The following is a 144,179-nucleotide window of genomic DNA, read 5'->3' on the forward strand; positions in this document are numbered from 1 at the left end:
TCAGCTTGGTACTGTGTGTTGGGTATTCCTTGAGAAGTCAGACTTGGATAGAGGAGTAGGCGTGGGGGACATAATGCATTGTTTATCTTAGTAAAAAGTTGGAGGCAATGTACCATGCCCATCACTAAGTGAATTAGTAAATACATTATGCTACATACCAAGTAAAAATCAAAAGTAATAAAGTGGAACTAACAAGGCAATGTGGATAGATCTTAAATATAAACACAAATAAGAATCCGAGTGGTATTCATAGCACAGTGCCTATATTGGCTGCACATCTCACCGTGCCTCCTCAGATTCCCTCCATGCTGCCCACCTCCCCAGTGCCCTGTCAGTTGCCCTGGAAATACTAGTTCTTCCTCCGCTGCCACCACACAGCCAGCTGGACCAGCTGGACGTTTAGTTTCTGACTCCCTCCAGCCACTTCCAGATTTGGCTGAAATACCCCACAGAGCATGAGACTGACATCCCTAGAGGCCACCAAAGGGGCCAAATGATGCACATGTTACTTTCAGTAGGACTAAATTGCTATAATTTTTTTAGTCTTTATACATTATTTTAATTAAAAACACATTGTTATGTGTAAATATATAGATCTCAAGTATAATATAAAAACAGACTACAATAATGTAGCATTATAAGTTTTCTTCCCAGACAGACCTGTCAAATTTAGACATTGGACTGTTAACACAGTGACCAAGAGAAGTACAGATTTTCCAACCTCATGATTAATAAATTTTTTTGGAGAGTGGATGGAAGTAATAGAAAACAGCAAATTAGATGGTCCTGCCTACATTATATAATGTAAGAGACACAATAAAAGCTGTAAGAAACTATAGTTAAATGTTAGAGGCAACATAGCTTTCTTAGACTTTTACCAATGATTATGTACTTCATATATAGACATCCTTAAATGTAAAATTGTTCAGTATGTATCTTTATTCCACAGTGACAGTTTGTCTATGTATTAATCTGAAAAATATCTTGAACTGGAATCATCTATAAAGAAATAATGACAAACCTTTAAAAGAAACTTAGTCCCAAATCAAATCATGTTTAAAAATTAAAAGATCTATAGAAAGCAGGAGTGGAGGCAGGAAACATTGGCTACATGTCCATTTTTATTTGTAAAAGTAATTCCTGTACAAACAATAGTATTATTGAGTCGAGTAAAACAAAACAAAATTTAAACATTCTAAAATTAATCCCACAAGCCCAAGTGTTCAGTTTGGAGTAACAAAGTCAAAGCCAGTCCTACCATCTGCACATTAATTTGATAAACTGCATTAAAACAACAAAAATACCGCATCTGCTGCGGTGCACAATGGATGATTACTTTCGGCACTTGTATAAAAATAACTGTGACACCGTTTTGTTTTTGGTTTTGGTTTTAGCTGTGTATCAGGGAAACCCAACATAACGTATCATTCGTGAAATTCCATTAAAGCTACAAGGCAGCCAAGAGTTAAAGGCATATAAAGGCAGGTGCACATACATAACTTGCCAGTCCGCTGCCCCCCAAAACAATTATTACAACTACATAGTACAAACTGGGCCCACAAAAATTCTGCAAACGGGGGTACAAGGAGCATGTGCTTCCACTTAAGCACAATCTGGCAATCTGATCCCACCGCGTCGAGGAAGGATGGAGGCCTTAATGACCTTTGCGGACCACTTCGAGGAACAGGGCCTGGCGAGGGAGGGTTCCGGCTCATAATGAAAGGCAGGTGCCTGGCTACTTACGGAAACCGGGGTCCCGAGCGGCTCCCAAGAGCGCTGGGCCTTAACGGACACCACGGCCTTCTCCTACAACTCCGCACCTCCCCCGTGCAGGACCGCCGCACGTGCAGCTACAGAACACCTGGGAGGGGCCCTAGGACTCTTCACGCATGCGCCCCGCCTTCGTCGGCGCGCCCCAGAAGCACCAGCCCGTGAGGGTCGAAGATGTGGTGAGCGCAGGTAGCGTAAGCGCAGCTGGGACAGCTGGATTCGGGTCTGGTGAAAGGATTCAGACCCTGGCTTGAGTACTGCGCTTGTCTTTCGGACGGGGTTCCTGCAACCGTGCCAGTTGCAGCCCTGGCGCTGAGATACGGTTTTTGTTGGGTTGTTGTTGTTGTTGTTGTTTTTTAATACTTATCTTTTACTCTCTTGGGATTTCCCGGATGTTGCTAACAGCTGGGATGATTGGAGGAATGATGCTCTCTGGGACCTGAGTGGCACCTTCGAGGTTCAGGGTGTCCCCCGATTTTAACCAGGGAATTACTGAAATGGAGGATTAATTTTTTTAATATTAAAAAATATATATTTGGTTTTAAACGGATATATTTTTTGAAAGAAATTTAAGTAGTTTCAGAGAAGTTTAAATGACATGTGTTCTCAACACTATTGTCTTTCTGAGATAGTTTGAGGTTCTAATTTATGATTCTTTAAATAACACTAAGTTTAACCCAAAATGCAAATGATAGGAAAAAGTGATTTTTTTCATAAAGAAAATTCTTAAGTTCATTGGCCTAAAGTTCTTATTTTACCTGAGTTCTTTTTTAAAAATTTATTTTTTGAAGTATAGTTGATTTTCAATGTTGTGTTTACAGCAAAGTGATTCAGTTATACATATACATACATTCTTGGAAAAAGTAATTTTTGATACACCATCACTTTTGTTCTTAAAATATTTTCAAATTATCTATTTTCGAATAGTTCCTAAATAATAATTTGCTTTGGATGATTGAATATAGGCATTTTGCTCATACAGTATGGAGGCTTAATTTCCCCCCCCCCCAGGGTGTTTGGCATTTTGGATTTTGTAAACTTGTTCTCTTGCTTTTCCCCACCCCCAAAATATATGTAAATAAGTGTAAGCAATATATTTTTACTAGAAAAGATGACCATTGTAGAAAATGTACAAATAACTGGATGTAAAACTCACTCATAATCTCCTGCCTAAGAAGAAAAATTTTCGTTTTATGTTTTATTTTTTAGTATATTACTTTTGCATATATGTATATGTCGTCTTCCTTTTTTAAACAAGTCATACTGTACATGCTGCTTTGTATCTACCTTTAATTAAACAATAGGTTGTAAACATTTCCATTATATTAAATATTTTCAAGACTGTCTTGTATTCGGTTGTCTGAGTGTACCGTAATTGATTTCAGCAGTTCACTGTTTTGGTCGTGAGATCGTAACATTTTTGGTTTGGTTTGGTTTGGTTTAGTTTAGTTTCAAAAACAAAGCTGCTCTGAGCGTCCATTATTATCCCTTCAAGTTAGATTTCTAGAAGTGGAAATTCAGTCTTAAACTCTGGATTTGTCTTGCCAATTGCACTTGTGAAAGGTTGAGAAATGAACATTGCAAGACCTCTAAAATTTACTTTGCCCTAGATTTTTACCAACACTGATTATTATTTTGCCAGTTTAATAGATTGAAAAATCTACATTGGTTTATGTTATTTTCAGTTGACTTTTAGTATGGGCTAATACTTTTTACACGTGTACTGGTCAATTATATTTCCTCCGTGGTGAATTGCCTGTTTATGCCTTATTTATACCTAAACGAGAAGCCTTAAAATATTTATTTGTAAGAACTTTTTTTTAACAGTAAGCATATTAACACCTAGTTAATGTTGCAGATGTTTCCCATGTTTGTCTATTTGTTTTTTCTGACATAGAAAAAAAACTTTCAAATTAATGTTACTGAAATGTATCAATCATTTTTTTTATGGTTTTCTGTCTTTGGAGCATTGACTGGGAATGCTTTCCCTACTCCAGGATAATTTTAAAATGTGTCTATATAACCTTATAACATTTTTTGTTTTAAAAAATCTTATTGTGAAGTAGATATGTAACATTCATACTATTTATCTTACTATGAATATTTACCTTATACAAAAAGGTAAAAAGAAGTAAAAAATGAATAGTCATAATCTTACCAACTAGTTTAAGAAAACTTTACCGACAAGTAGAACTTTACCACTCTACTACACAAGTGTGGTTGAAATCCTCTTGTGTACTTCTGCTGATTACAATTCTGTTCCTTAGCAGTATTAACCCCACCCTAAAGTATTTATCATTCCCATATATTTCTTTTTTTTATTAATTAATTAATTTAATTTTTGACTGCGTTGGGTCTTCATTGCAGTGCACGGGCTTCCCATTGTGGTGGCTTCTTTTGTTGCAGAGCACAGGCTCTAGGCATGAGGGCTTCAGTAGTTGTGACACACAGGCTCAGTAGTTGTGGCTCACGGGCTCTAGATTGCAGTCTCAGTAGTTGTGGCGCAGGGGCTTAGCTGCTCCACGGCATATGGGATCTTCCTGGACCAGGGCTCGAACCCGTGTCCCCTGCATTGGCAGGCGGATTCTTAACCACTATGCCACCAGGGAAGTCCCCCCATATATTTCTTTGTACTTTAATGACGTGTGTGTGTATCCCTGTACCACATCTTATGGCTTCATTTTTAACATTCAGTCATCAGCAATTCATTTTAGAGTGCTGCATGAAGTAGGTACTAAAGTTATTTTCTCAAAAGGTAAGCAGTTGTTCCAATGATATTTGATGGATAATCCATATTCTTCAGACATTTGAGATGCCACTTTTATCAGAGCCTGAATGTGGGTTCTGGATTTGCCATTCTATTTCAGCTTATTCCTAACAACACTTTTAGGATTGTTACGGCAATATCTTGAGTTTTGAAGTTTAGAAGGACAAATCATTGCTATGCCTGCTTTTCAAAATATCTTTAGCTATTCTTTCATGTTATTCTTTCAGGTGAGCTTTTGAGATAGTTTTGTGATATCTGAAAACAAAATCTTACTGAGAATTCTTTTGGGAGTACATAAGTTACAAACTTAACTTTCAAGATTTGACATCTCAGCTATTGTGATTTCCCATCCTCTCTCTAGTTATAACTCTTTAAATTTTTGTAGCTTTTTTCCTCTACGTACTGCACCTATATATTGTTTTAATTTTTATGTATTTTGGATTTTATAATTATCTTTAATTAGGTCTTTTATTTTAGAACTTGTTTATTATTTTATAACATCAAAATTGATGTTACAATCTGATAGGACAGACTTCTCTCTTCATTGTTTACCAAAAATATCCTTTTGATTCTCCTTTTATTCTTCCAGATAAACTTGTAAATCATGTGTCCAAAGTTCATTAAGACTTTGGTTTACATTAGAGTTATGGATATTTTGATTAGAATTGACATAACATTACCACTTTGGTAGGCACTGTTTAGAGTACTCTGGTTTAAGAGGGTCTCATCTTCAAAAGAGACAACCACTGGGAACTGTTACATAATGGAGACTATTTTCGAATGCCCAAACCAATTATAAAATGGTGTTCTAAGGTGCTTCCCTGGTGGCGCAGTGGTTGAGAGTCCGCCTGCCGATGCAGGGGACACGGGTTCGTGCCCCGGTCCGGGAAGATCCCACATGCCGTGGAGCAGCGGGGCCCGTGAGCCATGGCCGCTGAGTCTGCGCGTCCGGAGCCTGTGCTCCGCAAGGGGAGAGGCCACAACAGTGAGAGGCCCGCGTACCGCAAAAAAAAAAAAAAAAAAAAAATGGTGTTCTAGGAAAATCAAACAGAGACCTGTGTTGTTTGGACTAATTTGAGGGTTTACATCAAGCGATATGGATCCTTGTTATGAAATGTGGGCAGTGTCAAGGAAATAGAAAGAAATGAAATCATGAGATATTTTGAAGTAAGAATAGGCAGAATTTAGTAAACGAGGGCATGGATAATCACCCTGGTCATTTCCCTCAAGTTGTTTTTCCCTGATAAAAGTCCCTGCACAGAAGTCAGTCCAGTTTCTTGACTGGACTTTCCAAAGGCCACGCTAATTCCTTAGTTCACTGACTCTGCCCCTCTCTAGTCCTGTTTGGAGTGCTCTTCCTTAGGTTCTGCTCTTCCTAATTTTGTCCAAGCTTTGGGCTGAAGTTGTCATCCAGGAAGTCTTTCTGACTATTCCAGCACGTTACTCTCCCCCTCCTGTAGCATTTTTGATACGTGACACCCAAATTATCAGTGAATTGCCTGATATCTAGTACTATTTCTTATGGTAAGCTGTTTTCCAGCTGTACTGTATAACTCTTAAGAGGACACTATGATTTGTGCAACTGATGATGTAAGGTATTTTATACAAACAACTTGATTATTTATTTTTATTTAAAATTACATAATAGGGCTTCCCAGGTGGCGCAGTGGTTGAGAGTCCGCCTGCCGATGCAGGGGACATGGGTTCGTGCCCCCATCTGGGAAGATCCCACATGCCGCGGAGCGGCTGGGCCCGTGAGCCATGGCCGCTGAGCCTGCGCGTCCGGAGCCTGTGCTCCGCAACGGGAGAGGCCACAACAGTAAGAGGCCTGCATACCGCAAAAAAAAAAAAAATTACATAATAAATACATGAATATATTCTCCTTGTATAAAATAAAATCTTACAGGGAAGGCTTAATTTCCTTTGACTATAATTCTTAACCCTAATCTCTTTTCTTGCCACCTCTTTCCCCTAAGGATTAACTTCAATGATCAGATTGGTATGATCCTTGCAGCCTTTTTTTCTGTGTATTTACATAATATATATGTATCCATATAATACTGTTTTATAAATTTTTTAGACACAAATGGTATTATGCTGTACATATTACTCTATTTGCTTTCAATTTAAGAATGTCTTAGAATTCTTCCCATGTACGTACAGATAAACCTCTCTTAACTGCTGCCTAATAGTCCATAGAAGAGATATAATTTACTTAGCCATTCCCCCAATGGATAGACACTAGGTTGTTTTCAATTATCTTGCTATTATAGTGTTTTAGTGAACATCCTGCAGCATGTCTCTGTATGTATTTTTTTAATCAGGGTCCAGTCAGGAAAACAGAAACTTCACTACTTATTTAAAGAGAAAAAAATTTAACATGGGAGATTGGTTAAAAACGAGTATAAAAGCAAAAAGAGAATCCTGAGGTAACAGAGGTGATTACTGCACAGCAGCTACTATCACTAGGGCTAGTAAAGGAAAGAAGGAAAGAAGAGGTTGGGGTAATTCGAATTTAGAAGTTTGGAGGAGGGCCTGGAAAAGCTGGGGCTCAGTTCAAGCCTACGAAGAGAGGGTGGTGCCTGGCTGTAGCTGCTCTCCGGAGCTCAAAGAAGGTACTCCGTGATGCTGGGGCTCTGACTTCTGAGAAGGGGGCCGTCTTAAGAGTTCAAAGGAGGGGGCCCATGGAACTAGGACTCATACTTCGGAGGGGAAAGGTCCTGCCTGGCTGCTGCTGGTACCCCTGAGGTGTGCAATGAGGTTGACTCTGAGGGCCGAAAAAAAAGATGGAGACGAAAAACAACTGCTGCCTATACCAATTGCTGCTACCAGGGCAAAGAGCTGCTGCTGAGATGATGCTAGCAGTATGGAGCAAGTCGCTTCTTCCTCTTCTCTTTCCGTCTCCTTCTAGTCCATTGTCCCCCCCCCCCCAACACGTTGAAGGAACCTAACAGGAAGACAGCTGACTAAAGGAGAAATAGTCTGCAGAGCCTCCGTGTCATGGAGTCGATTATAATAGGGTGAGTGTGTGGGCATGAGATAATAACCAGCAACATGTGCTTATGTTTCTGTGCTGTGATTCTGAGGAGCAAAATCACTAACTACAAAACCTGTAAATTTCAAATTTTAAGAGAAGCTACCACACTACCCTCTTTTCGAAAAGCTGCACATAACACTTTTGATATGGGGGGAAAAAACGCGGGGGGGGCGGATTTAGAGAATATTGCCTAGAGCACTACTTTGCAAATTTTAACAAAACCTGGGAACATTGTTAAAAATGCAAAATCTGATTTAATAGTCCCAAAGTGGGCCTGACAGTCTGCATTTCTAAGAAACACCCAGGTGATACCGATAATTGCTTTTTTGGGGGGCGGGGGCTGCGTTAGGTTTTAGTTGTGGCACGCGGGATCTTCCTTGAGACGTGCGGGATCTTTTCGTTGCGGCACGCGGGGTCATCGCCAGTTGTGGCCTGCGGGTTTTCTCTCTAGTTGTGGCTCGCCAGCTCCAGGGCGCGTGGGCTCTGTGCTTTGTGGCACGCTGGCTCTCTCGTTGAGCTCAGCGAGCTCAGTAGTGTGGCACGAGGGCTCGGCTGCCCCTCTGGCATGTGGGAATCTTAGTTCCCCGATCACGGATGGAACCCTCGCCCTGTGCACTGGAAGGCGGATTCTTTACCACTGGACCACCAGGGAAGTCCCGATAATTGCATTTTAAAAAGTCTAACATTGTCCCATCTTCCTTCAGCCACTACTGTGTCATTCTATTGCTACCCTTGTATGAAAACACCTCCCTTATGGCCCATGCCGATCTCCTACCCGCTAAGCAGGGAACAAATCTTTGCTGCAGGAAAGGGAAGAAGCAGGATTTAGCGCTATGCTTGGCTTCCTATTGGGCAGGGGTCACGTCAACTCAGATGGGCGTGGCTCCAAGTGGGACATATCCCGCCACGGATGGCCAGGGACGCGGCAGGAGGCGGGAGCGGAAGTGGGGCGGCATGTGGGCGGGGTGGGTGACGGAAGGGGTGGGACAGGGGAAGGCGTTCCTATGGGCCCTTTTCCGGTCCAAGGGGCCGGAAGTTGTGGCCCGGCCGTGTCAACTGGGGGCCTGAGGTTTGAGAGTGCCGCTGAGACCGCGACCATGGGCGGGAAGAACAAGCAGAGGACCAAGGGGAACTTGAGGGTGAGTGCGGGGTGGCCCAGCCAACCTAGGAGTCCTTGCCTCGCAGTGGCTGGCTCCGCCCGGCGCAGGGCCGGAGGATGTGTGCAGCGCGGCTGTGGGGAGGCGTGTGTTTGCGTGTCGAGTGTGACCTCTCTGTTGTGTGTGCGTCCCCGCGGGCGGGGTGGATTATCTCTGAGCAGATTGGGGAGTCGTAAGAGAAAAGATGTTCCGTGCCAGAGCTGTCCCCACCCGAGCACATCCTCCTCACCCAACATTTTCATTAAGAATTGGTTCCGTGTCGGCTTCAAGAGGAAGGTTATCTGGCCAGGGTGGCAGGGGTGAACAAGGGAATTGGGTGGGAAGCAGTTAAGGTGAGCCTGGTGTGCAGGGTATCTCGGATCATGTCGCTCCTTCGCTCATAAACCTGCTGTGGCTGCCCACATCCCTCGGGGTAAAGGCTAAAGCCGTTACGACGATACATACACGGTGCATGGTCTGCTGCGGCCCCTTTCCACTTCCGACCCCATCTTGAACTCCCTCCGCCTCGCTCACTCCATCTGGCCACGCTTATCTCTTCACTGAAACTTGACCTTGCCTGGCAGGCTCCCCGACGCTCTTTTGTTAGGTGCCTCCAAATTTTGCCCGAGATATCTCAGTGAGGTCTCCGGTGATCACCCTATTTTAAGTTGTAGCCCTCCACCCCGCTCCCTTTTCTCCTTTCCTGCTTTATTTTATTCCGTTGCATTTATGACTTCTAACATATTAGTTGACTGTCCCGCTTCATTTACTGTCTTGCTTCACTAGGATATTAGTATAGGATATAAGTATCAGGAAGGCAGGCGTTTTTATCTGCTGCTGTTATCCTCGGAGCCTGGAACAAGGATTAGCATATAGTAGAAGTTCACTAAATACTTGTTTAAACCCCAGAGTGGACTAAACCTACAAGATTGGGGATGCCATAATGATATTTTTTATAGTACTAGGTTTATTATGGCACAGTCTAATTTTATGAGGATGCTTTTTTCCTGTTTGTGAAACAATTCTTGTGATTCCAGTACCACATTTTCTTAGATCTGTCGCTTAATCTGTTTTGGAGGTTAATAATAGTAACAGTGATAATAGTAACTTACCTTGTGTTAGTACTCTCCTAAATGCTTTACTTGCATCCTCATTTAACTTTAAAAAATTTTCTCAATGTTTACTTTTGAAATATTCCAAATATTAGCAACAACTCATAATTCTTTACCTAGAATTACCAATTGTAAATCTTTGGTCACTTTTGCTTTCTCTTTCTAAATATATGTATTTTGCTGAACCGTATGAGAAGTAGTTGCAGAAATCATGACCCTTAACTTCTAAATACTTCAGCATGTATATTCTAAAAACAGTGCCATTCTTCTACATAACCGTGAGCAATTATAACATGCAGAAAATTCAACTTCAGTATAATACTATTATCTAATAATATACATTATCGTATTCAGATTTCTGTAGTCATCTCAATATTGTTCTCTCTAAGTTTTATTTAGATATAGCATTTAAAAATTTTTTTAAATTTATTTTTGGCTCTTGGTACGCGTGGGCTTTCTCTAGTTGCAGTGAGCAGGGGCTGCACTTCGTTGTGATGCACGGGCTTCTCATTGCAGTGGCTTCTGTTGCAGAGCACGGGCTCTAGGCACGCGGGCTTCAGGAGTTGAGGCACGTGGGCTCAGTAGTTGTGGCTTGTGGGTTCTAGAGCACGGGCTCAGTAGTTGTGGTGCACGGGCTTAGTTGCTCTGCGGTATGTGGGATCTTCCCGGACCAGGGACCGAACCCATGTGCCCTGCATTGGCAGGTGGATTCTTAACCTCTGAACCACCAGCGAAGTCCCTAGATATAGCATTTTAAAAAACATCGAAGATCCATGAAAGGATCACTCATTCCATTTAGCTATCATTTAGATCTAGGCAGTTTTCCTAGTGCCTTTTTTTGGAGGAAGATTCTTTTATGACATGGACAATTTGGAAGAGTCTAGGCAATTGATTTGCTTAACTTAGATTTGTCTAATTGTTCCTTATAATTACATTCAGGTTAAACAGTTTTTGACAGAAATGCTTCATAGATGATGTGTAATTTCTCAGTGCCTCTCACACCACGGGGACACATAATGTCTGTTTATTAATGAGACACATAATCCCATTATTGGTGGTATATGTGTAATCACTTGATTAAGGTGATGTCCATTGTATAAGTGTCTCTTTTTATTGGCTATTAACAAATAATATGTGGAGTAGTAATTTCAGAATAACCTGTTCTCTCATAAACTTTCACTTAATGGTTTTTAGCATCCTTTGATAATTCTTGCTGGAATCAATTATTATTATGGTGGTTTGAAAACTTATGTTTAATCTTGACTACACCTAAGTAATGATTTAGTGACTGTTGTCTCATTTTAAAGATGATGATTCTGAGGCTTTGAGAATTAACTTGCCTAAATTCATGTAGTCAGGAAGTTGTGGAGTTGGGATTTGAACTTCAGAGTGGCAGTCATTCATTCAACAGAAGAGCTTGAATACTGAATGCCATGTATTCAAAGATGACAGAGAAATTTTCTGCTCTTGAACTATTAGTTTGATGATAGATAAGTAAGCAAATAATTGTAATATATTAAAGAATTATGATACAGGTATCAGAAGCAAAGTGGGAGAACAGAAAAGAACGGTGATTGACCGGAGAGGCAAACGTTGAAAACATGAATGTGTTTTCAGGGATAACTGGGAGTTTGTCAGGGAGAGAAAAGATTACACAAAGACCAAATTGTGGATAACTAATAAGAACGTGCTGTGTAGCACAAGGAACTCTACTCACATACTCTGTAATGGCCTGTATGGGAAAAGAATCTTAAAAAAAAAAAAAAGTGGATATATGTATATGTATAATTGATTCACTTCGCTGTACACCTGAAACTAACACAACATTGTAAATCAACTATACTCCAATAGAAATTTTTTTTTAAAAAATGTGTTTGCTGTTTGAAAAAAATGAATAAAAATACCAGATTGTGAAAAGGCATGACATATTTGGGGAACTTTGTATTGAGTTTGGAACTAGAACATAAATGGTGGGAACAAAAGGGAGCAGGGAGGAGGAAGTGGGACAAGGGAAGAAAAAAGTGTTAGAAAGATGACTGGAGAGGTCGAGGCCAGATGGTGAAAGATCCCGAAAGCTTCCTGAATTTGGTCTTTAAACTGTAGACTCAGGATTGCCACCTCAAATATTATACCTCTAGAAGCCAGGCACAAAAGAATGAAGTAGGTGTAGTATAAGAAAATTAACTGCGGGCTTCCCTCGTGGCGCAGTGGTTGAGAGTCCGCCTGCCGATGCAGGGGACGCGGGTTCGTGCCCGGTCCGGGAAGATCCCACATGCCGCGGAGCGGCTGGGCTCGTGAGCCATGGCCGCTGAGCCTGCGCGCCCGGAGCCTGCACGTCCGGAGCCTGTGCTCCCGCAGCGGGAGAGGCCACAACAGTGAGAGGCCCGCGTACCGCAAAAAAAAAAAAAGAGACAATTAACTGCCAGAAATAGTATCGAGGTTCTTAATTTTTGAACTGTGGGTATGAGCATCTCACGTACAGTGGAGAAGGTAACAAGAAACAGTAACTACATTTTAAGTTCAAAGTAGACATTGAGAAAAAGATACAATTAGTTGAAAATAATTTGTTTCTGTGAAACTGGACATCTGATATCTTTTCTGTACTTAGTTATCACTGTCAGCTCTGGTCTTCAGGTCAGTTCAGAATTCAGCCTTGACTCCTTTAGCTTTTAGCTTTTTATACTATTTCATTATTCCGTTTCATAATAAAACTGTTTACACATGAGATTATAGGTAAAACTCCAATGTCTTAATGTCATCATAGTTTTCAGAATTATAATTCACTAACTTCCTTTGTAGCTCTTTATTCATGTATCAATATTGAGAAAGGTAAACTGAATAATGTTAGTTCATTTTAATAAAGTTTTAAAATAGAGAACCTTTTTTGAAATTAGGCCAAGTGCCACTGTTTTGAAAAAATATCTAGTCCATCATTTTCATTTCTGGTCACTCATTTCAGTTTAGAAAGTAGTACAGATTATTATTCCTTGATAAATGATTTTCCCAAACACAGTTTTGCTAGGTATGAACAAACTGAATCATACATTTGGATTTTCAGACATTCTTACGGAGGAATAAGAAATAGATGAGTTTAGATGGGTTGTGATGTCATCCTGGACATTGAACTGAGACATTTTCCTATTAGATGACAATGAATACATTAATTTCTTTCAACAGTTCAAGTATTTTCTTTCTTTGTCACAAAGAATCCTTTAATGTTTAGTACTGGAAGCTACTATATTGTGTATCAATCAAACAAGCCACTGACTGTGTTTCAAAACAAAGGAGTGTATCTTATATCCTGATCATTGTATTGATTTTTATGTACATACTAATGTAATTTGTAACCATTTTAGCCCAAAGAGATTTGGTTAGGCTTTGGGTATGTGGAAATGAGTGTGTCTGCCCACAAGGAACTCCTGGTCTAGAAGTTGCTATCATTAGACTTGTCCTAGGGTAGTTGCTTAATAAATATTTGTTGAATGAGTGGATGAATGAAGAGATATCCATTTATGAGTTAATTTTGCATCACTACACAGTATACATATATGTGTATACATACTATTTATACAAAAGTTGGAAATAAAAAATTTCATAAAACAGTACTTATTCTTACCATATGTGATGCATTCTGATTTTTAAAATTTTGTTCTATTTCTTTAAAATGTTGTCATGGCCCATGAGCCTCTAATGGCTTGTAATCACAACTTTAAAAACATGGTTCTGATGTTTAGGAAACTAGGAAATAGCTCCTAGGATCATTATTGTTAAATTCTTGGTGACAAAAATATTTTTCTTTGGCAAACATTGCAATAGATGCATAGGCTAGGGGGAAAAAGTCCTCAAATAGAAATTTGCTTCATTGTGGGAATTGTCAAGTAATTACTCCAAAGAACTCAAAGTTAAATTTTGAACTCTTCCTTGACTCTGACTTTTTTTCTCCCTACTTTCTTACCAGCCTTCAAACAGTGGCCGAGCTGCAGAACTCCTTGCCAAGGAACAGGGAACAGTGCCTGGATTTATTGGTTTTGGAACATTTCACAGTGACCTAGGCTATGTTCCTGCTATTCAAGGAGCTGAAGAAATAGACAGTCTTGTGGATTCTGATTTCCGAATGGTGCTGCGAAAACTTTCAAAGAAAGATGTCACGACAAAACTAAAAGCAAGTTTTATTGTTTTCATTAAAATGATCAAGAAAATCTTTTTGTTAAAATGTCATTGGCATATTTTATGTAAAGAAGAATGAAGAATCATCACTAATAAGTACTTTTAAATGAAGAATCATCACTAATAAGTACTTTTACAATTGTACTTTTTGCTGATACAGACTTTAGGTTATACTTATCTTCTGGGTTATAAGTTAGTTTGTTGTTCTGCACTTTTTAGAATCACTTTGGAATTCTGGCTTTACATTTTTTCCTATTAAGTAATGTAATTTTGACTCTATAATTTTAAATGGGTTTTTTTTGTTTGTGTATGTTTTATATATTTTTTAAAACAACTGAAAAGTTTCTACCATAGTAACCTATAAAGAACTCTTCAGATTAGTCCCATGTGACACAAACAGGGATGGTGTATTCTCACGTTACATAAAATAGACTAAGTTTCTAGAACAGCATAAATATAATCAACAGCCAATATTATGGCTGTTGATCCTTAACGATTTTAATAATTTATTTTAGGCTATGCAGGAATTTGGAACCATGTGTACAGAGAGAGACACGGAAATTGTAAAAGGAGTTCTTCCATATTGGCCAAGAATTTTCTGCAAAATTTCACTAGTAAGTATTAAGACTTGACTAGTTTATTTCTGTTGTGGTTTTTTGTTTTGTTTTTTGTGTTTTTTGTTTTTGTTTTTGGTTGAAGTTGTGGGGACTGTCAAATTTATATGATTCATTTTTGATGAGGGTTATGGAATGTTATGTCAATATTATTATGCAGATTGGATCATGTTGGGTTGTAAAAAGGAGTCTGTTAGGTCCTTACTATAGAATTACCTAGATACTTTTAAGTCATAGTAAATTTTGACAATGTAATTTCTTTGTATACTTGCTGCAGAAGAATGAGAATGAATTGCTTATTTATTCCAGGTTTAGCCCTGACTCTATCTTGAATACAGTCATTTTTATCTCATTGGGAAAAGGAAAAATTAATCAGTTTTTTAATATAATTATTGATTTTAGTTTAGCTTTGTGCATAGGTGAATTCTTATTAATGGGTCTTCATTGCATACCCAGAAATGTCAGTATTTATTTTTATGGGTTAGAGCTGTTTTAAACCATATTATATTTTCAATAGGATCATGACCGCCGGGTTCGAGAAGCCACACAGCAAGCTTTTGAAAAACTTATCCTTAAAGTTAAGAAACACTTGGCTCCTTACTTAAAAAGTTTAATGGGCTATTGGCTAATGGCTCAGTGTGATACTTACACACCAGCTGCATCTGCAGCAAAAGATGCCTTTGAAGCAGCTTTCCCTCCAAGCAAGCAACCTGAAGCCATAGCATTTTGTAAGGATGAAATTACAAGTGTAAGTCCTTGGAACCTTTCTGTATCTATTTTTAAAGTATCTAAGGGATATAAAGCGTATTACAAAGGCAGCTCTTTTACCTAGCATTGTGAGGGTATGAGAAGTGAAATATTTTCAGTGGAAGATTGTGTTTTTTAAATGGTGTTTGTCAAAGTTGACCATTTTGGCTTTTTAAAACATAATTAACTTTTTGGATTGGATCTTTCTAAATGATTTAAGTTTTCCCTGTTTATTTTAATGTTTTAATTTACTGTATCTAAAAAAATTTAGATAGGTGCTTTGTAATATATAATCTAAAAAAAGAATACATCTATAAATCAAATCTAAACTTTTTTTCCCCATATTTTCAAATCAATACATGTATACAGATCTGTTTCATCCTGGTATTCCTTTGTATATATAGATATACAACAGTTTATTTAACTTCTTTCATTTTAATACACATTTGGGATTTTTCCCCAGTTTTTTTTTAAGAATAGGTTTATTTATTTATTATTTTTTAATATTTATTTACTCGGTTTTTTATGATACTCCCATTAACAGATATACGTTTCTCCAACACTTGGCCAGCAGTTTTGCCAGACCGATATCAGCCATAACTTTTGTGGCTTTTAGTTTGTACACAATACTGTCCTTCCTCATTTTTTCTCTCCTTCTTTGCTATTCCTTATATATGGACTGGAAAAAACTAGACGCCAATTTGTTAGTATTATACCAAGAAATAAAAATAGATGGACTGTGAGTCCATTGAGGAGAAGTAAAAATTTTTTTAAAAAGATAATGCTTGCATTTATTTCTTTATTTAGTACTCTTATATTTCCATAGCACCCTATGTATAATCCTACTTAAACACCTTCCCTCCTCCTCCCTTGTTTTCTCCCTGCTTCCCTCCTTTCAGTTAGTCGACCTTTCTGTGGCTTCCCATTATACTTACAAGTCCAGATTTCTTATCTTGGCCTACAAGGCTCTGCATGATGTGGTCCCTTCTTACCTATCTGATCTCTTCACCCAACATCTCTACACACACATGCATTCTAGTTCCCCCTTGAAGTTCTTGGTTCTTACATTCTTTATTTTTCTGTTGTACCAGAGTTGTTTTTCTAGGGTGATGGTTTGTAGTTGTGTGGTTTTTTTTGGCCACCCCGCGCGGCTTGTAGGATCTTAGTTCCCGCACCAGGGATTGAACCAGGGCCCCAGCCTTGAAAGCGCTGAGTCCGAGCCACTGGACTGCGAGGGAATTCCCTAGGGTTTGTAGGTTTAATCATACTCTCAAAGGGAGTTCTCTATCCCAACTATAAATTAAATATCATTGGTTTCTTTAAAATATCAAGTGATGAATGTTATGAGTGAAGTATCATGAGTTTGGACACTTAAGAGTTTTAGAAAATGGATTTTGAGATAATTAATTTGGCTATTCATAGTTTTGTTTATTTGTTTGTTTTTTTGTTCTTGGTTTTATTATGGATGGGTAACTGATCATTGGATATGTGGATTATTTCCTCCATTATTTTACCTTTAGTTGGCTGTGTCACAGATATACAGATACTGGCTTTGAACTTTCCTAAGTTCAAAACAAATTTATTAGAGAGGAGTTAGGCAAATGAGATCAAAATGTCATAGTATCTGTAAGAGAACATGGGCTCTGGGTCATACCACTGGGTTCTAGTCCACTCTGCCATTAGTTGGGGTGTTTGACCATGGGCAAGTTTCTGTGCTTCCATTTCCTCATCTGTTAAAGTAGGAATTAACTTGTACTTCATCGAGTTGTTTTGAGGATTTCATTAATGCATGGAATGTGCTCAAAGCAATACATGGTAAATGGAAAAACTCAGTAAATGTTGGTTATTATTATTGCTGATAAAATTGATACTGGAACAGTGGACTTGCTAGTACTGTACCCCAGAAGTAAGCAGACTTACTCAGCATTTCAAATGGAGCCTTAAACCTTCCTCCATGATGGAGTAGAGCACAATGTGTGTACTCTGTGAGCAGGGAGGTGCTCAAAAAAGAGGGGTGAGGAAAGCAGAGCCTAATTCACTCCCAAACTTACTAATCGGACATCCCATTCACTTCACTGCTGTGTGCAAGAGGAATGGAGAAGCAAGAGGCCAGGAGTATTTAAGGGAAAATTCCTCTCAGTGGAAACTGGAGGTGTTTGGAAGAAGTACCTTATCCTTCTTTACCCCAGCAGGTGCCAACCTTGGGGATTGATAGGGGAAAAAAATGGTAAAATTCAAACCTTTTAGTTTTGCTACTTAATTTTACTACTTTTGTGAGAAAGGGGATGAAAACTTTTAGTTAAGATGAAGTTTATGTTCTGTCTCTTCACCACTGACAATTCAATAAAATCTCAAGTCTATGGCATTTTTCCCCCCATAGGTGCTGCAGGATCATCTTATAAAAGAAACACCTGATACACTCAGTGACCCACAGTAAGTTGTATTGTTTCTGTGTAACTCAGGTTAAGTGAAACTATGTTTCACTCATAGGTAATAAGATGATAATTTCAATGTGACATTTTTTAAAAAAGGGATGCTAAATGTAGAGGTGAAAATACTTAATATAGTGCTATTTTCCAGGTGCTGTTTTAAGTGCTTTTACCTGCAAGTTGTCCCGCTATTTAACTTGAATTATATGGGCACGCATGTGTTTGGTTCTTTTACAAAGAGATGTTTTTAGGTTTTTTCCACATTTGCCTTTTGACAGTCATAGCAGGAACCATTTTAAGGTCTGGATGAAAATAGTTGAAGAACTATGAATAGTTCTATTGTAAGAATAGTAAGATGTTCCATTTACTTTTTACTCTTGTGTTCTAATCAAACTATTAAGAATCTGTAAGGGAAAGTAATCTTAGGTGCAGTGTTATTTATTCTCTAATCATCCAATTAACTGCTACTGAGAGCAGTGTACATGCACACTTATTTCAAGCCACAACTCTTGATTTACTTTCACCTTTTATTATTCGAATAATATGTGATTAAAATTCTATGTATTTTGCGGGGGTTTGGCACAGGGAGAATGAATATAGAGATAAAGCAACTTTGGTAGATATTCAATGATAAAACATTTAAAATAGAAGTGCTGAATATGTAGTTTGTCTTATTCTCAATCCTTATATGTATTTATTTTCTTTTTATATCAAGAACTATTCCAGAGGAAGAAAGAGAAGCTAAATTCTATCGGGTTGTAACTTGTTCCTTATTGGCATTGAAAAAATTGCTTTGCCTCCTACCCGATAATGAACTTGATTCTCTGGAGGAGAAATTTAAGTCTCTTTTATCACAGAATAAGTTTTGGAAGTATGGAAAACACAGTATACCTCAGGTATCTTAATCTTTTTTATTTTAAGACATTCCTCTGATTCCTTTTTCTCCCCTGATCTTGTTATTTTTTATTTAGGCTTTATGTTTATTGTTTATGTTTAAAATTCTGCAGACACATTTTTGTGGTGGGACTGAATTACCTCTCTTACTAGAATGTTCTTGTATTTTCATTTTTTTATTTAGTTGTTTGGACCTCAGATTCAGAGTTGAATCATCATCTTCCTGTGTTCATGGCACCTTAAAACTGCTGGGTGTGTGCAAGTCTTTTCCTTTTAATGTATTTATTTTTTCCCTTTTGTCTGTCTGTCTCCATTTTCCACCTCCACCAGCTGCCCGTTCTAAGTGTGATTAATGTATGTGCTTTCGTCTGTGCAGTTGATTCTCATTACTTACTGTGATTATATTCTGTGAAGTCCACGAACACTGAATTAGTGAACACCGAAGCATCACTCTTAGGGGAAATGCAGGCTTAGGCTCCTGTTAGTCTCTTGTCACGACATTTTTGACAGTTGGTTAGTACATAACCTTGTTTTATGTGTATCTGTTTAAAGACACCTTATTTAATGTATATTGTTGATTCACTAACTTTGAATTCCTACACAACAGCACTAGATATCATGCCTGAATGAAGTTTATCTAATTTTCTCTGTTAGGCATGTCACAGCCTTTTTGCATGTGTTTTTAATTCACATAAATGATACTAATGATACTGTGTTATATTTCATCCCATTTATTGCTTTTTAGTAGCTTTTTTAATTTTTTTTTTTTTTTTTTGTGGTACGCGGGCCTCTCACTGTTGTGGCCTCTCCCGTTGCGGAGCACAGGCTCCGGATGCGCAGGCTCAGCGGCCATGGCTCACGGGCCCAGCCGCTCCGCGGCATGTGGGATCTTCCCGGACTGGGGCACGAACCCGTGTCCCCTGAACCGGCAGGAGGACTCTCAACCACTGTGCCACCAGGGAAGCCCTTTAATTTTTATACATGTACTTTTTGTTTGTTTGTTTAAAGAAATATTTATTTATTTATTTAGGCTGCGCCGGGTCTTAGTTGCGGCATGCGGGATCTTTTTTAAAATTAATTAATTAATTAATTATTTTTTTGACCGTGTTGGGTTTTCTTTGCTGCGCGTGGGCTTTCTCCAGTTGCGGCGAGTGGGGGCTACTCTTCCTTGCACTGTAGGTGTGAGGGCTTCAGTAGTTGCGGCACGCGGGCTCTAGAGCGCAGGCTCAGTAGTTGTGGCGCACGGGCTTAGTTGCTCTGCAGCATGTGGGATCTTCCTGGGCGAGGGCTCGAACCTGTGTCGCCTGCATTGGGAGGCAGATTCTTAACCACTGCGCCACCAGGGAAGTCCCAAGCTCTCAGGGTCTTTTAGTTGCAGCATGTGAGCTCTTAGTTGTGACATGCATGCAGGATCTAGTTCCCCGACCAGGGATCAAACCCAGGCCCCCTGCATTGGGAGCACGGGGTCTTACCCACTGGACCACCAGGGAAGTCCCAGTAGTTTTTTAAAAAGTACTAAGATATTTAAATCCATTACATTCCTGTATGTATATCTGGCCCATGGCTTCTAACTGATGTGTAGTACTCAGAAGTTTGCATACATTCCATTTTACCTGTTCATTCCCCCAGTGATAGACACCCTGATTGCCTTCGACTCCCTGCTCTCACAAATAAGGCAGCAGTGAGCATCTTCATTCATGTATCTCCAGATCTGTGAGAATTCTTTTTCTGAAATTCTCTTAATTTCTGAATTGCTGAGTCAAAGAGTATAGGCGTACTTAATTTTCTGAAGTAGTGCCAGATTGCTTACCTGATTGGCTGCATTAGTCTAGGCCCAACTATCAATACATGATGACTACTATATATCCTTATAGTGTAGCCAGGGCTGGGCATCATTCAACTTCCTATTTTTCAGTAGTCTAATTAGGAGTTCAAATGATACCTTTCTTTAATTTTAATTACTCTGCTAACTCGTGACTTTTAACATCTCTTCATAAGCTTTTTAGATTTTTGTGTTTCCTCTGTAAACTACTTATTCATATCTTCACCCCTTTTTTTCTGTTGGAGTTCTCTTTTTCTTATTTTACTGGAGTTCCTTGTATATTTTAAATATTAGTCCTTTTGTCATTTTTAGGCATTGTAAATAATCTCCCATTCTGTCACCTTTCATGTGTCCTCTTTTATAAAGAAATCTTAATTTTGATATAATCAAAACCACTGATTTTGCCTTATGAAGGCCTTTCTCACTTTTAAACCATAAAAATATTGTTATATTTAATAGTTATATCTTTTTAAACAGCTATATCCTTTTTTAATAGTTATATCTTTCTTAACAGTTATATCTTTTAATCTCTTTAGTTTTATCTTTCATATGAAGTTTTTAATCCATCAGTAACCCACCTTTTTATGTGGTGTTAAGTGGAGATCTAGTTACATTTCTCTTCATGTACAGTGAGCCACTTTTCCTAACATCACCTAGTTAAACTGTTCATTCTCTCCCTATTGATTTATGGTCCTGCCATTACGGTATATTAAGTTCCCATATGTTCATGAGTTTTTCTCAAAACTCTATCTTCTGATCTATTAGTCTTTGTTTCTTCTTACGCCAGTACCACTGTTAAAATGACATTATGATATGTCCTAATAATTGCTCAGGGGAGGCACTCTTTTCTTCATCTTCAAGACTAAGTTGTTTTAGAACTTTATTCTTCTGTATAAATTTAAGTAAATTTATTGAATTCCTCAAAAATAACATCTAACTGGAATTTTGATTGGGGTTCCACTGAATGATTTGGGGAGACTTGCTGTTTTTAGGTTATTGAACCTGATGTTAAAATTATCTCACAATTTATTCAGGTATTTAAAAAATATCCTAGAATATCTTTTTAAACAACTTTTATTAAGGTATGATTTACATACAATAAAATGCAGTCATTTTAAGCTTACAGTTTAAGATTTGACAGATGTATACACTCATCTTCATGTACATACCCACATAACCACTACAATCAAGAAGTAAAACATCTTTATCACTCAAAAATTGGTTCCTTGTGTCCCTGCAAGTCATCCTCTCCCTTAACCTAGGCAACTATTTATCTACTTTTCTGTCACTTACAGATTCGATTTGTCTTTTTTAGGTTTTCATATAAATGGAGCCATATATTACTCTGTATCTGGCTTCTTTTCTTTTCTTCTCTTTTCTTTTCTTTTCTTGCCCTGCTGCACAGCTTGTGGGATTTTAGTTTACCAACCAGGGATTGAACCTGGGCCCTCGCCAGTGAGAGTGCAGAGTCCTAACCACTGGACCACCAGGGAATTCCCTGTATCTGGCTTTCTTTTGCTCAGCGTAATGTTTTTAAGATTCTTTGTTGTTGCTTGTATCAGTATTTCAAAGTGGTTATACTATTTTACACTCTTAATCAGCAGTGTATGAAATTTTTAGTTCCATATCTTTACTTCAATATTGTCCGTTGTTTTAAGTCATTCTCTTGGGTGTGGCATCGGGGATCGGCAAATTACAGCTCATGGGTCAAAATCTGGCACACCTGACCTGTTTTGTTTTTTTTGTTGTTGTTGTGTTTTTTTTGCGGTACACGGGCCTCTCACTGTTGTGGCCTCTCCCGTTGCGGAGCACAGGCTCCGGATGCACAGCCTCAGCGGCCATGGCTCACGGGTCCAGCCGCTCCGTGGCATGTGGGATCTTCCCAGACCGGGGCACGAACCCGTGTCCCCTGCATCGGCAGGCGGACTCTCAACCACTGCACCACCAGGGAAGCCCCGTGACCTGTTTTTGTAAATCGTTTTTGTGTTGTATGTGGCTGCTTTGTGCTAACATAGCAGAACAAAGTAGTTGCAACACAGTCTGTATGGCTTGCAAAGCTTAAAATATTTGTTTTCTGGCTCTTTAAAGAAAATGTTTGCTGACCTCTGGGGTAGAGACTTTACATTGTGGTTTTAATTTGCATTTCCCTGATGGCTAATGGTATTGAACATCTTTTAATGTGTTTATTGGCCATTTGTAGTTCTTCTTCTTTTTTTTCTTTATTTTTATTTGGCCGCACCACTTGGCTTGTGGGACCATAGTTCCCCAACCAGGGATTGAACCAGGGTACCAGCAGTGAAAGTGCTGAGTCCTAATCTCTGGACTGTCAAGGAATTCCCTATCTTCTGCTTTTTGAGGTGTCTGTTTAACCCTTTTGCTCACTTTTAATTTAATATGTTGTAGTTTTTATATCTAAAATTTCAACTTGGTTTTTGTATTTTCTATTTCTTTGATGAAATTTTCTACTTTTTTAAGACTTCTTTTAAGAGCAGTTTTAGGTTCACAGCAAAATTGAGGAAAAAGTACCAAGATTTCCCATATGTCTCCTGCCCCTCACATACATAGCTTCCCCCATTATCAACATCCTCTCACCAGAGTGGTACCTGTTTTTTTTTTTTTAAACAATTGATGAACCTATGTTGATACATCATTATCGTCCAGAATCCATAATTTACATTAGGGTTCACTGTTGATGTTGTATATTCTGTAGGTTTGGACAGATGTATAATGACATGTATCTGTTTCCTGTTTTTTCATTCATTGTTAGCATATTTTTCTTTACCTCATTGAGTATAGTTGTAATAGCTGCTGTAAAGTACGTGTTTGATAATAACATCTGAGATCACATTTTCTTGGCTTTCATATGTTGAGGGATTTTAGATTGTATCCTACACATAAATATTTAGATTGCATCCTAGATGTATATATTTAGATTGTATCCTGGAATGTTATGTTTTGGAGACAGGGTTATTTTATATTGCTCCAAAGGGCATTGATGTCTTTGTGTTAGTGGGCAATCAACTTGGTTAGACTCAACAAACTCTCATGCCTGCAGCGGGCATGGTTCAAGTGTCAGCTGTAGATTTAGACTGTTTAAACAGAGAACGTGGGGGTTCTCTTCTTTGGTTCTCTTCTTTCTGGAGTTCCCTACTACTCTCTTGCCATCTTGGTTACCCTGGACTCCTTTTCCTGGTTCTTTCAGTTCCTCCAACCAGAGGGATGTCAGGCTTTCTGTTGCAGTTGTAGCTGCCCCAGTGCCTCTGTGGTGGTGACTGCATCCACCTTCAGGGCAAAACTGCACAAAACGGGAACTCAGTATGTGTGATTGCTTACTCCAAGTTATGATACCAGCTCCAAAATGTGTATTTCAGTCTTCAGAGCCCTTGGATAGTTTTTTTGTGTCGGGTTCATAGAGTCTATAGTTGTTCTTTGCAGGAAGATCAATGTATCAGTCTGTCACTACTTGATATTCTTTTGCCTATTTTTAAGTTGGGTTTTTGGTTTTTGTGAGTTACGAATATGCTTTAGTTATTCTGGTTACAAGTATTTTGTCAGGTAAAGTATCATGAATGTTTTATTATAGTTTGTGGCTTGCCTTTTCACTTTTTTTCCATGGTTTTTGGAGAGTAGGTGTTTTAAAGTCCCAGTTATCAATTTTTTTTTTTTTACACTTCATACTTTTCATTTCTTATATAAGGAGTCTTTGCCTACTTGAAGGTTGCAAAGATGTTTTTATATTTTATTCTGGAAGTTTTATAGTTTAGGTTTATTTAGAGTTAATTTTTGTGTATGGCATAAAGGTGAGAGTCAGATTTTTTTTCACATAGGTATCCATTTCTTGAAAGACTACCAGCTCCTCCTCACCCCACCACCCTGGCACCTTTGGCAAAATTAAGTTAAACATACGAGATTTTAATTTTGGACTCTTACTCCGTTACATTTTATGTCTATCTTTACACCATTACCACACTTTCTTGATTATAACTGTTTTACCGTAAGTCCTGAAACCCTCCAACTTGGTTCTTCTTTCTCAAAATTATTTAGCCTATATTAGGCCCTTGCCATCCCGGAATAGTATTTTATAATATACTGCATACTGAACATGACTTCATGGTTTCTGTTACTATTGCGAAATGGGGTTCCTTTTCTGATTCCATTTTCTATTTTGTTTCTACTGTGGTATAGGAATGCTATGCTTTTGTGCATTAATTTTGTATCCAGCAACTCTTCTGAGCTCCTGTTCTTTTTTTTTTAATCCTTTTATTATTTACAACAATCTTTTGATAATTTCTGCCAAATTTGTTCTGATATATTCTTTTATTTTTTTACATCTTTATTGGAGTATAATTGCTTTACAATGTTGTGTTAGTTTCTGCTTTGTAACAAAGTGAATCAGCTATACGTATACATATATCCCCATATCTCCTCCCTCTTGCATCTCCCTCCCTCCCATCCTCCCTCTCCCACCCCTCTAGGTGGTCACAAAGCACCAAGCTGATCTCCCTATGCTATGCGGCTGCTTCCCACTAGATAGCTATTTTACGTTTCGTAGTGTATATATATGTCCATGCCACTGTCTTACTTTGTCCCAGCTTACCCTTCCCCCTCCCCATATCCTCAAGTCCATTCTCTAGTAGGTCTGTGTCTTTATTCCCATCTTGCCCCTAGGTTCTTCAGAACTTTTTTTTTTTAATATTCCATATATGTGTGTTAGCATACGGTATTCTGACTTACTTCACTCTGTATGACACACTCTAGGTCCATCCACCTCACTACAAATAACTCAATTTCGTTTCTTTTTATGGCTGAGTAATATCCCATTGTATATATGTGCCACATCTTCTTTATCCATTCATCTGTTGATGGACACTTAGGGTACTTCCATGTCCTGGCTATTGTAAATAGACCTGCAGTGAACATTGTGGTACATGACTCTTTTTGAATGATGGTTTTCCCAGGGTATATGCCCAGTAGTGTCATTGTTGGGTCATATGGTAGTTCTGTTTTTAGTTCTTTAAGGAACCTCCATACTGTTCTCCGTAGTAGCTGTATCAATTTACATTCCCACCAACAGTGCAAGAGGGCTCCCTTTTCTCCACACCCTCTCCAGCATTTATTGTTTGTAGACTTTTTGATGATGGCCATTCTGACCGGTGTCAGATGATATCTCATAGTTTGGATTTGCGTTTCTCTAATGATTAATGATGTTGAGCATTCTTTCATATGTTTCTTGGCAATCTGTATATCTTCTTTGGAGAAATGTCTATTTAGGTCTTCTGCCCATTTTTGGATTGGGTTGTTTGTTTTTTTGATATTGAGCTGCATGAGCTGCTTATAAATTTTGGAGATTAATCCTTTGTCAGTTGCTTCATTTGCAAATATTTTCTCCCATTCTGAGGGTTGTCTTTTTGTCTTGCTTATGGTTTCCTTTGCTGTGCAAAAACTTTTAAGTTTCATTTGGTCCCATCTGTTTCTTTTTGTTTTTATTTCCATTTCTCTAGGAGATGGGTCAAAAAGGATCTTGCTGTGATTTATGTCATAGAGTGTTCTGCCTATGTTTTCCTCTAAGAGTGTGATAGTTTCTGGCCTTACATTTAGGTCTTTAATCCATTTTGAGTTTATTTTTGTATATGGTGTTAAGGAGTGTTGTAATTTCATTCTTTTACATGTAGCTGTCCAGTTTTCCCAGCACCACTTATTGAAAAGGCTGTCTTTTCTCCATTGTATATTCTTGCCTCCTTTATCAAAGATAAGGTGACCATATGTGCGTGGGTTTATCTCTGCGCTTTCTATCCTGTTCCATTGATCTATATTTCTGTTTTTGTGCCAGTACCATACTGTCTTGGTTACTGTAGCTTTGTAGTATAGTCTGAAGTCAGGGAGCCTGATTCCTCCAGCTCTGTTTTTCTTTCTCAAGATTGCTTTGCCTACTCAGGGTCTTTTGTGATTCCATACAAAGTGTGAAATTTTTTTTCTAGTTCGGTGAAAAATGCCAGTGGTAGTTTGATAGGGATTGCATTGAATCTGTAGATTGCTTTGGGTAATATAGTCATTTTCACAATGTTGATTGTTCCAATCCAAGAACATGGTACATCTCTCCATCTATTTGTATCATCTTTATTTTCTTTCATCAGTGTCTTATAATATTCTGCATATAGGCCTTTTGTCTCCCTAGGTAGGTTTATTCCTAGATTTTATTCTTTTTGTTGCAGTGGTAAATGGGAGTGTTTTCTTAATTTCACTTTCAGATTTTTCATCATTAGTGTATAGGAAGGCAAGAGATTTCTTTACATTAATTTTGTACCCACTACTTTACCAAATTCATTGATTAGCTCTAGTAGTTTTCTGGTAGCATCCTTAGGATTCTCTATGTACAGTATCAGGTCATCTGCAAACAGTGACAGCTTTACTTCTTTTCTGATTTGGATTCCTTTTATTTCTTTTTCTTCTCTGATTGCAGTGACCAAAACTTCCAAAACTATGTTGAATAATAGTGATGAGACTGGGCAACCTTGTCTTGTTCCTGATCTTAGTGGAAATGCTTTCAGTTTTTCATTGTCGAGGGCGATGTTAGCTGCGGGTTTGTCATATATGGCCTTTATTATGTTGAGGTTAGCCCCCTCTATGCCTACTTTCTGAAGGGTTTTTATCATAAATGGGTGTTGAATTTTGTTGAAAGCTTTCTCTGCATCTATTGAGATGATCATATGGTTTTTCTCCTTCAATTTGTTAATATGGTGTATCACATTGATTGATTTGCGTATGTTGAATCCTTGCATTCTTGGGATAAACCCCAGTTGATCATGGTGTATGATCCTTTCAATGTGCGGTTGGATTCTGTTTGCTAGTATTTTGTTGAGGATTTTTGCATCTATGTTCACCAGTGACATTGGCCTGTAGTTTTCTTTCTTCATGACAGCTTTGTCTGGTTTTGGTATCAGGGTGATGGTGGCCTTGTAGAACGAGTTTGGGAGTGTTCCTCCCTCTGCTGTAATTTGGAAGAGTTTGAGAAGGTTAGGTGTTAGCTCTTCTCTAAATGTTTGATAGAATTTGCCTGTGAAGCCGTCTGGTCCTGGACTTTTGCTTGTTGGAAGATTGTTTTTTTTTTTTTTTTTTTAATTTTTGGCTGTTTTGGGTCTTCATTTCTGTGCAAGGGCTTTCTCCAGTTGCGGCGAGCGGGGGCCACTCTTCATTGCGGTCCGCAGGCCTCTCACTGTCGCAGCCTCTCCCGTTGCGGAGCACAGGCTCCAGATGTGCAGGCTCAGTAGTTGTGGCTCACGGGCCTAGTTTCTCCACGGCATGTGGGATCTTCCCAGACCAGGGCTCAAACCCGTGTCCACTGCATTGGCAGGCAGATTCTTAACCACTGCACCACTGTTGGAAGATTTTTAATCACTGTTTGAATTTCAGTGCTGGTGATTGGTCTGTTCATATTGTCTATTTCTTCCTGCTTCAGTCTTGGAAGGTTGTGCATTTCTAAGAATTTGTCCATTTCTTCCAGGTTGTCCATTTTATTGGCATAGAGTTGCTTGTAGTAATCTCTCAAGCTTTGTATTTCTGCTGTGTCAGTTACTTCTCCTTTTTCGTTTCTAATTCTGTTGATTTGAGTCTTCTCCCTTTTTTTCTTGATGTCTGGCTAATGGTTTATCAATTTCATTTATCTGCTCAAAAAACCAGCTTTTAGTTTTATTGATCTTTGCTATCATTTCCTTCATTTCTTTTTTCATTTATATCTGACCTGATCTTTATGATTTCTTTCCTTCTGCTAACTTTTGGGTTTTTTTGTTGTTCTTTCTCTAATTGCTTTAGGTGTAAGGTTAGTTTGTTTATTTGATATGTTTCTTTTTTTTTAAACTTATTTATTTATTTATAGCTGTGTTGGGTCTTTGTTGCTATGCACGGGCTTTCTCTAGTTGCGGTGAGTGGGGGCTACTCTTGAGCGGGGGTACTCTTCATTGTGGTGCGCGGGCTTCTCATTGTCCTGGCTTCTCTTGTTGCAGAGCACCAGCTCTAGGTGTGCAGGCTCAGTAGTTGTCACGCTTGAGCTTAGTTGCTCTGCAGCATGTGGGTTCTTCCCGGACCGGGGCTTGAACCCGTGTCCCCTCATTGGCAGGCGGATTCTTAACCACTGCACCACCAGGGAAGCCCCTGTTTCTTGTTTCTTAGGTAGGACTGTATTGCTATAAACTTCCCTCTTAGAACTGCTTTTGCTGCATTCCATAGGTTTTGGTTCATTGTGTTTTCATTGTCATTTGTTTCTAGGTATTTTTTGATTTCCTCTTTGATTTCTTCAGTGGTCTCTTGGTTATTAAATAGTGTATTGTTTAGCCTCCATGTGTTTGTATTTTTTACAGATTTTTTCCTGTAATAGATATATAGTCTCATAGCGTTGTTGTCGGAAAAGATACTTGATATGATTTCAATTTTCTTAAATTTACCAAAGCTTGATTTGTGACCCAAGATATGATCTATCCTGGAGAATGTTCCATGAGCACTTGAGAATAATGTGTATTCTGTTGTTTTTGGATGGAATGTCCTATAAATATCAATCAAGTCTATCTTGTTTAATGTATCATTTAAAGCTTGTGTTTCCTTATTTATTTTCATTTTGGATGATCTGTCCATTGGTAAAAGTGGGGTGTTAAAGTCCCCTACTATGATGTGTTACTGTCGATTTCCCCTTTTATGGCTGTTAGTATTTGCCTTATGTATTGAGGTGCTCCTGTGTTGGGTGCATAAATATTTACAATTGTTATATTTTCCTCTTAGATTGATCCCTTGATCATTATGTAATATCCCTCTTTGTCTCTTGTAATAGTCTTTGTTTTAAAGTCCATTTGCATGGAATATCTTTTTCCATCCCCTCACTTTCAGTCTGTATGTGTCCCTAGGTCTGAAGTGGGTCTCTTGTAGACAGCATATATATGGGTCTTGTTTTTGTATCCATTCAGCCAGTCTGTGTCTTTTGGTTGGAGCATTTAATCCACTTACATTTAAGGTAATTATCGATATGTATGTTCCTATTACCATTATCTAAATTGTTTTGGGTTTGTTATTGTAGGTCTTTTCCTTCTCTTGTGTTTCTTGCATAGAGAAGTTCCTTTAGCATTTGTTGTAAAGTTGGTTTGATGGTGCTGAATTCTCTTAGCTTTTGCTTGTCTGTAAAGGTTTTAATTTCTCCGTCAAATCTGAATGAGATCCTTGCTGGGTAGAGTAATCTTGGTTGTAGGTTTTTCTCCTTCATCACTTTAAATATGTCCTGCCGCTCTCTTCTGGCTTGCAGAGTTTCTGCTGAAAGATCAGCTGTTAACCTGATCCCTTGTTTGTTATTTTTTCCCTTGCTGCTTTTAATATTTTTTCTTTGTATTTAATTTTTGATAGTTTAATATGTGTCTTGGCATGCTTCTCCTTGGATTTATCCTATATGGGACTCTGTGCTTCCTGGACTTGATTAACTATTTCCTTTCCCATATTAGGGAAGTTTTCAACTATAATCTCCTCAAATATTTTCTCAGTCCCTTTCTTTTTCTCTTCTTCCTCTGGGACCCCTATAATTCGAATGTTGGTGTGTTTAATGTTGTCCCAGGGGTCTCTGATACTGTCCTCAATTCTTTTTATTCTTTTTCTTTATTCTGCTCTGCAGTAGTTATTTCCACTGTTTTGTCTTCCAGGTCACTTATCTGTTCTTTTGCCTCAGTTATTCTGCTATTGATCCCTTCTAGAGAATTTTTAATTTCATTTATTGTGTTGTTCATCACTGTTTGTTTGCTCTTTAGTTCTTCTAGATCCTTGTTAAATGTTTCTTGTATTTTCTCCATTGTATTTCCAAGATTTTTGATCATCTTTACTATCATTATTCTGAATTCTTTTTCTGGTAGACTGCCTATTTCCTCTTCATTTTTTAGGTCTGGTGGGTTTTTGCCTTGCTCCTTCATCTGCTGTGTGTTTCTCTGTCTTCTCACTTTGCTTAACTTACTGTTTTTGGGTTCTCCTTTTTGCAGCCTGCAGGTTCGTAGTTCCCGTTGTTTTTGGTGTCTGTCCCCAGTGGCTAAGGTTGGTTCAGTGGGTTGTGCAGGCTTCCTGGTGGAGGGGACTGGGGCCTGTGTTCTGGTGGATGAGGCTGGATCTTGTCTTTCTGGTGGGCAGCTCCACGTCTGGTGGTGTGTTTTGGGGTGTCTGTGGCCTTATTATGATTTTAGGCAGCCTCTCTGCTAATGGGTGGGGTTATGTTTCTGTCTTGGTAGTTGTTTGGCATAGGGTGTCCAGCACTGCAGCTTGCTGGTCATTGAGTGGAGCTGGGTCTTGGTGTTGAGATGGAGATCTCTGGGAGATTTTCACCATTTGATATTATGTGGAGCTGGGAGGTCTCTTGTGGACCAGTGTCCTGAACTTTGCTCTCCCACCTCAGAGGCACAGGCCTGATGTCTGGCTGGAGCATCAAGAGCCTTTCATCCACACGGCTCAGAATAAAAGGGAGAAGATAAAAGAAAGAAAAAAAGAAGAAGATAAAGTAAAATAAAATAATTAAAATAAAAAATAATTATTAAAAAATTTTTTTAAAGTAATTAAAAAAAAGGAAAGAAAGAAGAGAGCAAGCAAACCAAAAAAAATTCACCAATGATAACAAGCACTAAAAACTATACTTAAAAAAATAAACGGACAAACAGAACCCTAGGACAAATGGTAAAGGCAAAACTGTACAGACAAAATCACACACAGAAGCATACACATACACACTCACGAAAAGAGAAAAAGGGAAAAAAAAATATCGTTCCTCCCAAAGTCCACCTCCTCAATTTGGGATGCTTCATTGTCTATTCAGGTATTCCACCGATGCAGGGTACATCAAGTTGATTGTGGAGCTTTAATCCGCTGCTTCTGAGGCTGCTGGGAGAGATTTCCCTTTCTCTTTGTTTGCACAGCTCCCAGGGCTCAGCTTTGGATTTGGACCCACCTCTGTGTGTAGGTTGCCGGAGGGCGTCTGCTCTTCGCTCCGACAGGACAGGGTTAAAGGAACAGCTGATTCGGGGGCTCTGGTTCACTCATGCCGGGGGGGAGGGAGGGGCACGAATGCGGGGCGAGCCTGCTGCGGCAGAGGCCGGTGTGACATTGCACCAGCCTGAGGCGCTGTGCGTTGTCCGGGTAAGTTGTCCCTGGATCACGGGACCCTGGTAGTGGCAGGCTGCACAGGCTTCTGCGGTGTGGGGAGTGACCTGTGCTCGCACAGAGGCTTCTTGGTGTCAGCAGCAGCAGCAGGCCCGTCTCTGGGGTCCGCGCTGATAGCCGCGGCTCACGCCCGTCTCTGGAGCCCCTTTAAGCAGCGCTCTTAATCACTTCTCCTCGCGCACCAGGAAACAAAGAGGCAAGAAAAAGTCTCTTGCCTCTTCGGCAGGTCCAGACTTTTTCCCGGACTCCCTCCTGGCTAGCTGTGGTGCACCAACCCCTTCAGGCTGTGTTCATGCCGCCAACCCCAGTGCTCTCCCTGCGATCTAAGCTCCGAAGCCCGAGCCTCAGCTCCCAGCCCCGCCCACCCCGGCGGGTGAGCAGACAAGCCTCTCCGGCTGGTGCGTGCCAGTCGGCACCGATCCTCCGTGCGGGAATCTCCCCGCTTTGCCCTCTGCACCCCTGTGGCTGCGCTCTCCTCCGCGGCTCCGAAGCTTCCCCCTCCGCCACCCGCAGTCTCTGCACGCAAAGGGACTTCCTAGTGTGTGGAAACCTTTCCTCCTTCACTGCTCCCTCCCACTGGTGCAGGTCCCGTCCCTGTTCTTTTGTCTTTGCTTTTTCTTTTTTCTTTTGCCCTGCCCAGGTACGTGGGGAGTTTCTTGCATTTTGGAGGTCTGAGGTCTTCTGCCAGCGTTCAGTAGGTGTTCTGTAGGAGTTGTTCCACATGCAGATGTATTTCTGATGTATCTATGGGGAGGAAGGTGATCTCCACATCTTACTCCTCCGCCATCTTGAAGCTCCTCTTCCTCCTGTTCTTATTATTTGTCTTTAGCTTTCCTTTTCCTAAATTTTTAAAAAATTTACTAATTAATTTATTTTTTGGCTGCTTTTGGTCTTCATTGCTGGGCGTGGGCTTTCTCTAGTTGCTGTGAGCGGGGGCTATTCTTCATTGAATTGCGTGGGCTTCTCATTCCGGTGGCTTCTCTTGTTGCGGAGCATGGGCTCTAGGCACGCAGGCTTCACTAGTTGTGGCGTGCAGGCTCAGTAGTCATGGCTCACAGGCTCTAGAGCGCAGGCTCAGTAGTTGTGGTGCACGGGCTTGGTTGCTCCATGGCATGTGGGATCTTCCCAGACCAGGGCTCGAACCCACGTCCCCTGCATTGGCAGGCAGATTCTTAACCACTGTGCCACCAGGGAAGTCCTGTCTTTAGATTTTTTGGAATATTTTTTATAGCCTTTTATTTTGCTATGATTATAAACAGTAATTTGGGTTACTTTCTAGTTTCTTTTTTTCCCCTTTTCTCTGTATTAATTAGGTTCTCAGTACCATGTTGAATAGAAGTGGTGGTAGCGGGCTTCCTTTTCTTGTTTCTTACTTTAATGGAAATAGTTGTAGACTCTTAATGTTGAGTATGATGCTGTTAAACTATGAATTGTGCTCTTATTTATTTGTGTATTTTTAGTTTAGGAATTGTGCTTGGTTCTTTTTCAGATCTGCTGTGCTTTTTCTAAGATCGTTTTCCGTTCAAATTTCTTTAAACTTTTGTTTCTTTAAATATAATAAACATTGTTGATATGGAGCTTGTAACTGATAGATAATTATAAGATTTAAAGTCTCAGGTCTCTGTGTTATCTTTTGTTTCTGCATAGTGGCTCATGGTGTCTTATTTTTTGTTTGGCTGTATATAACTTTGTGCTGACTAGTATATTCATAGGGATAATCTGAGCCCCCAAATGAAGGCTTCTTACACTAGAGAGGATTTGTATTTGCTTGAGCCAAAGAAATAGAAAGTTGAATTCTTTCTGCCTTCACTTTTGGCTTGGTAATTCCTAATGTCTTTTAAGCTCTGTGGTGTTCTTCAGATTTTTAAAGAGTATTTTTTCTAGCCCCTTTAGTTTTATTAATGGGAGGGTTAGTATGAATAGCTTACCTGCCATTACCATAAATAAAATTTTATCATACCTTGACTAGGCTTTAGTTTAATTCAGCTTTCCATTTTTTCTTTCAGATCCGCTCAGCCTATTTTGAGTTAGTTTCTGCTTTGTGCCAGCGTACTCCACAGTTGATGAAAGATGAAGCATCCAAAGTGAGCCCATCTGTCCTTCTTAGCATTGATGACAGTGACCCCATTGTATGCCCTGCCCTCTGGGAAGCTGTGCTTTACACACTTACAACTATTGAGGTAGGTTAAAGAGGTACATTTAGTACAGCTGGGAATATTTGTCTTCTTAGTTGTATTTTAGAAGCCTTAGATACCATGTGAGAGAGCCTATCAGATTGTAATATTTAAAACTTGCTAGAAAAATGCTTTCCTGGGAATAAAATATTTAATCTAAAACTTTGTATAAATCTTAAACTGACTATAAAATGGTATAGCATTTTTATTTTACTTTCAGTTTAGTCAGTATCAATATCCTTTAAACTTATATGGCCCAATGAAATCAACATATCTGAATATTATATTTAAGATTAAATATTGCTGTCCCTTTTAGAAAGCAGGTTTTTTTTTGTTTGTTTAGAAAGCAGCTTGTATAGAAGTCTTTTCAGTTAAATATTACTTCTTTTTTGGCTGCCTCAGACCTTAGTTGCGGCACGTGGGATCTTCATTGAGGCATGCAGGATCTTTCGTTGCTATGTGCGGGCTTCTCTCTAGTTGTGTCGTGCGGGTTGTTTTCTCTTCTCTAGTTGTGGTGCGCAGGCTTCAGGGCACGTGGGCTCTGTAGTTGTGGCGCACGGGTTCCAGTGTGTGCAAGCTCTGTAGTTTGCTTCACACAGGCTCTCTAGTTGAGGTGCGCGAGCTCAGTAGTTGTGGCGTGCGGGCTTAGTTGCCCCGCAGTATGTGGGATTTTAGTTCCCTGACCAGGGATCACACCCACGTCCCCTGCATTGTAAGGTGGATTCTTTACCACTGGACCACCAGGGAAGTCCCTAAATAGTTATTTCTGATCAATATTGTCCTGGAAGTATGTTGTATACATAATTACTAAATGTAATAAATTTCTTATAATTTCAGACTTTTAGTTTTTAATGGTGGTGAGAGATTTTGACCCTCTTTAGTTAGAATACTTGATTTTTATTTTTGAGAGTCTATATGTCTTCTCTCTTAATTGGGAAATGTATGTTTATGATCTCTAATTATTATTATAATCTTTTTTTTTTTTTTTTGGGGAAGGACTGTTGGCTTCATGTAAATGCAAAAAAAAGTGTGTTTCCCAAGCTGTCAGCTATGGTTCGTGAAGGAGGTCGGGGTCTGGCTGCTGTCATATATCCTTATCTTCTGCCATTTATCAGCAAACTCCCTCAGTCTATTACAGATCCAAAGTTGGATTTCTTCAAAAATTTTCTCACCTCCCTAGTTGCAGGGTAAGGAATTTAAATCCTTGACCTTTAAAGCAAAATAGATTTTTTCTTATTTTCATAAATGGGCAGAATGACATACTTGTTATTATCATATGTAAATTTCCCCAAATTGTTTTGCTGTTCATTAAACACTTTTAAAGTTTTCAGAGAATTACAATTGGAATTCTTTTTTTGGGTACTTTCAACACTTCAGTGGTAGTATGCAGCAGAAAGTGAGATAAATTATGGCAAGACCCTTAGGTAGAAATAGGCTCTTTTTCAATGACCCATTTTTTGGTATGTTGATAAATACAAATGCCCGAGTGCAGAAAATGAACCAGTGAACTTTTCCATTAACTTAAATATAATAGCTGTTTAAAGTCACACTTAAAACATCATTTCAGCATATTTGTTGAACTTAGTAAAAGATACCCAGTTTTATTAATGATTAAAATTTTTTTTTCCACTACAGTATTATCTTTATTTGGTTAAGTCCTCTCTTTGAAATTTGCAGATGGATTGGTCCATGAATAGAAAATAAATATGTTATCTTTTGTTGATACATTTTTGAAGATATGCTATTTTTCATAGTTCTTCAAGTTTATATTCTAATCGGGCTGTATTTTGGTTGTTCTTAGTTTTTCATTGAAGAAATTATTTTTAGAAATTCTTTTTCATGCCTTTATTTTGGTATTTTTGTATTGCTTATTTTCTTTTTCATGAAGGAATAAGCCACAGATATTTATTATTTCTTAGGCTATCAACAGAAAGAACCAAAACCAGCTTTTCAGAGTGCTCAGCAGTAATATCTGCTTTTTTTGAATGCTTACGTTTTATAATGCAGCAAAACTTAGGTGAGGAAGAGATAGAAGAGATGCTCGTCAATGATCAGGTATTTATAATGTAAAAATCATCAGTGCCTTTGCACACTAACTATAAAGAATCAAGCTCATTGTGTCTTGTTGCCATTTTTATTAATTAGCCTTCCTTGTAAAGATTTCATTTTTATGATTTACAAATTAAGTAATGTGTATTGCTGACCAATAAGTGAAAATTTCTGTATTGTTAGTTGTTATCATAATACCATAATGCCTAAGTACTAGTCACTCTCTGGTTGTACAAACTCTGTTTTAGAGAGTCGCAATGCAAAACAATTTAGAAGATGCAATTTTCAACATTTTGTATTTTAGTTTATATTATAATCATCTTGTTCCTTCTAAAATATGTAGTACATTTATCCTTTTGTGAGCAATTGTGCTTGGCTTTTAGAACTAGTGATGAGAGCGGGTCCTGGAATATGGTTCCTTATGGTAGGAAATTAATATGATTACATAAGCCTAGACCCTAGTTGATGTCTCAGATAGTTAATTTCTCTTATCTTTGTAATTTAAGAGAAAGCATTCTGAATTCTGTGGGTCCTATATGTCTTTCATATTGGTTTAGAAAAAAGCAAAACACTTTGAATAAGTTCAGAAGATCCAAAGAGTTGATGACCAATGATCTTCGTCAATTATATCATAAAAAAGAAGTAATTTGGGGAGATACAGTGAAATTGTTAGGCTCTCTGAATGATATGAAGATGATTTTCAGGTTCAAATTAACTCTTTTCATAGTTCTGGGGAAAAATTCATGTTTTTCAGTTACTAAATATGAAAATTTATAATGTTTTACAAATACCTCGTTTAAATTTCATTTTCCCTGACAACTGAACTTTAATATTTCTACCTTCTCTTTTAGTTGATTCCTTTTATTGATGCAGTTCTCAAAGACCCAAGATTGCAAGATGAGCAGCTATTTAACCATTTGGCAGAAACTTTAAGTTCATGGGAAGCCAAAGCAGATTTGGATAAAGATGATAAAACAGCTTACAATTTGGAGAAAGTGCTACTGAATTTCTGGGAAAGACTGTCAGAGATCTGTGTTGAGAAAATCAATGAGCCTGAAACCGATGTTAAGTCAGTTTTGGGTGTTTCTAACCTATTACAGGTCCTTCAGAAGCCAAAGAGCTCGTTGAAGTTAAATAAAAAAAACGTTGGTAAGGTTAGATTTGCTGATGAGATGCCTGAAAGTAATAAAGAGAATGAGAAATATGTCTTCTCAGAAGGAGAGAATAGTGAAGGCTCTGAATTAATGGCTGAACCTTCTCTCACTCACAGTTGCTCAGACCTTATATCACCCCTAAGGAAAAAACCTTTGGAAGACTTAGTCTGTAAACTAGCAGAAATGAGTGTTAATTATGTCAATGAACAAAAGTCTGAGCAACATCTAAGGTTTCTTTCCACTCTGCTCAACTCCTTCTCTTCAAGCCAAGTATTTAAAGTGCTGTTAGGTGATGAAAAACAGAGTATTGTCAAAGCCAAGCCTCTTGAAATAGCCAAACTTGCACAAAAAAATCCCGCGATACTGTTTTTATACCAGAAAGTAATAGGTTGGCTAAATGAAGATCAAAGGAAGGATGCTAGTTTCTTGGTGGACATTTTGTACAGTGCCCTTTGTTGCTGTGATAGTCATATGGAAAGAAAAGCTGTCTTGGATGATCTAATTGAGGTATTACTGTTCTGTATCTTTTTATTTTCATTTATTTATTTATTCATTCATTCATGCATGCCTGCATGCGGGATCTTTCTTCCACGACCAGGGATCAAACCCGTGCCCCCTACAGTGGAAGCATGGAGCCCTCACCACTGGATCACCGGGGAGTTCCCTGTATCTTTTTAAACTATAATGGTTTACACTGGCACACTGATTATGGATGAGTAGAACGAGACCTGTATGGGGGTTATTTTGGGATTGTTTCTTAACTATGAATGTCAGTTTAAAGACAATATATTCTTGATTGGGATTGGGAAGTATGTGAGACTTCTGGATAGCTGTTCAGTAAGAGTAAATATGTTAAGATGACAAAAGCTTGGTAATAAAAGGGTAAGTTCTTTCAGTCCATACTTTTTAAAGCTGGACTTGCTAAAAAAATGTTTTAGTTTTGTAGTGGTTCCATGGTCACTTCATTTACTTATAAAAAATTTTACCAGTTACTGTTTTTTCTAGCAGATTGTTTCTCTTTTTCTTCTTTTAGGTGGATCTGAAATGGAATTCTATTCTTCAGGTCATTGAAAAGGTATCTTAGAGATTTTTCTCTTTTTTTTTGTATTTATAGGTATACAAAAATTAAACCACAGCTATATTCACATAATGGTATGTGATTAGGTGTCTCTGTTAGAGAACTTCCTTATTATTGTAACTTTCTTCTCATAGTTTGAGAAGCCATGGTGTTCACCTTTCTATAGTATTATTTTTCTGGTTAGGAATATCAGGGAAGAATGAACAGGTTCTGGAAGATCCAGTGTCTCTTCCCTAGTGGGTAACAAAGGAAGAGTTAAGCATTTATCTTAGTTTATCTTTTAAACTAAGATTTCTGCTGTTATCCTAGTTATTTTTTCTTCTGTAGAAATGGATTGAATGGTTCTAGCTTTGAGTAGAACGCATCAGGAAATTAAGTTTGTTTTACCCTGGAATACTATACAGGCAAACTAAAGTCTTCCCACCTTTATTTAATTGCCATTTGACTAAGTAAGAAAATTAGTGATGAAAATAATACAAAGAAATCAAGGAACATAATTCAGAAAAATTTTTAAATGGCTTAAGTATATTCTTTCCTAATGAAGATGTAAATGATATAACGTAACACTCTTCCAACCATAGAAATGTTATGACTAGCTGCCTAAAAGTCTTCCTTTTCTTAAAGAATTTTTTCATTATTTTAAAATTTTACTTACATAACTCTAATTTACAAGTTTCTTTTTTTCTGTCTTTTTAAATTACAATATGTTGTAATTTAAATTAAAATATGTTGAAAAAAAATGTAGATTTGCCATAGTAACCATTTCTAAGTGTACAGTAGTGTTGTTTATTCACATTATTGGTCAGCCAATCTCCAGAACTTTTTCACCTTGTAAAATAGAAACTATACCCATTAAACAATAACTCCCTATTTCCCCCAGTAGTTTATTTTTACAAAATAAATACAGAGTATTAATTTACTCTTTTTCAATGGGAAATATAACTTACTGGCACACCATTTTGAATTACTTTATTCAGTACCTCCTCTCCCTATAGGCAGGCTACATGAAAAGCCAAATTATGAGAAAGCTGCTTGATAAGTCTAGAATCAGAGCAAAAGTATATAGTTAATAATTTGATAAGATAAAGATTGATATATCCATTTCCAACTTAGGAATGTACCTGCCAGGTTCAGGTACATCTGTTCAGGTACATCTGTAGTTCAGGTACATCTGTTTGGAAGACTCTTCCTGGGCAGTGTTTGGAAGTTCATAGCCAGTGTTTGCTTCCTGTACTTCTGTGACTAACTAGTCTCCCTAACCCCTGTTAGATTCTTTCTGTGGATATGTTAAAACATTGAGAAGTTGGACTTCATGTCTTAATAACCTGAGAGACATTTTATTCAGAAGTTTGCTTTTTGGATTCTGTAGGATTCTATAAAATAGATTGGTTTTATTTGGTAAGCTATCTTAGGAAAGCCAATATTATAGCCATCTAAGTTCTAGTTTTTCTTGTTTTTATGCAACATCATACTTTATGAGCAGAGTCCTAAAGTCAGCTTCCTTAAAAACAAACCTGACTTTTGTAACCAGAAAGAACCTTAGAGATTTTCTAAGTTAACCTTCATTTTTCAAATTAGAAAATAGGCCCAGGTTGGTTAAGAGCTTTGTCTAAGGTCATAAAGCCAGAATAGTGGTAAAGCTTGGACTAAAATAGAAGCTCTCATTACCTACAATTTTTTGAATAAGGAGATAAAACAGTTTTGGGGGCACTACCCAATCTGCACTTGGATTTTTTTTTTTCCAGATTGCTTTGAAATGAGCCAAGTTGCAAATTCCTTTCTTCTCAGCCTTTAAACCAAAAGAAGCTCTGGGAACATGGATCACCATGCTTTTGGGGGTGGATTTACAGTTTTTTTCCTTGCTTCCCCACCCCACGAAAATAAACCAGTTGCTGTCAGCTATTTGCCCCAGTAACTATTTCAGAAAATTTGGGCAAATGATAAGTCCCATTGTTCATATTGAAGTAATTTACCACTATTATATGTTAATTGTTCTTTAGCAAAATTAATGAATAAAAATTTAATATTTGTAGAGCATTTTAAAATCTATCTTTAAAGTTCATTCATTATTCATTGAACATATCTGCAGTGTTGATAGCAGGTATCAAAGAAGTTCAAGACAGTCTCTGCTCTCAAGGAACTTACAGTTTCATTGGAAATAACACATACACAGATGAAACATTATAAATAATAATACAACCCAGTAAGTGCTCTAGAGATTCAGAGAAAAGCAGTGATGAGTATGGGCTGGCATGGATGGGGGAGACTTCACAAAGCAGGTGTGATTTATACTAAATCTCAAATAATGGATGTGATTTTGATAAATAAAGAAGAAGGGGAATATTTATGGTTGGGAAGATAGAATGAACAAAGCATGGAAGCATACATAAGCAAGGCTTAATGGGGAATAGGGAAGATACCAGCCTTCTTAGAGCTTGAGGAGGAGGCATGGGGGACGATGTTGAGGCCTCGATGATGAAAGGCGGTAATATGGTACAAGTAATATTTTGGCAAGTCTACTTTTTGATCTTGCTTCTAATCTTTGCTTTAATTTTATGGTTTTAGGCATGTTCTAGTTCAGATAAACATGCTTTAGTAACTCCTTGGCTAAAAGGAGATATCCTTGGCGAGAAATTGGTAACCTTGGCAGATCATCTTTGTAATAAGGACTTGGAATCCACAATATCTTCTGAATCTTACTTCTCAGAAAGATGGTCTCTTTTAAGCTTGGTATTATCCCAACATGTTAAAAATGGTAGGTAAAAATATGGCTTTTGTTTTTTAGTAGGGAGGGAGTAGTTTTTTCACCTTTTGGGAGGATTCCATGCTGCTCAGTTTGCATAATATTAGTTGAGAATAACAAGATTTAGTTCACTCAAATATCTGAATTTTGTAAGCACCCTAAGGGTTTATAAATCTCTGTAACACGACTTGGAAGATATTTAATACTTCTAGTTTTATATTTTAAAGGGTTTTGAATTTAGCCATTCACTCTAATTTTGTCTAGCATTGCTTTTTTACTTAATTTAAAATAGCTTTTTTTAATGTGAGGGCTTTTATGTGTGGGGAACAGATTGATTTGTTGATGTGATTTTCTTTTATATAAAACATAAACACCTTTTTAAAAAAAAAAAAAAAACACATGGAGAGACCAAGATGGAATGTTAACCCCAAGTAAAGTATTAAAATACATTGGTTAAAAAATTAAAAACAAAGATTAAAAAAAGGAAAACACACTGTTAATATTTCTTGTGTTTTGTCTGTTTGAATTTTTTTCTGTAGATTACTTGATTGGAGAAGTATATGTTGAAAGAATTATTGTTAAACTTCATGAAACTTTATCCAAAGCAAAGAAATTGTCAGAAGCTGAAAATAATGACTCATCAGTGTCTTTTATCTGTGATGTGGCCTATAACTATTTCAGCTCAGCAAAAGGATGCTTGCTAATGCCATCATCTGAAGATTTATTGTTAACTCTCTTTCAGTTGTGTGCTGAGAGCAAAGAAAAAACACATTTGCCAGGTAATAGCCTACTGCTCAAATGTTTTGTTGGGAATCTCCGGCTCTGATCTTCATAGTGTAAGTGCCCAGGCTTTATTAATTGAATCATAATGTGTTTGAACTTTGAAGGCATTTTGAGTAAAGGACTACAAATCTTAAACACTTTCAGCTTTAGAAACCAAGTTAAAGATGTATGTAGACATTATATCTAAAGTTTTTACTTGATATCAAGGAAGCGGTTTTGGAAGGAGCCATGATAGATGAGTTAGAATCTTAGCTCCTTCACTCAGTAGCTCTCACAAGTTGCTTAATTTCTTGATGCCGCAGTTTCCATATTTATAAAGGGGGACATTAACACCTTCTTCTCTTACAGTTAAAGACATTCAATCTTGGTGTAGAGTAAAATGAAATTGAGATTCCCTTTTTAAGGACTATATTCCTGTCTTATATGTTAATTCAGACTTATTTGTGAAAGGAATGTAAAAAATACTCTTAAAAAAAAAGGTTTTAATGGAAAACCCTCCTCCCCAACCCTTTCTTTAATACTAACTTTTCTATTTGAAAATGGTATATTTTTTATATCTCCAAATGGTCAACTCTCTTATAAATAAGTTCAGAGCAGAAAAAAGCTGACTTTAAAAATCTTAGCATTTTTTATATTTATATGGCATGAGTTAGCTTACATTATTGTGTATTTATGGCATAGTTATTTTGTTTTAGCCGTTGAATAGTAATTTTATGTTTTCTTAATGGTACCTTACAAATCTCAGATCTGTAATGAGTTCTTTCAGACATTTTGTACTGATTATAGTTACTTCATAGGGATTATGAATCACTGTTGACATCTTGATTTTAGACTTTCTTATCAGTAAACTGAAAAATACTTGGCTCTCTGGTGTGAATTTATTGGTCCATCAACCTGGCGACACATATAAACAGAGTACCTTCCTACGTTTATCTGCTCTGTGGCTGAAAAACCAAGTTCAGTCTTCATCATTGGATATCACAAGGTAACCTTTTTTTGTGCTCAGTTGCAGAGTATCTCTTTAATAATTGATCATTGTCTTTAATAAGGTTCCATGATTAGTGTGAATGCCTATGAAAAATGACTTGTTGGGCTTCCCTGGTGGCACAGTGGTTGAGAGTCCACCTGCCGATGCAGGGGACGTGGGTTCATGTACCGGTCCGGGAAGATCCCACGTGCCACGGAGCGGCTGGGCCCATGAGCCATGGCCGCTGAGCCTGCGCGTCCGGAGCCTGTGCTCCGCAACGGGAGAGGCCACAACAGTGAGACGCCCGCGTACGGCAAAAAAAAAAAAAAAAAAAAAAAAAAAGACTTGTTATGTAAGAAATCTACAGGATTCTAAGGGAAAATCCAAACAGATTTTTCCAAAAGGATTTTGTTTTAATGATCATCCATTTAAGCTCAATTAATTGGAGAGTGATTTGTTTTGACCATAATCATTTATGGTCAGTGATGTGATAGGGGTGCTGTCCTGTGTCTTAGGCTGGTATGGATTGTAACCGTAGACTCTTATGGCCACCACGGACAACGATTGTCCTTCATTGTTTATTTTTTGGGGGAGTCTGGTAGCCACTGTTGTAAGGCGTTGAATTGCAGATGTATTTCACATTTCATGCCTAAATCCATATATAAAAATGAAAACTAAGAGAATGCATCCAGAGCTACTGGGGTTGGGTTAAATCTTTTTCTGATTATCATACTCTTTTCATGGAATAAAGTAGCTATATTTCAGAAATATCTGATCTGAAATAGGTCATTCACCTTCTTTCTGAACTAGAAGCAGCACTTGATTTCAATTATAAAATGTTGGATAAAATCCCGTTTGATTGTGTGTAAGTCACGAGGGGAGGGTGGAGAGAGAGACCATTTACTTTTATTTTGAATTGTCTTTTTTGTTCATTAAATACCCTATCTGCCGTAGGGTATTTAATGTATACCAGGGTATTCAAATTGGTTATAACATAACTGCAGTGGTTAAGTTATTTGCATTATTTTCAGTCTTCAGGTCCTCTTGTCTGCTGTTGATGATTTGCTAAATGCGCTTCTAGAGAGTGAAGATACTTATCTTCTGGGAGTTTATATTGGAAGTGTAATGCCAGACAACAGCGAATGGGAAAAGATGAGACAGTCTCTTCCTATGCAGGTATGTTTGAGATTGGAGAGTACTTATTTTATTCTGAAGTTTGGATTTCATGCAAGCTTAAATATTTTAATTTTATTCTGGGGAAGAAAAAAAGTAAATGAAATGAGTATCTTACTTTGCGTTTCTGCCTTTGAATGCTCCTGTGTTGGGTGTTTGCTGTTTGCAAGATACCAGTTGACACTTGGCAGTTGCCATGGTACAAGGTAAATAAGACCTTGTTCTGTCCTGAAGGAATCCTAAAGAAACACACACGTTGATAATTTCTGTTCGTAGAAACCAAACTTCTAGGCTTCTGTGGTTTTACTGGTAAACTAGCAATAACTTCATTTTTGAAGTTATTCTAATAACATTTTGAAGATATTTTAATAACTTTATTTTTGTTTCCTTCTTAATTGCAGAGGTAGTAATTAATTGAACTATTGAATGCTTTTGTGTATAATTTAATGTATTCTTTTTTTAACAGTGGTTGCATAGACCTCTTTTAGAAGGAAGACTGAGTTTGAATTATGAGTGTTTCAAAACAGATTTTAAAGAACAAGATACAAAGAAACTTCCCAGCCATTTGTGTACTTCAGCATTATTGAGCAAAATGATATTAGTTGCACTGAAAAAGGAAATAGTCTTAGAAAATAATGAGCTTGAGAAAATAAGTAAGTATATATGAGCATTCAGATAAATACATATAAACATAAGTATATATGAGCATTCAGATAAATACATATAAACATAAATCTTGAAGTAATTAAAATGTAATTTTGAAATAATTTTGATTATACTTCAATCTAAATCTTTAAAGAATCAAAAATCCTCAGCTCCTTTTAATTATTTTAGCAATGAGAAACTTGAGGACACTTAAGAGATGAATGTGAAATTGCAAATCAAATGGAATCATACTGAATATCTTGCTGTAGTCTTGTTAGCAATAGAGCAGAATTTGGTATAAGATGTTACTCTAGTTGGCATGACATCAGTATAAGCACATCCTATGGCACATAACCAACCCTAAAGAAAATGGTTAAGTGAGTCTTGTGTTTCATCAAGGATTCTGAATTTTCAATTAACTTTTGGATCAATCTACCTTTGTATAGGGCAGTAATTTTTTTCCCAGCAAGTAGAGCTTCAAATGTTGAATTTCAAAAGGATTTAAAAATTCCCCCATTCCAGGAAATGGTGTAGAATTGTAGGTAGCAGTGTGACCTGTACAAAATGAAAGGTAGAGGACTTGCATAATTCCTGTATCAGTCTTGATTGTGAGCCCTCAGCTGAGTACAGTTACTAGCGGAGGAGAATATTGTGCTCTGTGGAAGAAAGCTGGAACACCTCTCGTGGTGAGCGAACTCCACATGCAGTTGAGGTCAAGGAGATTAGCCTGCTCTTTACTTTACTCATAGAGTGAATCTGTCCAAAAACAACAATGGAAATTAGAGTAATAATTTTTGTTGTTTTTCTTATCTGGAACTTGCAAGGGATGGGATTTGATTTTTGAACCAGGTTTCAAGTCTTCTAACTCCAAAATCCATACCTGGCTTTATGAAAGAGAGTTGTGACTAATTATGTATTGAAAACCTGTGACATGCCAGGTTTTGTGATACTTGGTCATTTACTTCTCACAGTAGTCCCGTGAGGTAGATTTGTATTATCCTAGCTGATAACGATGTGTGCAGCTCATTTGAATCCAGACTAGTCTGTCACCGAGGCCCATGCCCTGTGTACTAGATCGTGCTCTCTCCCATTTCTTTCTTCTTTTTTTTTTTTGCGGTACGCGGGCCTCTCACTGTTGTGGCCTGTCCCGTTGCAGAGCACAGGCTCCGGACGCGCAGGCTCCGGACGCGCAGGCTCAGTGGCCATGGCTCACGGGCCCAGCCGCTCTTCAGCATGTGGGATTTTCCCGGACCAGGGCACGAACCCGTGTCCCCTGCATTGGCAGGCGGACTCTCAACCACTGCGCCACCAGGGAAGCCCCTCTCCCATTCCTTAACACATTGACTTGAACTTCTTAGGTCTTGGGTCGCATAGTTGTTTACCCTGGATGCAACTTCTTATCATTTGTGGCAAAAATAGTAGGAAGGTTCTTCCAGTATCTCCCTCTGATAACTTAGGTTACTGTCACATTCTTAACTAATCAGAAAAGGGACCAAGTAATGTTTGGGAGAGGAGTGATATTTTGTATCAGGTATTCTCAGCTTTCATTATAGTTGAACGTCACATAGTTGAAAATCAGTTCATAGATATTGATTGACTGATTGGCTGCGCTATGCGGCATGTGGGATCTTAGTTCCCCGTACTTGAACATCAAATAGTGGAAAATCAGTTCACAGATTATTGATTGATTGATTGTGCTACGTAGCATGTGGAATCTTAGTTCCCTGACCACGGATCAAACCAGTGACCCCTGCATTGGAAGTGCAGAGTCTTAAGCACTGGACCACCAGGGAAATCCCAGTTCATACATATTTTGAAATTAGTGGGCATAACAATGTTAGGGAATGGGGGGGACAAGTGAAAACAGTTCAAAGGTCCGTTCACAAAGTATACTCAATAATGTGTTGTCCATTCTGTTAGTTGCAGAACTGCTCTATTCATTGCAGTGGTATGAAGAATTAGACAATCCACCTATTTTTCTAACTGGATTTTGTGAAATGCTTCAAAAAATGAATATTACATATGATAACTTATGTGGACTTGGTAATACTTCTGGCCTTTTGCAGCTGTTATTTAACAGGTAAGAATCTCTTTCAATTTCCATTTTTTTATGACTGTTTTGCTAGTTTATGGCTTGTGTCTTTAAAATGTAAGCCCACTTCATGCTAATCTTTGAATCAGAGGGTTTATCTAAATTAATCCCAATTCTTAATGATAAATACTTTGTGGATACTAAGTACTTGATTTACTCTTCTGGTGAGATATTTGGACTTTGCCTGTGTTATTAAATCCATAAATACATTCAAGGGCCAGATGAAAATCCTGTAGAAGTTGTTTTTATTTGTCATATGTAACCCATCCTTCCACTACTCTAAATTTAACCTTTTACCTTGCATGTTGTTGCAGGTGTGTCTTAATATTATAGCCACAAAACCCTCTCCCCTAGACGAGGAAGTAGGTATGAAAACAGAGTTATTGTAGAGGTTATAGCAGTTTGATGGTTAGCTCATTGAAATTACTGTGTTGAACTGCTCTCTTGAAGAGTTTTTCACTTGCCTGTAGTATTTTTCGTATGCTTTGCAGTATCAGAGGCCCCAGGCTGAACAGGTCTTCCTTTCCAGTCCCACTCTACATACTTGACACTCAGAACTTTCCTCAGTGGATATCAATACCTCCTTGCTTTCTCAACTCAACAATCCTCGGTGTCCTCTGGGATATGTCCTCTTTCCAGCTGCAACCTCTGGTCCTCAAGCTTAATCTTTAAGGTCATCTCCCCTATTGGAACTTGAGGGGCTTTGGGATTGCCTTGGATGAGAGCTCAATATCAGCTGTAAAGGAGTTTCAGAAGTTAAGTTCCCAATCCTTTTGGTAACAGCAGTTGTTTGGGTGCAGAAGTGCTGTGTGAATTGATACCCTTACAAGGTGATTTATTTAGTTCTGTAAAAGGAATCCAGGTAAGCATTGTTTAAAACTCTTAAGTACACTTTAAAAACGGAATTTTTTTTCCTCTTTTAGATCCAGGGAAAATGGCACCCTTTGGTCTCTTATTATTGCTAAGTTGATCCTTTCCCGAAGTGTTTCATCTGATGAAGTAAAACGGCATTATAGGAGAAAAGAAGGGTATTCTTATTGAAAATACTTTTACTTTGAAATTTATTATGAGTGGTCACTTTGGCAACCCCAAACTAACAAACAGTCTCTAATGACAGGAAAACAAGACTTAGGAAATGAGGAAATTAAAGAAAATGAGACTTAACAATTTAAATTGCATTAGGTTGCGACACGTCTTTTTTTTAATAAGCATTTTTAACCTTATAACATTTTGTTGAGGAATTTTATACGTGCTTTAAATAATTAACATTTCATAAACATGTTCTATTTTCCCCAGAAATCTCTCTGGTAAAATCTATCTTTTCCCCTTCCCTGTCCTTCTTGCATCATTTTATTTGCTAAATGGAAATGATAAGGAAAGTTACTTACTCTTAACTTTATTCAATATCCTGTGATAAGCCATAATGGAAAAGAATATGAAAAGAATGTATATATATGTATAACTGAGTCACTTTGCTGTACAGCAGTAATAAACACAACATGGTAATTCAACTGTACTTCAATAAAAAATAAATTAAAAAAAGGTTACTTACTCTTAAATAAGGATCATCCTATTGAAGAATATTCTAAAAATGCAATAAATGTGTTCTTAAGACAAATAGTGAGGTTGGACATACTAGAGATGTACTAGAGTTGGTCATACTAGAGAAGCTGAACATTCGAATTAAACACCTAGCTGAAATTTACCAAGAGGCATTTTGAATTTACTGATTTACCAAGAAGAATTCAGAAATTATGTGTGTGTGTGTGTGTGTGTGTGTGTGTGTGTGTGTGTGTGTGTGTGTATGTATTCTGGTATAGTAGAGTTGTAAGCTAAATTTTGATATTTTTAATCTTATTTAAAAATTTAAAAAATTTATTATTACTATATTTTAGAAGAATTTATATATATATAAATTTATTTATTTGGCTGCATTGGGTTTTTGTTGCTGCATGCAGGCTTTCTCTAGTTGGTGATGAGCGTGGGCTACTCTTCATTGTGGTGCACAGGCTTCTCATTGTGGTGACTTCTCTTGTTGCAGAAAACGGGCTCTAGGTGCACAGGCTTCAGTAGTTGTGGCACGTGGGCTCAGTAGGTGTGGCTCGCCGGCTCTAGAGCACGGGCTCAGTAGTTGTGGCACATGGGCTTAGTTGCTCCGCGGCATGTGGGATCTTCCCGGACCAGGGCTCGAACCTGTGTACTCTGCAGTGGCAGGTGGATTCTTAACCACTGCGCCACCAGGGAAGTCCTAAATATATTATTTTGAGTTCAGTTATTAATGTGGATTATAGGTTCACATGCAATTATAAAAAATACAAAGAAATTCTGTGTACCTTTCATTCAGTTTCTTCCAGTGGTACCAGTTTGCATAACTTTAGTACAATTTCACAACCAAGAGAATGGCATTGATACAATTCACTGACCAAGTTTACTTGCACTCACGTGTTTGTGTGTGTGTTCTGTGTGGGTTACCACCACCACATTACAAGCTACAGAATAGTTTTATCATAAGAATCCCCTATGTTACCCTTTCTTGCCTCAGCCACCTCCCCTCTTACCATTCTCCTCACCTCTGGCAAACAATAATCTGTTCTCTATATAATTTTATAATTTGGGAATGTTATATAAACAGAGTCATATAGCATATGATCTTTTGATGTTAGCTTTTTTTTAAAGTAATTTAATTAATTAATTAATTTATTTATTTTTGGCTACGTTGGGTCTTTGTTGCTGTGCGTGGGCTTTTTCTAGTTGTGGTGAGCGGGTGCTACTCTGCATTGCGGTGCATGGGCATCTCATTGCAGTGGCTTCTCTTTTTGCAGAACACGGGCTCTAGGTGCGTGGGCTTCAGTAGGTGTAACTCGCGGGCTCTAGAGCGCAGGCTCAGTAGTTGTGGCACACGGGCTTAGTTGCTCCACAGCATGTGGAATCTTCCTGGACCAGGGGTCAAACCCGTGTCCCCTGCATTGACAGGCAGATTCTTAACCACCGCCACCAGGGAAGTCCTGATGTTAGCTTTTTTTATTCAGCATAATTTTTAATATTTTTCTGATTATAAAAGTCATAGGGAATTAACTAAAGAACTATTAAAACTAATTGCAAATGAGATGGACATATACTTGACATACAGAAATCAATATCTTTCTTATTCACCAGTAATAATCAGTTAAAAAAGGGCATAAGAAAAAAGAAATTCTGTTCACAATGACAACAAAACTGTAAATACCCAGAAATAAATTTAACAAAAATTTAAAATTGTAAAACTTAAGATCACAAAAGAAGGTGGGAAGATACATTATAAAAATTGTTGTATCTATAATTTCAGTGTAATGTCAATCAAAATTTCAGCACCGTTTTTTGAAAAACTTGACAAACTGTTCTAAACATAGTATGCATTTGAAGGAAGAAAATGCTTAAGAATAGCTGGGACATTTATGAAAGAGAAAAGTGAAAAGGACTTGCCCTACCAAAATAATAATTAAGCACTATGAAATTGGTAAACACACAGATCACTGGATCAAAATAGAGTCCAGAAACCAGTCCACACATATATGAAAATTTAGTTTTTGATACAGGTGGTCTTTCAAATCAGTGAGATGAGGAAAATTGGACATGTGTTTGAAAAAAATTGTGAGACCCACTCCCTTACATTATACATAAAAGTAAAGCCCAGATGAAAACTAAATGTAAAGAACAGACCTATAAAAGTATTAGGGGAAAATGAGACTGTATAATCTTGGCATGGGGAAGATCTTAAGCAAAGCACAAACCCAGAATCCATAAAAGAAACAATAGATACCTGATTTTGTAAAAACAAAAATCTTTGTGCCCGTCAACAGATAAATGGATAAACAAAAATGTGGTATATACATATAATGGATATAATGGAATATTATTCTGCCTTAAAAAGGAAAGAAATTCTGACATGTTAAAATGTGGATGGGGAGGGTGGGCGGGAGACGCCAGAGGGAGGAGATACGGGGATATTTGTATATGTATGGCTGGGTCACTTTGTTATACGGCAGAAACTAACACCATTGTAGAGCAATTATACTCGAATAAAGATGTTAAAAAAAAAATATGGATGAACCTTGAGGACATAAGCTCAGTGAAATAAAACAGTCACAAAAAGACAAATACTGTATGATTCCACTTATATGAGGTACGTAGCATAGTCAAATTCATAGAGACAGAAAGTAGAATGATGGTTGTCAGGGGCTGAGGGGAAGCGAGATGGAGAGTTCTTAATTAATGGATAGAGTTTCAATTTTGTGAATGAAAAAATTCTGGGGGTTGGTTGCACAACCATGTGAATGAACATAACACTGCTGAACTGTACACTTTAATACGGTAAATTTTACATAATGTGTATTTTACCACAATTTAAAAAGAAAACTTCTGTATGATAAAAGTACAGTAAGCAAAGGTTAAAGGGCAGGTGGCAAAATGGAAGAAAACACTTGCAAATTAATAAAGAATTAATATTCATAATATATAAATAGCTTCTGTTAATAAAACTATTCAAATTGAAGAATGTGTCTAGGACTTGAGCAGGTAATTCATAGGTGAAATAGTCAAAGATAATTCATTTATGAAATGTGAAATACGAAATACAAATTAAAAGTAGTACATTTTATCTACCGTATTGCCAGGAATTAAAAAGAGTCATTAAGTGTGCAGCAAACCAAGCTTGTACATTTTTAGTGAAAATGTAAATTGATTATGCTTTTTTGAAAAGCAACTTGAAATTATCAAAATATAATACACTCAAATCCTTTGATTTTACAATTCTACTTCCAGGAATCTAGCCTAAAGAGGTATTTGCACATATGCAGAATAGTATCTGCTCAAAGACAGTTATTACAGCATTATTTGTAAGAGCAAAAATTTGGGGGGAAAAACCTAAATGTCCACTAACAGGGAAATAGTTAAATTATGATAGTGTGGAATATTTGGGGGTTTCTTTTTAAATTTATTTTTGGCTGCGTTGGGTCTTTGTTGCTGCGCACGGGCTTTCCGTAGTTGCGGTGAGCGGGGGCTACTCTTCCTTGCAGTGCGCAGGCTTCTCATTGCAGTGGCTTCTCTTTTTGCAGAACACGGGCTCTAGGCACTCGGGCTTCAGTAGTTGTGGCACGCGGGCTCTGTAGTTGTGGCTCACAGGCTCTAGAGCGCAGGCTCAGTAGCTGTGGTGCACCAGCTTAGTTGCTCCACGGCACGTGGGATCTTCCCGGACCCGGGCTCGAACCCGTGTCCCCTGCATTGGCAGGCAGATTTTTAATCACTGCGCCACCAGGGAAGTCCCTGGTTTTGTTTTTAATGTAGTTATATAGCTTTAAAGTGGAAAGAATGGACTTCCCTGGTCCAGGGAGGATGGGAGGGAGGCTCAAGAGGGAGGGGATATGGGGATATATGTATATGTATCGCTGATTCACTTAGTTGTACAACAGAAACTAACACAACATTGTAAAGCAATTATACTCCAATAAAGATATTTAAAAAAAAGACAATCTACAAAGTATATAAGTAGCAAATAATACAAAACTTAAGTAAATAAAACCCAACTATATATATGCACATATATGAATATCAGTTCATACAAACAACATGCAACTGGTACTCTTTAAATTGAATCAGTAGACTCTTAAAGAGAGCATAATCATGTATAATTTAAAAAAAATTATACATGGGGAAAGTTATTTTAAAAATTAGAAACGTGAAAAAGAGAAGCAGCAAAAAATAATTATCCACAGTTCATCATCCAGAATCAGCAAGTGTCAGTCTCTTTCCTAGTTTCTTTTTTTTCTCTACAATTATTTTATATAGTGGAAATATTAGTCTTTCTGAATAGTCTGAATAAGAAGAATTTTCTGAAATAACTAAATATTTAGGATAAATATAATTCATACCTTTTTTTTGTTCTTTAAACAGTTTTTTTCCACTAACAGAAGGTAATATGCATACCATTCAAAGTCTCTGTCCATTTTTGTCAAAAGAAGACAAGAAAGAATTCATTGCTCAATGTATACCTGCCCTTTTGGCCTGGACCAAGGAAGATGTTTGCAGTATTAATGGTTAGTTGCTTGGTAATAAATATTTCACTAATTATTGCTTGAGATGAAAGAAGTGTTTCTTAATATCTAAATCCAAATCTAGCAGAGATGAATTATAGTTAATTTTTTTCCTAGTTTATACTTTTGCTATATAACAAGTTGACTCAGTAGGACGAGTGTCATTGGAGTGGCTGTTACCATTTTGCAGGTCAGAAATGCTGCCGCCTTATGGGAAGATTCACAACCACAGATATCCTCTAATCATTTCTTTTCCATGTATAGCTTATTTTAGCTATGCGTCATCTCTCCCTCATCAACCAGTGATTGAACTTACAAAGGCAAAAGAGGGAACAGCTTTTGTTATGTTTTAAACTTTTCGGACATTCTGTACTCTATTAGTTCATTTGCTTATTAATTTAACAAGCACTTACTGACCCTGGCTATGTGGCAGTTCCTTTTGTAGAGAAGGTAGACATAAAGTTGTATGATAACTGACGTAGCAAAAAGATGTCATATGTGTGGAAGTGCAGAAAAGGAGTTTTCCACTTTGCTTTGAGATGTTCTGGCTATTTCACAAAGAGAAATATTTCAACGGAGTGATGAAAGATAGTTTTCCATATGGACACGGTTGGGAAAGGTATTCCAGGTACACAAAAACATAGAGAATGCAGATAGTTCATTTTGGTTGGCATTTAAGGTAGAAAGTTGGGGACAGAGCTGTTAGGGTGCACAAGAATATGGATTTTTGAAGAACAGATCATAAAGGCCTAGTTTTGTCAGTTATGGAGTTTGGACTTTAAGTGGTAGGAGGTAAGGAGCTATTGGCCCAAGTTAGGTAGGAAGGTAGTAAGACTATCACATTTATGTTAGAAAGATTATTTTGACAACTGTGTGAAGGGTGAATGTGAGAGAAGAGAGATTAGGGGCAGAAGACTAGGTAGAGCGCTGTGGGAATAATCATGATGAGAGATAAGAGAGCTTGAATCAAGGCACAGATGGAAGAGAGGAGATGGAAATGAAAGACGTAGGAAGTAGAATTGATGGGGTTCTGTGATTATATTTCTGGATTGAGTATATGGAAGTACCTTTAGGCCTTATAGGAAACCCTACAGGAGACTTGAGGATTGGAAGGAGCATGGGGAAGGAGTATACAGGGAGCTAATGTTGAGTTTTAGACACATTAGTTTAAGGTGTCTTTGGAATAAATACTAAAATAGAGATTGTCAGTAAGCAATAGACTATTGGCTGGATGGAAATACTGCTTTCAAAGTCCATGTCATGTAGGTGATAGTATAACCTGTAAATGAGTATGAGCTTCTTTAGGGAGAGTGAAGAGCGAAAAGAACATCAAGGGAACACCAGTACATAGATTTAATAGGTATGTGGATGGAGGCACATTTGAGAATAAGGACTAAAGATAAAAAAAGATAAGCAAAAGCAGAGTTTTAGGTAATATTCATCACCCGTTAAATGCCACAGTTCAGCCATTGGCTTTGGCATTGTTGGAATGAATAGTGGTGAGAAAGTGGGAGCAGGTAGTCTGTTCTGCGTGTTTGGCAGGAAGGGATGTTGAAAGAGGTGAAAGCTGGAGATGAACACAAGGTCAAAGGGGAAATATATGTTGTGGGGACGGAGGGGGAATGGAAAATAGAGATGGAATAACTGACGAAAGCTCCCACTGAGAAGGTGAGAGGGGAGGGCATGTAGGGCTGGATCTAGAGCAGTTAGAAGATACCAGCCATGTATAGGCGGAGACAAGATAAGGAGAGGTGTAGGATGGATGCACATGTAGGTATACAGGGGGTTGGGAACTTCATGGCTTCATGCCTGTTTAGGTCATTTAATAAGTAAAAACTGGATTGTAGATTTTAAGAAGGGTAGGGAAAGTTTGAAATAGTGGAAGAAGAATATGTCCATCAAGGAACATAATGAAACAAAATTGCCTTGATAGCACAAAGGGCCAGCCGGTGTCAAAAATAAACTTTTGTGGCATTAAGCTTTACCGTTGAGCTCACTTATGTAGTTAAACTGTGGGATTAGGTTGGGATTTGCAGTTCTGGAACAGGGATACAGTTGAACTTATTGTGCATGGAAGAGAGGATTACCTGATGGAAGTGTAGGTTATTTCTCCAGCACGGGTTATAACTGAAGGATGGCAGAGAGGGGGAAGGGGCAGGAGACAGGACCGTGGTGCCACACAATTATGTGCTGTTCGCACAGACCAGAGGTGCCCAGCTGTGCAGAGGCCAACAGGTAGGGGAATGTTTTTAAGATTTGACAGTCAATTTTGCTCTTCCAGCCAAAGTGACAAAACAGAATTAGCTAAGAAATGCTTTTCAGTTATTAGAAAGTCAGTTGTTTCTGATTGAACTTGAGCCTCTTCTATTTTGTCAGGAAGATTTTTTTAAAAATTCTTCCTCAGCGTTTAAAGGAAGATTACATTGTTATTAATTAATTTTTGCTTTTTTCCTTGGTTCCCACTTACCTACAGGATAAAAACCTAAGTCCTTAGTTTGGCCTATAAGACATTTTACAATCTTACTGCAACTTATTTCTCCGGTTTTACCTCTTTTGCTTCCATCCTGGACCCTGACCATGCTAAATTCTCATGAATTTTGAACACTATACTTTCTTACAACTTTGTGCCTTAGCATTCCTTGGAGTGTCCCTTTTCTAGGCTTGCAGACTTTGATCTTTTGATAAATCCCAGTTCACACACCAACTTTAGGAAGCCTCTTCTGACTCAAATCTGATTTCCTGTTCTGGGCTCTCAATTTGTGTCCATATTATATTCTAATTTGTTTTTAAGTCTGCCAATACTGCTAGATGAGTCCCTTCAGAGACTGGATTTTGTTCAGCTTTCTCTCCCCAGCATCTAACAGTGTACCTTGTATTCACTCATTTATTTGTTCTTAATTTAGTCAGTCAAAATAAATGTCTCTGGATCTCAGGCATCATGCTAGGGGGACATATGCTAGTGGTAAGTAAAACAGACAAGGTTCCTGCTTTCACGGAGCTTACTTTCTAATTAAGATAATAAATAAGTAAACATGTACACCTACGGAATAAGATCAATAGTATTTTAACAACCTTGTATGGTGATGGATGGTAACTGGTCTTACTGCAGTGGTGATCATTTTATAATGTATAAAAATATCAGAAAATCTATGTTGTATACCTGAAACTAATATAACATTGTATATTAATTTTAATAATAAAAAAGTAGAGCTCCTCCCCCCAAAATAAATAAACAAGTAAACATTAGTGCTATAAAGGCAACAAATAAGGGATATTAGAGAAATGAGGAGGTGCATACTTTGTATACTTGGGAATTTCAGTGTGTAGGCAGTATTTAAGCTGAGAGTTGAAGGATAAGGAGCAACCAGGGATACTAAAGAGTAGGGAACCCTTAAGAACTTTCCAGACATAGCAGATGCTTACTTAGTGAATGTATGAATTATGAAATAGGATGTTCTATCTTCCAACTTTATTTAACTTTGCACTCTATCTAGGGTTTGTTTGTTTTTTGAGAGGTAGGTATGCTGAATAAGTCCTATACTTAAGAAAACAAAAAAGTAGCATAGGTTAGTTTAATGCACAGTATCATTTACTTGCTTCCCAGCTTCCCCTCCACACTTTCTTTTCTGCGCTGGGTGTGGAGACAGGGTCCCTGCCCTGTGGAGTTTATAAGCTCATTTGTTGACTCTTTCATGTAAGCCCTAATTTTCAGGGTTCTTAACCTGGACACTTCCGAAGAAAGTTTTTAACCTATCTCAAAGTAGACTTTCTTTTTTATAGTAGCAATACAATTTAAAACATTTTTAATTTTTTATTTTGCTTTAGGAGGTTTTGGACATCTTGCCATTTTCAATTCTTGTCTGCAAACCAAAAGCATAGATGATGGAGAGCTATTACATGGTATATTAAAAATTCTGATAACCTGGAAGAAAGATCATGAAGATATTTTTCTTTTCAGTTGGTAGGTAATACTTTATACAGTTTTTTCCCCTCTATTTATGATGTGGACTGAGATTATGTATCTTATAGTCATAGTTTTGTAGAGCAATAAGATGGTAGACATTTCAGTCAGTCTATTGTAAATATATGAGATCTAAATGTTTCCAATTGAATGTCTATATAATTCTTCAGTGTTTTGTTTTGTTTTTGTCTTTATCACAGTAATCTGTCAGAAGTAAGTCCAGAGATACTCGGTGTAAATATAGAAATAATCCGGTTCCTTTCCCTATTTCTGAAATACTGCTCATCTCCTTTGGCAGAGAGTGAATGGGACTTCATCATGTGCTCCATGTTGGCTTGGTTGGAGGTAAATTAACCTGCTGGGTCATCACAGCTACTGGGTCTTCGTGCATATCTGTGTACCAGAACTATTCGCTAATCTTCTTCAAGTAATGATTGTAGTTAGCTCCTTTGCAAACGTTTAAACACTTTATAGATATGTTCCACACCAGCTACTACTTGACAGATCAATAAAATGATTGAGGTTTAATGTCTGTCAAAATCATTCAGTAACAAATCTGCTAATTGCTTTTAAAATGTTCTCTCCGTTAGCTCATCCTGGTATAATATTTGCAGTACAGCCCATTAAGGTTTTATCTTTTCATGACAAGTTTTTAGGTCTTTTGGTTTTAATTAAATTATTCTTAAAATGTACTGTTTCAGTATTGCCAGAGTAATGCATTAAAGATTAAGCAAATTCAGAGGGAATTAGTGTTCTTTTTATGACCCAAAGCAACCAGATGTGTAATACTTATGGGCTGTCACATAGCAAGTCAGTCAGAGTTGAATTTGTCTGAATCTCTGCTTTGCCTGCTGTTAGCTGTGTGGCTTAGAGTATTAAAGTTTACCTAGTTGAGCCTCAGTTTCCTTATTTTACAATAGTTTAACAATACCCAATTACTAGGGCTCCTATAGGGATCCTGAGAAGATTATAAATGTGCTTTTAATATACTCAACTTGGTAAATGGTAATTGATAATATTTTCTTTCATAGTTTTAGAAATACAAAACATTTCAGAATAAATGGATTGATTCTACTGATAATTCCTAATATTTAATTTTGAAACGAAGTTATCTTGATGTAAAATATATAAATGTCTTCTGAGACTATGCATTTCACCTGCTTCTTTTCAAATTTAGAGAAATGAAAGGGACTTTTCTTTATTGTCTTGATTTGTAGTATTCTAGAAGTCTGCTTACTTATTTAATTTTTGTTTCTTCAGACAACAAATGAGAATCAGACATTGTATTCTGTTCCACTTGTACAACTGTTTGCCTGTGTCAGCTGTGATTTGACCTGTGAACTCAGTGCTTTTTTTGATTCCACAACTCTGGATACCACTGGCAGTCTTCCTGTAAATCTAATCAGTGAATGGAAAGAATTTTTTTCTCCAGGCATCCACAGTTTGCTTTTACCTCTTTTGGTGACTGTTACAGGCAAGTGAAAAAGGGAATAATAGTGAGATTCATTGAAAATGACTTGTTGAAAAGTTAAAAAAAAAAAACTCTGGATGTTTAAGTCACACAGTACAAAATAGTAAAAGAGCCAGAGAGAAAGCTTGGCATCTCAGAAGCATCATATATGCTTCTGCTTTACAGACAAGAATTGAAAAATGGCAAGACATACGAAGACCATTGAAAATTAAAATAATACTAATTCAGATAACAAGAATAGATTTTTTTAACTCACATGTCTTTTTTTTTTAAGGATGAGATAATAGAAGTCATTAAATAGTTGAGATTATCTGAAATATATATTCAGTTCATGTTTCTAGTTAGGACTGCTTTAATGTTTGTCAAGTTTTTATTTCTTAAGTAACATTTGGTTGTCTGTGAATGGGTCAAGCTGTATTACTCACTTTGTTTTGGGGTATGAATATTTCTTTCCTTTTTGTCATCAGGAGAAAGCAAAGATACATCTGAAACATCATTTCAGAATGCAATGCTGAAGCCCATGTGTGAAACATTAACTTATATCCCAAAGGATCAGCTATTGAGTGAAAAACTCCCTGCAAGATTGGTTGCTGGCCAAAAAACAAACTTGCCAGAGTATCTCCAGACTTTGTTAAATACATTAGCCCCATTACTCCTTTACAGAGCTCGGCCTGTGCAAATTGCTGTTTATCATATGCTATACAAGTAAGAATTCTTTCAATTGAATCAGTGTCGTGGTGTTCTAAAAAAAATGGAATATATATTTAGCTTTAACTTTTAGTCATTAAAAAAAGTCACAGTTAAAACAACAACAAAGTAAGCTTGACTATGCATTTCAATAACAGGGATGCCAAGTTTTTGATCTTTTAGGTCACTGTTCTCCATGCACAGTTTACATTTAGATAGTCCTGGCCATAATGGGTTATTTCAGAAAAAACTCAGTAAAAAAAATATACTCATTACAGAATAAGTATTGGTCTTTTTGCTTTTAAGCATGATGTAACAATGAGCCGTTTAATATAATTTAAATATTCTAACTTCCAGATTGATGCCTGAATTCCCACAATATGATCAGGATAATCTAAAGTCATATGGAGATGAAGAAGAAGAACCAGCCTTGTAAGTTTTTTTTAATACAAAGCTTCTTTGACTTATGGAGTTATATCCCAATAAACTCATTGTAAGTTGAAAATTGTGTTGAGTCAAAAATGCATTTGAGGGCTTCCCTGGTGGTGCAGTGGTTAAGGATCTGCCTGCCAATGCAGGGGACACGGGTTCCAGCCCTGGTCCGGGAAGATCCCACATGCCGTGGAGCAACTAAGCCCGTGCACCACAATTACTGAGCCTGCGCTCTAGAGCCCGTGAGCCAAAACTACTGAGCCCGCGTGCCTGGAGCCCGTGCTCCCCAACAAGAGAAGCCACCACAATGAGAAGCCCACGCACCGCAGCAAAGAGTAGCCCCCACTTGCCACAACTAGAGGAAGCCCACGCGCAGCAATGAAGACCCAACACAGCCGAAAATAAATTAATTGATTAATTAATCTTAAAAAATTCATTTGATACCCCTAACCTACCGAATATCAGCTTAACCTCAGCCTCAGAACACTTACATGAGCCCACAGTTGGGCACAATCATCTAACACGGGGACTTCCCTGGTGGCACAGTGGTTAAGAACCCACCTGCCAATGCAGGGGACACGGGTTCAAGCCCTGGTCTGGGAAGATCCCACATGCCGCGGAGCAACTAAGCCCGTGCGCCACAACTGCTGAAGCCCGCGCGCCTAGAGCCTGTGCTCCACGAGAGAAGCCACCGCAGTGAGAAGCCCGCGCACCGCATCGAAGAGTGGCCCCCGCTCACTGCAACTAGAGAAAGCCCGCACGCAGCAACAAAGACCCAAGGCAGCCAAAAAAAGAAAATTATCTAACACAGAGCCATCTTATAAAGTGTTAAATATCTCATGTAATTTATTGAATACAGAAAGTGAAAAGTGGAATGGTTGTCTGGGTAAGAATGGTTGTGAGTGTATTGGTTGTTAACCTGCATGATCGCGTGGCTGATTGGGAGCTGCAGTTTGCCACTACTGCCCAGCATCATAAGAGAGCAGTGTACTGCATATCGCCAGCCTGGGAAATGACCAAAATTCTTAGTATGGTTTCTATTGAATGCTTATTGCTTTCACACTATTGCAAAGTTGAAAAATTGTAAGTCAAACCATCATAAGTTGGGGACCATCTGTAGTTTGCTTTATTAAATTCTCATAATCCATCATAATGACTTTAGAAGACTGAGGCAATACAAAAGCTCTAAATTTAGAGTATATGTTCCTTCAGATCTTGTAAGTTTATCTGTGAGATACAAATGAAATTTAGAGTTCACCCAAAGAGATAGTTACTCTCTCTTCTTAATTGTTCCTAAATCATTTTCAGTTTGCTACTGTTTAGTAAAACTGTCTTTGGCCACATGGGAGCTGTGGAAAGAGTATAACAATTCAAAAATCTATTGTGCACCCCTTTGTGCAAAGTATTAATTAAACATTGAGGGGAGAATACAGTGTTAGGTAAACAGTATTTTTCTTAAAGAGTTTATAATCTAATTTAGATGATATTACCCTATAATAGAAGACAGTGTATGACAAGTGCTAAGAAAAAGGATGATGTTAGAGGGACACAACTGCTGTGCCAGGAAGAGAAGACATTCTCCTGAGGAAGAGACATTTATGCTGGACATTTCAGATTAGGGAGCACTTTAGTAGGGCAGGTAAAAGTTGTGTGAACACCATGTGCAAAGGCATTGAGGCATGAGTGTTCAGGAAATGCTTGGGGAATATTGAGTAGTTGCCATTTAATGTAATTTTTAATTGTCTAGATCTTCTTCCACTGGAATATAAGCTCTGTGAAGGCAGACATTTTTGTCTCTTGTTCCTGACTATATTCACAGACCCAGGTTTTTTGGCCTAAAACAGTCATAAATAGTGCTCATTTGTTGAATAAAAGCATAAATGAATATGTGTGGAGTAGGCAAGGAGGGTAGAGTGGAAGATGAAGCTGGAAGGGTAAAGAAGGGCCTTCAAAATGACATTTTCTAGGAGTCGGGGCATTGTTTGGTAGAAGATGGGATACTACCAGCTGATTCTGGCAATAGTATAAAGCCTAAACTGTACGAAGAAGCAAGCAGAGGGGGACGCCATGCCAGAAGTCGTAGCAGTGCATGGAGGTTAGTGTAGAAAGTGGAGAGCTGTTGTTTGTAAAATCTAGTGACGGTTGGTATGGAATGGAAAAGGGTTGGTACATGAGATGGTGGTATTGAAGGTAAAAACTTAAGGGCAGAAGCTTAAAGACTTATTTATGGACTGGTAGTAGGAAACCACAAGGGAAGAAAGATCACAGAGGTGAAAGGAGAGAAACAAGCTAGAATGTCAGAGAGAAGAGAGTTTGACAGGAGATGCACGCAAGTATTTCACTTTTTGAGAATCTTATAAGCTCATCTGTAAGTGTTAATGAGTGCAGTACTTCCATAAAGAAGAAAATTACTTCACATTGTCATGAATTAACGTGAATGTTAAAATTTACTTCATTGAAGAAACATAGAGTCTTACGATCTTTTTACCCTTTATAGGATGATAAAGGACCTGATAGGATTTGTTAGCCCTAATCATTCCCCTGACTAGCCAAGGGACTTCAGACTAATAATTTAGCTTCTCTGGGTATCTGATTTTTTTTTCATCTATAAAACAGAAGGTTGAAATATATGTTTTCTAAAAGGGTCTTTCCTTTAAGTGCTAACCTCTAGAGTTCATATTTTATAGCATATTTTATATATTTATAAATATAAAAATTATATTTTTATATTTTTTATATTTATAAATATGGAAATGTAGGTATATATTTATATAATACTTTATGTCTTTCAAATTCTGTAACTGCCTCTATGTGAATTAGGGGTCAAAATTGAATCTATAAAGGGGGACTTAAAATGTTTTTTGGAAAATAAAGATTTTTTTTAAATGCTTGAAATTTATACGTGCTGTCAATTTGTTAAGGGACAAGTTATGAAGAAAACTGTGGTGTTTAATCATTGATTCTTAGGTCACCACCAGCAGCACTGATGTCTCTTCTTAGCACTCAAGAAGACTTACTAGAAAATGTTTTGGGGTGTATTCCTGTTGGACAGATAGTTACTATTAAGCCACTGAGTGAAGACTTCTGCTATGTTCTGGGATACCTCCTCACTTGGAAATTAATACTTACTTTCTTCAAAGCTGCTGCATCTCAGGTAAATAAAATGAGACTACTTTTGACAGTTCTGTCCTATATGTATTTCTCTGTTACTGTCCTAAACCCTTTCCTTCCCCTCCTTTTGGAAAGAAAGGGGAAATGCCTCACATTTTAATCTAATCTTATCTGGCTAATTTCAGACATTCTGCTAAATTTATTTCTCTCTCTGCTTCCTCATCCTCCTACAGGTTTTTACACACACACACACACACACAGTTTTTTTGCAAAAGTAATTAATCTCTGGAATGTGCTTAATTTTTTTTTCTAACTGAATGTAGCCACCAAGTCCTTTTATTGCAGGAAACCAGATTTCTATAATTTAATTTTGTGCTGCCACAGTAAAGAGTTTCGAAAGAATCGGATCTTGCTATTCTTTTTCCTTTGGTCAACTTCTGACTCTTGTGGAGATGTCAATTACTACATCGTTGGAAATTTGCCTTACTTGAAAATCAGTGTTCAGAGAAAGATCTGTGAAATACTACCTTATATAATTCAGACTATTATCGCTAAATATAGAAAATATCCTATTGTAATTATTTTAACCAAATTATTTTAGCAGGCACTAGGTGTCTCTGTTGTCTCATGTTTAAGAAGGAAGTTGGAGAAATCTCCATTTTTAAAAATTCTTTTGACAGATTCCCACTTTTAAAAAGATTAACACATTGATTGAATCAGTTTAATAAAGTAGGTGGCTTCTTTGACAGGTTAATACAAAAAGACTTAATTATTACATATTTAAAGTGTGACTAAACATCTTGGCATTCATTTCCAATGTAATTTTTTAGAATCCTTAAGTTATAATATATGTTGCTAATAACCCATACCTTGGTATAAATATAGAAACATAAGCACTTTTGCATTTTTTAAGGGGAAAATTAAATCACAGAGGCAACACTGATCTAGATGTTCAAATTATTTTATTTCTTTTCAGTCTACCACTTATGTTTGTGATTTGAGCTAATTTTAATTCGCTGTGTGATGTATTTCAAGAGCGCCTTGTAAATTTGTTTACAAATTTGTTTCTTAAAATATTATTGGTCTCTAAAAAACTGCAGCAAATTGAAGTTTTTATGTGTAAGAATTTCGTTCTCGTTATCGTATATTCAGAAATTAGGAATCTGGCCACGCCTCATCTTTCCGATTAGGCCAGAGTGGGGGAGGGGGAGGGGGCACAAAGCATTACAGCAGCATTTACTGAGCCTAGAAATTGAACTGAGCTGTCAACAGATAAACCAGCATAACCCAGTAAATAACACTAATTAGAGGAATCCTTAAAACAAACCGAAAAATTTTTAAAAACTTTGGTCCTTAATCTGAGTTGTTTTTAACGTTCTTCTTAAAACTAGTGAGTCAGATTGCATTAGAAGCAAAGGTGTGTGTGTGTGCATGCACACGCATGTGCACGCACCTGTATGTATGTTTTTTATAGTTTTGTTGAGATATATTTCACATATCATCAAATTTATTTAAAGTGTACAGCTTGGTGTTTCTAGTGTATTCACAGAATTGTGCACCTATCACCACTATCTAAATTTAGGATAGTTTCAACATCCTTCCAGCCCCCAGAAAAACCCTTACCTATCTGCAGTCACTTCCCATTTCCTTTCAAACTCCCCAGCCACTGGCAACCACTAATCTATTTTTTGTCTCTATGGATTTGCCTACTGTGGACCTTTCACATATGTGGCCTTTTGTGTCTGGCTTATTTCATATGGCATAATGTTTTCAAGATTCATTCGTAGTATAGCATGTATCAGTATGGCATTACTTTTTATGCCTAAATAATATTGCGTTGTATGACTATACCACATTTTGTTTATCCAGTCATCCAGTTGGCATTTAGGTTGTTTCCACTTTTTGCCTATTGTGAATAAAGCTGCTGTGAGCATTTGTGCATAAATTTTTTGTGTGTACATATATTTCTCATTTCTCTTGCGTTGTATACCTAAGAGTGGGATTGCTGGGTAATATACATGTGTTTTTAAAAGCCCAATGCTATATGTATTAAGTTTTTTAAGAAATTCTACTTTGCTTCCAACTTTTTATTTTGAAAAATATTCGGATTTACAGAGAAGGTGGACAGCAGACATCATGATGCTTTACCAAAAGTATTTAAACATATATCTCCTAAGACCAAGACACGTTTCAACATAAATGTAATATAAATATTACACTCAAATTTGATTTCGATGCAGTAATATTATCTAATTTGTATTTAAATTTTCCCAGTTGTCAGATGTCCTTTATAGTTTTATTTCCTTCTATATTGAGGTTTCAATCAAGGGTCATGTTTGCATTTGTCTGTCATATTTCTTTAGTTTATAATTCCTCTACTTTTCTTTGGTGTCATTCACCGGATCAGTTATTTTATAGACTGTCTTCCAGTTTGGATTTGTCTGGTAGTTTCCTCAACATTAGATTCTGGTTGCTTTTCAGCAAGAGTATTTACTGCACAGTGGTGATGTATTCTCAGTGCCTCACCTCAGGAGCACAGAATGTCATCTGTCCTTTTATTGGTGATGTTAAGTTTGGTTACTTGGTAAAGGTAGTGTCCTCCAGATTTCTTCATTGTAAAGGTTCTTTGATCATTTTTTTAAGAATCAATTCCAAATACTATGGCTTGATCTTTGTATTTGACCATTTATAGTGTTCAGAAAATGGTATATTTGTACTATGAAGAAACATAGTGTAAGAAATAATTTTAAAACAGGTACAAATACCAAAGAGCTACAAGGTAAATGTTAATGAATGAAAACTACATTATTGAGGAACAAGTCTAAAGCACATGTCTCACATAGATACCTATAGTACACCCAACGGTGCCAAATTTTCCTGTTTTTTAAAAAATAAACCAGAAAAATAATCCATATTTTTTGTGAAATGTCCTGATTTATAAAACAACTAATGAGAAGACCCCAAGACATTTTGAAATATTAGTTTGTGCTGTCATAAAGGGATGCTGAAATGTTTGATATAGCATGAGGTCAGTCATAAAAATGGGATTCATTTTAAGCAGAATTTTGAAAGATTAGGGATTATGGTGCGGAAGGAACATGTGGAAGATTTGGGAGGAGAGTGAGCAAATCGTCTCTGGGGAATGGTGAATAGATTTTTCTCAGCTCAGAGACTCCAAGTGGGTGTGAACTTATCAACAGGGAGACAGTTTGAGAAAGATGTTAGAGGCATATGTCTGATAATGAGGGGATAGTGAAAACTTCTGCTAGTTTATGAGAAGCGGGAGCAGTGCCTTCAAATGACACAACTGGAAAGTAAGACTGTGGCATATATTTTATAGGACTCTTCCATGTCATTCTCAGTGTTCAAATGAATTCATTTTTGTATTGTGTTCTTGTACAGTCTGTTACACTTTAGTTTGTTCATATCTACTGATTGTCTTGGTTTAATTGGGTTTCCTAACAAAAATTGTTTACTCTCCACCAGCTTCGAGCTCTGTATTCAATGTACCTTCGAAAAACAAAAAGCTTGAATAAATTGCTCTATCACCTGTTCAGGCTTATGCCAGAAAATCCGACCTTTGCAGAGACAGCTGTTGAGCTCGCCAATAAGGACCCTAAAACATTCTTTACAGAAGAACTCCAGTTGGGTATTAGAGGTCAGTATGATGTGCGTTAGTGTTCTTTCTTAGAGACTAGGTTCAGATCAGGTTACGCTGAGGGCATGGAGAATAATCCCAGATGTGTGTCCTGGCTATGAGAGTGTTGAAGTGCCAGATTTTCCGTATTTCTCTAAATAGGACATATAATTAGATTTTGTGCATAAGGTTGTTAAGAATTTAATTAATTTTTGAAGTTTACTTTGTTGAGACTATTATCTTTTACTCAGTAAACAAGTATTTGTTACGCAATATGTTTTGTAGGCCTGTAAATAAATAGTCTTCAGTTGGGGAAACAAAGATAAGTAAAATTTATTTTTCACTCCGGGAGCTCACATTTTAGCTGAAGGGATAGACATGCATGCATCTAACTGTACCGCAGTGTTCTAAGTGATTTCCTGAGAATAGGAATTTTTTAAATGCCTTGGAGATCTGAGGATGGGACTTTGTCTTGTGAGTACTGAGGTGGGATTCTAGAACTTTTGCATAACACATCAGTGAGCTCTGGGAAAAGTAAAGGAGGCCAGACTCTTTTTCATAATTTATAAGAAAAAGAATCTTTATAATTCTTCCTCCTCTTTGAAGTGTGTGTGTTTTACTGTATTTGTGATCTTTCATGTGAAATAAAGAGTGCTACTTCTAAGCAGATTTTTCAGTGTCATTCAGGATTTTCATTATTTTTACAATTCTAATTGTTCATTTTGAATGTGTGAGAAAAAGCTAATACTCTAGAGTTCTGGTTTCTTTGGTATGTTTGTTTTATGAGCACTAGTGTTAAGGAATTGAAAATGATTTTCTAAGAAAATACTAATATTAGTCTGTTATTCTATGTAAGAAATATATGTTACTAACTAAGAATTTGTTTTTTCCTCAGATACCTCAACTCTTCCATACCATATTCCACATTTGGCTTGTTCAGTCTATCACATGACATTAAAAGACTTGCCCGCCATGGTTAGGCTGTGGTGGAATAGTAGTGAGAAGCGTGTTTTCAATATTGTAGATAGATTTACAAGCAAGTATGTTAGCAGTGTTCTTTCTTTTCAAGAAATATCTTCTGTGCAAACAAGTACACAGCTATTTAATGGCATGACGGTTAGTATTGTCTTGGATTTTTTCTAGAAAAGTTGTTTCAGTATTGGTTATGTCTATCAGTTGTAGTGAGTATCATCACAATTGTAACTCTTGGTTCAGAATTTACAGAAATTGTCCACTTTATTTTCGGATTATTGGATATCAGATCTCAAATTAATGCATAGGTTAAAATGATGTTATAATTTTATTTACCCCCACCAAATAGTTTTTGAACATTCATTAGTTAATTCAAAATATATATTGGAATGCTTACAGATGCCAGGCACTGTGTGCCAGTCACCTGCAAAATGAACAGTTTAGAAGGGTCAGATTCCTGTCCTGTAATAACATACAGTCTAATAAAGGGAAAAGAGCGATACTGATAATAGTTTTTTTGCATTGGAAACTGGAAAGTGGCATATTAAGAGGAATAATGCTCTGCGGTCAGAGTGGGAAAAGTTCATCTGGCTGAGGGGATTAGGTGAGACTTTATGGAGGAATTTTACTTTGAGATAGGCAGGATTTTCTTATGGGGAAAAGCATTTAATATAGAGAAAACAGTATGGTAAAAGCAAAAAGCTTGAAGATGGGAATGTAATTTCTGTGATGGCCTAAGAAATGATGAATAGCCCAGTATTCATATGGAGTAGGATTCATGAAGGTAAATAGAGAACAAACTGCTTCTATGATGAATTGGGGACATACTGGGAAAGGCCTCAAGTAACAGTCTAAAATATTTGGGCCTATGTAGCCACTGAAATTTTTCTTTTCTTTTCTTTTTTTTTTTTGGCTGTGTCGCGTGACTTATGGGACCTTAGTTCCCTAACCAGGGATTGAACCCGTGCCCTCAACAGTGAAAGTGTGGAGTCCTAACCACTGGACCACCAGGGAATTCTCTGAAATTTTTCTTTTGGGGCAGTGACACTGTCAGAGTTATAATCTGTGAAATTTCTGTGACTGAAGTCTTATAACATGGGCTGTTGGCATGGAGCTTGGGTTCAGGTGAATAGTTAGGGAGACTTGTAATGTATAGACATTATGAGGAGGGCCCGGGGAAGGCAGTATCAGTGAGAATAGTCCTTAAAGGGGGAGGGATGTGAGAAATTTTGTGGTGATTTATCCAAACTTGCAACTAGTTAATATCTGGAATGTGGTAGAAGGAGAATTTTAAGATGATGCTACGGTTTTTAGCGTGGAAATAGGAAAGCCAGAGGAATAAATCTTTAAAGGATGATAATTTGTGTTTTATGTTGAGTTTGCAATGCTAGTAAGAAAATCAAGATCAGGTATAAATATTCTGGCAGTTGCTGGTTGGCTCTAAAGCTCAGGAGAATTCTGTGGTAGAGAAAGACTTGAAAAACATCTAAATAGAAGTGATATTTGATACGTTAGCTTTGGAAAAGAAGGAATAATTAATAATAACCCATTCTGTTATTGGTCTATGCAAAAACTATGATGTGACAAGCCTAATATACTAAAACATACTTTTTAATGAGTAGTGCATTTCTTTTTGAAACATCTTTGAATGTCATAACATCACTATAAAACATTTCAGGTATTTGAACCTATTTATTAAACATCTCATGTCAGATAAGTAAACATGTTTACCCGTGGTTTGTTTGAATGAGGACTGGCTGCTAGCAGTCAACCTGTCAAGATGGTTTTTGAATGAAAGGGAAGAAAAGAAATTTGGCAAAAAAAATATTACCTTCCATGTGTTGCAGGTTAAAGCTCGAGCTACTACTCGAGAAGTCATGGCCACTTATACTATTGAAGATATAGTTATTGAACTTATAATACAGCTGCCTTCAAATTATCCATTGGGTTCAATAACAGTAGAAAGTGGGAAAAGAGTTGGAGTAGCTGTTCAGCAGTGGCGAAACTGGATGCTGCAGCTAAGCACTTACCTTACCCATCAAGTAAGTGTCTGTGTACACATTTGGCTTTCTAAACTAGAGAAAGATTGCTGATTTACTATTTGAAAGGGCAATAAAACAAAAATATATCTCTTCTGCTTAGGTAGAAATAGATATTGTATTTTGTTGGATAAACAGATACATGCCTAAATGATTTGAATCTGCCAAGCTGGTGGGGTTTTTTTTGTTTTTTTTTTTGTTTTTTTCCCGCTGCTTTGGGTCTTCCTTGCTGCGCACGAGCTTTCTCTAGTTGCAGTGAGCAAGCGCTATTCTTTGTTGTGGTGCGCGGGCTTCTCATTGTGGTGGCTTCTCTTGTTTCGGAGCACGGGCTCTAGGTGCGTGGGCCCCAGTAGTTGCAGCACGTGGGCCCTAGAGCATGCAGGCTTCCATAGTTTGTGGCACATGGGCTCAGTATTTGTGGCACATGGGCTCAGTAGTTGTGGCACACGGGCTTAGCTGCTCTGCAGCATGCGGGATCTTCCCAGACCAGGGATCAAACCCATGTCCCCTGCATTGGCAGGTGGATTCTTAACCACTGTGCCACCAGGGAGGTCCCCTGCCAAGCTGTTTTTAATTTTTCAGGCTCTACAGCTTTTTTTCTTCTGGTGTTTGAGAAGAATTGACTTCACTTCATTGACATTGTAGATGATACAGAACAATACATGGTATTAAAGTTTGAGAGGGAATCTTTTTGTGAGACATGGGACAGATGAATGTCTTCTGAGCTACTTTACTTTAACATTTCAACTTTCCTTCTGTGGTTAGAGAAATCCCAGTACTTTCAAAGACCTTTGCCTTTTAAACAAATTGTAAGTCTCTAGTTTTGTTTGCACATTGTGGTGTATCTCAGACGTTCTACAGTAAAGAAAAATTATTTTAAAACAAGTATATTCACCAATATTGTAGAGCTGGAACAAATCAGCATTTGAGTAGGTGAGATAGTTAATTTCATCATTTTTAGTTAAAAGTTAGGAGAGCTGATCCAAATGATTTAATTATTTAAAAAGTTTCATCAAACAATAAGCTAAGACTATAAAACTTGAAAATTGGGGCAGGAGCCTTTCTTTCAAGTCTGCCTTTGATGTAGAAAAATTACATCTGGTTCCTAAAACCTGGGAGGTCATTTTAAAAACCAGTATTCTTAAAACTTAGAATCGTGAATATAGCCAAGCAGATTCTCTTCTCTCCAAATTATAATACAACTTTAAAATTTGTGAAATTGAATAAAAATAATACTGGTGGTCTTCAGTGTGTATTGACTTTATTTATCTATTTTTCTTGTTAACAGAATGGCAGTATTATGGAAGGCTTAGCATTATGGAAAAATAATGTAGACAAACGTTTTGAGGGTGTTGAAGATTGTATGATTTGTTTCTCAGTCATTCATGGTTTCAACTATTCTCTTCCCAAAAAAGCCTGTAGAACATGCAAGAAAAAGTTCCATTCAGCCTGCTTGGTAAGCTAAAGAGAAATTAACTTATTTATATCTTATATATATTATATATGTATGATATCTAACCTTGGAAAACAGTAGATGTTAAACTCTTAATTGTGGTTAATGGGAGATATATTAAAAATGATTTTTCAAAATTTGTGAAAGATAATTAGTAATTTGCTGAGACTGGTGGCATCAAAGCCCTTTAATAAGTGGATGTTTCTAAAATAGCTCTCGGCACTCAAAAAATAGATGGTCTTGTAAGATCTACACCGTAAAGGAGACTGAAAATATTGGAACTGAGAGCCATCTGGCATCAGAGCTTTTTGCTCTTTTTAAACAGCATATTGGAAAGAAAGCCACCCTATGTTCAGTTCCTTCACAGGAGGTCTTCCTTACACATCTTCATGGTTGTGTGCATGAGCCTAGGTGGAAAGCGTCACAGTGTGGCCTTTGGAAGGAATACTGAGTTGTGTTGATTTTGGGGATGAGCGGAGAGGAGCAAACATTTCAGTATTCTCCCTTGTCTTACTTTATCATTTGAAGGTAACTTTAGATGTGTATGTAAAATGGCCATTTTAAAAGTTTTTAACATTTAAATACACTTTTCTTTTTCAGTACAAATGGTTTACATCTAGCAACAAATCCACTTGTCCGCTCTGTCGTGAGACCTTTTTCTGAGATTTTTTTCTTTTCCCCATTGGAATTGATCCCTGAAGTAAATCAAGCAAAGGCAGTGGATTTGGATTCATCTTGAAGTGTTGATGTGAGAAGGCCAGTGAGCATTCTTTCAAATAGGACCTTCTCTGGAAAATTATTTTGGTTAATGTAATGATCCTAAAATCAGGTTTACTTACCTTTAGATTGCTTTGTAAATGTTCGGAAACCTTTTCTTTTACATAAGAATATTACATACTGGAGAGAAAATATTTATATTAATAGTTTAATCTCTTTGTACATTTAAAAATAAACAGGGAAAAACCCTAAATTACAGAACTGGATTTTGTGAAAGCGTTGTACAACTGTATTATACTGATAAACCCATTCAGTTTGTTGATCTATGTTCTAGAACAGTCTGAGTGAGGTAAATGAATTGAGAGGGTTGATTTAGATTTACAGATATTTTAAGACTTATTTATTAGTTATGACAACAAAATTAATTAGTATTCTGATATTTATAGATTATTTTAATGATAAAATGACATTAAGCTATTAATATAGCTTATCTTAAGCTGTTTAAAGCATGCTCTGAAATCCTATATAAAAGAGTATAAACTGAACTTTAAGGTGCCTCCATTTGTAAAGGGTTATGAAATTCAGAAAATTAAATTCACAACACAGACCTTTTACTGTAGAAGAAGAATTTCCTTGTACTAGTGAAATTTGAATTGCAGACTTGTCAGTGAATTTATTACTCAGTTGGAATGAGTCTCCAGAGGGTGAGAATTTGAGAGAAACAGGAGTTAGATTATTTTATTCGTGAAGCAGAGTGGTAGTTATTCCTCTATCAAGAGCAAAGAAATAAATGAGTTATTTCTGAAACTTAAGTGGTGGAAAAAACAAAAAATATAAAAATGTAGTAGGAGCCTTTCAATTTTGTAAGCAAATTTTGCTATTCTTACGGGTCAAAGTTACACTAAATTAGAGAGATGCGGGGAGGTGATTTTTTCTAGCCTTCCGAAGTACAAGTTAAGAATTTTAATACCAAGTAAAATTCAGTTTAACAGGCTGAAATGGGGTAGGTGAAAACCTGCCTTTTGCCACAGCACTATTGCCCTTAAAAATCGTGCCCAAAATATAAAAGTGTGGAAGTTCGGAACTTGGAATAATTTTATTGCAGTCTTCCATCACATGGGAAATATTAGCATCTTTAATAGCAAGGTTACTTGAAGAATCAGCTAATCATCTCTGTTGCAAATGTTTAATTGGCAAAAAGCAACTCATGTTAAATAAAATTATTGCTTACCATCAACTGGGTAAAATGGTTATTATTGAAATAGTATGAATGTGGTCAGAGTATCGTAGTGGAGAGTGAAGTATTACGTGTGAGTTAAAGATCTCGAGTTGTATTTGTAGATGCAGTGTCCAGCCCAGTTTTGTCTGTCTCCTAAATTTTTCTCTGTAGTATTTATTATCTTATAGTCTTGAGGCTCAAGGAGTCAGTAAGTGAAGTACAGATAGCAAAATGCTAATACCTCTTCTTAACCCCTTTCTTAAAATATTCTCTCTTTTTCTGTGTCTCTCTCTGACATGGTAAACCCAAAGGATTGTGTTACTCCTCTGTGAAAATTACACACTTTTCCTTTAAAAATTGTTTTATAATAAGACTTTGTTTATAACTTTTCCAGTATTGGTACATCTTGATTTCTGACCCAAACCCCAAGTAGAAAAGAAAGGGAATAATGGAGCATTGTTTTTCCACATTATTATTTAGGGCATCAGGTTCTTGGTGAAACACTATAATTAAGTGGGATACCTACTTTTCATACTTAGGACTCTTAGCACATTTCTTTGAGACTTGTAAATATAAATGTAAAGCTTGTTATTGTTTATATGCTAAAGAAAAAGCTTTCCAAAATAAGACTGAAATTCAGAATATCACATTAATTAAAGTTTATTTATATATCTTTGTTAACTCGAGAGCATCCCTTAAAATTCTAGCATAAGGACATTTTAAAATTGCATGAGATTCAAAGCTCATTAGGAAAATTATTAATTTAAAACCCTAATGTAAATTGCAAATTTTAAAATTTATTTTTAACTCATATTTATCACATGCTGTAATGTATGTACATAAGTTCTGTGGCTTAAAATAATTAATATTATTACTTGACAAGTTTTTGTGGTGTGAATACTTAATGTTATTATTTGACTGTTATACCATATGTGCCCATTAAAATTCTTTTTAATTGCAAAATACTTCAAATATGCATAATAATAATAATATAAATGCCCTTGTACTCTTCATAAACTATTTTGCCATATATGCTTCTGATTTTTAAAGAAATAAAATGTTACTCTTTTGTACTCTTCCCTGAGGCCATCTCCTCCTTCCCTCCATAGAGCTAACCCACTATTCTGAAGTTGGTGTGACTCCTTTCTACTTAAGATTTTATACTTTACCATGTGTTTACATCCATAAATAATATATAGCAGCTTTTTAAAAGTTTATGATAGCCTATCACAAGTGCTCTTTTGTAATTTGCTTTCTCATTCAACATAACTGCTGTTTAGTATCATTATATCAGTTTGCTTACCATTTCCCTCACTAATGGTCATGTCAGTTGTTACTGTTTGCCATTTTGAACCGTGCTGCAAGTGTACATTCTTGATAATATTTTCTCATGCAAATGAAATGTGCTAGATATTCTGGACATATGCACCCACATGGAATTTCAGGTGGTAGATACTCTATGATTTTAGATGTATGCTCTGTGACTTTAGATGTTGTCAAGTTGCTCTCCAAAGTGGTGTGCAAGTTTGCACTCCCAGTGGTAGTGTAAGAGAATTCTGGTTTTCCTAAGTCATCACTAAAACACTTAGTCTCACCACTTTTGAAGTTTTCCAGTCAGAGCTGTGAGATAGTAGCTGTTTGTTTTAATTTATATTTCCCTGGCTACCATGAATCTTACTTAGCTTTATTCCATATATTTATTGGTCATTATTTTGTGAATATATTATCTATGTGCCTATTTTTCTCATGGATTTTATATATTATTATTTTGATCCTAATGCTGTATCTCTTACAGGGATTCTTCAAGTAGGTTGCTTGACTTTAACATGGTCTGTAGCTGTCTTTAATTATACAGAATTTTTCAGTTAAATTGATCATTCTTTTCCTTTATGTTTGAGCCTTTTCTGTGTTAGGTTTAAAAAATTGGTTCCTTCCCTGAGGCTTAAAAAAATTCTTTTATACATATTTTGTTCTAAAAGTTATGAATTTCAAAATATACCGAATTCACCTGAAACTAAATTTTGTGACTGTTGTAAGGTAGAAGTCCAGCCCCATATTGATAGCCAGTTTTCATAGTATTATTTGTTACATAGTCCACCCATTGCCCATTGACTCTGTAGTGCCTCCTCTCTTATATTACCGAATCTTGTATGTGTATTGGTTTCTGGCCTCTGTATTCTATTCCATTGGTCTATTTATCTGTGTTAATTCTACACAATTTTTTTTTCTTTAAAAAACTGCTTTATAATTAATCTTGAAGAGTAGGCGAGTAGTCTTTTACTCTTGCTCTCCTTTAAGACTTTTCTTGGATAATCATATCCTCTGCATCCAAGAACTCCCTTTCCCTCTGCTTGTTTCCTATCATGGCCAATTTGTCCTTACTACAATGAGTTGTCTTATGGAAGAATTTGGCAGGTGTCCATCTTAGGTTTTATCTGGTGGAACCTAGGAGGCTCTTTGGGCTTTGCCAGATTTTATACTTTAGGTTTTAAAGTCCAATTATTCTGTTTGCTTGTTTGGTTTTCAAAAGTAGAGACCAAAATTTTGTGTATTTATGGTGGAATCCTTGAACCTCTCCATGAATTTTTCTTTCTGTTTTGTAAAAGTTCCTTGCAAAAAGGACTTTGGACTGAGCAGAGTGTTTGGCATGCAGGTCAGCTATTTCCAATTAAAGTCTTTTTTTTTTTTTTTAATCTGTGGTTTTCTTTTTAAGGACAGCAACTTCTTTGTGTAGCACCAAGGCATCAAATAATTTGTATATTTGTTGTCCAGATTTTATAGGGGTACCTGAGGAGGTTAAGAAACTTCAGTTTCCATGGCATTCCAAATTGATGTGCTATTTCAAAAAAGTGGCTACAGTATATCGATTTACTCTTTTATTTTTAGTAATGTGATGTACCCTATAGAAGACCATAAGTTGGACCACTTGAGCCTATCTGGTTAAGTCCTGGATACTATTATATAGCCAGATAACATTCATTCTTTAAGATAAGACCCATTAACAATCGACATCTGTGGGAACCTAGTAGTGGAGTATTCAGAATTTCTGTTCTGGGCACGGACTTCTTGAACTGCAGAATCATAATCGTGGGAATCTCTTTTATCAGCTAAAGTTAAGAGAGTTTCTGGATTTGAGAAGGCATACAGTTCTGGTGTACAGTTGATAAAATGAGAAGGAGAGGGCTTCCCTGGCGGCGCAGTGGTTGAGAGTCCTCCTTCCGATGCGGGAGACACGAGTTCGTGCCCCGGTCCGGGAAGATCCCACATGCCGCGGGGTGGCTGGGCCCGTGAGCCATGGCCGCTGAGCCAGCGCGTCCAGAGCCTGTGCTCCGCAACGGGAGAGGCCACAACAATGAGAGGCCAGCGTACCGCAAAAAAAAAAAAAAAAAAATGAGAAAGTGAAAATATACATTATATAGTATCATCAGATTTACTTTTGCATATTGATCTTTTACCCTGCAACCTTGCTGAATTTGTTTACTAGTTCTAATAGTGTGTGTGTATTCCTTAGAATTTTCTATATGTAAGATCTTGTCATTGGCCATAGAGACAGTTTTATTTCTTTTCCATTCTGGATGCCTTATTAGGCATCTGGCTAGAAACTCCAGTGTTGAATAGAAGTAGTGAGAGCAGATATCTTTTTTTTGTTCCTGATCTTAGGGGGTAAGCTTTCAGTCTTTCAGCATTGTGATGTTAGCTGTTATTGATACAGTCAGATTTAAAGGTGAACTAAGTACAAATTCTGAAGATACTTCAACTAATTAGACTGCAGTTTCTCAGTGCAAGAGAAAGTAAGCTATTGTATCAAAGGATAGGCTGTAAGAGGCAACAAATTTTTGATGTATGTGATGCTGTTGAAAAACCACTAAAGCAGAGTTTCTCAACCTCACTACTGTTGGCATTTTGAGCTGCAAAATTCTTTGTTTTGGGGACTGTCCTGTGCATTGTAGGATGTTTAGCAGCATCCCTGGCCTCTGTTTACTAGATGCCAGTGCAGTATCCCAGTTATGAGAACCAAAGATGTCCAAACATTGCTAAATGTCACCTAGGTGATAAAATTGTCCCCGGTTGGCAACACTTACCTTAGAGCATGGACTAATCAGGCACCATTCAATAGAAATATAGTGTGAGCCACATATGGTATTTTAAGTTTTGCTAGTAGCCAAAAATGTAAGAATAGGTGAAATTTTAATAACACAATTTGTTTAACTTGGTATCCAAAATACTATTTCAACATATAATCAACTAAAAAATTTAGATATTTTACATTCTTTTTTCATATTAAGTTTTTGAAATCCAGTGTATTTTAAATTTATAGCATTTCAATTTAGATAGGAAATTTTCATCAGAAATACTTTATCTGTATTTAGATGTCAGGAAATTTACTGTTAAAAAAGCAAATTCATATACCCAAGTTTTTTCCAAACACACTTAACAGTTTTCCAATAACTGGATCTATTTTGCAATTTTAATTAATAAAAATTAAATAAAAATTTGAAATTTAGTTCCTTAGTCACACTTAACCACATTTCAAGTGATCATTAGTCACATGTGGCTAGTGGCTATTGTATTGGACAGTGCAGGCCTAACCTTACATGTACATACAAAAAGAAATGTTCTTGATAATCTAAGAAGAATCACTCTGGACTCAAACTCAGCTACAAATACTTTTACCTATGTCTTGAGAGTCTTTTGCCCGTAAAATTCTGGGATCATAGCTTATCCTTTGGTTAATTTTTGAATCACACATAGTGTAGTCATATGTCAAAATCAGCTATACTTTGGTCACATGTAGCATTTTCCATAATTTTTAAAAATAATTCTGCAGTAAATTTTAACTGGCAGTTCCGTTTATTAAATGGTTGTACCATGAGGAAAGTACTATATTCTGATAATGGTCCTGAAATAATAGTTATAGATTATTGGACATTTCCATTATTTGAGTGGTTTTAGTACTCTGATGGGTCTGATGTACTATGGTAATAGAATTATTAGTAGATAAAGTTAGTAGTAGGTAAGTTACCCATATCAGTATATTGTTGTCCATCTGTATTTATAGATCTTCCTCCTTAGGGGTCTAGAAGAAGGTCGGGGAATTGTTATGTGCTAGTGTTGACTGGAGTAACATTACTAGAGAGGTTTTGGATAGTTGTCCTGTTTCTTAGCCATGACTGTACATTCATTATTTTCCTAGCCCTTCTGCTTATGGTATTCCTAACCACAGCTGCCCATTTCTCATAGAACAGAGAACATTTTGGTCTTATTTTTGTTTTGATTATCAGTTGCTTTATCTTGAAGGTCAGAAGTTTGTTTTGATTTCTAGATTTTTGAAATGTTTAACGACATGTGACATGTTGGAGATCATCTAAATTGGCATTTCTGAGCAAACCCATGCCCTGGGCAGCGAAAGCCCTGCGTCCTAACCACTGGACTGCCAGGGAATTTCTTTTTCAGACAGAAAAATTCAAGAAATGACCTTGAAAGGGTAAGCAAACAGGAAATGCACTACCAAGGGCATTTCAGATGCCTTTCCCTTAGGAAAAGTCTTAACAACTCAACGGCAACAACAAAAATTCAAAACTATGAACAAATAGGCTTGTCCTTTTTTTTTTGAAAATGAAAAAAAAGAAAAAAAACGGACAAGCCTGTCTGTCTTTACATTAGCTCTTGAGGATACTCCAGAATATTGTTTGAAATTTTTTCTGGGTTCGTTTTGGAGTCTGCTACTTATTCATCTTTTTTGTTTGTTCATAGTTTTGAATTTTTGTTGTTGCCGTTGAGTTGTTAAGGCTTTTCCTAAGGGAAAGGCATCTGAAATGACCTTGGTAGTGCATTTCCTGTTTGCTTACCCTTTCAAGGTCATTTCTTGAATTATGAAGAGCTGAGTTATTTAAACCATCACCTAATTTTTTGTGTTTTTTTGTTGTCATTGTTTTTGCTGCTTTTAAGCTTTTTACCCTCATCTGAGGGGCTGACAATTAAGTGAACTGGTTGGTACAAACCTGGTAGTCCAGGACAATAAATATTAAACAAAATTCTGGGGCTTCCCTGGTGGCGCAGTGGTTGAGAATCTGCCTGCCAATGCAGGGGACACGGGTTCGAGCCCTGGTCTGGGAAGATCCCACATGCCGCAGAGCAACTAGGCCCGTGAGCCACAACTACTGAGCCTGCGCGTCTGGAGCCTGTGCTCCGCAACAAGAGAGGCCGTGATAGTGAGAGGCCCGTGCACCGCAATGAAGAGTGGCCCCCGCTTGCCACAACTAGAGAAAGCCCTCGCACAGAAATGAAGACCCAACACAGCCAAAAATAAATTAATTAAAAAAAAAAATACAGGAGTCCATGTATTTTAAAAAAAAAATTCTGAATTCTGCATAAATTTTTCTTCCTAAGGGTAAGAAAATTCTTGATTAAAGCTCTCAACTTGACTCTAGATCAAGGTTCAAATATCAGTTTGTTTAGATCTGCATTCTGGTCTAATAGTTTTGAAGGAATATATATAATGTAAATGATCTGTGTTAAGAAAACCTTTGAGGAAAGGATTACTTGCTTTGGAGGTAAAAGAAGGTGCAGAAGGATAGAAGGAGTTTTAGTGGATGGTAAAGCTACAGCTGGGTAGAGAGAAGGGTGCAAGCAGGATGGGTTTAGAAGGTTTGAATGGGAACAAACTGGTATTTCTTTCACAGAGGCTTTCTTAAGAGTCATTGTTTCATTTTGAGGCCACAGCATACCAATCAAAAGTTGACTGTTGAATGCTTTAGGCTTTTTTCCCCCTAATTTCTCTAGAGCTCCTTTGAAATGTATTAATTTTGATATATCAGAAGTTCCCTATAATGGCTATTGTAATTCTAAGACATTTTTAGCAAAAAAAATTTGCCTTTATCAAGTTAAGCACAAGAGTTAGGATTATAGTGAAAATTGTGCCAGGAGGAGGTTGTGTCTTTGACACAGACAAATCAGTGACAAACAAGAAAAAGGAACTATGTTCGTCGAGTGTGTTTGTTAATGATAGATGAGGTTCTTCAAGGAAGCAGAGGATAGGAAGGAGCCAAGTGATCAGTGACCCCAACAACTGATCCTGAAATATGGACTAAACAAAGTGAACTTCTTTCACAAATTGCCAGGTCTTGGGGAGAACTCTTAAGAGGATCTCACAGGGGACCCAAAGCAAAGTTTGACCCATCATTTTAACAGCCAGTTTTCATCAGTCTAATGAATCATTAGTCTTTAGGGCCAACTTGTGTTGATTTGGAGACTTAGCTTATGCCTCCATCTGTTCCCTATGAAGTACTTCCTTATATGTTCAACAGACACAAGACAGTAAGGGACAAAATAAGAAAACATAAGGCAAGAATTTGTATAAATAGATGAACAGGAAAGTGAAAGCAAACCAAGCAGTGGGTCTGATTATCATAAAGACAGTACTAAGTAACCTTATATGAAGATCTATTTGTTTAGAACTCTTAGATAAAATAAATTCAGCAATTAGAGCTCAGTGAACCCTAGTCAAAGTTCAGATTGTTTTTGAGAAACTCACCTGGCAACAGATGTGAGGACTATTGGAGTTTGGGACTCAAGAGGCCGCTGATCTTTCCTGTTGGTCCAGGGGTCCACTGGGATACTGTCAAGTGAGGTATTATAAATAATCTTGATGTGAGAATTGTCCAAGGAAGAGATCAAGATTACTACTTGATATCTGAAACAAAGCCTATATTACTTAAGAAAGGGAGAGTTATGCTGGTTTGGCCTGTCGTTTTGAGTAAATCCAATTGCTAATTTTACATAAGGTTTTTGACTCGGGTATTGTTCTGGTGTTGTGTTGGTTACAGAGGTGGAGTGGGTTGACGTTACTCTTACAGTCATGGTTATTCTGGCCAGCTGGCTTTCAGAAGATTTAGTGATAAGTTTATTGTTGACTGGTTGACCTTCAAAAGTGTGAGACTGTCACTGAATGATTGGCTTGCAGAGGCAAGGTTGCTGAATCAAGTCATTGTTGATTACATAGATTTTGAATTGGTTCTAATTTACTTGTTACTGGCTGTAGAACAGTCAGTCTGTTATCAAGACTGGAAAGAGAGGCTTTTTTATTCTTAACAGGTTTGTTGGTTGTATAGTTTGTTTTTAATTAAGTGAAATCCACATAACAAAATTAACCACTTTATTTTAGTGTTTTAAAGTTTAGTTTTAATTTTTGGCTGCGCCATGCGGCTTGTGGGATCTTAATGTCCCAACCAGGGTTTGAACCCAGGCCCTCAGCAGTGAAAGCGTGGAGTTCTAACTACTGGACTGCCAGGGAATTCCCAAAATTAACCATTTTTAAGTGGACAGTGGGAATTCCCTGGCGGTCCAGTGGTTACGATGCAGCGCTTTCAGTGCTGTGGGCCTGGGTTTGATCCTTGGTCAGGGAACTAAGATCCTGCAGGCCTCGGGGCATGGCCAAAAAATAAAAAAATAAAGTGGACAGTTTCGTAGCATTTAGTACATTAAACAATTACTTCCCAACCTCTCACCCTACCCCTAGTAACCACCAACCTGCTTTCTGTCTCTATGGATTTACCTTTTCTGGACATTTCATATAAATGGAATTGTATAACATGTGACCTGTTATGCCTGTCTTCTTTCACTTAGCATGTTTTTGAGGTTCCTCCACATTGCAGCATGTATCAGTACTTCATTCCTTTTTTATGGCTGAATAACATTCCATAGCATGTATATACCACAATTGGCTTGTTATTCTTTTGTTGATAGACGTTTGGGTTGTTTTCACTTTTTCACTATTGTGAATAGTACTTCTTTGGACGTTCATGTACAATTATTTTTAGGAGTACTTGTCTTCATTTATTTTGGGTATATACATAGAAGTAGAATTGCCGGTGATTCTGTGTTTAACTTTCTAAGGAAACACCAAACTGTTTTCCACAGCAGCTGCCACGTTTTACATTCCCACTCAGCCAGGTATGAGGGTTGAGGGTTCCAGCTTCTTTACAGTCTCTCCCACACTTGTTATTTTGCATTTTTAAAAATTATATATAGCCATCCTAGTGGATATGTAATATTATTTCATTGTGTTTGTTTTTGCGGTACGCGGGCCTCTCACTGTTGTGGCCTCTCCCGTTGCGGAGCACAGGCTCCGGAGGCGGAGGCTCAGCGGCCATGGCTCATGGGCCCAGCCATTCCGCGGCATGTGGGATCTTCCCGGACCGGGGCACGAACCCGTGTCCCCTGCATCGGCAGGCAGACTCTCAACCACTGTGCCACCAGGGAATCCCTCATTGTGGTTTTGATTTGAATTTCCCTAATGACTAATGATGTTGAGCATCTATCTATTCATATACTTGTTGATTGTATATCTTCTTTGGAGAAATATCTATTAAAATCCTTTCATTTTTAAATCAGGGTAAAGTTTTGTTTTTGTTGCTATTGAGTTGTTAAGACTTTTTAATATATTCTGGATACGAGACCAAGATCTAGCTTAGAAGGATGTTAATATTCTTTAATTTTGGGAGAAGTCCTTGAGAATTCAGTATTGATCAGGTTTGGCTCTGAGTGACAAAAAATTCAAAGTAAATGTGGTTTACACAAGAAAGAAATTGATCTCTTTTGTAAATGAAGTCTAGACATAAGCAGTTCGGGGACCTAGGTTTCTTATGTATGTATATGGACCTTGGCTTCTTATGTCTATATATGGACCTAGGTTTCTTATGTATGAATATAGACCTAGGATTCTTATGTTGTTGCTCCACTATTCTCAATATGTGACTGCACTTCATGGTCCAAGGTGACTGCTCAAGCACCAGCCATTTTGGGTACTTTACATTCAGCACAAAGGAAGAAAGATGAAGAGGAGCATGCTCCCTTTCCTTAGGGACTCTCCTCATAAGTCACACACAACACTTTTATTTATTTCTCATTGGAAAGAATTTGTTCTTATGTTCACCACTAGCTGCAAGAGAAGCTGGAAAATATAATCTTTATTCCAAGCAGCCACATATCCAGCTAAAAATCAAGAGTTCTATTGTTGAGGAAGATGGGGAGAACAGATATGGGAGGACAACTAACAGTGTCTCTTGCAGCTCCTCTGGTATTTGTGTAAGCACTGTTGTTGCATATGCCATTAAAATGTACAGCCTTGGGCTTCCCTGGTGGCACAGTGGTTGAGAGTCCGCCTGCCGATGCAGGGGACATGGGTTCGTGACCCGGTCTGGGAAGGTCCCACATGCCGCGGAGCGGCTGGGCCCGTGAGCTATGGCTGCTGAGCCTGCGCATCTGGAGCCTGTGCTCTGCAACGGGGGAGGCCACAACGGTGAGAGGCCCGTGTACCACAAAAAAAAAAAAAAAAAAGTACAATCTTTTCTATCCAATTTAACAGTCTTTGTTTTTTAATTGTAATATTTAGCTCATTTACATAATACAGTTGTGGATATATTTTATAATTAGTTTTCTGGTTGTCTCGTCTCTTGTTCCTTTGTCTCTCTTTTTCTGCCTTTTGGTTTAATGAATACTTATTATTCATTGCCTCCTATTGTCCTATTTTACATTATAAATAAAATCCATATTAGCTTATTATTTAAGGTCATCCTAGAGATTATTACATTCATACTTGACTTAACAACATCTCATATATTAATACATTTACCACTTCCTGGACAATTCAAGGACCTTTATATAACTTCAGTACTATTGTTTTCTGTACTGCTATTTTCAAGTATTTTATTTTTCTTTATATTTTAAAACTAATAACAGGGATTCCCTCGTGGTCCAGTGGTTAGGACTCGGCGCTTTCACTGCCATGGCCCTGGTTTGATCCCTGGTTGGGAAACTAAGACCCTGCAAACTGCATGGCACAGCCAAAAAGCAAAACATAAGATGTTATTGTTTTTTAAGTCTGTATATTAATTTATATGTGTCATCATTACTATTTGTATTGCTTTTCATTCTTTTCTGCATCTTTGGCAGTTCTTTTCTTTCATCACCATGACAGTATCATTCATTTGTCTTTTGGAGTTCCATTGTTTCTTTGCAAAAAATCTGTTAGTGATATTATTCATTTTAAAGAAATGTCACGCTTGCCCCACCCTACCCCCAGCTGCTTTTAAGATTTTTCTCTTTGTTTTGTTTATGGTGTCAGATCTTTTCTGCTAGGAGTTGTAAAACTACTTGAATCTGCGATTTGATTTTTTTAGTCATTTTGGGACAATTCTTAGGCATGAATTCTTCAAATATCATGTTTGCTCTATTCTTCTTTCCACTCTACTTAATTAGGACTTTCACAATGAACCATATGTGTCTTAGATTCTCTTCTGTTTTGTTGTTGTTTTATTCTTTTTCTTTTCATATTCAGCCTGGATTTTTTTCTATTGACCTGTCTTCTAATTCACCAGTCTTCTCTTCAGCTGTGTCTAATCTGCTGTTTAACTCATCTACTGAGTTCTTAATTTCAGTTACATTATTTTTCAATTCTATAATATCTATTTAATTCTTTTTTATTGATTTGAACACTGCTAAAATTCTTCATCCTGTGCCTTTTCTTGAACATATTACAGTTACTTAGAAGTTATTTGGAAGCCCATGTTTGATAATTCTTAATGCCAGTTTCTCTTTTTCTCTTGATTTTCAATCATTTGTTGTTGCCTCCTGGTATGGTAAGTAATTCTTGCCTGAATGCCTGACATTGTACCTGAAAAATTATTGAGATGGTGATATTAACTCTTGATGATGTTATCTTCTTTCACAAAGGATTTACTTTTTTGCTTCTAGCAGGCAGTTTGTATAAGAACAGATCAGTGTAAGAATTAGCTGGTTCAAAGCTGATCTTTGGCCCCCTTTTTTTTTTTAATTTTATTTTTTCTTTGGCTGCATTGGGTCTTCATTGCTGCATGTGGGCTTTCTCTAGTTGCGGCGAGTGGGGCTACTCTTCCTTGCAGTGCGCGGGCTTCTCATTGCAGTGACTTCTCATTGCAGAGCATGGGCTCTAGGCACATGGGCTTCAGTAGTCGTGTGAGGGCTCAGTAGTTGTGGCTAGTGGGCTCTAGAGTACAGGCTTAGTAGTTGTGACGTATGGGTTTAGTTGCTCTGCGGCATGTGGGATCTTCCTGGACCAGGGATCGAACCTGTGTCCCCTGCATTGGCAGGCGGATTCTCAACCACTGTGCCACCAGGGAAGTCCGATCTTCAGTCCTTTTGAGGGATGGTATATTTACATTTCATCTAGTGCTCTTTTACCTTGGCTGACCCTGAACTCCAATTTTTATATCCCCACACCTCTAAGAATGCCTTAAACTCTACTTACCTTTTCAACCTCTGGGCTGCCACTTTCTGCTCAGCTTTTTCCACCTTTAGCTTTTCAGCCTTGGGCCCCTGCTTATGAATAGGCCGTTGCCTTAAGGGGAAAACAAATGCTAAATATCAGTCTCACTTCCATACTTCCCTTCTGCACATGATCTGGATTCTTCAGGTCCTTACTGCCTTGGTGGCCCTGGTCTTTTCAAGCAGACCACAGAGATCTCCATCTTTATATCTGTATCTATAATTATATCTAATTTTTGGCTAGGGTAGTTGGCCTGATAAAAGTTAGTCTACTGTAGCCAAAAGCAGAAGTCCCCATAATCTGTTCCATGACAAAAACTCCTACTAGAGGAAAGCAGTTACCTAGATTTTTCCTAGAATATCAATTCCATTCATTTTCTCCTCTCTCTTCTTTTAAAAACTTTATAGCCTTCATAGCAATACTCTATACATATGCAATATTTGGGTATCTCTGCTTGAGCACACTCTGGAACCCTTTACACCTCTATGTCATGTCTCAGTCTATGTAGAGCTTTTACATACTTTCACCAACTCATGCTTGGATGGAGAGAGGCTGTGATGTAGAAGCACTGGCAAAGCCAGCTGCAGATGACACTTTGCGTTTTTATTTGATCTCAAACTAGAATCCGATCTGTCTTGGTTCAGGAACTTTCACTGTGTGTTTTACTTTGCATTTAACTTAGTCTTTTCGCCTGGTGTAGACTCTATATCGATTTTAGTTCACAAAAGTGACTCACCCTGAGAGGCTGTATATATTCAGTTTGTTGCCGGGAAGAACATAGATATGCCAAGTCAATCCTTGAGTTAAACCTTTTTTTTTCTTTTTTTCCTCCCAAATGCTCACCAGTGTGAAAAGGCTTCCTGAATGATGGGTGCCTTTCACTGTCCACCTCCTCCAACTCTCCTTCAGATAAATTTATCAGTATAACTTGGGACAATATGCAGAAGTGGCTGCATTTTAATTCATAAGCAGAGACCCTCATTGATACTACATTTACTCCTAAATCCGAGATACAGCAATTACCCTAATTTTACCTAAAACAGAATTTAACAAATAGAACACACCAAGACTTTTCAAGAGGTACTTGTACATGGAGAATTTTAAATGAATCTATTTTCATTTTGTCAACTCCCATGTACTCTCCAAAAATCGATCTTCCTGTTAATATACCTGTCTCAGACTGATTCTCTTTCCTGCCATCTCTTGGCATATTTGTCCTTCTGTTTACAGAATTAAGAAATAATTCTCACCCATCTCTCTCTAATTTTACAGTGGCCAAGGTAGGGAAAACAAAAAACCCCTGGGAGCCTAGAGAGGTAATTTGAAATATGTTGAGAAAGATGTTTGTAAGGGCTAACAAATCCTTTCTTGCAACTCAGTGGTTTTCAGTTGCTTACTTTTGATAAAATAAAAGCCTAATAGAGGGACTTCCCTGGCGGTCCAGTGGTTAGGACTCCGCACTTCCACAGCTGGGAGCATGGGTTTGACCCCTGGTCGGGGAACTAAGATCCTGCGTGCCGCCTAATAGAGCTGTCAGTCAATACATCATTACAAATTATTTCACGTTTAGCATATTACTCAGAAAAATTTAATGAATGCAATGACATTGAGTAACAAAGACTGAGTTACTATAAAACTCCATTTTCATCTACTTATTGACATGAAGAGTTTTCTCAGTGATTTTATTTATAAATAGGAAAAATAGGAATAGAATTTGTCAACTGCTATCTTATTTTAGTTATATATTTATAAGTAATTATAGTAATATATAGTTATAAGTAATATATATATATATATATATCTGTGGAACTATGAACTAAAAAATGTAAAACTACAAACCAGTCTCAACTCTCTAATAAGAGATGAATTTCCAGTAAGATTTAAAATATTTTATGCTTAATTACCTATAAAATTTTTAATGTTTATGTTTTTATTATTTGTGTTCTAATAGGTATTTAATAACAATGTAGAAAAATATTTTTAATACCTATAGCTTAGTCACAGGAAATCAATATTTAAATTTTTTAATTTATATTCATATTTTTACTATACAGCAGTATTATAGGGGGATAAAGAAAATATTTTAAGCACTCCAAATATACTATAATTCTGTAAGGGAAATGGAGTAAAAATACAGATCCAATGAATGATGTTAAATGTCTGATTGTTGAAGAGTTTTCTTGTGTTATTTTATTGATGATGGGAATCAAATTGCTATAGCATTTAGATTCTATTAGGTATATTTAAGAGAATGATATAACAGTTTCTGTTTTTAAAAATGCAAGTGTTTATAGTATGCCCCTGGAAATTATCTTATTTATACCTATTTAAACTTACGATGATGAACTTTAGTTATCAATTTTAAAATATGTGAAATGGTACCTACTTTCCCAAAATTTGTTTGGGAAATTCTGTTCTGGCAGATGGAAACAGAAAGGTTGGCAGCAGGTTCCCGTACGAGTTAAACAGACCTACACAGACAGCTCTTTATTGATAGTTTTAGAGACATTTTAAAATGTTTCTTAATTTTAGATTTGGTGCTAGAGAGTTTGTCAGGAATAGCATGTCACACTATCTTCCAGGTGAGCCAGTCAAGTCATGGTGCTAGAAATGTTGAAGAAACTTCTGTACTGCTTGGGTCAGATCTTTCAAAGGCTACATTGCTAGGATTCTAGCCATTGCCTGAAAAAAGAGAGAAATCAAACAGAACTCTATGTAGTCAAAGCCTAATTCTTCCATAATAACAGAACAGACAGCTCTTACAAAGTGAAAAGTTTACATTTTCTTTTTTAAAAAAAATACATATTTATTAATTTATGTTAAATAACAATAGCAAATCCATCACCTGTTAATATAGAACTGGCATGTTTTTATGACAAATAATTATATTTTCCGAAATAAAATGTTTAGTGAGAGAGCAACATAGTTTTACAATTTTTGCAAATTTCTTTAATGTCTGACTTGTTAGAAGGCAGCTGGATTCTCATGTCTGCTTCTGCTTTCAATTGGCTGCCATCTGTTGTTTTGGTTGAAGTATATTTAAAAAAAAAAAAAAACTAGCCCCACACAGATATGTAAAGGTAACATTTTCTATCAGCAAAAGAATATACATTTTGACATGTCTTACTAGAAGTGAGTTTTTAGTTGTCACAAGATTACAATTAAGTAGTTACATTTTTTGGAAAGCACTTTCCTTAATTTAACACCCTTTCATGCCTGTGTAACTCAAGGTTTGTCATAATCTGCTTGACAGTAGTTCTGAGAACAGTCCTATAGAATTTTACATCTTGTTTCCTCATCTTAAGTCCTGAATGGATGGTGAGTTTAAGCAAATACTTTTCTACATCTAATTAAATGACAAGGTTTTCTTTTTTCCTTCTCTTTATCCTTGTGGTGATTACCTAAATAGATTTTCTAATCTTGAACCATCCTTGCATTCTTAGTATAAACCCTACTTGGTCATGATCAATACTATTATTACTAATAATATATTTGTGGATTTTAAAGATATTTTTTCAAAGTCTGCTTCTTTGTTCACAAACCACCCTATGATCTTTATTGTACTGTATTTATATTCATAAGTGAGATTAACCTATAATTTTCTTTCTTATATTGTTTCTGTTTGGTTTTGGTATCAATGATATACTAGTATATCAATGATATAATAGCTCATATTAAAAAAATGAGTTAGGGTTCTTGAGTGTTTGATAAAACTCACTTGTAAAGTCACCTGGGCCTGGTGCTTTTGTTCTGTGGAGTGGAGTGGGCAGATACTCAACTAACTTTCTTTAATGGTCATAGACTCTTTAAAATGTTCTATTTTTTCACAAGTTAGTAAGTTTTATTTTCTTAGGAAATTATTCATCTGTTTTTAAATGGATTGGTATAAAGTTATTCATGGTATTTGCTTATGATTTTTAGTATTTATACACTATTTGTATGATTTTTCATCCCTAATATTATTGATTTGTGCCTTATTTCTTTTTTCTTTTCTTTTTTTTTTTTTTTGCGGTATGTGGGCCTCTCACTGTTGTGGCCTCTCCCGTTGCAGAGCACAGGCTCTGGACGCGCAGGCTCCGGACACGCAGGCTCAGAGGCCATGGCTCACGGGCCCAGCCGCTCCGCGGCATGTGGGAGCCTCCCAGACCAGGGCACGAACCCGCATCCCCTGCATCGGCAGGTGGACTCTCAACCACTGCGCCACCAGGGAAGCCCTCTCTTTTTTCTTGATCAACCTAACTAAAGATATATCTAGGTAATCTTTTCAGAGAACAGGTCTTTGTTTTGTTTAACCACTCAGATTCTTTTATGTTTCATTAATTTTTTTCTGTTATTTTGTTATACTTGTAATAGTTTTTTCTTTTTGTAACTTCTTGAGTTATTCATTGATCTTCTGTAGTTTTTGTTTTCTAATAGATGTATTTGAGAGATATATTTCTCTCTTTATATTACTTGAATTCTTTTCCACAAGTATTGATATGTGGTACTTTTTCATTTCATAATTTTCAATATGACTGTTAATTTGACTCAGTTATCTAAAAGTGAGGGTTTAACATTTTTTTGTTGTTTAAAAAATATACAAAGCATTTTGGCCTTCATTTTTATTTTCACTTTATGAAATAAATTTCTACGTATACTTCATTGTGGTTATTATTTCTACTTTGTTGTGGTTACTGTTTTTCCCTTTGCATACTCTAATCCTTAGAAGTGAATCACTAAGACCAGCTCACACTCGAGGGGTTAAAAAGTAGACTCCACGTTTTGAAGGGAGGAGTGTCAAAGAATTTGTGGACACACTTTAAAATCCCCACAGTGGAGATAATGCACATACAGATTTTGGTGGAGCACAATGTTGTGCTAAAAACAGTGTTCTTTCTAATTTATCAAAGCTATGAAGCAGAAGTGAATTTGAAATTGGTTGCAGTGACTGTATTATTTATGATAACAACTAAAGTGTGATATACTGCCAAATAGCCCTGTAGTTAATTTACACACACATATACTTTACACTAACTGAACTATTAAACTTTTAAGCTAATATTAAAACAAAAAATAAAAATTAATTTTAAAAATATGATATTTACCATACACTGTGAGAGCCATCCACCTACTTCAAAAATGTATAATTATTTTAAAGTGACTGCTCATAGACAATTGTTTTATTACATGCTACTGCAAAAAGTGCATTTATATATCACTGACTCTGTGAAGCATGACTTTCCATTTAAATTAAGTGATTATTCTCAAGTAATTTCATTATTTTCTGTTCTCATTTTTATTTCACACATGAAAAGCAAAGCTATCATTGTTGATGTGTTGCAGTTAAATAATGTCAATATCATCAGATATGTCAAAAGAAATCAGTTAAGTCAATGCCAAAATTTGTCCAAAAATTTTAAAATTCAATTCAAGGAACTGAATAAACCTCTTGGATATTCATTCCATTGAAGATACAACCAACATCTGACAACATTGTGCATGTTACAAATTAAGTTAAAAAGCTCCACATTGAATAGAAAGCTGTTTGATGGTTTTATTAGTTATTACTATGTAACAAATCACCCCAAACCTTAATTTAAAACAAACATTTATTTTCTAACACAATTTCTATGGGTCAGGAATTTGAGGCTGGCATAACTGGGTGGCTCTATTTTGGGGTCTGTCATGAAGTTGAGGTCAAGATGTTGGCTGTGGCTGCAGTTATCATCTGAAGGCTTGATCGGGGTCGGAGGATACTCTTCCAAATGATTCACTCACATGGCTGTGGGCAGGAGACTGTGGCCTCTCACAACTTAGGTGTCTTCAAGGGGTTGAGTTTTCTTACAAACATGGCATCTGAATTCCTCCAGAGAGAGTGACCCAAGACAGTAAGACAGAAGCTGTAATACCTTTTATGGCCAACTCTCAAAAGTCTACATCATCACTTTTGGGCTCTCTAATACTTATACTCCTAGCTGTGGCATGTTTAGCCCCACTCTGCACTAGTGCCATGTTACACATGCCAGTCACTGTATCTTGTGCCCTCCATTTGAGCATACTTCACTAATGACTACTTGTACCTTAGATAGAATAGGTCTACCAGGTCATCAAGGACTGACTTAGCCCATCAACGTAGGTTATGCCTTCCTTCTGAAAGCAGAGGTTGGCACCATCAGCCAGTTCTCTGACTCTTGTGTAAACTGCTCTAGTGAGATGCTCAGCTAGCACTGAAGCAAGGGATGTAATGGCCACTGGTTCAGGTTCTCTTCTTAGGTCCAGTGTCTGTATTCCTAGGGCCAGTTCAGGGTAAACCCAGCCCTTGCCACTGTAGGGGCCCCCTTTTCCTCTACTGAGACAAGGGATTTGCTCAGACTTCTACAACCATTACTGCATCTATGAAGGGGGATGGGCATCCCTTACCAAAGCCTCTATTCCTGTGATTATCAATCCTAGCTCCATATTAGAGTCATATGGGGAGTTTTAAAAATATACTGATATCCAGCTCTCATCCCTCAAGATTCTGATTTGATGGTGTATGGTGGGACTCCTGGCATCATTATATTTTGAAATATATTCAGGCAATTATAGTCTGCAGTGAGGGTTAAGAAGCATTGCTCTATTTTCTCACTGGTTAACTCGATCAGGGGTTGTCAAACTTTCTGTAAAGGGCCAAGTAGTAAATATTTTAGGCTTTATGGGCAACTATTTAACTGCCAGTGTATCGCACAAGCAAATGAATGAATGAAAAGCTGTGGTCAAATAAAACTTTATTTACAAAAGCAGGTAGTGGGCCAGATTTCGCCTGTGGGCTGTAGTTTGCCAGTCCTTGAACTAGATCAACACAACATGAATAGCACGCCAAAGCTGTTAACAGAAGCCTCTGTCAGTGCCACCAAACTTCAGGAGACTCACTAATGTATTCTGAATTCTGGCAATGGTGAATGGTTAAATTTCACTAGTTGTCACCTGTTTGAAACCAGCTGGTTATCATAGCCCTAGCTGTAGTGTCTTGAATAGGATTGGACCCGTAGGACCTAACCTTTAACCAAAATCTCAACTATCACCCTATTGTGGCAGTTATGCTCAGGGGCTCTGAGCCAGAAGACCCAGTCTGTGGGACTCTTTTGTCACACGAGCTATGATATTCACTGCAGTGTCTCAGCAGAAGGCCCTATGGACATGCAATCACTGTTCTTAGTCCCTGGTATCTCCCCCACTTGGCTGAAGATGCATGTTGGAAGATAAACCTTCATGGATCTCTTGTGTTTCTTCATGTCTTGAAATTAAGGCACTAACTTCCCTTTGTTCTGGATTATCTCTTCAAGAATATTTGTATAGGGCTTCCCTAGTGGCGCAGTGGTTAAGGATCTGCCTGCCAGTGCAGGGGACATTGGTTCGAGCCCTGGTCCAGGAATATCCCATATGCCGTGGAACAATTAAGCCCGTGTGCCACAACTACTGAGCCTGCGCTCTAGAGCCCACAGCCACAACTACTGAGCCTGCGTGCCACAACAACTGAAGCCCGTATGCCTGGAGTCCATGTTCTGCAACAAGAGAAGCCACTGCAATGAGAAGCCCGTGCACTGCAATGAAGAGTAGCCCCTGCTCACCGCGACTAGAGAAAGCCCGCACGCAGCGACGAAGACCCAACGGAGCCAAAAATAAATAAAATAAATAAATTTTTAAAATACATTTGTAGAGCGACAATCCTTTAGAAAATAGTGATAGTGTCTCTCTCCAAAGCAGAGAGAAGACATTTCTCAAAGAGCAGTTACTCTTACCCTCCAGTCTAATAAACAGTGTCTCCACAGCAAAGGGAAGGCATGCTTAATGCCCACACAGAAAAATTGGGGTTCCCTTAAGTTCAGGGTTTCTCTTCTATAATGCAACCCACTGTGTATACTAGTTATCCTTCTGGGTCCATCCATGTTGCTCCCATAGGACTCCAGGGCAAGGAGAAGCTGATGAAAATATGCTGATGCTCATATTAATTGATAAGCTGAGTAATAAAGTTCTTTGTCTCTGATCGAGAAGCATTCTTTCTTCTGCCAACAGTGAGAGTGTGTCAGGTTAACCTGTTAGCTTACAAGGAGGGTAAAATCTCAGATCCTTTACATTTCTTGACAGTGCCATGTCCTGCAGTGTTTTCTGTGGAACCGCCATTAGTGCTGGCTTACTGGAGCCAATGGGCCTTCATACGGTAATCCACTCCCCAAAATGTTGTTATGGCACGTTTGCAAAATTACTGTCATAGGACCCACAGCCAAGGGCTATAGGTTGGAAACAAGTCTCCCTGGTGACCTGTACTTCACACTCCTTTCTCACTCTTCACTTAAATCATGAGGTTTTTCTTACCAATTCTACTGCCTATGCCAATGAGCTAAGCCAATCTAGTTGGAGTTTATAGATCTGTGAGAACTCAGCCTAAGTTGTTTTCACTTTGCCATTTGGAGCAAAAATCAAATTCATGGCCTAAAGATGAAATTAAAGGTATGACTATAAAATCCTTCACTAAGACCTCAGAAAGATCAAAGGTGGTGTCTTAGAGCATTTTCAGTCAGAATAAAGGCTCTTTAAATATTTTAAGGATGAGCCTCACAGATTCTCTTAAATAATAGGGCCTCCAGGAAGCTTACGGGCATTAACCCTAAGATATCTCAACAGAAGCCCAAGGTAGAGCAGAGCTTATCTTGAAAAGATTTATGTGTGTGGCATATATCTAATCGAGTTAACCCCAAAATGATTTTCAGGAGACCTTAAAGTTTTAAAGAGAACTACGTCAGCGGAAATACAACTTGGACTGAGACCATCCAAAATGAAAAGAGATTTTGGACCGCTAAACATCTATAAGCAGGGACCAGCCTGAGAAAACGACTCAGATGCAAACATGTGCTACCTTTATCTTGTGGTTTAACAACCCATACAGGATATTGTAGTGAATGCTGAAGCTTGAGAAAGTTCTAGGAAGTTGTCCATTTCATCTCTATGTAAAAATTATTGGCATCCAAGTGTTCATATTTTTTCGTTTGTGACTTCTTTTTTTCATTATCAATATAATCAGAATTTCTTATTTTTCAGATATTTGTCCTTTGATATATTATTGTATCTTTCTTTTAAAATCAATTTTTGGGAATTCCCTGGCAGTCCAGTGGTTAGGACTCAGCGCTTTCACTGCCGAGGGCCTGGGTTCAATCCCTGGTCAGGGAACTAAGATCCCACAGGCTGCACAGTGCGGCCAAAATAAATTAATAAATAAAAATAAAATCAATTTTTGCTCTCATCTATATCATATTGCCAATTTTCCTACTTTTTTAGAGAATTTATTCTAGCTTCTCAAATTGGACACCTAGTATATTAATTCTAAGCCTTTCTTCTTTTCTTTTATAAGCATTTAAGGCTGTAACTTTCCTTCTAAGTTTTACTTCCACTGAATTCCCTAAGTTCTGATATTGAAATTTTCATATAATTCAGTCATTTAAAAAATGCCCATTATCACTTAATTTTGACCTATAAATTATTTAGAAGCATGTTTTAAATTTTGTAAATGTATAAAGAGTTTTAAAATTTATCTTTTTCTTAGTGATTTATAACCTAATTACTTTATAATCAGAGAATATGAGCTATATGATACTGATTCTTTGATTATTACAGGGACTTGCTTTTGGCCTAATAGGAAATTATGTTTGTAAACATCCCATGTATGCTTATGTATTCTCTAATTGTTGGCTCCAGAGCTCTATTATACGTTAGTCTATAAATCAAACATTTCTATTGTTCAAATCTACCTTTATGTTTTTTGTAAATCTTGATGTTGTGGTAATTGAGAGGGGATTTGAAATCTTCCTGTATGACTGATCGGTCAGCTTAAACTTGCATTTCTCTTTTTATTTTATATAGTATGAGGCTCTTTTACAGTTACATTCAAGTTTATAACTGTGAATATCTGCCTGTACACCTTTTATCATTCTTTAGTGTTCATTTCTATCCCTAGTAACGCTTGTAACTTATTGTCAGTGTATTAGCTTCCCAAAGCTGCTGTAACAAAATACCACACAGCTGGGTGGCTTAAAACAATAGAAATTTATTCTCTCAGAGTTCTGGAGGCTAGGAGTCTGAAGTCAAGGTGTCAGCAGGACCATGCTCCCCATGAGGGCTTTGGGGAAGAATCCTTTCTTGCCTCTTCCAGCTTCTGGTAGTTGGTGGCAATCCTTGACACTCCTTGGCTTGTAGACTCATCACTCCAATCTCTGCCTCACCTTCATGTGGTATTTTCCCTGTGCCTGTGTCTCTACATCCAAATATCCTTCTTCTTACAAAGACAACCATCACATTGGATTTAGGGCCCACCCTAGTCCAGTATGACGTCACCTTAACTTAATTACATCTGCAAAGACCCTATTTACCAATAAGGTCACATTCACAGGTTCTGGATGGACGTGAATTTTGGGGGGAACACTATTCAACCCAGTATAGTCAACTATTAATGTAGCTATCTCAGCTTGTTGATTTATCTAATATATCTTTTCCCATCCTTTTATTTCCAATCTTAAAATGTACTATACTTCAGATAAGTCTCTTAGAATCACTGTATAATTGAAATTTAAAAATTATAACATTTTCTTCTAGCTAGTGAGTTTAATTCAATTACTTGGATAACTGAGATATTCTAAATTATATCTCATTACCTTGATTTACCCCCTTTTTCTATTTGTCTTTTTTTTAGCTTAAAAAAAATTTTTTTTAAATTAATTTATTTTATTTTTGGCTGTGTTGGGTCTTCGTCTCTGTGCGAGGGCTTTCTCTAGTTGCGGCGAGCGGGGGCCACTCTTCATCGTGGTGCACGGGCCTCTCACTGTCGCGGACTCTCTTGTTGCGGAGCACAAGCTCCAGACGCGCAGACTCAGTAGTTGTGGCTCATGGGCTTAGTTGTTCCGCGGCATGTGGGATCCTCCCAGACCAGGGCCCGAACCCATGTCCCTGCATTGGCAGGCAGATTTTCAACCACTGCACCACCAGGGAAGCCCTATTTGTCTTTTTTTTTAATTGAGGCTTTTTGTTTTATAATTTGCTGTTTTCCTCTCCTGTTTCTAGTATTTTGGTGGTTACCCTTGAACTTTGATCATACTGTATTAGCTTCCTATGGCTGCTGGAACAAATTACTGTAACCTTAATGGCTTAGAACAACAGGAACTTATTCTCTTGCAGTTCTGGTGGCCAGAAGTCTGAAATGGGGTTCTCTGGGCCAAAATCAAGGTGTCAGCAGGGTCTCACTCCCTTGGGAGGCTTTAGGAGAGAATCATTTCCTTGCCTTTTCTAGCTTCCAGGGCTGATTCCTTGCGATCCTTTAGTTCATGGTCCCCTGTTCCACCTTCAAAGCCAGCAGCATCGTCATAATAAACTTCTCCTCTTTTTTATTAAACTATCCCTCTGCCTCTCTTTTTTTTTTTTTTTTTTTTTCTTGTGGTACGCGGGCCTCTCACTGTTGTGGCCTCTCACATTGCGGAGCACAGGCTCCGGACGCGCAGGCTCAGCGGCCATGGCTCACGGGCCCAGCCGCTCTGCAGCATGTGGGATCTTCCCAGACTGGGGCACGAACCCGTGTCCCCTGCATCAGCAGGCGGACTCTCAAACACTGCGCCACCAGGGAAGCCCCTGCCTCTCTCTTATAATACACTTGTGATTACACTTAGGGCCTACCTAGATAATCCGGGATAATCTTCCCATCTCAAAATCCTTAATCACTTCTGCCAAGTTCCTTTTGTTGTATAAAGTAACATTCAAAGGGTTCTAGGGGTTAGAATATAGATATCTTTGGGGACCATTATTCAGCCTACCACACATACATATTAAGTACTACTTTTACCTCCTGAACATTGCAAAGAATTTAAAACACTTTCACCCTAATCAAAATGCCCTACCTAATTTATACACAGCTGTTCAATATTTATTATTTCTATTTTCAAACCAATTAAATCACACTGTAATTACTAGTAGTATTTTATATAATGTTTGTTTGCATTTATGTACATCTTTCACATTTTATTTGCTATCAGTTATTTTTTCCATTTGAGACCCTTGGGATGTTTTTCCTTTTTTTCTGAAATACGTTTTTAGAAGTTCCTTTACTGTAGATCTCTTATTGGTAAACGCCTTCATTTTTACCTGTAAATGTTACTTTTTAAAACCTCACTTGTAAGAGTTTTGCTGGGAACACAATAGGTGGACCCCTACTCTCAACATTTTGAAGATCTTACTCCACTGGCTTCTGGCTTCCACTGTAGCTGTTTAAGAATTCTGTTGTTGTTTCAATTATAGTTCTTTTATAGCAGGGGTTGGCAAACACATTAAAGGAACAAAGAGTTAATATTTTGTGGTTTGTGGGCCATATGGTTTCAATGGTAACTGTTGCAGTTACTCAACTCTGCCACTGAAGTCCAAAGCAGCCACAGGCAATGCAGAAATGAACCAGAGTGGCTGTGTCCTAACATTTTATTTACAAACACAGTTTGTCAACATCTGCTTTATAGTGATGTGTACCTTCCTTCTCTTTGATTGCTTTCTAAAATCTCTTTGCCTTTGGTGTTTTGCAATATCACTACTATATGTCTAGGTGTGGATTCTCCTTTATCCATTTTTTGCTTCCAGGATTCATCTTCTTTTTAATTAATTAATTTATTTATTCTTGGCTGTGTTGGGTCTTTGTTGCTGCGCACGGGCTTTCTCTAGTTATGGCAAGCAGGGGCTACTCTTCGTTGCGATGCGTGGGCTTCTCATTGCGGTGGCTTCTCTTGTTGCGGAGCATGGGCTCTAGAATGCGGGCTTCAGTAGTTGTGGTGCACGGGCTCAGTAGTTGTGGTGCATGGACTCAGTAGTTGAGGCTCACAGGCTCTAGAGTGCAGGCCCAGTTGTTGTGGCACATGGGCTTAGTTGCTCCACAGCATGTGGGATCTTCCCGGACCAGGGCCTGAATCTGGGCCCAAACCCATGTCCCCTGCATTGGCAGGGGGATTCTTAACCACTGTGCCACCAGGGAAGACCTATAATTTCTATCATTTTGAAAAATTTTGGCTATCAGCTCTTTAAACACTTTTTTTTCAGTTCTTCTACTCTTTCTCTTCTCTTTCTGGGAATTTGACTGCATATATACTGTCCTGCTTTATATTGTCCCACAGATCACTGAGGTTTTGTTCCTATATTTTCAGTGTTTTTTGTTTGGTTTTAAATCTCCATTTTTGTATTTGGATCGTGCTGTCACTGTGTTCTCATTCACTGATCTTTTCCTCTGCTAATCCCTTGTAGTGATAATTTTACTTCAGATATCATATTTTTGATCTTTAGAAGTTCCGCTTAGTTCTTTTAAAATGTTTACTTCTCATTATATTCAAGTTTTTCTTTATATCTTTGTACTTATTCATAATATTTATAATAACTATCTTAAAGTTCTTGTTTAGTAGTTTATAATCTATCATTGTTGGGTCTGTTTCTACTGATTGATTTTCCCCTGGTTATGGTCTATATTTTCCTGATTTCTTCACATTGTTGCAGGAAAGAATCCAAGAGCGAGCCATAGTAAAGTGAAAGGTTTATTCAGGGAGATACACACTCCAAAGACAGAGTGTGGTCCATCTCAGAAGATGAGAGAGGCCTCATCTTCTTTTTAAAAGGTCAGTTCAGGAAAAACATTAGCCATTACCTTTCCAAACAGTCTCTTTCTTACATTCTTTTTGGGATTCTTGTTTTGCTAGACCTTTGCATTCTATCCTCCATAATCATTATTTTTCTTCATGTTTTCTCTTTTTGTCTCTCAGAGCTACATTCTGTGAGTTTCTTTCAGTTCATTAACTCTCTTGTTAGCTATCTTTTTTACCCTCTCCACAGTGGCTTTTTTAAAAAAATTTATTTATTTATTTATTTTTGGCTGCATTGTATCTTTGTTGCTGTGTGCGGGCTTTCTCTAGTTGCAGCGAGCAGGGGTTAAACTTCATTGCAGTGTATGGGCTTCTCATTGCAGTGGCTTCTCTTGTTGCGGAGTACAGGCTCTAGGCGCGCAGGCTTCAGTAGTTGCAGCATGTGGGCTTAGTTGCTCCATGGCATGTGGGATCTTCCCAGACCAGGGCTTGAACCCATGTCCCCTGCACTGGCAGGCAGATTCTTAACAATTGTACCACCAGGGAAGTCCCAATAGTGGCTTTTGATTTCAGGAATTCTACTTCTCATTTTTAAAAGTTGCCTTGAATTTCTTCTTTCCAAACAGTATCTTCTTGTGTGTCTCCTTCGTGACTATGTTAGCTCTAAATATTTCAAACATTCTATATAACAATTCCAGTATCTGCATTCCTTGGGTGACCAATTCTGAGTTAATTTTTTCCCTCTGCTCTAATTGACTGTTTGCAGAATATGGGTATTTCCCTGTCTTTGGCTATTAGCTTGCTAGGGTTGCCATGACAAAATAACACAGGATGAATGGCTTAAACAGCAGACATTTATTTCCTCACTGTTCTGGAGTCTAGGAGTCCAAGATCAAGGTAGAAGCAGGTTGTTTTCTCCTCAGACCTTTCCTTGGCCTGAAGGTGGCCACCTTCTGTGTCCTCACTGTGTCTTTCCTCTGTGTGCAAGCATTCCTGATGTTTTTTAATCTCCTTTCCTTATAAGGACACCAGTCACACATGCACCCCAATGTTCACTGCAGCACTATTTACAATAGCCAGGTCATGGAAGCAAATGTCCTTCATCGACAGATGAATGGATGTCCATCGACAGACGAATGGATAAAGACGATGTGGTGCATACATACAATGGAATATTAGCCATAAAAAGGAACAAAATTGGGTCATTTGTAGAGACATGGATGGACCTAGAGACTGTCATATGAGTGAAGTAAGTCAGAAAAAGAAAAACAAATATCATATATTAACACATATATGTGGAATCTAGAAAAATGGTACAGATGAACAGGTTTGCAAGGCAGAAATAGAGACACAGATGTAGAGAACAAATGCATGGACACCAAGGGGGAAAGGGGGGGTGGGATGAATTGGGAAATTTGGATTGACATACATACACTAATATGTATAAAACAGATAACTAATGAGAACCTGCTGTATAGCACAGGGAACTCCACTTCACTGTACAGCAGAAACTAACAACATTGTAAAATAACTATGCCCCAGTAAGAAAAAAAAAGAACACCAGATTGGATTAGGGCCCACCCTAATGGCCTATTTATTTAACTACCTCTCTTAAGGCCCTATCTCTAAATACAGTCATATTCTGAGGTAAGAGGGGATTAGGGCTTCAACACATGCATTTGGTGGTGGTGACAGGGGTGGGGTAGCGGGGGAGACACAATTCAGTTTGCAACAGCTATGTATGTGAAGTCCTTGGTGTTTTACATAGCATTTCTATGTTTAGTTTCCTATGTTGATACAAGTCCTTTATACTCATTTAAAAGTATTTCAAACATTATTTGAAAAAGTATTCAGGACCTCATTCCACAAAACTATGACTAAGAGCCCACAATAAAATTCTAAGGTTAATTTTTTTTTCTCCTGGGATACAAGAGGTTATTTACTATAAGACTTCATTCAGATGGCACTGTTTCTGGGAATGGAAATTTATTTACAGATATCAGATTTAAGATAATACTAATTTTGACATTTTTGCTGCTGAAAGCAGCATAAACAAAGAAGACAGATTTGGAGTCAGATCTGTGTTTGAAATGTTGCCATACTGTTTTCACTCTTTACTACTGTGCTTCTTTGAACAAATTATTTAACCTTTCTGAACATCAAAGGTGGATAATTCTATTCTTTCTGGGGATTGTCCAAAGGATTAAATGAGCATGCCGTCTAAAGCAATAGTTCTAAAATTTGACAGGGTGACTAAAGAATGTTGAGAAGTACATTTTAAAAAATACAGTTTTTAGGTCTGGTCAGCAGAATATTCCATGGGTTTATGGTGGGGCTTAGGAATGCATAATCTTCAACTTCCTCAGGTGATTCTGAATGTAGCCAAATTAAAAAATTATAGATTGCTCTCACTCTGGTCCTACACAGTCCTGCTAATTGATTTTGATAAATACAGCTGACCCTTGAACAACACCGGGGTTAGGGCACTGACCCCCCTCACAGTCAAAAATCCACATATAACTCTACAGTCAGCCCTCCATGGCATCCATGGCTTCAACCAACCACTGATTGTGAAATACTGTAGTGTGTCTTTATTGAAAAAGATCTGTGTATAAGTGGGCCCGTACAGTTCAAACCCATGTTGTTCAAGGGTCAACTGTATATTTTAAATGGTGGGGAAGTTACAGAAGAGGTTCCTAAATTTAGTAAAGGTAATTTGACATTTCTTGAAAGATACATGTGGGCTCTTAAAAATGTGACTAATTTGAGTGCTGGGTTTATTTACATACAACTCTCCCAGACCTAAGAAAAAAAAGAAAGCAGTCTGCAATATATATGCAAGAAGAAAACAGAAATATATGATAGAGGATAAAAAGTAGGAAAAACGTGACCAAGGAGAAGAATGGAGGAAGAAGCCATTCTAAATAATAGAAAGAGAATGGAGACAATAAGTAAAGGTAAACTTAAAACATTTTAAATAAACGATTGTGTTTAATTACAGAATACACTATGATTGTACAAATGCCAACACAAAAGAATGAAAGTTCCTCTATTCCCACCTGTTATTTACCTTTTGAGAATTTCTTATATACACATACACACAAACTTTCTTTGTTAGTTTTTCAAAAATATACATATAGGTTAGTACTATTTTGCAACTTGATTTTTTTCACTACTCAGTAGTACATCATGAACCTCTTCTGGTTCAGTATATACAGAACTTACTTGTGTTTAATGGCTGGATATGTCACTCATGTTCAGTAACATGAACATACTGTAATTTATTTTACCAATCCCTTTGCTGATGGACATTTAAGTTAACTTCATTGTTTTGCCATTACAAGTAATGCTGAAATGAACATCTTCTTCATATACAAATATACATATATATATATATATTTTTTTTTTGCGATACGCGGGCCTCTCACTGTTGTAGCCTCGTCCATTGCAGAGCACAGGCTCCAGACGTGCAGGCTCAGAGGCCATGGCTCATGGGCCTAGCCGCTCCGCTGGCATGGGGGATCTTCCCGGACTGGGGCACGAACCCGTGTCCCCTGCATCGGCAGGTGGACTCTCAACCACTGCGCCACCAGGGAAGCCCTACAAATATAATTTATTATATATTCTCCACATATATGTAATATATAAAATTCAAATTATATATATATTATATATATTTACTTGCATTTGTGCAAATATTTCTGTAGGCCTGATTCCTGGGTAAAAGGAAATGCCTTACTCTTCTGCCTTTTTCTATATGACAAATTTCTGACTTTATTTGTTAACTAAGAAATGACTTCTGTTTCAAAATATGCCAAATGCACGCAGCTTTCAGTAGCACACACTGTAGATTAGGACTTGGTGAACTTGAGGACTGAAAGGATTTCTTGGCCTGCTTGCCTGGAAAGTGCAGTGGTCCCTTGTAGACCTTTTGTCTTCATTATTTTCAAAATTTCTTCTAAAACGAAAATTAAAACAAAAGGTAAAATCCAATTAAATCATATGGTGAAGTACATATTATCACTAAACAGTTTAATAAGATGATAAACACACACTATTTACAAATTCTATTTATCTAAGAAAATAGCGTATACCATGTAATTTCTATTGAAGTGAACTTGGACTTCAGACAGATGAGAGCACCTTGGATTTTCAGGGTGTTGCTGAGAATTCTAATCAGACTGAATAACTGCTTTGCAGTGGTAGCCTACTCTGGACTCAACAGAAATGTTAGTTATACTTGCTATTACAGTAAATGATTCATTTTTTAGTTGCTTGGCTCTAATCTCTGCCCTATATCCTCCCTTTTGGATGAAAAATGCCAACGAGGGTGTGTGCAAATCATATACTGACATTGAAAAGTGGTAGTAAATGAAGTAGCTTATTTCTTTAAAGAGTACTGAAAAAAGCAAGACCTTCTCTTTCCAAATAACTAACACTAAAAAGATGAAACCAAGAAACTGGGGTCACAAAAAACAAAAACAAACCCTCAAAACTAAACAAACCGAAAACCCTAGTTAATTATGATGTGATTTGAGGGGCTGAGAATGTAACATATAAATAATAATCAAACCTGAGATGTACAGAAAAGAGAAGAGAGATTATGGTCGATTTAGTTAACCAAGTAATCTGAAAACCAAGATATAAAAATCCTATCAGGAGATACCTTTCATGATAAAACTTCAGATGAACTAAAGAGTATGCAGCAGAACTGCCAAGACATGAAGACTAGAATATAGAGAGAAAATTCACAGGGTGAACTGAGGGTGAGGTGTTTTAAGAAGATTATATATTCTGTATTTGAATATTAGTTGATAAATTAGGGAAAAAAATCTCCCTCACTCCAAAAAAGACAATACTCTTTAAAATCAGAAAAATCTACCTCTAAAAAATCTCTCTCCTCTTTCAACATGAACGTTATGTCTGTATTATCTGTTGTCAGTGATTATATTCATTAACATTCTGGGTTACTACTGTCTTTGACATAATTAGCCTTGATTTCAGCAAAGTAAGTGGTTAAAAGATAAACTGGTCTGTATTACCTGGATTGTTTTCTTTAATGGCGACTAAATAGAACAATCCTCTAGGTGAAAGGAGCTCTGGAGCCAGTGGAAACAATCTGTCCATGACTTCACGACCATTTCTGCCACCAGCCCAAGCTGCCTCTATCCCGTGACTCCTTACCTGTGACCAATTAGAAAGATTGTTCTGTTTTGACTTAAGTTACATTAAAAAAAACGGAATCTTTTTGACAAGTAACGTTCACCAAACAGGAATGTACTTTTTATTTTACTGCTGATGAGGAGGCAGCAGTAAAGCTGAATCTGAGCCCCATCATTTCCTAGCATGTGTGACCTTGCATAAGCCTGTAATCTTTTTTTTCTTTTGCCCTTGGGATAAATCTTTGTGTGATTAGCAACATAAAGCTAAAGGTCCTAAATATCTGTCACCATTTCACATTTAATTATGGCAGCTGGCACTACAGGAGAAAACTCCCTTACAGAACCCTTCATGTCTCCAAATCTTATACAGATAAGTCTGTAATCTTGATGAATTAGTTTCCTCTCTTACCTGTAAAATTAGAAAAACAACAGTTTTATCTGTAAAATTAGGAAAATGGTAAAAAATTATTTTTGTCCTTTAGGAATAAATGAGGAAGTATATTTAAAGTTTGAGAACAGTGCTCTGTGCATAATAATGTGGTTTAATAATAGTTGATACTATTAATACAATGTTTAAATTCTTAATATAGAACAATTAGGAAGAAACTAAAAGGGAGAACTTGTATTATAAGAGATCTACTTTGCAGAAACAAAGTTTCAAAATGTCCCACTGTATCTGGCTGTCTTCTAGATTACTGAGAGTACTACAGCCCTTTTTCAGGAACCCATTTATTACATAAAAGTACATTGAAGCATTTTTTCCTACAATGATCTAATTATAGTATAGAAACAAAACCCATGAGTTTATATAGTATTAAAAATCTTTAGATGCTTAACACTGTATATTGTTTCTAAAACTTAAGAATACATCGAGAGATGAATGGATAAAGAAGATGTGGCACATATATACAATGGAATATTACTCAGCTATAAAAAGAAATGAAATTGAGTTATTTGTAGTGAGGTGGATGGACCTAGAGTCTGTCATACAGAGTGAAGTAAGTCAGAAAGAGAAAAATAAATACCGTATGCTAACACATATATATGGAATCTAAAAAAAAAAAAAGTGGTCATGAAGAACCTAGGGTCAGGACAGGAATAAAGATGCAGACCTACTCGAGAATGGAGGACACGGGGAGGGGGACAAAGTGAGAGAGTGGTAGTGTATATATGGACATATATACACTACCAAATGTAAAATAGATAGCTAGTGGGAAGCAGTCACACAGCACAGGGAGATCAGCTAGGTGGTTTGTGACCACCTAGAGGGGTGGGATAGGGAGGGTGGGAGGGAGGGAGACACAAGAGGGAAGAGATATGGGGATATATGTATATGTATAACTGATTAACTTTGTTATAAAGCAGAAACTAACACACCATTGTAAAGCAATTATACTCCAATAAAAATGTTAAAAAAAAAAGAATATCTTGATGAAATCACTCAAAAACAACTTAAACCCTAATACAATTATTTTCTTCCTAATCCCTTTAATGGTTTTTGGCCACATTTTAGTTTAAATTATTTACATACAATTATACATTCTGCTTTTATTCATTTATCATGGCATATATTTCCCCATTAAAAATAATTTCTTGGGAATTGCCTGGCGGTCCAGTGGTTAGGGCTCCACACTTCCGCTGCAGGGGGCATAGGTTTGATCCCTGGTTGGGGAACTAAGATCCCGCAAGCCCGTAAAAATGAATTTCTTTATACCTATAACCATATACATGTACAATTAAGAGAAATATGTTCGTATACCTCCTTTAAAAAAAAAAAACTGTACTTTTCCCTTTTCCTGTTTTGCTTGTCTGCTACCCTCCCCTCTTACATACACACACACACGTTTTTCTTTTTTGTCCGTGTTTTACAAAAAAAGGATTATATCTACATTCTTGCCTGTATCTTGCTTTTCTCAACAGCACCATATGGAAATCTCTTCATGTGATCAGGTATAGTTCAATATCCTTTTTAATGGCTGCATAATATTTTATTGTGTTAGAGTATCATTTCTTATTTAGCTATTGATGGGCATTCAGCATGTCCATTTGCTTAATTTTTTGTATCTAATTGAAATTATTCTCATATTTATCATAAGCTCCTCAATATAATTTCCCACATAGTTAATCATACTAGGGAATTTATCAGTTCCTCTGCTTTTTTTGCCATGCCTTTCATCCTGGAGACTTCCCTTTTCTAACATTCCAAGAATTCCCTTTTTCTGGGGCCCATATCTTCCCGTTTCTTGGCTTACTCCCTTATTTTGGTGGAGCCCATTCTCTGGATGTTTCACAGGGTAAAGTTACCCATGGAAAGAGCACATGGTGATGACAGCTTTTGCCAAGCCTGTCCCTTGTCACTTCTGTTTCAGTGTGGACTAGGAGCCCTCTGTGCTGGACCCTGTTTACACGCCCCCAGGGATGCTCAGCCAGGTTTGTCTGCTTGCACTAGAGACCACCCTCCAGGAGGATCTCCTGGCGACAAGCACATTCTCACAGGCCACGGAGGGGAAGTTTTCATCTCTGGAAGGAGTCACGTTCGGTGGTCTGCTGACTGCCTACTACCTGGGCTTTGCTGTGCCTTCCCCTGATCCTTTATAAGTCACAGGTACAAACCAACAGTACCTAATCTCATGTTGAGGGATGTAATAGTAAGTATAGCCGCAACTTTTTATATGTACAAACTCCTATTATTTGTATGTCTCCTGGATCTAACCTCTAAGTCTCTTAACTTTTACCTTCATTGTTTCCTTTTTTTATCGTCATGCTCAATGCACTGAAATATTTTCATTTGGTTTCCATACCACTGATTCAGGTCTTGACAGAGACTACATTATCTTTAAATTCATTTCCTAATGTTTTACATAGTAAAACATATTTTCAGGCTCCAGAAAATCTTTGTTGTGCTGTATTTAACCCTGCTCTCCAGCTAATTGCTCAGCTAATGGAAATTATGACACTAGCTCTCTCTGTTGCAACTGTGACAAAGCCCAAGTCATTGCCCACACTCAATTACCTACATAATTACACACACAGCTTAGGAGGAGGAATGTGGGAGAAAGGAAGCCCATTCATCTCACCGTGCTCCCAGAATCTCCTCCTCATTCACTAGTCTTCCCAGTAGTCTGTAGACCTGATAAACCATGATTTACTTAACTGTCTCTCTTCTGTTACATATATAAGTTCATATTACTTGTTATCATAAATAAAGGTGCACTAAACATATTTTTGTAAATTACAATTTATATTCTATTGTTAATCATTTTCCTAAATTAGATCTCAAAGACTGAGATTATTGGACTAAAACATTTTTGTCACGCTTGATATTTATTTCCATAGTGCTTTTCTAAAGAGTTTTATTAAGCTGCAGGGACTTCCCTGGTGGTGCAGTGATTAAGAATCCTCCTGCCAGTGCAGGGGAGACGGGTTCAATCCCTGGTCCGGGAAGTTCCCACATGCAGAGGAGCAACTAAGCCCGTGCGCCTCAACTACTGAGCCTGCGCTCTAGAGCCTGCAAGCCACAACTACTGATCCCACATGCCACAACTACCGAAGCCCACGTGCCTTGAGCCCTTGCTCTGCAACGAGAAGCCACCACAATGAGAAGCCCGCGCACCACAACAAAGAGTAGCCCCCACTCGCCACAACTAGAGAAAGCCCGCGCACAGCAACGAAGACCCAATGCAGCCAAAAATAAATAAATAAATAAATTTATATTAAAAAAAAAGTTTTATTAAGCTGCATTTCCCTCAACTGCTGTTCACCTTATGACAATGACTTTCCTTCTCACATGAGTTCATATGTCAGGGGAGCAACAACTTCTCAGTAGTAACAGCAGCAATATAGACCCTTCCCATCTTGGTAAAGGTGAATGTAATATTTATCAGCCTTGCCAGAGAGTGATCATCAAAGAATAAAACAGGTACAATAATTCAGAGGAAAGCTAGCTAGTCCATCACTAAACTTTTGTCTGCTTTGACCATTCTTTCTTTAAACTGGGAAACGGTTACTGCAGTTTTCCTCTTCATCACTGGAAATGCTACAGCGATGCATGTCAGGGTTATAGCTTTTTCCTACCTGAGATGAGCACTGCTTTCCCCCACCCCCGCTTCCTGACACCTGTGAAAGGAGGAAAGCTAAGGCTTTCAGAAATAATTCCTATGTGAATTTAAGGTGATTAAAAATATTTTCTTTTTGCAAATTTGTTATTCATGATAAAGGTACACACAGATACATGAATTTAAACACCATGGCTTGATTTGGATGGGATTTTAAAGAATAGATATGGACCACAGTTTGTATTTCCATTAGTTTCAGGTTCCTTTCCTATGTCTACCAATAGTATCCAATAATTGACAATTGCGAGTAAAATGAGAGCAGTCTGTGTTATTAGCGGCTGACTGATGTCATATGATGAAGTATGTTTGACTTTTAGACAGAAAAAAGCTGAAAATATTAGTAATTAAATTTTGTTGTATGTCTTACCTCTTCAGGTGGAGTCACTACATAGGGAGGATTAAACACCAGAAGATCAACTTTTTCCTTCAATCTTGGTAGCAAGCCTTTGACCTAAAAAATGTTCAAAATAGTCAGAATTTTAAGCTGGACCCAGAAATAATAAATAAGTAGATGGATAGATAGATATCCATCTAATCAATCTTTAAATATACTCCCTCATGTTTTTAGAAAAAATGTGTTAGAGAGCCAAATTTAAGACAGAAATGGAGATAAATATCTTTACACTTTCATTCAGATAAAGATTATATGCATTTACCTAAAAATAGGGAAAATAAACTATTTATCAGAATGAACACTCTGCTCTTCAAAAGCTCACATGTTTACATTCTGGGCTCACTTTTAGAAGACGGAGGCAAGCTCTCACATATTCTGCATAGATTTGTGCACAACTTTAAAGTTATAGCTGCTAACTTAAACATTTATTTTCTATAACCAAGGGAAATATTTTACAAGATGACAGAAAACATACATGAATGACAAAAATATCAGAAGACAGAATTTTATTTTTCTTTCTACATCTTTAATTACTTGTATATGTATTGGCTAAAACAATTAAATATCAAAGAAACAAAGGACTAAAAATAGTGGGAAGAGACCTGAAAACATCAGTTGTTTGGCATTTTATAAATATTTGAACTGATACAACTTTCTATAGAATAAGAAAAATGTCTTTTTAAAGAAAGTATATTTAGGGCAAAATGTCATTTAAAGCATCCCTCTGATTGAATTAAATAACTAAGTATTTAAAAACTTATGTCTGATGATGTCATCCTATACCTTCACAGGCACAGTAAAGTAAAAATGCTGTATCCGGATGAGTTCTCACCCCTAAAGCCATTTCCTTCAATTATTACTTCACACTGACTCTCACTCACGAATTCCAACCCTGTTATTCTTCAAAGGTAATTTCTTTCTCTACTCATTTAAAAAGAGAACAGATAACTATTTTGCGGAACATAATTCAGGCGTATCTTCTTCAAGTAGAAAGGCGACTAGTTAATCTGCTGTTCTTTCTAGTAATAACATTGGTGAGGAAGTACATTTGAAATAGCCAAAAGCTTTGTTTTCAATTCCATAAAGAAATTAAGTTTCCCAATTGTAAAAAGAATTCAAAAATGTAATTTTCCAGAAATTCTGAGTAAGGAAATTAGAAAAGAATTTGCTGTGTAATTACTTATGATGGCCCTGAGGTACTATATACTAATAATCATTTCAGTACTGGACTTCAAATAAAGGAACAAATTGATACTAAAAAAATAGAAAATTACGGAGTTAAAAAGAAAATGGATTTAAATGAGAAGTCACTGTGGACTGGATATAAAATCTAATTACAGGCAACCCTCACTCATCCATATCTACCTTTTGAATAGTCTCACAGCACTAGAATAAACCCAAGAATTAAGGAGTAAGCAAAAAAGGCCTCTGACAGCAAGTTTTAAATCCATACAGCAAAAGGTACTCTGTGTGAGAAGCACTTATTCAGAATCCCTTAACTCTTAGTTTAAATACAAGTCTAACTAAATTAATTGTTTGGTATTCTAGCACAAAGCACATGAAAAGAGACAGGAAAGTGCTATCAATGGGTAGCAGTGAAACATGACAACATAAAGCAAGTGAAAAGACAGACAAAGAGGAGAGAAAATAAAAACTCAAAATCACTGCAGGCTATAGCTACTTAATGTAAAGGCAGAAACACCTGAATAAACCTTAGTCATTATCACGTATAGTACAGAATAATAACTGATATTCATATTAATGACCCTGAATCACTAAAAGGTAAAATTATGTTCATTTTGTTTTAAGAATGTAAGGAAATGCATAAGACATATTTGAAAAAGGTTTTTTTCTAAAACTAAAAAAGAAATACAATGAAAGTACTACTTTGTGAACAAACTCAGTTAACCAAAACAATGATTTTCTTTTATATGATAGCTGTGACACCCTATGTCCAGTGTTCTGAATACAAGCAAATGTAAAGAGTTTTGTAATCTGATCACAATACCTATGCTCATACCTATCTCTTCCTACCTTCTTTGCCACAAGTCAACACTCCACATCATGGTCAGCTTTCGTTACTGAAAGAATGGATTCTGACAGCTTTAGAACTGACTACCACCAGTCATGTTATAAAACAGCTGTGAGACCTCTCGACTTTGATTCAGAAGATGTGGGCTTAAATTCTGGATTTATCACTTTATTAGTTATGTGACTTTCAAAAGTGTCCCTTACCTCTGTTAACAAAAATAGATATTCTGAATTTCTTGTATCTCTAAAGTTTTATTGTTCTATCAAAAAAAATATAATACTAATTATGGACACATTAAAGAAACAACTTTAAAAATTTAGGGACTTCCCTGGTGGCACAGTGGTTAAGAATCCGCCTGCCAATGCAGGGGAAATGGGTTTGATCCCTGGTTCCAGGAGGATCCCACATGCCGCAGAGCAACTAAGCCCGCAAGCCACAACTACTGAAACCTGCGTGCTCTAGGGCCCATGTACTGCAACTACTGAAGCTCGCATGCCTAGAGCCCATGCACTGCAACAAGGGAAGCCACTGCAATGAGAAGCCTGTGTACTGCAACAAAGAGTAGCCCCCACTCGCCGCAACTAGAGAAAGCCCGCGCGCAGCAACAAAGACCCAATGCAGCCAAAAATTAATAAATTAATTAAAAAATAAATAAAATAAAAATTTAAAGAGTAAAATCACCACACTGATTATCTTTATTGATAGTCTAATTTTTAATGGCAGTAAAAACTTCTAGTGATATGTACAGAATTTCTTAGATCTTTGGCTTAATTCCTTCTAAACTGCAAAATCATTTGTGAGTTTAAAAAAGAGAAAAGCTCAATACCCTTACCAGTACAAGAATAATACAGGTCAAGAAGCATGGAAAGCATTTTATATTTCTTATGCCCACCTGGTACATACTATTATGATTTTTGCTTATAAAAAGGCATTCACATTTATAACTGAAAAGAAGTTCAGAATCATCCAAATCTTACTAATATAATGTAAAATGTTTTAAAAACTGGAACTGAAAAACATACAATGTGTAACTTAAAATGATGGTTCTGTAGGCGTCCTGCCCAGGACCCATTCTGCCTTTCATCTGATTACATGTCCTTGACTTTCATTGGGGAAACTCCATCTCCTCTCATTCTCAATCCAAGTGGCTTGGATTATCCCAACCGAGCTGCCAGAGTGGGACTATGACTCAGGCTCAAGCCAATCATGTGCATATTCCAATCCCCCTTGAGAGATAGGCGTATGACTAAAGCTGATATAAATGGCACTCATTCTGGGGCTTCTGCTAGAGTAACTGAATAGAAAGTGTTTCTTTCCCTGTGAAGTTGCTGAGAAACAAGATACATACATGCAAGCGTCTTGTTACCATGAAGGGAACGACTGCTGAGGAATACAGCCACTAGAGAGAAGTTTACAGTTAAGAAAAAGATGCCTGTAACATCGTTTGAGTTCCTGAAACTGTTCACTCTTTTTATTAAAGCCAGTTTGAGCATTCTTCTGACTGAAAGATACCTGATCTATACAGGCCAAGAGAAAGTTCCCTTGAATTGTGGAAAAGATGGATTATCTCAGTCAAGAATTTACTTTGTTCAGTGGGTTAAAAGTTAATTAATGACTCAAGTTTCTTTGACCTAAATCACCTTGACCTTAACTTACTTGAAAAGAAAATTATTACAGTACTGGACAAGAACTAACAGCTTACCAAATCTGTAATTATTGGTTGAATGTGGACTTTGTTACAGCGTGCTGTCTCCAGGGTACATGCTGCTGCCTCAGGGTTGACATCAGTGCACCTATAAACAGAAAAGAAACCAACTACATCCTGTGTCTACCGACAAAAATTCAAGGAATGTTCTACTCCTTTTACATAAAGTAGATCTATAAAAAAATTGGAATGCTTTAATAATGGTGAATAAAAAAAAGAACTCAGATTTGTTACACTGACGAAAAAGATTGTTATATTGATATAATGTCCAAGAGTAGAAGAATACACTTACATGCACACATATCTGAAGGAATTTATTAAATTATGAATCCAGCAGGAGAATACTATGTAGCTACCAAAAATGAAATTTAAAAGGAAAATGCTCATCATACAATATTAAATGAAAAACATAGGAAATGAAAAAAAAATAAAGGAAACACAGTTGGACCATGTGTGGTAAAATTTATAGGTGATTTAAAAAAAAATTATTTATTTGGTTGCGCCTAGTCTTAGTTGTGGCACGTGGGCTCCTTAGTTGCGGCAGGTGGGTTCCTTAGGTGTGGCATGCAAACTCTTAGTTGCGGCATGCAGGTGGGATCTAGTTCCCTGACCAGGGATTGAACACAGGCTCCCTGCATTGGGAGTGTGTTGTTTTAAACAATGAACCACCAAGGTGATTTTTATTTTCTTCTTTATATTTTCTATATTCTCAAATCTTCTAAAGAGAAATTTTATTAACTTCCAATTTTTTCTGATAATCAACTTATTTATCTGAAATAAGATTCATTTTTTTATTCCAATAATTTAATAGAAAATTAAAATAATAAATAATATGAAAAAAATTGAGAAGATGCTGAGCTGGTGCAGGCCCAGGCCCGCCTAGTACAAAGTTAAGGAGGTAGGGAGGAAGGTGGGGAAGCAGGAGGGAGGCAAACTGCCCTGCACAATGGTGAAGAGGCAGCTCAGAATGTGATGGGTGTTATCAACGGCTGGCTTGACACTTTGGTGCGTACAATGTACTAAAAAAAAACAAAGGGAATTCCAAATCCTTCTAAACCAGCTGGTGAGGGAAGAGGGCAGGACAAGGATGGGGATGAGGGAACCAATGTAGGCCTTCTGAAGGCCTCTGAGGGGAGGGGCTGGAATGTACTGTGTGGTTAGCAATGAGGTGGGAATGGATGGAAAAGGGCCGAAGTGAATTGTACCATGCAATGAAGGGATGGAAGAAAGACCCACGACTTGGCCAGCAAAGCTGGGGCAAAGGTCTGGGAAGGGGAGGAAGAGAGAGAGGGACTGGGTCCCAGTAGCCTGGGTGCAGTGGTTAAGAATCCACCTGCCAATGCAGGGGACACGGGTTCGACCCCTGGTCCAGGAAGATCCCACATGCCGCGTAGCAACTAAGCCCATGCACCACAACTACTGAGCCTGCTCTCTAGAGCCTGCAAGCCACAACTACTGAGCCTGCATGCCACAACTACTGAAGCCCACACGCCTACAGCCTGTGCTCTGCAACAAGAGAAGCCACTGCAATGAGAAGCCCGCGCACTGCAATGAAGAGCAGCCCCCACTCGCCACAACTAGAGAAAGCCCACGCGCAGCAATGAAGACCCAACACAGCCAAAACTAAATAAATAAAATTTTAAAAAAAGATTCAAATTTAGAGATGACCTAAAATTATTATGCTTCTTATATAATTATGCAGTATGATGGAATGGTTTTGAACACGCAATTATAACTTTTAGGGAAGCATAACTTGCATCTGAGTACTTACTACGCTTAAATAGACACTATCAGATACATATTATTTACTTACAAAAATGATTTCATTCAAGCAGTTATATCCATAGTGAATCTCTTAGACCAAGATGTGGATGAATTTGTATACTTACATGTACAAAGCTTGAGGACCTATCATAGAGGCTAGGAATGCAGATACCACTCCAGACCCTGACCCTACTTCAAGGCATATTTCCACTCTAAAAAAACAAAATAAAACAAGTATTAGTAGTGGTATTAAAATACACAACTCGGGGGGCTTCCCTGGTGGTGCAGTGGTTGAGAGTCCGCCTGCCGATGCAGGGTACACGGGTTTGTGCCCCGGCCCGGGAAGATCCCACATGCTGCGGAGCGGCTAGGCCCGTGAGCCATGGCCGCTGAGCCTGTGCGTCCGGAGCCTGTGCTGCGCAACGGGAGAAGCCACAACAGTGAGAGGCCCACGTACCGGGAAAAAAATAAAAAAATACACATCTCGGAAAATAACTCATGCTACTTTTATGTCTGTTTCTCCAGCATCATCCCTCACCTACAAATATATGGAAATATAAAAGAAATTTATAAATAAGCTAATTTCTGACAACCACTTTGTGCTTAATACTGCATAGTTCAAAACTGTTTGGGGGTATGTAATTTAAGTCTGTAAAATAGTAATATAACAGGTAGCTTTCAATTAATTTCTATAAAACATTACATAAACCATGGAATGTTAATTTAGGTTGGAAATATTAATATGGAAGACATCAGCCCTTCACACAAGGAGCTTCTAGTTTGGTATTTCCTAAAATGATAGGACATTATTACAATATTTATTTATGAAAAACATTTTCTCTGTCACTTTGAAGTAATTCATAAGTCCATCAGCATATCCCAGGGAAAGAAAAGTTCCCCCATTCTACTGATAATAGATGTAGAGCAGCAAAGAAATTCCATATTTGTACAGCTCTACACTGAATTGGGAAAATATCTGAGTATCTGATCTTAGAATATTAATAATACTCCTAAGAATGCTATTGAATATAATAAATTCTTGATTCTACTGCATTTGTCCTTCCCTATAATCATATATATACATCAAAGGCACGAATTATCCCCATTACAGAAATAGGTTTGATGGGATATAGGGGCCTCTCTAGCACCTAACTTTCCAAACAAATATTCAAAAACAACAAACTCCAGGGGTTTCTCACTTTTGGAACCATTTCTACACATCTGACAAGCCTTTACTGTGCTGTAGGAAGGTCTGTTGAATCTTACCAGGCGGCTTCTACTTGAAAATAACTATTGTGGCCTCATAAATAATTAAAACTCCAAGACCAGAAATACCCAAGACTTTAAAACAAAATCAGTTCCTTTTACAGCACACTTTGCAAGGCACTTTGTGCTTGTAAATCTTTCTGTGATATCTTGATAGTAATAGACAAGTTATAAAACAGTACTGTTCCATTCTATATTCCAGTAAATCCAAAAGTTCCATCGTTCACAATGAAAAACTAGTTTAATAATAGTTGGGGCATTTTACACATGGAAAAATCTGACCAAGAGGGATAAATAAACACAATATGGATCTTTGAAGCCTGACAACTCTTTGTTTCATCCTGAGAAAACCCATTTCAACTTCTGATCTTTACATATATCTAACTATCCAAATTTCCTTCATTTAAAAAATGACAATGTAAGTATTCACTCTTTTTATATTATTAATTTAAAACTTATGTGAGCACTTCAACAAATCAATTTTAATACTTATTAGGAGCTAGGGTATATTCTATAGGCAGCTAGCTGCATGTAACTTTAAATTTTTTACAGTTAAATGAAAAATTCAGTACTAGTCACATCTCAAGTGCTCAGTAGTCACATGGGGCTAATGGCTGTTGCTAGATAGCTGAGTATGCTATTCAGTGGGTTTAAATACACTCCCCTACTCCAATATTTTACAACCTCATTTCCTTTTTGTGCCCTTCCATTGCTAGAGGATGCTTTTATGTACTGAGTAAATTAATGCCATGCGACACTGATATCTACTAAAAGTTGTAATATTAAGACGCAGCGTTTTCAGAATGTTTTGCTTTTGAACGTGTTATAATATCGCTACTCTCAGGGGCTTAGGGTCCTCAGTTAACAGCTGATAGGAAAAGATACATCCCGGCGTGGTGACGAAACATAGAGCCCCTGAAACCAAAACACCACCTTGGCAACTGCGGACAGATCCCCGATAAACTGACTACGTGTATCCACGGAAAAAATCCTCAGTTACGGTGTCCTGGTGTCAACTGTCGCCAAGTGGACCGACACCGCCTCCTCTCGGGGACGGCGGCGACAGCCCTTGCCTTGATCGCCCGCGGCCGCCTCTCCAGGACTCCCGAGCCCTCTCCCGCGGGGACCCTCGCCCTCCTCGCACCCCGTGAGTTCGGCTGCCGCCGCCTCGAGCGCGTCCAGCAGCAGAAATGTGTCCTCCGCGGGCTCGTACACGTCGCTGAAGGAGCCACGGCCCACATGCCTGTGCAATGGCGTAGGGAAACAAGGCGCCGCCATCTTTCGCTCCTCCGGCCCACGCTTATGCGCAATGCGCATGCGTACGTGCAAGGGCGCAGGCCCAGCAGTGGGGGCGGGGCACCGGGGGGCGGAGAGTCACCTCGCTTACAGGTTGTCAGCAGATGCACCTGGAATGTCTAATTAGACGGTTATATAATCTGCAGCTACTAACATTTACTTTCTTCTTTAGAGTATTAAAATTTGTTTTATTTTGTGGACTAGCACCGGATAGAGGCAGCCTCTATTGTTTTTGATTAAGGGGAATGTTTTCTCTCTCTATTCTACACTTAGAAGTTTCCTTCTATTCCTAGTTGGCAAAGATTTGAAAAAATACATAATGTAATGGTTACTAAATTTAACCTTTTGTTTTTCTTTTACATCCATTGAACTTTCAACGTTGAGCCTTAAGATTAAGATTTGTTTTCCTTATTTCATTTTTTAGTAGTGCAATATAGTACAGAAATTGCCTTTCTTATGTTGAATCATGAATGCTCTCTTTTTATAAACCTCACTCGAGCAAAACGATGCATTTTTCTTTTATTTAATACACTGTTAAATTTGTAATGCTAATGATCTAGCTCTGTTTTGTATCAGGGTTATGCTTCCTTAGAACATCGTTTCTGGAGCATTTGATAGAACTACCCATAAAACTGATTGGGCTTGGTGCTTTTAGTGGGTGGTTCTCTGGTGTTTGGGGGAATCTTCTATAGGTTATTAGACTATTCAGGTATTTGCATTCTTTTCGAATCAGTTTTTGAAATTTCTCTCTCACTAAAATATTTAAATTTGAGAAATAAAAATACAAAGTACTTGGATAACATTTTTAAAAACCTTGAATATCCAACACCCAGAATTGACAATTGGTAGTATTTTCTCATGTTTCCTTAAAATAGTTCTAAAATATAAGAACTAAAATATTACAAGTGAAGTGGGTGTTCTTTCTGTACTCACCTTCAGTTCCATTTTGTAATCCTCAATCCAAAATAACTTATTTCATGGATTTAGGATCCGTCTAACCCATGTTTTCATGCTTTTATTCATACATTCATAGACAACATCTGGTTTATGTGTTTTCATATTTGTGTAACTGGTGATAGGTTGGACGTATTGTTCTTCAAATTTCCTTTTCACTCAACATTATCTGAGATTTGTGTTTTGGTATGTAAGGTTAGTTTACTGCTCTTAATTGCCACATAGTTTTTTTTGAAATTATAAAACAATTGCTACCTGGCATGGATAAATATCAATTGGTAAACATTTAGTTTTTTCCAGGTTTTCACTGTTATGAATGACAGTGTAATCAACTTTCTTAAACATGGCTTTTTCTGGTCTTTTACAGAAATTTCCTGGGATTCAACCCAGAGTGGATCAGCAGGGTTGTAATGTGTACACATTTTAAAATTTACTTGACATTTTCAAATTTCAAAATTTCTCCCCAAGCTAATTGTACTTATTTATATTTCTGCCACCTCTTTGTGGCAGATTTTAATATTTAATATTGTTAGATTTATTTTTTTGTTTATTTTAAATTAAATTGTTCTAATTGCTAACTGAGGTTAGGCATGTGTTCATATTTTCATCATTTGAGTTTCTTCCTTTGTGAATTGTCTGTTCATTTTTGCATATTTTTCCTTTTTGGTTTTGTTTTTATTTTTACCGAGGTTGATAACATACATAGGCCAAATAATTCTACATGATTTATTATGAAAAAACAATCCACTCTAACACCCCAGCACCCAACTTCTCATGTCTCACTTCCCAGGGGAGGCCATTTTCAACTTTTAGCTGTTTCTTTGGCCATCTATTCCCATCTTTCTATATACCAAGCTTATAATGATATTACTTGATTTCTCAACTTTAGTGTTATCTGTTGAGTTCCCATAGTAGGAGGTAAAGTTCTCATGATAGAAGGCAAGAATTTAATTCTTCTGCCTCAAATAAACAAATGTAATTGCCACCCCCTCTCTCCCCATGTTCTCAATATGATTATATCATGATTTTTTACATTATTTTTTTATATAAATGCTACTCAAAACAGATGTGTAATATACTAGTTACATTTGCTTTCTTGTACAACTTTTTGCTTTTCCTTAAAGTTAATAATTATCCAGTATATTAGTTTCTTAGGCCTGTCATAACAAATTACTACAAACTAAGGGGTTTAAAAGAACAGAAATTTATTCTCCCGTAGTTCTGGAAGTGAGAAACTCAAAATCAAGTTGTTCGACAGGCCATGCTCTCCATGAAGCCTCTAGGTAAGAATCCTTCCTTGCCTCTCCTAACTTCTGGGGGTTACCAGCAATCCTTGACCGTCCTTGGCTTGTGGCAGTGTAGCGCCCATCTCTCCCTTAGTCTTCACATGGCCTTCTTTCCTGTATGTCTTTGTATCTCCAAATCTTTCCTTATTAGGACACCAGTCATTAGATTTAGGGCCCTACCTATTCTAGTATGACCTCATTTTAACTTGATTATATTTGGAAAGATTCTATTTGCAAATAAGGGCATATACACAGAGGTGGGGGTGAGTGGATGGTTTAGGACCTCAGCATGTCTTTTGAGGGAATATGATTCAACCCACAACACCTAGTGATAAGTACTTTTTCACTTGCATAGTTTTCTACATATCAAAGTTCAGCCTCAAAGTCTCTTCTAATTGTTTATCCTCTGCCTGCCCACCACCCCGCCCCACATATATTTAAAGACATTGAGAATACTGATTATTTCTATCTAATCTGTTTAGGCACCAATATATGGCTCTGGGGTTCATTCCTTAGTTTTGCCTCTTTAGCTTCATTCTCAGGCTAATCCTCCTTTTGGTACCAGGATGGCTGCATCTTTACAGCTTCATGCCACCAAATTCAGTGGAAGAGTCTTTTTTTCCAGTTGCTTGCACAAAAGTCCTTGTCATTTGCTCTTTCTTATTGGCTCCGAATAGGTCATGTGCCAATGATTGACTTGATCCTGTGACCAGGTAGATGACATGAGCTCCCCCGCCTCTCTTGGGACGCAGAGGCGGGGAGCCCAACACAACCAGAGAGCCAGAATGATCCACCAAAGCAAAATTGTGGTACTGATATAGATGCTGGGCAAAAAACATGACCTGTCTACTACATGAAAGTTTTTCATATGTTTGGTAATTATTTGCCTTCAGTTTGTTATTGCATTTTGATTTTCAGTATTTTTTGCTATGCAGATATTTAAAAATATTTATTAAATCTACTTTTAAAGTTTCTGATTCTTGCATTGTGCTTAGTAATGTCTTTCCCACTCTCTGCACTTTATTTTCTGGTTTTAAAGTATAGACTTCACTATATTAATTGGATCTACCTTATTAGTTAGGTCGTTAGCTCTTCTAGAATCTTATTTTATATCTACTTGATTTTCTATGGCTGAATGAAGTGGTTTAATTGTTTATAATTGACGCAATCAAAAGTCTTTCATTATTAGCATGCTTCTGTCTACTTATATATTTTTTGGTAGTTTTTCATGATATACCAGTTGGGTCATTGATATTTATGATCAATACATCTTATTTGAGGATTATGTTTACTATAAAATGTCTTTGTCTTGCTTACTGCTTTTTGTTGTGAATTCAACCTTGCTTAAGATTAAGAACACAACACTGCTTTCTTTTTGTTTGCATTTTCATACTATGCCTTTGTCCTTTTTTCACTGTAATTTTTTCACCCTTAAACTTTGAAACACACACATGCGCACAAAGACATTATGTTCTCACGGTGTTCCCACTGATCAGCATCATATCCTCTCTTAATAAAGATAAAAATTTTAGCATGTTTTCACTGGTTTCTCCTAATGTCTCCCAACCCCATTTCCCATGTTGGGATCACCTGAGAATTTAGATGATACCTTTTTTTTTTTTAAAAACAGCTGACAGTGATTTTAATTTAATGACTCTACTGGCTCTCTGATCCACATATTTATAGTATCCCATGTTTTTTCCTAGGACTCATATTTAGCTGGAATACATCCTTTATTAATTATTACTGATGGTAATATCCCAAATATCTTTATTTTACTTTTCAACCTAAGAAGTAGTTTGTGTGTATAAAGAATTCTAGGTTGAGAATCACTTTCCCTTAGGATTTTGAAAATATTTCTCCAGTGTCTTCCTAACATCCAGTGCTGCTGATGAGATGTAGTGCCAATCTGAGTCTTACTCCTTTATGGAAAATTTAATTTTGGCCCTGGAAATGTATATTTTTGGTTTTCTGAAAGACTCAAGGTAGGAGATGCATATCCGTAAGTATATCTATTTGTGTGATGGTTAATTTTATGTGTCAGCTTGGTTGAGACATGGTGCCCAGAAACTTGGTCAAACTTTATTCTGGATGTTTCTGTGAGGGTGTTTTCAGATGAGATTAATATTTAAATCAGTTCACTTGTATTAAAGCAGATTGCTTTCCCCAATGTGGGTGGGCTGACACCCAATCGGTTGAAGGTCTGAATAGAGTAAAAGACTGACCTCCCCAGAGCAAAAGGGAATTCTGCACCAGATAACCTTTGAATGTACACTACCACATCAGCTCTTCTGGGGTCTCCAGCTTGCTGGACCACCTTGCATATCTTGGGACTTGTCAGCCTCTGTAATTGTGCAAGACAATGCCTTGAAATAGAACTCTTCCTATATATACACACACTGGTTCTGTTTCTCTGGAGAACACCAACTAATACTATATGTGTATATATACTTTTCATTTTGTTAAATACTTGGTGGACTCTTTCAATGTTATCAGTCTTTCTTCCATCAGTTTTGGGAAGTGTATTTCTATGTTTTCTTTGATTTTCCCTCTCCTTCATTCTCTGTTCTTGTCTCCTGGAAATCCAGTCATATAGATGGAGATACACCTAGGTGTCTTCAGGTCTTTTTATTTTTCTTCTTTCAATCTGTCTTAGATTGGGCTACCTGAAATGGACTCTGAGGTGTGTGTACAGGAAGTTTACTGCCAAAGTCCTCTAAGAAACAATATCTGTGAGGGGGAGAGAGGCAAGGTAGGGAAAAGGGAGAAGTTGAGCCATGATGCAGTTGCAACCAAGGCCTCAGCTGACCTTACATGGAGCTCTGGAGCTGGGATGACCCTTCAGATTGTCCCAAATTCAAGCAAGGGGACTTGTGTGCCTTTGGGGAAAGGACATATAACCTTGGGCAGGCAGTTCTCTTTCCTAAGGACAATTCCTGCAGAGAGACTTGGCTGTGAGCTGTCAGCGGCCAAAGGTGGTGGAGTGCCTTGGTCCCTAAGGGGGAATTTGGGTGACATACTACAGCACTCTCTACACCATCTCTGCCATTTTGAGGGAAATTTAGGCTTGCAGCTAACGTGTCCTCTCTTTAGTTGAACATATTTTGCTTTTCGCCTTCTCTAGTGAGATTTTTATTTGGTAAGCCTTTTTCTTCCTAGTATAAGGTTTTAAAAAATTATAATCTTTTGTTTCATGGAGGCAATATCTATTCTCATCCCTTTGGGATTTACTTTTTTTTGAAGTTTCCATTTGTTTGCTGTATAAATTCGAATTTGGTGAAGTTTCCTCTTTTCATTATGTTGTATGTTTCTCTTTCATGGTGTTTGTTTACCTCAGTTGTTTAATTTTCAGTTGCATGCTCATCTTTGTAGTTGACGTTCTGTTAGCCCACGTATGAAAGCAGTATGCATACCACAGTTAGCCTCCAGGGATTTTGAGAAGATGAGGTGTTGTGCTGCCAGGCAGGGCATACCAGCAACTTCTCTTAAGGAAGTGGGGCTCCCTGTTTCTCTTAAGCCTGGCCTCTGGCCCAACACTCATACCCAATACTCCAGTCTGTGTCTGTTATCTACTCAACAGAGGGAGTTAGAGGGGAGTTAGAAATCGCCTGCCTACTGCTCTGATATTGATGGAATCAGCCACCCTGGTGGTTGCTCCAGGATTCCCTCCAACTCCTAGTGTCCACAACCTGTACACTTGGCATTCTCTAGTCACTCCTGACTTTTCTCTGACAGTCACATCCTTCCTGCTCCCTTTTTAGGATGAGTGGGACACTGTATCACCTCACTCCCTGTATCCTTTCCATCTTCCTTATAGTAAGTCTTCCTGGATTACTGAGGCTGCAACCCTCAAAAACTACATTTTTTAGATTCCCCTGAAGCTCCAGTTTTAGATGTGATTTAAATCCCACCAATCATTTACAACCACGTAAGTTTTGGAAGGAAGAGTGGAACACTCTGATGTAGAGGCTGACTTCTTGCCTGTGTTATTTCTGCTGGCAAGCTGAGTTGTAGAGGAGTTTGATTTTTTTGCAACAACTGTGACAGGATTCTCAGTGTTAGGCCTCTAGCTTCATGGGTATCGAGAGGCAGAGCACAGTTCCTTCATTTGGCAGCTGTGGATGGGGGTATATGTGAGTTGAGTCTGCAGTTAGCAGCTGATTCCTGATTCCATGGTTTCCTGACTGTGGCAGGGCCAGTAGCTCAGTTCTGTAATGTGCCTTTAGGAGGTGTTCCTGGAAGTTCAGCTCAGAGCTGATCTTCTTTAAGCCTTTCAATGATTATAATACCCATTGGATATCATATTTTAAAAATTCCTTTTAGCTTGAACTAACTGGAGTGGATCCTATGGTATGCAACAAAACCCTCACTGATACATGGGGATTCCCTGCATTTTCTGGTATGTTGTGTTAATACCTTCTTATTTCAGAGATGTTTTACATTTGTTATTTTAAGGATATTTGGTTCCATCATTACTGGTGGTTTTGGTGGTATGGTAGTAAAATCAAATGCTTAGGCATTTTGATTTCATCTTCTTAGTGAGAATTCTTTTTTCTCAGTGGCAATGGAGTCTAATAGCATATTGCAACAAGGTATATTTCTACTCTTAAAAAGGCTTTGGTATAAGCCTCTTACATAAGAGAGAATATCTCCTCTTTTTTTCTGGCAAGATATATTTAGCTGGTTCTTGTCTCATCTTAGCCTGGCTTGCATTTTAATAGAAACCACAAGTTGCAGCTGGCTCTCTTCATGATATCCAAGAGTGGAACCAACCTTGATTAGTTTACAAGTCTCCTCTTGGTGTAAGGGGGTTACGTAGATTATTTAAGTTAATTCCACTATAGTTTAGTAGTTAGTGAAATAACACACGAGTCGAAGATAGAACATTTTTGGTGCATCTTCAAGAATGACTCTAAATCTTCCCAACAAAAGAATTCTTTTCAAAAATTTTTGTTTGTTTGTTTTCATAAAGCATCAACATTTCAGGGTTGTTCACTACACTTAAAACTCTATGACACAGACTGGGAGAAAATATTTGCAAAAGACACGTAAAGTACTGTTATCCAAGATATACAAAGAACTCTCAAAACTCAACGATAAGAAAACAAACAACCTAATTAAAAGCTGAGCAAAAATCTGAACAGACACCTCACCAAAGAAGACATACAGATTGTAAGTAAGTATAGTTAGGAAATCTCAAATTAAAATGATGAGGTATGAGTATACACCTATTAGAATGGCCAAAATCCAAAACACTGATAACACCAAATGCTGGTAAAGATGTGGAGCAATAAGAACCTTCATACGTTGCTGGTGGGAACGCAAAATGGTACAGCTACTTTGGAAGACAGTTTTGTGGTTTCTTACAAAACTAAACATACTCTTACCATATGATCCAGCAATCATTGATATTTATCCAAAGGAATGGAGAACTTATATCCAAACAAAAGCAGCTTTATTCATAATTGCCCACATTTGGAAGCAACCAAGATGTCCTTCAGTAGGTGAGTGGATATATAAACTGTGATACGTTGCAGACAATGGAATATTATTCAGCTCTCGAAAGAAATGAACTATCAAGCCATGAAAAGACATGGAGGAAAATTAATGTATATTTTGAAGGGAAAGAAGCCAAACTGAAAAGGTGATATATGGCATGATTCTAACTATATGGCATTCTGGAAAAGGCAAAACTATAGAAACAGTAAAAATATCAGTGGTTGCCAGGGTTTAGTGGGGAAGGAGGGTGAACAGACAGAGGCTAGAGGATTTTTAGGGCAGTGAAACTATTCTGTATGATACAAAATGGTGGATACATGGCATTATACATTCATCAAAGCCCATAGCATGTGCAACACTAAGACTGAAGCCGAATTGTAAACTATGGACTTTGGGTGATAATAATGTGTCAGTGAAGGTTCATTGATTGTAGCAAATATCTTGCTTTGGTGGGGTATGTTGATTGTGGGCAGGCAGTATGTGTGTAGGGGAAGGGGGTATATTTAAACTCTGTACTTTCCATTCAATTTTACTGTGAATCTAAAACAGCTTTAAAAACATACTATGACACACTAAAATACATATATATATATATATATATATATATATATATATATTTGTTATTGGTTAGATTTAGAAGTATAATTTTAAATATTTTAATGAAAATTACAGTTAAATGTGGAGTCAAAGATAAGCATGTTTTAATTAATGAAATGCCTTCTATTATTATTACTATTATCATAGTTATTATTGACTTAAAAATCCTCAGTAGACCTTATAAATTTAGTGATCAATGATGTTCATACTGAAAAATACATATATATATACTTGACAGAATTGGTTTTTGTTCTTCTGACATTGCTGTTGTTAATATTCTCATGCTATAAAAATCTCAGTTAAAAATGTTAAAAAGAATCTCTCCAATACTGCACAGCCAGCACAGTAAGCGGTATGGTTACCTGCCAATACAGCTCTTTTTGCATCAGCCAGTTGAACTGTTAAGATGGTTACTCATCCACTGGATAATTTCACAACCCTCTTCTTAAATTTGGTTGCTTTGGACACATTCTACCCTGGAAACAAAATCTAGGCTCCATAATACATTCAGAAATAGTAAACTCACGTCTCTTTTCCAGCTGGTCAGTACCAGGGTTGACACATTTACTTCTGCACCATAGGAACGGCTGCTAGAAAAGCTAAAGTATGCATTCAATTCCATTACTTTGGCACAATGCAAAGTCACGTAGAAGAGGGAGACTCTCTCAGTCTCTCTATGTTGGAAAATTAATTCTTTTAACTGCTTTAAAAAATCTCTACATGTGCTCAGATCTTATGAACTTAGGATCAGCAATGACCTCATCACCTTCAGCTGGTCTAAAAGTTATCTTTGGCTGCTGTGTACTTTATGAAATCTTGTTAATTATGACTGTTTTTCTTAGTTATAAGTCCTTCTGGGTAAATTTTTAGAAAACATTCATTTTTATCACTTACATAACCACATAAAATATTTTCATTGGTGTCAAAATGTCATGTTATTGCCAAACAGATTCCATTTCAATTTCTAGAAATTATTGGAAAGTTAATATTCACATTTTAATGGCACCCTTGCTGTAGTCTTAAGTCATGTTTTATTGAAATTCCCAACAGAAGTCATAATTACATTGTATTTATACAGGATAAAGCACAGAAATAGACAACATTTCCAGTTAATCTCTGTGGTTAATGATTACCCTTTCCTTTTTTTGTAAAAAAAGACAAATCATGAATAAAATTCAGGGTCTTTTTGAAACTAAGTTTTCATGAAAATGATCATCATGGATACTCATCATTCACTTCTCTTTTCTGCACAGTGATATTTTAGTTTAGGAATCATAAACTGAATCTTTCCCCTGGCTTATGAAACTTTACCCTATCCATTTCTATTTAAAGTGAGGTTAGGTAAGAAAGTCATATTCCTACCTAGGCTTTTGGTTTCTCTGTAGAGATGTCAATTCAAGAAAACTCAATCTCGACATTGTTACCGAGTCCCAAGCTCGTACAGCTCACTGCATGACAAGCCAATAAATCTAGAGAAGAGTTCAGGAATAGCAGCTTTATTCAGAAAGCCATCAGTCTGAGAAGATGGTGGACTAGTGTCCCAAAGAACCATCTTACTTGAGTTAGAATTCAGGCTTCTTTTATAGTAAAAGGGAGGGGGTGTGACTGATTGTTGCAAACTTCTTGGTGCTGTAATTCTTTGTTCTTGCGGCTGTCCACGGTAGGTCTGGTCACAATGTTCCTATAACCTCCAGCAAGACAAATTATTCTTTGTTCTGCAACATTTTTTCTCTATATGAATGAAAAAGTGTTATACATTGTCCCCTACATATGAACATTCAAGTTGTGAACTTTCAAAGATGTGAACCTGTGTTCCCATGTCCAATCACGTAAATTAGTTCACGTGTCTGGTGTACATTGTCACGTGTGTGCATCCTCTACAAGTGGTTGTGCTTTTGTGTACTTTACAGTACTGTGTAGAGTACAGTATCTTTATTTCAAGCCCAGGATGTGAGTGAGTGAAATTGCAGCTTGCCTTCCATCTCCTATTGCTGACAATCCTTCAGCTCTACCATCTCCCACCTCCTCTCCCTCCTCCAGTCAGTAACTCTTCTTGCCTGTTCACTTGATGCCAGCCCCTGGATGCCAGCTGTTGTACTGGACTACTGTACTTTTCAATGTACTGTACAGTAAGATTAAAAATGTTTTCTTTATTTTTTGTGTTTGTTTTTTATGTATTATTTGTGTGTAAAGTATTATAAACCTATTACAGTACAGTACTATATAGCCGATTGTGTCAGTTGGGTACTTAGGCTAACTTTGTTGGACTTACAAACAAATTGGTCTTAACAAATGTGCTATCAGAATGGAACTCGTTCATATGTAGGGGACTTACTGTACCTTTAAAGATTAGAGCCTTGAGAATGAGCTATCCTGTATATTTCAGACTATAGGCAACTTTCTTTTACAAAAGGTGCAGAGCCAGCATGACTAAGCACAGGCAACAGAGCACAAAGATTAGAGCTAAAGGAATACATCCAATATGGAGTCAGGTTTGTTCTTCTCTGTTACAACCTCATTTCAAGAATGTAATTGTTTAACTGCAAAGCTACACTTTTGGGTAGAAAACACCCTTTGGAGGTTGCACATTGAAGCCATGTTTAGAGATCTGGAGAAATGAGTTTTTAGCAGTAATCACATTTACTTTGTCCCCAGTCTGGAAGAAGTCCCCACGAGAGCTGGAGGATGATTAAAGGGCTGACTTTGATCATGGTTGCCAGAACATGTACTGTCACTTTGAGACTTTTCTCTGCCTGGATCTTGCACATCCCCTCCTATGGACCAAATTGTGGTGCCTCCTCCCCACAATTCTTGCAGAAGCCATAACCCCCAATGTGATGGTATTTGGAGGTGGGGCCTTTGGGAGATAATTGGGCTTAAATGAGGTCAGGAGAGGGCAGGCCTTCATGATGGGATTAATGTCCTTGTAAGGAGAGACATCGGAGAGTTTGCTGTCTCTCTCTCTCCCTGCCATGTGAGTACCTCGTGAGAAGTCAGCCATCACAAGCCAGGAAAACGGCTCTCACCAGAACTCAACCATGCTGGCACCCTGATCTCAGACATCCAGCCTCCAAAACTGTGAGAAATATGTTGTTTAAGCCTCTCAGTCAGTGATATGTTGTTATGGTAGCCCTAGCTTACTAATATGTCCCCCAAGGACAAGATACTTGGAGCCAGAGCACACACAAAGGGTCTGGTGGGGAATTCAGGTGGTGTTCCAGACAGTTCAGGAACACATGTTTTACAATTTCAATTACTGCCTCTTTTAGTGTATAAATAGAACCTCAGAAGATGGTTAAGCTGAAGAGAGAGCCTTAAGAGGACAGCATTCCAGGGGGATCAATTAACAGTTTGTAAGTAAAATTATCATTTTTGCCTATACTGATTGCTAATGAAATTCTTAAAGTAGTTGTTATTCTTAAGAAAGTTGAATTGATAGTTTAAGTTATGGAATGTTCTGAGCTGGGCCCTATGCCTTCCTCATATTATTCTCATTAAATATTTGTTGATTTTATTAAAAATGTTTTCTACTTCATGGCATAAATTTAGCAAAGAATAGGAGGCCTATTCAGAAACTTTATTACATTCTTGTGAGAGAGTATACCTTTATGGCTCACTTATACTAGAAGTGGCACTAATTACTTGGGAATGTGAGTGAAAATTTTCCCTGGCAAATTTGGAAAAGCAGGTTAAAATAGCTCATATAGGGACTTCCCTGGTGGTGCCGTGGTTAAGAATCTGCCTGCCGATGTAGGGCACATGGGTTCGAGCCCTAGTCCGGGAAGATCCCACATGACGCAGAGCAACTAAGCCCGTGCGCCACAACTACTGAGCCTGCGCTCTAGAGCTCGCGAGCCACAACTACTGTGCTTGCATGCCACAACTATTGAAGCTCACGTGCCTAGAGCCCATGCTCCACAACAAGGGACACCACCGCGGTCAGAAGCCTGCACACCGCAATGAAGAGTAGCCCCCGCTCACTGCAACTGGAGAAAGCCTGTGCATAGCAATGAAGACCCAGTGCAGCCAAAAAAAAGAAAAAAAAAAAACTCATATACACATGGAGAGTTTTTCTCTCCAGTCTTGACTCAGGCACTTATTATCTTGACTTTCTGTAAGTCATCAGAGCATAAATGTAAATTACTTCTGTTTTCCCCCAGTTTTACTGAGATGTAATTGCCATATAACATTGTATAATTTTAATGTGTACAACATCATAATCTGATATATGTGTATATTGGGAAATGATCACCACAATAAATGTAGTTAACATCCATCACCTCACATAGTCACACATTTTTTTTCTTGTGCTGAGAACTTTTAAAATCTACTCTCTTGGCAACTTCCAAATATATACTACAGCATTATTATCTATAGTCATCATGTTGTACATTACATCCCAGAACTTAAATGCCTGGCATTTGTTTTTAATAAGTAGGATTTGGCAGTTTTTAGAAGTAATTTAAGGTGGAAGTTTGCACCTTTTGACCTTTTGTACCTTTTAAATTGGGTGAAGGTGATCAAAAAGTACAAGCTTCCAGCTTAAGTTACTTCTAGAAATTGCCAAATCCTACTAATTAAAAACAAATGTCGAGCACATGTCTAATATTTATTGTACTACATATTTATGCTTTTGAAATATTGCTTGAAACAGCTATCTAGGACATAGCTAGTTTTTGTCACATGTAGATCTATGTCACAACTGAATGTGTTGTGACAGAATTTTCCCTGTAGGCCTGAGTTGCATATATTCAATCGTGGTGGACAGAATAATGGTCCCCCAAAGATGTCCACATCCTAATCCCCAGAATCTGTGACAATTTTAACTTACCTGGCAAAAGGGGACTTTACATATGTGATTAAATTAACGATCTTGCAATAGGGAGATTATCCAAGTGGGCTCAATGTAATCATAAAGCTCCTAAGACGGAGGGAGCAGAGTCAGAGTACGGGTAGGAAATGTGGTGATGGATGTAGCAGTCAGATTGAGAGAGATTTGAAGATGCTGGTTTTGAAGATGGAAGAAGAGAACAAGCCAAGGAACATATGTGGCCTCTAGAAGCTGGGAATGGCCAAGAGATGGATTCTCCCCCGGAGCCTCCAGAAGGAAGGCTGCCAACCCACTTTAGACTTCTGATCTCCTGAATTATAAGATAATAGATTTGTGTTGTTTTAAGCCACTAAGTTTGTGGTAATTTATTATAGCCGCAATAGGGAAATAATACATCAATTACCACTGATTTTATTTTCTTAGTGTGGTACAACTAATAATTAAAAGCAGTTTAAACTTTAGACCCTATTTCGAACCTCTAAAGACACAAGCATGGCGGATGTAAAAGACAGGCTAATTTAAAGTTCTAGCATGTACTGGCCCCCAGCCGAAAGCTGGGGGAGATGGTAGTGGGTATAGTGTGCAGTCCTTTAATATCCAGCACCCTTAGACCTGCACCGTCTACCCACCTGGGGCTACTGAGCCCTGAAAATTCAGCCAGTGTGAAATGAAATGTGCTGCAAGTGTAAAATACACCATGAATTGTAAAGAAGACTGTAAAATATTTCATTAATAATTTAAAAATATTGATCACATGTTGAAACATTACTGTTTTGAATATATTGGGTAAAATATAGTATTAAATTAAATTGCAATTTCTTTTTACTTCTTGATTGGGAAATGAAACCATTTTCATTACAAATATATGGGTGAGTCATATGTTTTTATTGGGTAGTGCTGTTCTAAACAGATAATGCTATTAATGATGTAATTAACAAGATATAGATTATTTACATGCCGATTAATGTATTATTGAGTAATGAATATGCAAATGCAGTCGAGAGTTAATAGGTTTATTTATGTACATTTAATGCATTTTACAATTAATATCTCCATTTTTTATAGTCACATCCTCCTAGAGTCTGATCTCCATAATCAGATTCGACATTTGGGATACATGCGCCTTTTTACCTGCAGGCAGTAAGGATAGTTTTGAATCGCTTAGATTTTTTTGTCTTCTCCCAAAGACCCCATGGACATCGCATCTTTCTTTTTCTGAAGAAATAGAATTTCTTTTGAAATCCAGTCAATGTTTCATAAAGGCATCTAGCCAGTGTAATTTCCTGGACCAGATTAATGTTTGTAGGATCAAGAAATCTTAGGAAACTAAACAGAATCTGTAAGCAATTATATTTTGGGTGATGATTACCTTAGAGTTCAGTGAAGAAAAAACTATATATGTGTGTGTTAAGAATATATATGTAATGTATATAAATACATGTATTATGTATATATACATAATTATGCATAAAGAATACATGTTATATGTACATGTATATGTGTTATGTATCAGTACATATATATTATGTAATATACATATATTATGTGTATATATACATTATATATACACACATATTCCTAATACACATACATATATAGTTATATAAATGCAAAACCAAAGTGATGAATATTTGATAAAAGGCAAAGACTTTGCCTTCTGGGCACTCCATGACATTTTGGGGGTGCCAAATATCACCTAGGACAAGATGTTCATGGTTTGACCCTCAACCTGAGCAAATCTATGTATTAAGGAAATTTATACAAACATTACAATTTCAATAAGTGAGTAAATGTTGTAAATGATTCTTAGTGGGTTGATTTCTCCTTAAATTACTTGGATCATCCTTCCCTACCTCCAGTTCTCCCCTGTATTTTGTAGGGGCTACCACACCCAGTATCTCCTGCTTGGTGTGAGTATTGACCATCTAAAGGGGTCTGTAATGAAATGGTAACCTTTGAAGGGGTTTCCCCACTTTCTGATAATATTCCTGTGTATGCTTATCATTGTGGTATATGTTCAGGAAGTAGGGAAAGCTTTTCAAGGAATACTTGTATTGGATGGAAGTCAACTACCAGAAGCTAACATCCAACTGAAATTCTATTGGCAAAAGGTCTTGTTTCTTTCCCAGTGAAAAGTGGAATGTATATTTCTTGGCTTGCCAAGAGTACAAAAACATCTCATTCATTAAAAGAACTTAGCTTTCATGTTTTAAATAAATAATTCTCCTGATTTCTTAGATAACACACCAATTAAATATAAATGCACTTATGAAGAACCTGGTGCAAGGGGTTATCCCAAATAGCACTTCAAGTCTAAGTGCCCTTGGTTAACGTTGTCAAGGCATGAGGCTGAGTGAGGACACGGCAAGTTTACCTGCCTTGGGGCATTACTGAGACCAGCTGGCTCTCCTAGAGCCATAAAACTTTTTACTATTTTTTCTGCATATATTATGCCACGGAACTGTGTGACCTTCTGGGACTTCTGCTCCTTGTAAAAAGGCCGAACATTTTTGTTGGCTGAAGTGCAGGGTGAGAATTGCTCATCATCCTTGCAGAGCAACTGGAGACCTCTTTCGGGGTTCATTGGTTAACCTGCACTGGAGGGCAGTTAATGAGCCAATGAGGGAAATGTTAACATTAAATTAAAATATGTGAAGAAGGTTCCTATGAGCATCAGAAGAGCTAGATGCATTAGGGGCATTGAGAGTCAGAATTCAGGGAAAGAACAAAGTGTTTTGTTCTTTTCTAAGTCATGCAGAGCTCATTATCCTTGATGGAAATCAAATTTACAGGGCTGAGTGCCTTGAATAAGTCAGAGGTTGGAAACCCTTTGACTCAACTTTATTGGCCAAAAAATTTCTCTAAAGAGAAGCTTGCTTGACCTACTGTGAGAATATTTATTACTTTCATAAATAATCAATACACATATTTCTACATATAGTTTCATCACATTTGAAAAAACTTCTTATTGGTATAGAAGGTATAGATGAATTAAAACCAAATGCCCAAAATTTGCTCCCAGAGAGTATGGAATTGGCCTTAGAAGAATGTGATCTTTGGGCTGATAGGTAAAGCATGGTTTTAGATGTCTCTTCCTGGTATATCCTACTGAATTCTTAAGATTCTCAATGGTTATCATTGAGCCAGTCCGATCAGCCCAAAGAATGACAAGGCAGTATAATGCAGCAAATTAATTAGGCCTTGAAATCAGCAAGCCAGTTACCAAATCCCTATTAATTTCTGTCTTATTTGACATAGCAGATTTAGTAGTATAGAGTATAACAAAATAGTTTACTATTCTACCCAATAGACTTTATTCTACTAAATAGAATTCTATTCTACTAAATAGAATTTAGTAGTATATAGTGTACTAAAATAATTGTGCAGAGTTTTATTCAGCTCTTTTGGTTGTAAAGACTAGAGAGTCATCTATTCCAATAATATAAAAAGTTTTAATGTAGCAGTATACATATATTGTTTAGAAAAATAGTCTCTCAGAAACCCAAGCACAGGGTTCACAGTAGAAGAATCTCTATAGAAAATGGAAGAGGAACTGGGAAATGATTTGGAACCTAACACAAGTCTGGGATCCTCAGAAGAACAGATCCTGGGTCTGTTCATTTCGATCTGGGTGCCTAAGTTTTTTTTTGGCTCTGGCTCCCTCTGCCCAGATGGAGCACCCATGACTTTCATTTGCGTTGTGAACACATCTCCTTTCACAGGCTATGGAACTGGTGTGGTAATCTGCTGGGGGCTGCAATTCTGGTGTGGTTAAGTGGGGGCTGGGACCACAGTTGGGACCAGTGACCCAGGATGCACAGGACAGTATGTGGGCACTGCCATGGCCATCGTCTGCCAAGGCCCAGGAACTGTCTAGGGAGCACAACCATGGGGAAGAGGCTGTGGACCTTCAGCAGGCTCCACCTGCTTGGCCAGAACCGGCACCCCAGCTCCTGATGTATTCTGTTGGGTGTCCAACTTTAATATGAAGACACCATGTGTCCATATGAAGACACTCTATATCCAGTACCTTCTCTATGGCGACTGAATGACCTACTTTTTCTGTATTTCACTACACAGATTCCTAGAACAGGCATTCTGTTCTGGATAAGCATTTACTGGCCAGGACATATTGTAGTCCAATGACAAGACTATGGATTGGCCAGCCATAGGACAGGTCTTTGTCCCAAACTTGGGTGGTAATTAAGGGACTATCCCTTTAGCAGGGAGAATGGGTGGATATCTTACTTTTGCTGGGGTTGTTGGTATAACTGGCACAATGACTGATATGTCTGATGGTTCCTGGGAGATTGTTATGGTTGGATTTGATCTACATGCCATCCTGTTTTCTGATTACATTTCTCTACCATCACTGGGGCACAGGTGGAAATAAGGCAAAGGCCTTTATTTGAGAACACATTTTCTGAATGTCCATTCAGTGAAACTCAGAGACCGTCTCTAGGTAAGACTCAACTTTTTAAACTATTCACTTCACAAATGTAAAGCATAGAGGTTTTCCTACAGGGAAGTGACAGAGCAGAGCTAATCCTGAGCAAAAGGGCCAAGTGGGTAATGAAGTTTTGTTATCAGGAACTTTCTTTCTTCTCCAACCCAGAGCCATTTTATACCCCATTACATTAAAGGCAGCTGTAGTTTGGTAAGAAGAGGATGTGACTTAGAATCAGAAGATATGCTTAAATCGCACCTTTGACCCATATCCTGTGCCTTGGGTAAATAAACGAGCTTCTCTGAGCCTTAAATTCCTCATTGTAAAGTGCAACTATCATACAAGGTTGTTTTTTCTACCGTGTGAAAGAGATGGGCATACGGTACATGATTGTTTAATAAATACTTTAAAAAATCAGAGGTCGAAGGGGCACCTAAGAGCTCTTATTTTATAGATGTGGGAACTGGGGTCCAGAGATGTTATTTCACTTGTTTAAGTTCAACCAGCTACTTAATTGCAATCAAAACTAGACCCCAGGTCTCCTGATTTCCCAGGCCAATGTGTTTGCAAATTCCCTCTAAGTTTCTCCACAATTCTCAAAACTTGCTCTTTAGAAAGACTGTGTAGGTGTGCAAAGTTATAGCTTCTAGTTTCTTTAGATGAACAAAACATATTTTTATAATTAGAGTAGAAATTCCCAAGGTTATTTTTTTTTTAAAAAAAGAAAATATCTGATTCTTATTTACTGTGAAGAATGAATTAAAGTTAAATAAATTACTGTCCTAGGTGAACATGTGTTTAGTAACTCAAGTCTTAGAGAAGTGAAACTCCTTAACTAGGCATTCCTGGGCCTCCCTGGCCTCTTACAGTCACTCTGGCCACATGATTTCCTCCTGTGGCTCTAAGGCTGAGAGCAATGCCAAGCCTTCTAATTGACAGTCAGATGCTTCAGACTGAACGACCACAAAACCCAAGGTGATCTGGGTTCACCTGGCTGAAGTGTGCTCTGTGCCATGCATTCCTTTGTCTTGTGAGCAAAATGTGGCATGGTTCAGTGGAAACTTCGTGTAATCCTCTATATTTTCAATTACCAAGGAATTCTTTTAAGAAATGTTAAAGGACTAGATTCCAGAGTTTCTTAGCAGAATACAATTGGTTTGTCTATACATAATTGTTATTTTCTTTGCCCAGGAGTGCAAGATTTTTCTTCCACTTATTATAATTTCCTCACAAACAACTATTGTCTATTTTGTGCAAAGCACCATGGGATATACAAAATGGTATTTGACACTGTCTTTCCTAAAGGAACCTATTTCCTTGTTGAGATGAGAGCAGAAGCTCCATGGGACCTTATCTGTCTTATTCACTGTTGGAGTTCAGTGCCTAGACCATTATCTGGCACAGAATAGACACTCAGGAAATATTTGTGGAATGCATGAACGAATATACCTATATCAAACGTTAATTATAGCTAATGCTTACGTAGCTAATATTTATGCCCACTAGTTTTCCAAGTACAATTGCTACTTCATTTGATCTTCACAACTCTATGAGGTAGGAACTATTAATACACCCATTTTGAGGATGGGGAAACTGAGGCTTAGAGAGATTAAGTAACTATCCCAAAGTTGCACACTGGTGATACTGAGATTTATATCAAAATCATCTGGCTCTGAAGTCTGTGTCCTTAACCACTATGCTCTGTTGCCCCTGCATGTTATGCTTCCTTAGGGCTAAAGACACTCCTTCCATGATTTTTAGAACTAAAATCAAGGAGTGTTGTATGGGTGAGGGATAAATAAGGAGCTTGGGATTAACATGCACACACATATCTATCTATGTAAGATAGATAACCAACAAGGACCTGCTGTATGGCACAGGGAACTCTACTCAGTATTCTGTGGTAACCTACATGAGAGAAGAATTGAAAAAGAATGACTATATGTATATGTATGACTGAATCACTTTGCTGTACATCTGAAACTAATACAACATTGTAAATCAACTATACTCCAAAAAATTTTTTAAAAATCAAAGGGTATTTATAATGGAATCACATATGCAGCATTAACAACAAGAAAGCTGGAAAGTTTTGTAGAGTAAGAAACAGATGTAGGACCAAAGCCTAAGGGGTAAGAAGGATTTAAACAGACGAGAAGTAGAATTCATCTCTCTTTGACTTCTAGGAGAAGATGACCTTGGAAATTCTCTTTATAATATGGTTATGTTATAATCTTATACAATATTATAGTATTATTTAAAAATTTTAACCAGTTTCATCATCTTAACTAGTTAGCGTGGGTGAGAATCCAGTCTTGTTCATCTTTCTATGCCCCCTTAATGCTAGGTTGGGTCCCTTCCCATTGATTTGAAAGAAATTGAATTATCACTAGGTGGTAACTTGATGGGCTGGAGAAAGCTAGCTACACCAAAATACCCTTGCCAAATTTGAATTCTGATAAGCTTGCCTCTTTCATGCTTTTCTCCAACTCTTCTTTTTAAGAAATCCTCAGAAAATAACACAAACACGATTACTCATATGAAATCATTTTTGACATCTTCAGAGATTTCTCTAGGTTCTGGCCCAAGTCTGACTGTTGTTCTCTTCTACCTACATTCTTCCTACACTTGAGGGATTTCAAAAAATGTCCTTAATGATTGGACCTTGTTTTAATTTTCTCTAACTTATTTATTTTCTCTTGAGGTTAAGAACATTTTGTAAATTTGCAAATACCAAAAGTATTTTGCACACATGTAATAAGTTTAAGAAAACAATCAGATCAGATTCAGAATATCTCCCCAAGGAAAGGAAGTGCACAAAATAGTCAAATGAGTAATTGAAAAACAAAGCAAGGGGACTAAAATATCTCCCCGAACTAGTTCCTAAGATAGGCCTTTTTTTCCATTATGAAACACTGACTAGTCTGCACTGTTTTTTTAAAAAAAAAATATATATATTTATTTTTGGCTTCGTTGTGTCTTCGTTGCTGTGCGTGGTCTTTCTCTAGTTGCAGCGAGCAGGGGCTACTCTTTGTTTCAGCATGCAGGCTTCTCATTGCGGTGGCTTCTCTTGTTGCGTAGCATGGGCTCTAGGCACGTGGGCTTCAGTAGTTGTGGCACGCAGGCTCAGTAGTTGTGGTGCATGGGCTTAGTTGATCCATGGCATGTGGGAATGTTCCTGGACCAGGGCTCGAACCTGTGTCCCCTGCATTGGCAGGTGGATTCTTAACCACTGCGCCGCCAGGGAAGTCCCTGCACTGTTTGTTTTTTGAAGTGAAACTTTGATGGGAAAATTCATAACTGAATCCATTGTGTATTTCACACTACCATTAACATTCTTTTTCTTGCCAGATATTTTGCTATGAACATAAGCATTTATCCTCGATATGTTTTCCAGCTTCTTCAGGTGTTCATTTTTCTTGTTGCCAATAAATATTCCACTAAATTTTCAAGTCACTCTTCCTGAAAGGTAGGACTGGTTCACCATATCTCTGTAGAGACTAATAATAAAAGCATATTTTCTTTTGTTAATCCATAATGAATAACACAAGCTCCTGGTTTGAATTTTACTCCACTGAGTATGATCTCCTTAGTCTGAAGGTTTGATGTTGATAAACAAGTCAGTTTTGGAAATGCCTGGGATCTGAAGAAGAGTGGCAAGCTATGTATGATGTAACTGACAGGTTGATAAAATGACTGAAATTGCTAAATTGACAGAAGGACCAACGTTGATAAATTGATAAGTAAACATTTCTTGAGCACCGACTATATGCAAAGCCAACTTCAACTTGAGATTTGCTATCCATTAAACAGAGGTGAGGATGTAGGGGCTTGATGTACAGACCTCGTTAGTGATGTGTTTCCTGATTCCCTACCAGCAAATCACGGACAAGAATGAACTCTTCTCAGCTTGCTGTTCTAACTTACTTCAACTGGGCAAGAATTTGACTTCCACATGCAAATCAGTGGGTCTTTGTAACTGACACTTTAATGCATTCTGCACCATAGCGGTGCCACCATATACTACTTCTGGCTTACTTTGGAGTTCACACAAACTTTTTTCTTGGTCTGGATCTCATCTTGCAAAGAGACACTCCCCATGTCTGCAAGATCTAATTATATCTATTTGCGTAAGTCAGACTAAAACAAATACTGATAGGCTTATCATGAGTTCATTCATTATGTCTGGGATTCAGGAGACTATAAAGAAACATGAATAATGGGAGTAGAAACAGTAGTAAAAATAATAGTAAAAATTAGTTGGAATGGTAAAAGATGTAGTTAATGTTTACTGAATGCCTAACCCTGACATTATGCTAGTTTCTTTATGTGCAATAACTTCCTTTTACAGAAGAAGAAATTAAAACTCAGAGAGGCAAAATAACCTCTCCCAAAGCTTACACAGTCCCAGTGGTGGAGCTGGGAAATGCATTTTTATTTAAAGTTTAGCAGAACTCACCATCTGGGTGTGTTTTTTTAAGAGGGGAAGTTTGTGAATATCATTTCAATTTCCCACTTTCCATTGGATAGATTGAGTTTTCTTCTCTGTGCTTAAAAGCTGTGCATTCATAGGGAGGGTGGGAGGGAGGGTGACGCAAGAGGGAAGAGATATGGGGATATATGTATATGTATAACTGATTCACTTTGTTACAAAGCAGAAACTAAGACACCACTGTAAAGCAATTATACTCCAATAAAGATTTTTTTTTTTTTTTTTCCGATACATGGTCCTCTCACTGCTGTGGCCTCTCCTGTTGCGGAGCACAGGCTCTGGACACGCAGGCTCAGCGGCCATGGCTCACAGGCCCAGCTGCTCCGTGGCATGTGGGATCTTCCCGGACCGGGGCACGAACCTGTGTCCCCTGCATCGGCAGGTGGATTCTCAACCACTGCACCACCAGGGAAGCCCCAAATAAAGATGTTTAAAAAAAAAAAAAAAGCTATACATTCTATTTTCATTCTTACAGTGGTTACTCCTTTCCCTAAGCTTATTGTCATATTTATTTATCCTTTTATGGACATGTGGCTTGCTCGGATCTCCCCGACCAGGGATTGAACCCAGGCCATGGCAGTGAAAGCCTGGAATCCTAACCACTAGGCCACCAGGGAACTTCCTGTCATATTTATTTTTGTCTATTGAGTGCTGAAACTTTTCAGTGTCTGTATTTCCCCTGAACCAGACAAGTAATGCTCTCATGTCACTTTGTTCTCTTCCCCCATCACTACCCCACATCTTATGCTGATATTCTCTAGAATAATTCTAGGTCACTAAGGGCAAATATTATCTTTTTCTTTGGTTCTAGCCTTTTTTTTTTCTTTTGGCCACATCACGCAGCATGTGGGATCTTAGCTCCCTGACTAGGGATCAAACCTGGGCCCTGGCAGTGAAAGCACTGAGTCCTAACCACTGGACCACCAGGGAATTCCTGGTCCTAGACTTTTAAAGACAACTTTCATGTTGTTTAAGTCTTCTCTGCCCTGATTGTTTTTGTCTGCTTGTTCTATCAGTTATGAAAGAGGTATGTTAAAATCTCTCATTACAATTGTGAATATTCTATTTTTTGTTTTAGATTTTTCAATTTTTGCATTATAGATTTTCAACCTATGTTTCTAGACAACAAAGTTCAGAATAATTATATATTCTTGGGGAAATGAATCTTTATCATTGTGAAATGTTCCTTTTCATCTTTGGTAAAGCTTCTTACCTGAAAGTCTATTTTGTGTGATAGTAGTATAGCTACACTAGGCTTTGTTTGGTGTTTATCATGTTTTAGCTTTGTCCATCATTTTACTTTTACTCTTTCTGTTTTTTTTTTTCTTTTTGGTTAAGGTGTATGTCATGGACAGAATGTTTCTTCCTCCCACCCAAAGACACATGCTGAAGTCCTAACCCCCAGTGTGGCTGTACTTGGAGATGGGGCCTCTAAGTGATGTTGAAAACTCTGTGACTGGTGCCGAATCGAATCTCGCAGACAGATTTTTGAGTGAAGTAAAAAAGAATAGCTTTATTGCTTTGACAGGCAAAGGGAGACACAGCAGGCTCGAGCCCTTGAAAAACTGTGTGTCCCAACCCTGGAGGTTTTGGTGAGGAGTTTTATAGCAATGGCTCAAGGGAGGGGTTGCTGATAAGATTAGGGTGTGTGCAGGGCCTGCACTCCTCTAATCTGGTCTCAGGTAATCTTTTGATGAACTTCTCTGATTCCTTTAATCTGGCCTCAGGTGGTCTTCTCTGGAATGAAGAATGTTACATCTTCCATTTGTTGGGGGTTTTAGTTCTATAAAGAGCTCAAAGGTATTGATATGTGTATCCCTTGAGGCTGAACCAGGACCCTGCCCCAAGGCTGCACTATTGTTTCTTGGCTGTTCCTCCCTTGTCTCTGCATTCACTCCCTTCCCTGATTAGCAACTGTTCAAATCTGCCCTTTGGAACTCAGGGAAGGTCACAGAGGCTGGAGTCTGCTCCCTACAAACAAGCAATGGGGGACACAGAAAGGCTTCCATGCCCAGGAGCCCCACAAGGTCCTGCTCATTTTCATGAGGAAGTAATTAAGGTTAAATGAGGTTTTAAAGGTGGGGCCCTGATCTGATAGGATTAGTGTCCTTATAAGAAGAGACCTCAGAGAGCTTGCTCTCTTTTTCTCTGCTTGTACCCAGAGAAAAAGCCATGTGAGGACATAGCAAGAAGATGAAAATCTTTGAGCTAGGAAGAGAGCTATAACCAGGAACCTTAATCTTGGACTTCCCAGCCTCCAGAACTGTGGGAAAATAAGTTTTTCTTATTTAAGCCACCCAGTTGATGATATTTTGTTATGGCAGCTGAGGCTGACTGATACAGATTTTGGCTGCTGTAACAAATACCTGAACATGTGGAAGTGGCTTTGGGCCTAGTAGTCAGAGGATGGGAGAGTTTTGAGGTGCATGCTAGAAAAAGCCTAGATTGTGTGAATGGAGGGCTGGTATAAGTACAGATGCTACAGGCAATTTCAGTGAGGTCTCAAACGCAAAGGAGGAATAGGTTATTAGAAACTGGAGGCAAGGCAAACCTTGTTATAAAGTGGCAAATAATTGGCTGAATTATGTTTCAGTGTGAGCAATGAAATTGGATATTTAGCTGAGGAGGTTTCTAAGTAAAGGATTGGGAGAGCAGCTTGCTTTCTCTTTACCATGTATAGTAAAATCGGAGAGGACAGAGATAAATTTAAGGAATTGTTAAGCAAAAAACAACCAGAACTTGAAGGTTTGGAAAATCTCAGCTTATTCATGTTGCAAAAAATGAGGAACTGCATTCTGAAAAGAACAATAAGGGTGTGGCTGAACAACCATTTGATAAAGAGATAATGGGTGCCTCCGGATTTGATCAACTATCTCAGCAGAGGACAGGGATAGCGATGAGATTATACTAACAGAGACACTGCCAGTTTGAACTAAAGGGGACAGAGAAAGTGAAACAGAACGAAGGCTGTTATACTTCTAGGATTCTACAGGACTGGATGATTCAGCTGCAAACGTGGTTCACTCTTCAAGAAAAGGGAAGTACAGTTGACCTTGAACAACATGGGGGGTTAGGGGCACTGACCCTCCCTGTAGTCAAAAATCAAGTATAACTTTTACAGTGGACCCTCTGTATCCACAGTCCTGCATCCTCGAGTTCAACCAACTTCTGATCATAATCAGTGAAAAAAATCTGCGTGTAAATGGATCCACACTGTTCAAACCTGTGTTGTTCAAGGACCAACTGTATAACCCTGAAGGTGATTCAGAGACCATCAGGGCTGCCACTCCCACCACAGGACCAGGGGGGCAAGGCTGCTTCCTCCTTGGTTTCAGAGGGTTGGGCCCCCTCCTTGTTTTCAGCAGGCCAAAATGTGGACCTTAAATCCCGTAACAAGTGTCCTTATAAGAGTGAGACAGCAGGAGATTACACACAGACACACAGAGGAGAAGGCAAAGTGGGCATAGCAGCAGAGATTGCAGTGATTGATGCAGCCACGAGCCAAGGAATGTCTGGAGCCACCAGAAGCTGAAAGAGGTAAGGAACAAATTCACCCCTAGAGGCCTCAGAGTGAGTATGGCCCTACTGGCACCTTGATTCCAGGCTTCTGGCCTCTAGAATTGTAAGCAAATAAATTTCTGATTTTGGCAATTTGTTGTTAGAGGAAACTAATACAACAGGAAACTAATACAACCCACAGCCTTTTCTAAAGTGATTCTCCCCTTCTCTCCCAGCCATTTGAAATCCCATTATCTTGTTTATTTCACCTTGAGTTTAACCTCACTTCTCTGAGCCTTAGCTTTCTTATGTATAAAATAAGGGGGTTGACCTGGATATAGTACAATAATAACTTGTCTATCAGACAGGAGGCATGAGCTAAAATAAATGACCCCTTCAAACTCTATCTTTATTTTGTCAGAATATTCTAACCCCCCAATTCAAATAAATTTACAAATAACCCATTCATTTTTTAAAAAATTATTTTATTATTTATTTTTGGCTGTGTAGGGTCTTAGTTGCAGCACGTGGGATCTTTGTTGAGGCATACGGGATCTCTCCTTCTGGCGTGCGTGGGCTTCTCTCTAGTTGTGGCATGCGTGTTCCAGAGAAAATGAGCTCTGTAGTTTGCGGCACATAGGCTCTCTAGTTGCAGTGTGGGCTTAGTTGCCGCGTGGCATGTGGGATCTTAGTTCCCTGACCAGGGATCAAACCCGCATCCCCTGCATTGTAAGGTGGATTCTTTACCACTGGACCACCAGGGAAGTCCCGCAGCCCATTCATTTTATATTAGGCAGCTTTTTGTTTTAAGTTACACCCAGATAAATGGAAGCAGTGAGAGAAAGAAAGAAAATGCAGGGAAAGCAGTTCTGCTTTCCCAGCTTCTGTTTCTTGATTCCAATTTCTGGCTCAAGGATCACCAGCCTCTGAAGCCCCAAGGATCCCCTTTCAGGAATTGTTCAGTATTTCTGGGTGCTACTGGCAAGCTTATTGCACAGACAAGGATAATTGGAGAAAAGTTGGGAAAATGGAAATTGGTAAAGGGAAGGAATAATCAATAAAAGAGATAAAGGAGAGAGAAATAAAGGAAGGCAGTATGCTGAGGAGAAAGAGATTGGAAAGTAGTATTTTGCGGAAAGTAGCATGTGATGACCCCACCTCAGCAAAGCAGATTACTTCATTAAAAACAGCACTGTCATATTAAATTATATTATGAAAAAAGGGCATTTCAGGTTGTTGAATTATGAGAAGTACAAATGGTTTAACTCTCAAGGGCATGGCTTGGATGAGAATCCACCCTCTTCCTAGCTCTGGTACCTTAACTTCTTTAAACTGTCATTTCCTCATTTGTGAAATGAGTGTCATAATAGTAGCTACATCCTTTGGTGTTCTGGGGATTAAATAAAGTATTCATAGTTAAAATCCTGGGGACTTCCCTGGTTGTCCAGTGGTTAAGAATTCACCTTCCAATGCAGGGAACTCGGGTTCGATCCCTAGTCTGGGGGCTAAGATCCCACATGCCATGAGGCAACTAAGCCGTGTGCCACAACTACTGAGCCCACACACTCTGGAACCCACACGCTACAACTAGAGAGAAGCCCGCATGCATCAACAAAAGATCCCACGTGCTGCAACTAAGACCCGACACAGCCAAAAAAAAAAAAAAAAAAATCCTGGCACATCGTAAGTACTCAGTAAGTGTTACGTACTTTATTATTATTATTGTTATAGTGATTATTATTGGCATACTAGGTCAGTAATAGAGAATTATAAGCCTCGAATTTTAATTCAGTCCTAACTAGAAATTATAACTCAATCTAGCAGCTATGTGTCAGCTAGTTTAATGAATCAATTAGTTTAATGTATGAAATTTAAATTATATCTATCTGTATCTAGTTTCTTTTTATAATAACATTGAATTTTCTTTTTCAAGTCTGTTTGCTAAGAATGGAAAAGAGCTTCCCTATAATAGAAAGAAGTTTTGTTTAATAGTTTTAAAGACCAATAATTTCTAAGTTTGTGAACTTCTGACTTTAAATGTGGTTGTAGAATGTAACCTGTGTGTTTATCATCATGGTTTGTTATGTGGCGTTGCATATGTTGGTTAAAGTAAATTATATTTATTAGAATGTGTTTGTTATAGGAGTTACATTTATCCACCAAACCTTATAATATACACGCCAGCACTATAATCCTTAGCTCACTATCCATCATTTCTCATTTGAATCTGTGACTTCATTAGAACATCAGTGACCTTTGTCTCTACGGGCATATTTGTGATAAACTTAATTATTCTAACAGATTTAATTGACAAAGTAAATGCAAGACTTTCTCTGTCATTAGAAACACAGAATTCTAGAAAGAACATTATGTCTTTAGGAGATGTCTTCCAGGAAAGACAAATCTGTAAAAATTCTTCATGTCATCAGAGTTTATACTATTATTCTGGAGTGGGAGGTTATTATTCCTATTTTGCCAAAGAGTACAAGGGGATCAGTAGCTTCATGAAGGCCAATAGCTACTCTCTGGTGTGACCAAGACCATAATCGGAATCATCTGTTACGAATTCTCCTTCCAGTCCATAACATTACTGTACAAACTGAAATACTTAAGTGACACCAAAAAAACAAATAAATCTTAAATC

General features: G+C 37.6%; 2 protein-coding genes across 2 annotated transcripts; one reads left to right on the top strand and one right to left on the bottom strand.

Annotated features, from left to right (window-relative positions):
• Window positions 1-8,586: 8,586 nt before the first annotated feature.
• Window positions 8,587-73,356, top strand: LTN1 (listerin E3 ubiquitin protein ligase 1). The gene is made up of 30 exons (XM_029214369.1): window positions 8,587-8,713; window positions 13,781-13,984; window positions 14,505-14,603; window positions 15,121-15,351; window positions 17,731-17,783; window positions 18,495-18,675; window positions 33,668-33,841; window positions 34,832-35,022; window positions 35,755-35,890; window positions 36,736-37,545; window positions 38,072-38,113; window positions 40,682-40,871; window positions 41,399-41,638; window positions 42,474-42,627; window positions 43,641-43,785; window positions 44,249-44,435; window positions 46,348-46,507; window positions 47,443-47,547; window positions 52,448-52,590; window positions 56,413-56,548; window positions 56,749-56,893; window positions 57,809-58,022; window positions 58,487-58,724; window positions 59,064-59,138; window positions 62,106-62,292; window positions 65,736-65,907; window positions 66,782-67,002; window positions 68,706-68,900; window positions 70,186-70,353; window positions 70,951-73,356. The coding sequence occupies exons 1-30, from the start codon at window positions 8,672-8,674 to the stop codon at window positions 71,011-71,013; spliced, it is 5,301 nt and encodes a 1,766-aa protein (XP_029070202.1). The 5' UTR covers window positions 8,587-8,671; the 3' UTR covers window positions 71,014-73,356.
• Window positions 73,357-101,826: 28,470 nt separating this feature from the next.
• On the bottom strand, window positions 101,827-115,914 carry N6AMT1 (N-6 adenine-specific DNA methyltransferase 1). The gene is made up of 6 exons (XM_029214689.1): window positions 115,780-115,914; window positions 113,495-113,581; window positions 111,603-111,693; window positions 107,842-107,925; window positions 103,240-103,381; window positions 101,827-102,155 (listed from the first exon to the last, which is right to left on the bottom strand). The coding sequence occupies exons 1-6, from the start codon at window positions 115,911-115,913 to the stop codon at window positions 102,049-102,051; spliced, it is 645 nt and encodes a 214-aa protein (XP_029070522.1). The 5' UTR covers window position 115,914; the 3' UTR covers window positions 101,827-102,048.
• Window positions 115,915-144,179: the final 28,265 nt, after the last annotated feature.

The sequence above is a fragment of the Monodon monoceros genome, unplaced genomic scaffold (assembly GCF_005190385.1).
Source record: "Monodon monoceros isolate NGI ecotype Baffin Bay Population unplaced genomic scaffold, NGI_Narwhal_1 Super_Scaffold_11, whole genome shotgun sequence".
In the NCBI taxonomy this organism is placed as follows: domain Eukaryota; kingdom Metazoa; phylum Chordata; class Mammalia; order Artiodactyla; family Monodontidae; genus Monodon; species Monodon monoceros.

Excerpts from the sequence above, each read along its gene's own strand:
- N6AMT1 (XM_029214689.1), bottom strand. The coding sequence starts at position 115,913 with ATGGCGGCGCCTTGTTTCCCTACGCCATTGCACAGGCATGTGGGCCGT. Across the intron at positions 111,694-113,494 it reads GGTCCTCAAGCTTTGTACAT|GTGCACTGATGTCAACCCTG; the intron begins GTAAGTATACAA and ends TTCTGTTTATAG. Across the intron at positions 102,156-103,239 it reads CATTAAAGAAAACAATCCAG|AAGAAATTTTGAAAATAATG; the intron begins GTAATACAGACC and ends TTTTCGTTTTAG.
- LTN1 (XM_029214369.1), top strand. The coding sequence starts at position 8,672 with ATGGGCGGGAAGAACAAGCAGAGGACCAAGGGGAACTTGAGG. Across the intron at positions 40,872-41,398 it reads ATCCCAACATGTTAAAAATG|ATTACTTGATTGGAGAAGTA; the intron begins GTAGGTAAAAAT and ends TTTTTTCTGTAG. Across the intron at positions 65,908-66,781 it reads ACTCCAGTTGGGTATTAGAG|ATACCTCAACTCTTCCATAC; the intron begins GTCAGTATGATG and ends TTTTTTCCTCAG.